The sequence below is a fragment of the Gymnodraco acuticeps genome, unplaced genomic scaffold (genome assembly GCF_902827175.1).
Source record: "Gymnodraco acuticeps unplaced genomic scaffold, fGymAcu1.1, whole genome shotgun sequence".
NCBI lineage: Eukaryota > Metazoa > Chordata > Actinopteri > Perciformes > Bathydraconidae > Gymnodraco > Gymnodraco acuticeps.
In genome coordinates, this window is record NW_022991941.1 from 327,615 (window position 1) to 471,793 (window position 144,179).

Genomic DNA, 144,179 nt, shown 5'->3' on the forward strand with positions numbered 1-144,179 from the left:
AACTGCATCTCCCAAGTGTCTCTAATAAATAGTGTAGTTCTAGGAAACGGACGTGTTAATTTTCTTGACATGAGGAGATCAATACCGCTTTGAAGTGTGTGCATGAAGCTACACGTAGCCAATTCGTTTAGCATAAAGAGTGGAGGGAAAATAATTGCAAGTCTCTTCAGTGAGAATGTCACAAAATGATTTAAAAAGAAAAAAAGTGAAATCTTGAAATAAAAGTCTAATTCTGAGAAAAAAGTCAAATGAGAGATGCATTGTGGGACATGTAGTTTGTGTGCTTCTGTAAATCAGCCTGTAACCATATAATAAACGTTTTATATTCTTTGCAAGCTCTTGTGGGGCCGCATAAAATGAAGTCGCGGGCCGGATTTGGCCCCCGGGCCTTGAGTTTGACACCCCTGATCTAAAGTGTCCTGACAGGAGTTCAACATATGCATAGCAGCCCCTACAAATCTGAAACGCAATATCTCGTTTGTATAATCGCAGCACTAACAGACAGAGATTTGTGCTGGAACTATTTCTCTGCAGGCGCTGGGGCACAGCTCTTTAACAATTAAAACCGTAACCCTGAGTGAGGGCTCACTAAACGGAAATGTACACGTTCACATCGTGTTATTGTAAAGCAGGAAGGTGAAAGGCACAAAGTAGTGGAGCATCAGTGCTCGAGTCGCTAAAGTATGTCAACACATGAAGTATGGCGTTGGTTCTTTTAAGCCTCGGGGTGGGCCAGACATCTGAGAGTTGACAGAAGTGAGGAGCACATTTCCACACTTCAGTCACTTGGATGTTCACAGTGTATTCTGCCGGGAAATAGCTGCATTGACAAGCGTTTAGCGTAAAGTGTCAAATGACTAAAATCCTACTCAAAATACACACAGCAGCCAAGTATAATCTGAAATGTTAAAAAGGACATATGATGCTCATTTTCAGGTTCATATTTGTATGTATTGTCTCTGCTGTGATATGTTTCCATGCTTTAATGTTCAAAAAGGTCTTATTTTTCTCATAATGCCGGAGCTGTGTTGGAGAGAACATGACATGTAACTTGTTAGACGCTTTTTTCCAAAACGACTTACATACTCAATACTGTGGACAATCCCCACAGGAGCAATGTGGGGTGAAGTGTCTCAGGGACACAACGACATGCTGACTGCAGTGGGATTTGAACCTGTGCCCCCCTGATCCCAACACCAAGGCTCTATCCACTGCTCCACACGCAGATTTTTTTGCAGACAATTTACATACAAAGAAAATGACATAACACACACTACAGGAAAGGGAACACCCCTAAAAGCATTAAAGAGGCTCCAAAAGGATTTTCTTGACTAAAATGGTCTGTTGTCTTTCCTTCTCAGTGATAGACCTATCTGTCAAAGACAAAATGCAGAAGTGGAATGGTGTCAGGAGTTGTGTGCAGTGAGGGGAACTAACAGCAGCAGAGCACTTCTTAATAGAGATAAAAAGCCCATAATGAACAGATCAAAAACCCAAGGCAACTTAGAGCAGGGCAAAAAGATACTCCCCTCGTGCCGCAGGAAGACGGATGATTTCACTTCTAAGATTGTTTATTCTATTCCCACTATGTTCCCACTAAGTGCTCATACGCCCACAAAAATGCCTGCAGCAAAACTCTACTGCACTGAAATGGGACTAGGTTTTCACCACATTGCACAATGCACACACTTTCCCTAAAACAACATGAAGAAATAGTGATTTTAGTTCAGTTAAATGACTCTATACCCTATGTGTAAGACGTCAGTACTTTTCTGTGCTCAGTTGAATTCACCAGATACTAATCAAGCCAAGAGTTTTACATCCAATTCAACAGGATGACCTTCAGAAACACTTCAAATTGAAAAGGCTTCTGGTTCACCAGTTTATCAGACTGCCATTGAAACATCTTCATGGTCATCTTTTAAATAGCAAGAACAGGAAATTATAGTTTCACATAAAGGAGATTGACTTCTGACGACAGATACAAGTGCGTCAACTCATAGACAGATCTGATTGGCTATTTACTGACAATGTGAGCAGAGAAAAAAAACGTAACACTTATTTCGTTTGGAGTTTTCCTAAGGACAGATGATACATGACTCTAACGTACGAATAAACATTTGCCCTGCAGCAATGACCGCAAAATAGATTTAGGAGGAAGCCAAAACTACGAGTCATCATAAAATAACATGAATTGTCGTCATAACGACTCATAAAACACAGCCATTACCTACAAAATATTGAACAATGACTTCCAAATTGATCTAAAAGTGGTTCTCATCGCACTTCTCCTGTGCTTACAATGTAAAAAGTGGCTTTAATAACCATGCAAACTAATAATTACTGGCTTAAAAAAACGAATTATTCACCACAAACCGTACAATATTTAAAATTACGTTTAAAAAAAATCGCTCAAGTGAAGGATCTCCTACTTACTTTTGGCAGAAATCCGTAGAAGAGCAGTGGAAAGAAAAGCTGGGAAGCATCCATTCTGTCTTTAGTTCTTAGAGATTTCTTAGTGAAGATAAGTCCCGTAGATATGTAAAAGTGTGTGTGTGGAGGAAGCGTGTGTAAGTGTGTGTTTTAAGTGTGTTCCCGCAGAGAGATGAACCGCTGCCTCACCATCGGACTGCGCTTCTCTCTGTGCGTAAAGAGCTGCTTCTGTATCCGCCTCCTATCCCCTTTAATTCCCAACTCCTCCAGACTGAGTCCCACGAGGCAGTCTGTTAACTGGGCTGTCAATGATGGACTAATGTGGTTAAAGGAGGATGCTGTAAGTAAGAGGACATCGTGTAATTGTTCTGGAAGTGACTCCTCTTCACTTCTGTGATGACAGTATCCAGGTCTCCAACAAAACATACAGCACATGTTTTATTAAATGTTCAGAAAAACCGCATCTATTCACTAATGATATGCACATTTTAGAAGATGGTTTGTGGAGATAAACAGTAGGGGGCGCTAATTCTGTAGTGTCAGTCAAGGAAAGGCAACAAGATGGATATGACATTTAAATGTGTGTTTGGTTTCCATCTCCTCATTGCTCCACCAAGATATTTCCGTCTCTTAGTCCTAAGCTTCATGAGCTCCCTGATCAATTCACTGACTTGGTTGGTTACCCTGAAATACCAACGTTTCGACCTCAACACACAAAACAAGATACGAAAAATCATGACCTGAAGGGATCAATACAGTGCTTTTCTGGCACATGCAATAATATCAAAGTTTGCACAAGGCTGATGAACATTGGTGACTACATGAGCATTAAATAAATAAATACAACTCTGTCAAACTTCAATTTGACATACGGATATTCAACAGCTTCGACATATGTTAGAAATATGCACAGAGATGCCGAGAGGGATGTCTTGGTGCCCCTCTGGCTAATGTAGAAACTAAGCTGCATGACATGTGAAGCAAGCAGTAAGAATATATACAGATATATTTCCTAATAAGATGTTTGCTTTGCATGATGAAAAAAGTCTATTTACCCAAATTGCATTGACTCGCCCTCTTGTAATTGCTAATGCATGAGAATGGTGCAATAACAATTAAGATCATCAAAACAGAGAGGGGGGAAGACCGATGATGTGTCTTCCATGACAAGTTGGGTCAATAAAGGGATAACGAATCATCGGGCCCTTGCACCAGAGCCCTGCATCCATCCTGGCTTCCTGTCTGCAGCTCCATCTCCTCCATCTTTTCCATCTTCTCCAGCCCTCTCTTGCTGTCAGTGTCACTGCTGATCGACTTGCTCTCACAGCTGACCGGACTTCAGCACAGCTTCATGCTCAGTCTCTGTGACAGGCCTCCCTGCCAGGCTCTGCATGAGACCATTAATATTGATGGGAAAATAGGTTTTTCACAAACCAAAAAAAATAAATGTTTTATTTCATCTGAGTTTTGTTGTTGTTGTGAGATCATAGGTTACTTTTGTTGAGTCCAAGTTGACTTTGAATGCTCTCATGCTGCCTTTTATTTCTCCATATCCATGTGTACTCCCATGCTTGCAGTAGTGCATATTATATGAACAGTAAACTAAAATCAAAACTGCTATGGAATTCAACCATCACCTATTTCCTTTTTTTCCTGTGAAAAGTCAAACGTTTCTTAACCTATTAGCATTTGAGACAGATTTGACCTTTACATGCAGAGGATGATGTATTAAACTAAAAGGGTACAATGGAAAACTCAATGGTTCCCAAAAAAGATTCATATTTTAATAAGGTCAAGAGGACTACCAACTTCATTTGGAGCAAGGATTCACACTGAAGAGATCAAAAGCCTAATAGCCAACTTCATTATTTAGGGGAAACAGTTTATTCATGGTTCTCAGACAATGGAGGAATGAGTACTTTAACTATCTCTGTGTCTTTGGAAGTCTGTTAAGAAGGTACAATTACTACACATTGTCACACTTCCTGTATTTAATATATTAAAAGCGAAAAACAATACGTTTACTCAGCTAAGCTAAAACAGGGTTGCCAACTTTGGGTACCTGGCTGGAGTGAGATTTTGATATCATGGGTTTAATTACACATCTGCACACGAAATGACTGCTATCGTGTCAGTAGCGGGACCTTAGCATATAGGATATACATATACAAATACACAATATTGGACACAGACTACAAAGGGGCAAAGGGCACACAGTTTCATTCACTAATGAAAGTCAAACACATCTTTGTTTCCACTGTTTTATTGTGTGCCTGTCGCAATAAGCAATTCATTGACTTATCGGCTCCGGAGTGTTTTTGTTGGGTAATCTATGGTAGGGCTAACCCATACAGTGGTGGGGCTCAAGTCAGTATTTGCAATGTAATTACATACACGCTCTATCGCCCCCTTGACAGTGAAACGCCACGCGTGAGGTTTACATTATTTCCCTGTCTCAATCCAAATGGAACTGTATGAAATAAAAAGGCACATTTGTCTTGTAGTAAATAAAAAGAGTGACCTGGAGCCAACCCTGCAATTTCCCCACAAGTGAAAGAGTTGACATGCTGAAAACCCAACCCCTGCAGGGGGGTCTGGGGGGGATTCTCCTCCAGGAGATTTTTTGAAATACTAACATAAAATACACATTCTGGTACTCTCTTGAGAAGAAAAATAAATAAATCTATTACTACACGACATATTTAAATGAAGCTGAACCTGCTGAACCTTCTCTCCTCACAAAGAGAAGAGGGAAGAGGCTGTGTGAACTACTTACATGGTGGATAAGGGTGGATAGCCCCCATTGTTCTGTGTGTCAAAATGGAAGACAGCCCACACACCTATCAATCATCAAACCGTGGGGTCTTATTTCATTACGTGTTGATTTCTATCAACACGTAATGTTGTATCGATGTATATAGAGAATGTACTACATAGTGATGTGTCGGTCGCGAAAGTGAACGACGGGAGCCGGCTCTCGCCCGCGAACGAGCCGTTTTTTTTTGCGGAGGGATTTAGATCGGTATGAAGGCACATTGTGCAATGTGCACATTATCCCGCTTATTACATGGCCATATTCTCAACAAAGTAACGACATGACTCCCAATATTAATTGAAATGCTTTTATGGATTTAGAAAATGATTTTATTGATTTAAAAAATAGTTTTATGTATTGATTTAAATTGACATGCATCCGCTAAGAAAAATAGTCCGTTGTTACTGTTTGAACTAACGTAGCAACGGCAGGAACTGCTTCGGTAGTGTTTTTGAGGAGCTTTTTGATTACAGATTTGAAAACATTGTTGCTTGCTTTAAAAGTAGCACAATTCATTTTGTCAAACCTTGGAAAGTATCTAGATATCCCTGCCCTAATGCCAAAGTAACTGGCAACTGAATATGTGTCGCCGTTTGATGTCTATGTCTGGACCGCTGCGTAAAAAGGAGGGTTTCTGCCCCATTACTTCTCTTCTTACTTCTATAAGAATAAAACACGGAGGACGGAGATCTCTTTTTCTCCCCCTCTTCTGACAGCCCAGCAGCTGATCTAAAGCACACTCCCCTCTCCTGCAGGGCGGCGTGGTCAGCTGCAGCTCACAGAATCAGCCCCCTGCAAAAACAGCGCTGGAAAGAGGAAATAGAGCGAAATGAGGCATGGCTAAAATGCAGGATCTATTTGGTATTTTGAAAAAAAAACGATATTTATATAGCTTATATAGGTCGATACAGTAGCCCCTTTTTAAAAATAGTTTTTATAGGTGTTGCTAGGGAGCCGGATCTTATGGCTCCGTTCCTTTCCGAGAGCCGTTCAAAAGAGCCGTTTTCTTTTAAGGGGGCGAGGTTACTAACTGGCACATTTGCATTCAGGAAAGCAAGATTCCTCATTTTTGAGGGCTTAATGCGATTTCTCCTCTCTGAGAAGATTTGTCCAGTCTTGGAGAATATTGTCTCTGACGGAACTGACGTTGCCACAATGCAAAGCCTTTCCGCCATGAGCTTGGTGAGCCTGGAGTATAGGCAGTGAACCAACGATAAAAAGAACGGCTCTCATCAAGTACGACTCGGTTCCCTTCGGTCGTACCAAAGAGCCGTTCAAAAGAATCGGATCGTTCACGAACGTAACATCACATTCCCAAATCAAGGGTAAACATCTAAGCAGCTAATCACATCTCCACACTTCATGCCCCTGCATCTAGCTAACATGTAGCCAACATTTTTTTAATGTATGCCCATTAAGCACCATTATTCTCTGCTCAGGAAGCAATTTCCCCACTAATGTATATCTTGACATAGAAAAAGTTGTGTGCTGCTATATTGTATTTTCTGAAGTGTTACTGCTGAAAGCAAAGGAGCAAAAAAAGGTTATTTCTTTTCATGATAATCTGGATTCTATTTTGCCAGAGCAAGTCGGCCGTATTAATGTGTGAAAGGGGTTTTGCAGGCATTATATCGCCGACCAAATGTAATATTAACATTAATAAAAGTGTTGAGGATTTTCCTCTCAAAGTGGATCTATATTTCATCTGCTTGTTTTGTTTCGAAACAATGAAGCTGGACAATCAGCAACGGGGTCTGCAATATGCTTTCATTATAAACCCTGTTATTATACGCTCACAATGCTTTCCCAGTAATCCCAAACAATGTGGCTGCTGCCTATCATCTCTACCTTCTCTGTTCTGCCCCCATTAATAAAAAAGCTTTAACACAAGGTGAAGGTGAGAGCATTAGTGTGGATTCATATGTTGTGCGAGTGCCATGGATGTTCTGGGTAAGAATGAATTGAAAGTGTTTTTCTGCATCTGCGTCTTCTGGCCAACATACACACATGTATTCCTTGTAAACAACATGTATTTATTACTAATAGCTACAAGTGCTTTTCATTCTGCAATCCTGTATGACAAAGCTGTAACCCTTCGAACATCCCTTTGTAATCCGTGAAGAATGGGAAATAATGAGTATGCCGTGATTGTTTCAGATCAAGTACAAGGTATGAATGCAGGATGAATGAATGGGAGAGTTATTCGTTAGTTGTTCAAATACAGCAAAGGCACAAAGGTGGTAAAGAAAGCAAAACAACTTGAGATTCAAATAAATATTTCTGGACGGCAACATCAAGTTGAAAATCATGCTTTTTGGATTGTTCCTCCAAGATGTACATGATGCTTCCACATGTTGTATCTGGTGTCGATCCCGCCTCCTTTCAAATGGCTGTTCGTCATTTGTCCTGCAGGCACTGGCTGGGACTCTACAATCTTGTTATAGGTGAAAAAAAGAATGGGAGGATACAAATAATCACTTGGGTGATTTGCTGCTCTGAGGCTTTTGTTAACGGCGTGAGTCAAATCAATTCCCACCTTTTTTTGTGCAAGTTATTGAATCAATACGTTGCTGCAATCAGTGGAAACAGTAAAGAGCCACTTCCTGCACCCTAACACAATTAAAGCAGTCGTTTCAGTGGCCAGGCTCGCAGCACAAAGTACAGCTCGTGATGCTCGGAGAAACAATGCTGGAACACAGATAAACACCCTGTCCCCTGCTGTTCTGGATTCACTGTACATCTCTTTTGTTAGGTTTACAAAACAGATGCTTAAAGATCAAATGCAAAGCTTCCAAATATGCTACATTTTTATAGAAATGTTGTTTTTAAGACTGCCTGTATTTTTTTTTAAATTTAAATCGAGATAATACACCCAAAAAAAAGCTTTTTATTGATCCAAAACTCGACCCAAAGCCGTCTGAATTTCTGACATGTAATTCCCAGCAGCCTCCGCGCGCGTGACGTAATAGTGGCCAAACAGTCTCTGGACCAAATATCCCGACTCGGCAGTCTCGGTCACATGTTTTTCGAAAAGAAAACTGAATTAACATGGGTTATTGTTGAGCTTTTTGTTGTACGAACGGTGCGGGATCTGGGAGAGTTTTACATGCATTTCCCAAAGACCAAATCATCCGCAAAAAATGGATTTTTTTAGTGAATCGTGTTGGATGGCAACCGACAAAATGGAGCAAGTTGTGTTCTGACCACTTTGCGTGTGATGCATACGACGTTGATCCTGCTATCATGAAGTCTGTTGGTGGAGAAGCATTAATAGCACGTCGGAGGCTGAAACCCGGAGCCGTCCCCTCCATATTTCAGCACAAGAAACCACTGAAAGAACGAAAGAGCCGGGCGATGCAGAAATGCCAAAGAATTGAGGTAAACAACTTTTGATTAGATTTCAAAGCGCACGGAGCACAGCAGATAACGCAGATAACGGAATTGCAGTTTTATTGCTTATAGAGGTGGGCACCGTTAGATTCTGTGTCTTTACGATCATAAACAATGTGTTGGATGTGGAGCTAGGATAAGTAATAAGGGCGCTAGGAGTGATAGGTTAGCATTTTTCGCTCGGGGCTAATTCACTGTTAGCATTGTAGTTATCTGCAGCTCATTCATCGCTCCTCCACTCATAACGGAAAATGTCGAACGTCCTACAGTCGGTGATGCAGACTTCTTCTCCCATCTCTTCCTTCACTTTCCCATAGTTGTGGCAGCACTTGTTTCTCGGCTTGTAGGCATGGTCTGGCAGGTTCCACATCTACACCAATTCTCAGCACCCTCGGCCTCTTCCTCAGATGGCGAACTTGAATCATCGCCATCAGCACTTTCATCGGTGATATCAGGTGACGTTTCCTTGTATTTCCTCTTCGACATCAGAGGCTCGTATAGATATGGTTGGATGTCGACAACATACTCCAGATATTGGGTGGCCTCCGACTCAGAATCAGACATGATAGACGAAACTAAGTTGTACTATCGGCGGAAGCCGCTGCGAGCATTTTTCGCTCGGGGCTAATTCAGAGGCTCACTCAGAGCGCCTGGACTTTATTTTTCTAAACCTCTCTAAAAAGGTCAAATGTCACTTGTTTTGCATCAATCTTGATACAGGGTACTTATTATATGTTATAGTTTGGATTCCTAAAGCTTTTTAGTCTATAGTCTACTCAGAATCAGACATGATAGACGAAACTAGTTGTACTATCGGCGGAAGCCGCTGTGATTGATAAGCCAGGTGGAAATATGTTTGGCACATCTGACGTCACGCGCCGCCATCTTGCGGAGGAGCGGCGGAGAAAATAAATCGTCGGACTTGGTGTTGGGGGTTGAACAAAATTAATATTGCGCATTGCCAGACTCATATTATCTCCGATTTTAATACTGCAATATCTTAGATAGTGTTGTAGCTATATGATTTCGATTGTACTGGCAATTATACAAAAAGCTTTGCATTTGATCTTTAAGAAGGTTGAGCATGTCAGAAACGGAGGCAGGCGTTATGTCTGGGTGCCAAACCTCAACATCCAGCCATCTGTGTGATCTGGAGGCTTAGGGGTAAGCCCTCTTTGCTTAAAGGCTCTTCTTGTCTTAAAGACCAGTTTGCACTTTGGCTTGGCTCCTGTTGTTCTAAACATTGCAGGAGAAAGGGGAGAACACGATAAACACGGTGCGCCATAATGGAGGTACAGCGTGGCGGCAGCAGTCACGTTGACAGCCAACGTGATTTCCTCCGTGGTGAGGTAGGGAAGAGCAGCCTGCCAGCTGTGGTACACCCACTCAGCTGTCATTTTTATATATTTGAGCTATACATTCTCATTGAGGTGTGCCTCTGCATGCACCAAACACAAAGCCAAGGCCCACGCGGGGTACTATCACATTTAATGTCACGTTATACGTCTCCTATAAAACATTTAGGGGCAAGATGTTGAATCTCCTACTCTGAAAGAAACGGTAAAGAGTGAGATTTACAAAATGATATATACTGTGTACTGTAAGCATGACAACACAGCTATTTTAATGTAACAAAGTAATGTTAACAGATGTATTGTTACATTTGTGGCAGTTCATTTACAAAATGAAATGATATTTCGTCTTTAAATTAAATAGTACGGTGGCCAACAGGTGCAAACACTTCCAAAACACTTCCATTAGGTGAAACAATTACTAATTTTAAGTGTTTATGTACTTTCATATTTTAGGCAAGACACATTTATCTTGCTAGTAAGTTTGAAGTGCTAACCTAAAGTGCCTAACGAATAACATTCAAAATCATTAATAGTGTTTTTAAGTAAATGTGGCGGACAATATTTACATACTTTTAACCCTTAGATGCCCGAGTGACTGGACCCTACACTCTTCCATACAGTAAGTGGGTCAAAAAGGACCCGTAGAATAGTGTTTGTATGCCATTTTGGTTAAGAAAAATCACTTGTATAATATTTAGTATTATATTTTGTTTCACACTAGAAATATTTTATATTGAAATTTTCACTATTTATAATTTTAGACATTTTTTTTACATTCAAAAAACCAAAACTAAATCCCATAGAAAATGCATCCGGGTCATTTTTGACCCACTTATGGAATCTTGGGGTAGTGATACGAAAACTACAATTTCTTAAAATATACATTTAAAATTTGAATGGCATGATATCCAAAACATGTTTTTTGAGGAATAGCTGGAATCTGAAATGATAACAAAATGTAATGATACTTCAAGAAAACCACCTCACCGGGTCAAAAAAGACCCACTTATGCATCTAAGGGTTAAATCAGGGGTGTCAAACTGAAGGCCCGGGGGCATAATCCGGCCCGTGACTTCATTTTCTGTGGCCCCACAAGAGCTTGCAAAGAATATAATATGTTTATTATACAGTTACATGGTGATTTACAGAAGCACGTTGCCCATAAACTACATGTCCCACAATGCATCTGAAATTAGACTTTTTTCTCAGAATTTGACTTTTTTTCTTCTAAATATGCATTTTTCTTAGAATTAGACTCCTTTTTTTAAATGTTAGTTTTTTTTAAATGTCACTTCTGTTCTTGACTTTTTTTCCAGCTTTTCTTTTGAACTCATTTTGTGACATTCTCACTGAAGAGACTTGCAATTATTTGCCCCAGACTTCTGCTTTCAGACCTAGTTAATTATGAAGTTATTACCCTATCTGATAATAATCCAATGCAGAGGCAATAATGTAATATAATACATTATTTTATATATATATATATATATAAGTTACAACCGGCCCTTTGAGTGCAGCCATAATGCAGATGTGGCCCGCGATTAAATTGAGTTTGACACCCCTGGGTTAAATAGTACGGTGGCCAACAGGTGCAAACACTTACAAAACGCTTACATTCTTTACAGTCTTTACACTGGCTTCCTGTGTGTCAAAGAATAGATTTATAAATACTGCTGCTGGTTTATAAAGCACTGAATGGTTTAGGCCCAAAATACATTCTGACCTCCTGCTAAATGATGAACCATCCAGATCTCTCAGGTCTTCAGGGACTGGTCAGCAGTAAATCCAGCAAGAAGACTTTTCTTTTTGTCGCTGCTTTTAATTGAACTATTCATATCTTAAACTGCACTGTAACTTTGATCCATGTATTTTTTCTTTTAATGTTTATTTTATTAGCTTTTCTTTTTAATGACTGATTTTAAATGCCTTTTTCTTAATGTCTTTCATTTTTTGTAAAGCACTTTGAATTGCCTTGTGTTGAAAGGTGCTATATAAATAAACTTGCCTTGCCTTACATTAGGTGAAACAATGACTCATTTTAAGTATTAATGTACTTTCATATATTAGGCAAGGCAAATCAGAAGACACATGTATCTTGCTCGTAAGTTTGAAGTGCTAACCTAAAGTGCCTAACGAATAACATTCAAAATCATTAATAGTGTTTAAGTAAATGTGGCGGACAATATTTACATACTTTTAAAGCAGGTACAGTTCTGACTGGAAGACTTTTACTTGCATTTCATAACTTCTTTCAAGTTAAATGATCTGCATATTTGCTTCTACATGTTTTCTAGGGATGCCTCCAGTGTGACGGGAAAAGGCACAAATCACACAAACAAAATGTGCAACGACTTGAAAAGCAATCTGAACCTGAGTGATGGCAGCGTCCCCTCAAGGACAGTCTGCTTTCACCTGCGTAATGTACTGCCTGCATCCATGAAATCATCAGAATGCTGATGCTGTGTGGAGGAAAGTGTGGATTTATAGTTGTTTTTTATCACGGCGGTAATCTGACATCAGGAAATGACCTGTTGGAAAGACAGCATGAGATTGATCTGCAATCAGGACAAGATGCTTTTAAATGCTTGACAAGAAGCTGATGGGAGCAGAGTGACTGTTCCAGTGTCACTGTATCCTCCTCCAGCAGAACTCATCTGTTCTTCAGGTACTTTTGTGTCCGTCTGCCTCCTCGCCCACAGCTCGAGTCAATGCTGTTTCACACTGAGACCCTAACCTTCGCCCCAATGTAATCATCGTGTTTCTGCGGTGTAAAATGGCTGTGGTCTTAACGTGTAATTGAAGGATCTTTGGTTTCACAATGTCTCGATGGAGAAAATGCGATGTGTGGCTGAGGAACTCATAACTGGAGCTGAATAATCATTGCAGTGTCTGCTTTAACAAACAGGGAGTTAAGAAGTGACAACAATGCACAAATGCTGCAGGCTATAATTGACCGTACTGCTTTCTGGATTTATTACCAGTAAACTTTTTTCTAATGAGTAATGTTCTCAATCACTCGAACAAGTCGTCTTTGATGCAGAATGCTGTTCATTTCGTAAATGATAGTCCCATTCAGAGTACAATAGATGGAAGAAACTATGCTATATACACATACACATATACACATACACATATACATATATACATATATACATATACATATATACACATATACTATACACACACACACACACAAACAACCTTCCTCATCCAGCACCAGTCACTTTTCTGCCATCTCCGCTGAACATTTTAACATATTATTAACATTTTAAACTGTATACCCCGGTTATCTAGGCCCTTTTTGTTTTGTTGTTGTTGTTTGTTTGTTTGTCACACTGTAGGACCTCGAGAAACAATATTTCGATATTTCTGGATGTACAACATGTAGAATTCTTGACAATAAAGCTGACTGACTTGTTTGACTTTGATATCTACCTCTGGTTCCAAAAACAAGATGGCAATGGCCAAAAAGCCAAACACAAGTTTTACCGAAAGGTTTTCCACAAACAAAAAGGTGACGACACAGTGATCCATCTTTCAGATCCGACACGGTTTTTTTATGCCGGACATTTAGTGCAAATCTACAGAAATCACAACATATAGCAAATGTTATGCCGATGTAAAATTAGGATGATACACACTGAACATCCGCATGGTTACTGTGAGTGTGTTAGTTATCTGTTATCTGCAGCTTCACAGAGAAGCAAGCGTGGCTCAGCATTTCCACTGCAGCGGGTAGCCCCGTTTAAGCGTCCTCAAGCGGCCAGGCCAGTTTTTGGTGGCCTTTCCATATCGTTGTACCGGCTAGCGGGTACTTTTTCCCTCTTTTTCCGGCCCCATAAAATCGTGGTTCTATCAGACCAGGGCCAGGGCTGAACTAGTGACGTCAACACTCTCGACTGCTGATTGGTCAGAGAGAATCGTTACAAGATCGCGCGTAAGATCATCCCTAGCGTCGTATATATATATATCTAGAAGCAAGCTTGCAGCATTTTTGTAAACGGAGGAGCTACAAAAATGGTAACGTCAAATAAAAGCACACCGTGGTCGAGCGAGGAGGTGACGACGTTCCTACATCTCATTTGGATGATCAAATCCAGCGGGAGCTCGACGGAACAACAAAGCCGATCGCCCCGCCTACACTGCGTTGCTACCCCAGGTCCTAAACTGTAATGGAAATGCGCCACGGCCTCGGACGGCCAGCGAGGCAGCCCGAGGCCTGAGCGAGGACGCTTAGGGACGCTTAAACGGGGCTACCCCGCTGCAGTGGAAACGTGCCATAAGTAGCATTTGTGTTAAAATATGAACTGTAATCATAGCTGTTCAAAAGGCCAGCTAAATACTAAAGGTTTGGTCAGGTTTACACACAGGTGGGTTCCCCCCTCAGTTCTCCCATGTCTAATCTATAATCCAGTACAGTTAAACATGTGTTCAGGAGGAACTGAACATGTTCTTCAAGGACACCTGAAGAGCCGCCTGGGCAATCCATAAGAAATTGGTCCATTTCCTCAGCACTGCTGCAGAGTGAATGCTTAAAGTCTTTATATAGAGAGCTTTGTCGAGCTACGGCAGATACACTGTCTGAGCAGGTTTGTATCACCTAATCACCTGCCAATTAAAACAACGTCATACAACAGTGCAGCATGTTTTTCTCCAGAGTCAGAAAGTGTCTAAAAAAACGTTGCAGGATTTGGAGAAAGGGAATATCTTGCCATGCCATCAGATATTCTGTCAGGTATTGATTTGAAACGTGACACCTGTTTGCAGCGGGTCAGCTCCTCTGGTGAGTAACACTTGTTGTAAACTGCAGGGGGTCAACAGAGTTACTTAAACGCAGCAGGCCTGCAGAGATCTGAGATGAGAGGGAAGATGACTTGATAGTGAAAACGTTTTTGTAAGCATGCTAGGGTTAGCATTTAGCTAAAAGCACCACTGTTACCTCAGTCACACCAACGGTGTTTCAGGGCCGGTTCGGAGCTGGAGCTTGAAAAGCACCGGGTTTTCCTGTTCACACCGCAGCGGAGCAGCCTCTTAGCTCCGGAATCCGGGTCATTTCGAGCACCACATTTTTTTCCGGCCAGAGCAAAAGCACCACATACGTCACGCTTACGTCGAGGCGGGGCAGGGGCAGGGGCGGGATCAACTCCTGAACAACAACAACAAAAAGCCGGCGTTTTATCCAGCTTGTACACAACGATGGAGAAACTTAACAAGCAGCAGTGGTCCACTGAAGAGACCAGCTACCTGCTGGGAATCTGGTCTTCTGAAGAGGTACAGAGGAAGCTGGAGCACAATCGGCCATTGTTGTTGTTGTCGGTGTGAGCTGTGAGGGGTTTCCGCACGGTTTGGCTTTATGAAGCAGGCACGCAAACGGTACGTCATGACGCAAACGATGACGCAATGACGCAGCACCAGTCTGTTCTGAACCTGAAAAGCTCTAGCACGGAGCTTGAACCGGAGTTGCGTTGGTGTGAATGAGGTACATGAGCCTCATAGAACTGCATGGCTGTTGTTTGTCTGCCAATGTCCTGAAAAATTACCATTTGTTTATTATTCTAAAACAAATGAGTCAACATCCAGCTATTACCAAAACCTGCTCATCATAATATCAGGTTGAGGCCATTTCCCTTCAAGACATGCTGAAAAACAAAGATAATTGATTTCCTCCATCAGTCACGCACAGCCTGCAGAATCAAATCATGCATGAACTCGGATTTGTCATGAAGGGATGGTCTCCAACAGAAAGCATGCACCCATAGCATGCAGCATCATATCAGGTGATATGTTGTGTCTCGTCAAATGTATTTTGTCTGTCATTTCCTGTTTTATTTTGTACTTACCTTTGTCTTTCATTTCAGGCCCTGTTCTCTTCCTCCCCTTGTGTGTTTTCCCGCCATCATCAGTGTCTGCCCCGCCCCTGATTGTCTCCACCTGTTCCCACTCACCTCATGTTTAAACAGTCCTGTCTCTCCCCTGTCCTGTGTCAGTTCTTCTTGTTTGTTTCCTCGAATGGTCGTGCCAAGCCTCAACTCAGAAAGGATCGCTTTCTCTCAAGTCAGGTTTTATTGTGTTTGTTTATTTTGTTTGTTTTGTTTGAGAAACCGGCTCGAGATACACTTGTTGTTATATTCCATGGAATGCTCTAAACATCCCGATAGAAATGAATATCTGAAGTGCTTTGACAAAAAATCCATAAAAAATGTCATCTGTGGAAGCCGTGGCTTGGTAGCACATGTCTTCCGAGTCACTTCCTTCAGAAGCTAGGCAAAAATCCTTCCTGGCATTCGGAAAACGAAGAGTGGAACAGGCTAGCAAGTGTGCAGGTGTGCGTCATATGAGAGGCCCCGCCTTACATTTTCCGCCACAGATTTGGGGAAATTGGTCCGTGCGCAAAGCATTGTGGGGATTTGAAGGACGCGAAGTCTACCTATGTGCAGCCTCGAAATTACCCCCAAACCAAGGACGCGGCCTCGGTGGAATTCCAAGTATACTGGAGATTGGAACAGTCCTTGGCTTGGAAGCCAGTTTCCTCGCGATTGAGAAACGGCCTTTGTCTCTGGGTCGTGCATTTGGGTTCATCAGTTTGTGTCGAGGGCCTGACATGATATTCCAGTTTCGAGCAGCGATGACACAACACGGGATTGTCTGGTGTAATTACATCACTGCTGGGCATCGGAGGAAGTCCGGGGAAACAAACAAACAACTAGTCACAATGTGTGCTGCAGGCGTAGAGCGACAAACAGCTGGTGCGAGCTACAGGCTCAGAGAATACATTGACGGAGATACATTAATACTCTCTGAACCGATAGTGAACCGGCCTGTTCGCCTCTAGCCTCAGAGCTGTCAGTCTGAGTATGATCCTGATAATAGAGGCTTTTATGCACAGGCAGTGGCTCTTGTATTATAAAAAAGTACACTCTCTATATAACTTTGCAGGATACAATAGAAGAGCTGTCATGACCAGGGTTTCCCTCCCTGAAGCATGCTGGGAGAGACTTCACAATGATAACTAAAAGTGTGTTTACTCAGCGTCCTATCACACAATTACAAGTAGTGTTGCATTTTCTGTAAAAGTATTAATGATCATATGAGATTATTTAGTGTAAAACTAAACCATTGATTAATTATAAACTTAAGAAAATGAATAATCTGTGAAGAAACAAGTGTTATTTTTGTCATTAGTTTACTTTTAATTACATATCCATTATTTATCGCGTGTAGAGCATCATTTCAAACGGGAATAATCAAAATAGAGAATAACATAAGCAAATGTTATTTTTCAACAGTCATTTTTATGTGACCATGCAGTATAACAGGAATTTTCCACATAATACTTTACATTTAGGTAAATATTGTACTTTTGACTCCACTTCAGTTATTTAAAGAGGCCCTATTATGCTTTTTTTAGGGTTTTCCTTTTCCTGACAGACATGGAAAAAGTGGATTTTGCATAGTAGATGACCTTTAAAGGGGCCCTAGTGTGCTCCTGTAGTGTGTTATATAGGTTTGTGTGTATGTAAATGGTCTGCAAAGGCTAAAATCCCTATGTTCCCTTCAGTGGGAGTTTCTGTCAATACACAACGTTTTGAAAACCACGGACAGCGCTGGTTTTCGGTCGTAGGTATGGCGCTGTCCTTAGCACTGACACCAAGTGGAAGCGATCAATAGAACTAGCTTTGTAGATCAGTTTTACGCAGCTTGCTTTCATGCACTTTTGTTCCAGCGCTTCCTCTGCAGATTCGACAGAGAATTGTTCATATATTCAAAATACTTGCTCTACATGTGCTACATACTTATGAAATTGCTCGTTTGATTTTGAAACAGTCGTCTAATCATGTCCTTTATTATTAAGCCTCCCTGGGGCTATAGTTACATCAATACATTTTATTTTATTAAAAAGGTTTCCCCCTTTAACAGCCAGTCATTAAAAGTCACTCAAACTATAAAAGTGTTCTGTAACTCATTACTCTTATATTTCAGTAATAAAAGACCATGTCTGTTCAATGAATCTGGTCAAAGCGCTTATATAAAAGTGCCAATTTAGTTGTGCAAATAACGGCTAAACTCATATTTCTTCTTCCACGGATTCAGCATATTAAAGTCAGTGAAGAGTATTGAATGAATGTCTCCGAGATGAGACCTTGACAGCATGTAAGCTCAATTATAAAGAATGAAATAAAAGGGTTCATCTTATTCTAACGTGCCCTACATTACCCAAAGACATCAGGAAGCAACACACCTGCCATTACGTGTCTTTTTACATTCATTTGCTTTATCTAACAGAATGCTGGTAGAGACTAAGATACAAAACAAGTGTTATTATCGTAGCTTCTTGACAGGGCCGTCCCTCCCTACAGGCCGATCATGCCGACTGCGTGGGGCCTCATCTTGCGGAGGGGGCCTCAACTGAGCCGATAATGCGGCGCAATTAGTGTGGCACGGTTTCGCCGCTGCGAGGCTCCACTAGCACCCCGACGACGACGCTCGCAAAACACAGGGCCTCATCATATAACTTTGCGTGGGGCCTCATGTTGGCCAGGGACAGCCCTGCTTCTTGACCTCCGTATATACACATCGGCCTTTCATCTTCACACCAAGAGGATTAATCACATTACATCACATCAATATCGTTTGGTTATCACAGACAGCAGCCTGCTTTCCCAACCATCCTTGTCATCCAAACACCTTTATTCATTATCCTAAATTGCACTCTTATCAGTATGTCATTAAGTCTTTTTGATTAGCATGCCTCTGAGGCTTGTCTTCTTCTTGGTTCCTGACCAGCGGACATTTCACTTTCCCAAAAACCCCTCTGCAGGCCAGATTAAGTCAATTGAAATGCAGAGGGTTTTTTTATCCGTCATGCTCTTCAATTCTTTCTTACGGCTCCATCGCCACAGCAGCATGTGAACAAAAAGCATATCAACCTGAAGGTAAGCGATGCAAATCTGTAATGCGGGACTTTTTTATTTCACGACACAATCTCTTTTCTTGCATCCTACATTATGCTGTCGCCTCACATGGTGGAGTATGCAGAGAGGGACATTAACTTGCAAATAAATCATTCAAACCAATATGATTGGAAAATAAATGCATTTTCAGAATCTCCTGCTCACAACAGGTGTTCAAATGACACGGTGATACTTGCATTAAAGGCATTTCTCATTTTATGCACAGTTACGGGCAAAGCTGTTGATTTAGCACACGGCTACTTTTCACCCATCGTCACCCTCGCCTTCGAGCCACCTGTCACTTCAATTACGGTCAGACGGGAAGATGTGCACTTACTGAATTAACCCTGCCTCGGCACATGTTGCCACTCTTCATTGATTCCTGTTTTTACAAGGTGTAAATGGGATCACATGAAGGTGTACTGGGTCAAAGAAAAAGTTGCTGCTGCACTGGAAATAACTAAAGTCGTTCAATATGTTATACTGGGGGCGGTGGTGGCGAAGTCGATAGGGGCTTGGCAACTGGAAGGTCACCAGTTCAAGTCCCGGAAAGACCAAGTGCTACAGAGGTGTCCCTGAGCAAGGCACCGTTCCCCACACTGCTCCCCGGGCACCGTTCAAAATGGCTGCACACTGCTCCTAACACTAGGAAGGGTCAAATGCAGAGAAACAATTTCCCCACGAGGGATTAATAAAAGTCCATCTTATCTTATCTTGAATCACCTCAGGTGCAAAGAATCAGAGTTTAAAAATAGACTAAAATGACGGCAGCAGTAGTGGAGTACAAAGATGAAGTAGCATAAAATGGACAAGTAATGCACGTGTACCTCAAAATGTATGTTGTGTGTGTTTGTGAATGCTGATGACATCTAACCAGGAGATGGTATATCCAGCTGTTGTTCGCCTCATTTAGGGGCACGACATGCGTGTCACACAAACAATAACACTTCCTGGCTCATGATCAGGAACGGCTCCCTATTGGAAACGATTTACTGCACAGTATTTAAAGAGGTCCTATTAGGCTTGTTTGGGTCTTCCCCTTCCTGTATGCGTTATAAAGGTTTGTGTGCATGTAAATGGTCTGTAAAGGCTAAAATAGGACAATATGACCTCTTGAATGGATAAACCCTGTAAGTATATAAATACCTGTTTTGAGCTACAATCTGTACACACAGCTGAATGCGACATGTTGACAGCCATCGAAGGTTGAAGATAAAGGAGATTCCTTCAAAACACTTAGTCAAAAAACGAGGAGGACGCTCAGAAAGCTCAAATCTCCAACAAGGCCAAATGCAACAATCAGAAAAGCGGCAGAAGAAGTGTCTCACCAGGGTTAACTCTGGAGGTATGTGCCAGTGTGTTTCTTTTTCTGACTTTAAAACATACCACATATTACCTTGTTTGAAGCTCTCTGTGTTCTGTCAGCAGTTTTACAGATGTCTCTTATATTGGTGCTCTATGAGGGAAATGCAATACTAGGCAATATCCAGATCTTGTTGTACATCCATTGTGTGTTTGAGCCTAAATGCAGCACACAGGAAACCAGGAACAGTTTGCTATGATGTTAAATGTCAAAACTGACGAGGTACAGGGCAGGTAAACAACACAGGTAAGGACTCAAAGTGGTGGAGGTGTGAGCATGAGGTTTAAATACTGACTTGATTGGAGATGAGGAGCAGCTGATGAGAGGGGCGTGTCTCTCTGAGGGGGGGGGGGGGGGGGGGGGGGGGTGGAGGTGTGGTGAAACTGAATCCTACCTTATCACCTGAATCTCCTCCTAGAGCACCATTGTGTGTTTTGAACCAATCATCTCTCAGAGGGGCGTGGCCAGCAGCAGCTCATTAGCATTTAAAGCTACAGACACAGAATCAGCACTTTGGAAACAGGGCTGAAACAGAGCGGATTATGGGATGCTGCAATGATCTGTTTGGTGTTTCGAGCCAAATACTTCAGAGACATGTTTTGTATACATCTGAGACCTGTAATATATTTTTGAAAAAGAGTATAATAGGGGACCTTTAATGTAATGAACCCCCTCCAATTAGCACTCTTAGGACCACTGCTATACAAATCTATATAACAATCGTATGTAGCACCAAAGTTAACTATAACTGCTGATCTGGGTACAACATGTAATATGTTTCTTCACGCCCTCGCTACACCCTTTCCATCCATCCATCCATCTTCTCCCGCGTATACGTGGTCGGGTCGCGGGGGTAGCAGTTCCAGCAGAGAGCTCCAAACTTTCCTTTCCCTGGCGACATCAACCAGCTCTGACTGGGGGATCCCAAGGCGCTCCCAGGCCAGAGAAGAGATATAATCCCTCCACCTGGTCCTAGGTCTATCCCTTGGTCTCTTCCCAGCTGGACGTGCCTGGAACACCTCCATAGGAAGGCGCCCAGGTGGCATCCTTACTAGGTGTCCGAACCACCTCAACTGGCTCCTTTTGACGTGAAGGAGGAGCGGTTCAACTCCGAGTCCCTCCCGGATGACTGAACTTCTCACCTTATCCCTAAGGGAGACGCCAGCCAACCTGCGGAGAAAACCCATATCGGACGCTTGTATCCGCGATCTCGTTCTTTCGGTCATGACCCATCCTTCATGACCATAGGTGAGGGTAGGAACAAAAATTGGCCCGGTAGACAGAGAGCTTTGCCTTCTGGCTCAGCTCCCTTTTCATCACAACGGTGCGGTAAAGCGACTGCAGTACCGCTCCCGCTGCTCCGATTCTCCGGCCCATCTCACGCTCCATTGTTCCCTCACTCGAGAACAAGACCCTGAGATACTTGAACTCCTTCACTTGGGGTAAGGACTCATTCCCTACTTGGAGTGGACAGTCCATCGGTTTCCTGCTGAGAACCATGGCCTCAGATTTGGAGGTGCTGATCCTCATCCCAGCCGCTTCACACTCGGTTGCGAACCAATCCAGTGAGTGCTGAAGGTCGCAGACCGATGAAGCCATTAGAACCACATCATCTGCAAAAAGCAGTGGTGCAATCCTTAGTCCACCGAACTGCAGACCCCCTCCCCCACGACTACGCCTCGAAATCCGACCCATGTATATTACAAACAGGATTGGTGACAAAGCGCAGCCCTGGCGGAGGCCAACCCTCACCGGAAATGGGTCTGACTTACTGCCGAGGACCCGGACACAGCTCTCGCTTTGGGAGTACAGAGATTGGATGGCCCTGAGTAGAGACCCCCTCACCCCATATTCCGCAGCACCTCCCACAGTAACTCCCTGGGAACTCGGTCATACGCCTTCTCCAAGTCTACAAAACACATGTAGACCGGATAAGCGTACTCCCAGGCCCCCTCCAGGATCCTTGCGAGAGTAAAAAGCTGATCCGTCGTTTTGAAAAGGGGAACCACCACCCCGGTCTGCCACTCCATCGGTACTGTTTCCGACTTCCACGCAACGTTGATGAGACGTGTCAACCATGACAGTCCCTCAACACGCAGAGCCTTCAGCATTTCCGGGCGGATCTCATCCACCCCCGGGCTTTGCCACTGTGGAGTTTTTATGACGACCTCAGTGACCTCCCCCCGGGAGATTGGTGTTGATCCCCCGTCATACTCCAGCTCTGCCTCTAACATAGAGGGCGGAGTTGTCGGGTTCAGGAGTTCCTCAAAGTGTTCCTTCCAACGCCCTAACACTCCATCAGTTGAGGTCAACAACGTCCCATCCTTACTGTACACAGCTTGGATGGTTCCCTGCTTCCCCCTCCTGAGGTGTCGGACAGTTTTCCAGAACAACTTTGGTGCCGCCCGAAAGTCCTTTTCCATGTCTTCTCCGAACTTCTCCCACACCCGCTGCTTTGCCTCGGCCACGGCTGAGGCTGCTGCCCTTCGGGCCTGTCGGTACCTTGCAACTGCCTCGCTACACCCTTTCACCACCTTTAATACAAATGGGGCTTTTTGTTTTTCCATAATCCTGCTGAAATTCAAACAGACAAACAAAGCTTGGAATGCAACGACATAGACTAATGAAAAAGTTCCTTTTAAATGCATTACTTCTCTCAAACTTATTTGGAAACACATTAAAAGCAGAGGGGGGGGCTAGTCCTCTTGATCAACACAAATGTTTTTATCATCTCAGGCTCTTGATCAGTATGCAGGGGGTATCAGAGCGCTGACTCAGCAGTCTCTCCAATGTTTCTGGCTGCTTCTCCACGCCATTACATCCGCTCTAAAAGTCACATTCAGAAGGTGACAGAGGGAAGATCCACAGAGCTTTTACACTAATTGATGTCTTTATGACTGAGACAGAGTGAGAGGGGCCTCCTCTAACGACACAACATCCCTCCACAGGGGGCGACACTTTGATTGTGGCCATAAATAAACCCGACCGTGACGATCCTGTCCCCAGTTTCCTCTCAACATCCTGTCTTTAACACAAGGGGAGGTTAGTATTCAGAAAGTCACAGAAGAAATGTTAATATTTAATGGGTATTTAATTGCTTTTTGGCAACAATTGCACAGAAAAATACTACATCGGACTTTAACTAAACACAGAATACATAAGTAAGTACAATAAGTTGAAGTTTTTCCAGGCTTGGGGAGTAACGGATGTAATGGGATAAGTAATCAGGATATTAAAATAGATAACTGTTTTCCCTGAAACATTGGGGATTACTAGCAGGATTACAGTGTTAAAACTTAAAAACATCATATAGTGTTTATTGTAAAGGGTCAGATGTTATCTCTTCTCTGTAAGCAGTACTGTTCTGTAGGATAATACTTATTTCAATCAGGAGAGACGGTTTTGATGTAAGAATACATATTTATTGCCAGGAATACACAAATGAATGTAATGGAGTTTTGGCGATTGGGCCCCGTTGTGCAGGAGTATCATTCGGGAGGGGAGAACCGATCCGATGAAACCCCCAGGGGTCTAGACACTGGTGGTGGTGAATGGATAGTTGGGGTTGGGCTGAAGGGGAGGGGCTTAGCTTGACCCTGGATTCAGAGGGACAGGAGGGGAAAAGGGGTGTTGGAGGGTTGCGTTGAGTCACCTGAAATGACAGCTGTCAGAAGGGGGAGAGCAGATTTAAAAGGGTTAGCGGAGCGTATAGGCTTGTGAGAATAGAGCGAAGTGATTGGTTAAGCTGGGTAGTGACGCCCCCGATCACTTATGAATGAGTAAAGAAGGTCTTCCTGGTTGAACTTGCGCTGAGCTTCACAAGTGTGAATCTATACTTCTACTGCCTGAATCTGCTATATAAGAAAAATAAAGAATAGCACCAGCTTGTTTTTTATGTGAGAGGAAGTTAACAATCTAAGCGTTGTGAACTTTAGAGTTTGCACTTTCAATTAAAACGGAATCAAATTAATCTAGTTCAACCTTGGATTTGTAAATGAAATTGAAAAGCACCAATTAACTAAGTATGGTCTGTTTGTCCATGGGAACTTTTCTATTACACAAATAGGAGGGCTGCACGATTTGGAAAAAAATAACTTTTTGCATTTGCGATATTATTTGGATAAAAAGGGAATTATCATTTTAAAAACATACTCACATTATCATATATATATTAAAAGAATCATGGTGGGATTTGTTGACCAGGACTTCTCTGTAGTCCATTTTGTGATTAGGATAACTTTTCAATTAATTGTGCCGCCCTAATAAGAACTGAAACACAAAGGCTTTGCATGCATTTATTTCTGAATCACTAGGGCCAAAAGGGTGGGTGGAGGGGGTCTGGAGGACGGGTTTGGGCTGACAGCCCAGGGGCACGGCAGAGGACCAGGAAGGGGTCTCGGGCGGACGGCCTGAGGGCAAGGCAGAGTTCATTGTGCGGGTCTCGGGCGGACGGCCCGGGGACAAGACAGAGTTTGTGGTGGGGGTCTCGGGCGCACGGCCCGGGGGCAAGGCAGAGTTCATAAAGGGGCGAAGGCCACAGCGGGTGAAGGGGGCCGAGCATGAGGGCGAAGGCAGCGGCTGGAAGAGTCAGGGGGCCGGGCCCGAGGGCGAGGGCCGCGGCCGGGAAAGTCAGGGGGCCGGGCTCGAGAGTGAAGACCGCGGCTCTCAGGGGGCCGGGCTCGAGAGTGAAGACCGCGGCAACTCAGGGGGCCGGGCACAAGGACGGGCAAGAAGGCGGCGACGGGACAACTCCGGAGGACAGGCAGGTAGATAGGCGCTGACGGGACATCTCCGGGCACAGGACATAGGGTTGGCAGGACCCCCGGCAGAAGAGTAGTCGGCGGGACCCCCAACGGGACAGGACATAGGGTTGGCAGGACCCCCGGCAGAAGAGTTGTCGGCGGGACCCCCAACGGGACAGGACATGGAGTAGGGACTTGAGTAGGGACTAGAGAAGGGACTCGAGAGGAGGCTCGAGAGGGGACTCGAGAGGTGACTCGAGAGGTGACTCGAGAGGAGGCTCGAGAGGTGACTCGAGAGGAGGCTCGAGAGGGGACTCGAGAGGTGACTCGAGAGGAGGCTCGAGAGGAGGCTCGAGAGGAGGCTCGAGAGGAGGCTCGAGAGGGGGCTCGAGAGGAGGCTCGAGAGGGGACTCGAGAGGAGGCTCGAGAGGGGACTCGAGAGGAGGCTCGAGAGGGGACTCGAGAGGGGACTCGAGTGGGGACTCGAGAGAGGACTTGAGACGGTCGGTTCGCCGACAGAACACGGGAAGTTGGCGTCGGCCGGTACGCCGACAGGACACGGGGAACTGGCGTCGGCCGGAGAGCCAGTACTGGAGCCGAAACTGGAGTCTGGACCAAGGCTACTGGGGCCGGTACTGAAGCCGGAACCATGGCTGCTGGGGCCGGTTCTGGAGCTGGAACCATGGCTGCTGGGGCCGGTTCTGGAGCCTGGACCTTGGCTGTGTGAGCCAGGTAATGTAGCACGGAAGCATGGCTGTGTGGGCCGGTACTGGTGCACGGATCCATGGCCTTGTGGGCCGGTTCTGGAGCCGGGAACCATGGCTGCTGGGGCCAGAACTGGGGCTGGAACCATGGCTGCTGGGGCCAGAACTGATGCTGGAAACATGGCTGTGTGGGCCGTTTCTGAGCCGGAACCATAACTGTGTGGACCGGTACTGGAGCAGGCACCATGGCTGCTGGGGCCGGTGCTGGTAGCCTGGACCTGGGTCTCCTTCTCTTAGGAGCCTTTTGGAGGCTCCGTGGACCTCCAAAAGCCAGACGAGACCCATCAAAAGCGTTCTCGAAAGAAGCTATGTTGAGAACTGTGGCAGGCAGGGGGCTAGCAGGCCGGGAAACGCATGTCTGGAGGAAGTCCATAATCCAGCCAGGTAAGAACTTCACTAACCCTGGTTTCTCTGTTGCCCTCTGGTACGCCTCTGACAGGTCAGCCCTCTTTTGCTCCACACTGGTTGCTCCCCTCCATTTACCATAGCTGCAAGCCAGCAAGTAGGTAAATGAATACAACTCCACTTCAAATGGATCATCTGCTGGGTCCATATGAGGTTGGTTCATTCTGTCAGGGTTGGGGAAAAATAGGACCCAAATGCAGATTGAGGAGGGAAGCAGGTTTCAAAATGAAACAAAAGGCGAGCTTTATTTACAAAACCTGAAAAAAACAAAATCCATGAACAGGTACGAGGTAGCATACAAACAAAAGGTGTGTGACCAACATGAAGGGAGACATGAACGACAAATAATGAACCAACACCGAACACAGAAAGAAACAAGACTAAATACAGGGAGGGGTAATCACGAGACGAGAAACAGCCGGGCAGGGAAGGAGAAACACAAGGGCAACAGGTGAACACAATCAGACAATCAGACACACCAGGGAAACTAACAACAGGGAGGAAGACAAGACACAGGGAGAACAGAATTGCAAAATAAAACCATGACAAGACAGACCAAACTAAAACCGTGACATAAAACTAAGATCGTGATTCGTGACACATCTGATCGAGTATCCTCTCCCTCTGCCGGATGTCTCACAGCTTATTGGATTTTGCAGAGCACGATAGCATAAAAAAGATTTCAGAATTTAAAGCCTTAAGTGTCAGAAGCAGAGCCTCACCCCGCTGGGATCTACTTTGTGATTCTCCACCCTCCTGTGTGTGTGTGTGTGTGTGTGTGTGTGTGTGTGTGTGTGTGTGTGTGTGTGTGTGTGTGTGTGTGTGTGTGTGTGTGTGTGTGTGTGTGTGTGTGTGTGTTGTGTGTGTGTGTGTGTGTGTGTGTGTGTGTGTGTGTGTGTGTGTGTGTGTGTGTGTGTGTGTGTGTGTGTGTGTGTGTGTGTGTGTGTGTGTGTGTGTGTGTGTGTGTGTGTGTGTGTGTGTGTGTGTGTGTGTGTGTGTGTGTGTGTGTGTGTGTGTGTGTGTGTGTGTGTGTGTGTGTGTGTGTGTGGTGTGTGTGTTTGCAGGCCTGTCTCAGGGGGAAATAAACATCAGGATGCAGGAGGAGGGACGCCGGCTGTTTCTCATGGGGGGGTCATGCACACTACTACATGATTATTCACTAAATCACTGAGCAGTGACTCTGTCAGCTGCAAGAGAAGAAGACATTTCACAGATAGATAGAATAGAATCGGAGGGATGAAACCCTCTTTAATGGCCACAGAGCCCACAGTGCGATAGATAGATAGATAGATAGATAGATAGATAGATAGATTACAGTACTTAAATCAACCACTACATAGATAGGTAGATAGACTTTTGCTAGCTTGTTAAGTTGATAGCTAATAGATAGCTTAAGTCAGCTAACTTATGCTAGCTAGCTTATTACGTAGATATGTTCACTAGATATATAAATAGATAGATAGGTAGATAGTTTATATATTAGTTATCTACTTAATAGGCTATAGCTTATTAAGTAGATAACTAATAATATATATCTTAATTCAGCTAATGTATGCTAGCTAATTTATAGCTAATAGATATCTTAAATCCGCTAATTTATGCTAGCTAATTTATAGCTAATAGATATCTTAAATCCGCTAATTTATGCTAGCTAATTTATTAAGTAGATAGCTAATAAATAGATACGTTTGACATTTACATATGATTTTCTTGCAATTGAGTAAGAAATCACGAAAGATATCGGAGCCTTTTTCATAGCATCTTCAGAGATAAATTGGTGGGTCTTTCCGGGAACACTTAGTTCCACCAACAGTTTATAAATCTTCAGAGCACCTGTCAGCGGTAATTACCTTTTTGCAGGTCTAAATGAACGGTGCTGGTAATGGATGGCAGATTATAACAAACAAAAAAGAACAAGGAGAAACTTTTTAAAAGGTGAATTCTGGGTGTTTCTGCTTAAGTAGATGATGGGGGACAGGAACATTGGAAGTGAGGATGATGACACGCAGTAATGCTCTGAGGAGAACCTGGGATGTCATGCTATGCCACTTTAATTAGATTACAAATCTGTAAACTGCAGACTTTCTAAACCAGACAGGATGTTTTTCGGTTGGACTGAAATCCCAGTAGCACACGACTAAGAACTTCTGTAGCAGAAAAACACCAATTAATCCGCTTCCTCTTCCAGTCTCTGTGTCTAAATCTGTTTATCTCATATATCTGTAAAGACTTTTTGGAGACTTTCTTTCCTTCTTGGCAGCAACAGAAATGAAGTTTGCTTTGATGCAGTGACAGCAGCAGAATGGAGGAACAGATCATGTGAGAAGCTGCAGCTGATGGAGAGATATTGGAAATCAACAAACACTTTCCATGAAAATAAAACAGCAGGGGGAACGTTTAAGCCCTGTGTAAATATTTAAGTGGATTACAGTCGAAGGACGCTGATACTAGAGAGAAATCGACACCTGAGGATTTTGAAATTGATTTATTATCCATGATATTTTCTTATTAGCAGTAGGAGAAATCCTCTGCTGAATGAATCTGTTTTGAAAGACTTAGCATCGAGCTAAAACAGTGTGTAGCTGATTTAAACTCAATGTTATTTAACGCTATTATTCAATGTTTATTATACTATAAAATGTAAATATTTAGCTCAAGTTTGCATGTCCCAATTGGAGTAATTTTAAGATGTTTTACAGAGCATTTACCTTTTACTTATTTTCTTCGGCTTTGCTATAAAAAAAAATCCAAAAGACAAAATATATACGTATAAAAAGATAAATACATATTTTAAACATGATAGGCTTTACATTATCTGACTCCAGCTTACTTAACCCTTCTATTGTCTTTGTTTTCCCCCCATTACTTTGGTGTTTGCGGTCAAATTTGACCAGTCCTGTTTTAACTGCTATTACATTAACACAAAAACCATTAATCACCACCACATTTAATTTCACACCCTTTCAAACTGTACATATTGTATCAGACTACTGGTACACATGAAAAACTGCAGTAAATGTACAAAGAACAGACACTGAACATGTATTGCGTGTGCCAGGTGTGAACCATGTGGGGGGATGGGCACATAAGAGCGGGAAATGTGTCAAATTGGTGTGTGTGTGTGTGTGTGTGTGTGTGTGTATGTGTGTGTGTGTGTGTGTGTGTGTGTGTGTGTGTGTGTGTGTGTGTGTGTGTGTGTGTGTGTGTGTGTGTGTGTGTGTGTGTGTGTGTGTGTGTGTGTGTGTGTGTGTGTGTGTGTGTGTGTGTGTGTTTATCTGATCCGGATGGTTACTAATTCCTTTTCTTTATGGAGGTCATTTTTGACCGGGAACATCATGGTGTTACAAAGTTGACTAAATCATCCAAAATTCAATTGTATATGTTAAAATCTCTACTGTGAAGGATATCATAAAGCCTTAATGCAATCGAATGTAAAACAAAAAGTTATGATTGATGAAAGTAGTAAATCGGTCAGATTTGACCCCGAAGACAACAGGAGGGTTAATAAACTAGTTTCCCTTTTCAAATAAAGCCTTTCTCACTTTATTTTTGGTTGTATTGAAATATAAGTGCACTTCTAAATCGAAAAGAAAAGTCAAATTCAGTCGTTTTTTACTTTTCAACCGTATTATTATTATTATGATAAATGATTCAAATACACTGTAATGCACCCACAAACAGCACCACAGCCCGTCTGTATTTATATGTTTCTAGTTTCCTCTAGCTTTATTCCTCTTAGCCACACGCACTTCATTGATTTTCCTTCCAAGCAATAATTCCTAACAAGCCTGTTAAGATGACAAGGACATGGGTTGAAGCTACGATCAAGCTGTCGAAAGATAATTGGAATATGAGATTCAAAGGCTGTTTTTTCTCCCAGAAGCCTCATCAGGACTGTAACCTTGGACCTTTTGCTCTGATGTTCCTCGTGTAATAACATGCAATTCATTTTTCTTTTCTGCAATCTCAAGAGGAACTCAGTTCCAACATAAATCCACCTTGTGTGAGTCCTTTCTGTGTAATCACTGCGGACCAGGAGTCATTTAATGTGGGAGATTGTGGACGGGTGTATTGGGTGGAGGGCATCGAGGTTAAATGTCAACATGGATTTAACAGCCTGTCCTCCTACAAAAAACGACCATATAGGTCGATTGTTCAGCAGGTAAATACGACCCAGAGTCACGTTTTAAAGTGTAGCACCTCTAGTGGTCGTGTAAGAAACAACATGCTCCTATCGATTGCAAACGCTCCGGAGGGTCGTTTATTCACAAATTACCCTCTGGAAAATCCTAAATTGTGGAATAGTTTGGCCATTAAAATGCTTTTTTATTAGATTTCTAGCGAGAAGTGTATATTGTACTTTTAGAATCTACGTCCAGTGGATGTGTAGGATCTACAGTTTGATAGATATACGAAGATAATTTGAGGTCTCGCCAGGATAACGTGTACTGTATATGGGGCAGCTTCCATGTAAAGTTAGCATGGGTGAAAACAGTATTTCCGGTCTCGAAGTTTTCATAATAAAACCGGAAGTATTCCTCACACTGTCAAATGATTACACAGTGATATCTCCATTACTCATCCACTAAAAAACATCAGTTTATCCTTGTTAATTACACAATATTGATTGGTTTAAATTGTGTACAATGCTTTTGTGTTTTTAACCTTCGATTCGGAGAAACACATAGTTTTTTCGGAGTTTAGACACTACAGAGTTTCCGAAGACACTACACTACCCAGAATCCCCAGCTATCGTTTGGGACTACAACATCCGCCTTGCTTTACAAACCCCGTGATTAGCCCTCAAGCTCTGTGATTGGATGTTGGAAGTGGCAGTGCGACAAGGTTACGCCGAGTGTCAAACAGCTCTTTGAAATGGAATGGAACCACGCCAGACTATCCAAAACGGACTTGGACGGATCCAGCCCATCTCAAGGCACACCTATTGTGCAAAATAGCCCTTATAACACGTGTTATCACTCATATCATGTAAAATATCTGTAAATGTGCATAATTATTTACTAATGCCAAATAAAATGTGACAAAGACAACTATATTACTCATGAAATATTTATTAACGAAATATTTCAGAAATTAATTTGAAACTTTATCAAATTAGGCTTCATCAAAGCAGCAACACACTCATTTAAACCAGACAGGTCACAAAATAAAAAATGAGGCAAAGGAAACTCAGCAGAAATTCAGCGCAGAGAACTGTCAATGCAAGGAAGCTGCATTGCATGGTCCTGAACTACAAATTATAAATGTAACATTTCAGCAATCAGCATTGAAACATGTGCTATTGTAAATATTTTGCCGATATATTACACTACTTCGTTACTATCTACATAAAGTAACTCGTTACTTTACTCGCCGAGCACGTACGAACTGCGCATGCGTGAGTGGCAATAACTTTCCTTACCAGCAGGCGGCGGTAGTGTGTATTTGTCATTCAAAACAGGCAACAACCGGAAGACAGAGAAGAAGAACAGACTACGTGATATCAACAAACAACAAATAGCGTGTGCGGTAGCTTCACCTTAGCATCTGTTCTTTGCACGTGGTGTTTACAGCAGTGGATAACAGCTTCTGGCCTGGACACAGTTTGCACCTCACCGTCACATTCCTGTCTATTCTTCGGACGAACTCAAAGTAATGGGCATACCTCCACCCCTCGAGAGTTATCGCTGACTCAGCCATGTTAATGCAGCATTGCACGTGGAGATGTGGACGCACAAGTCGCGCAGATTACGTACATATAAACCTACAAAGTACTGATATAGTAAATTAAAAAGTAATTATTTTTGTGTAGTTGTATATTGCAATAATAACGTATGGTTGTCACAAAATCCCACGGCACACCCGGACTTGCCTCACGGCACACCAGTGTGCCGCGGCACACCGTTTGGGAACCACTGGTCTAGTTAATAAAACATAATAATATCAAACATAATATGACTATTCACTTTATTGTGAAATTAAAACAGAACGGTAAAGGAAAATACAGTTTCAGTCTCTCGATGTGAAGCTTATGCATTGTACCATACACTTGTATAGACCTGTAACAGTCAACTGCATGAGGAGTTGGAAAGGTAGTTCAGAAAATCAGTAATATCTTTAAAAACTACAAAAAAATCCCTTTCTATCAGCTGTGCACCTTTATGGTGTAAATACAGACTATCTACTAATTGGATCAAATATAAAAGTCAGCCGAATTAGTGTTGATACTGCAAGGAGACGTATTGTGTGAAAAGAAATGGAAGATGTTGTTTAATTGTTGATATTTTATGGTCCACGTCACGTATTCAGTTTTGGCGGCATCTCTTCCAGTTTGTCAAAAGGTCTTCTGATCAGGGCTCTATAAATACATATCTACGGCAGATATGTAATATTTAATGCAGCCGAACCGTGTATTACAATGCCGTTATGTGATGACTTCCAAAGAGAAAAGCAAGAACACTCGGAATAAAGTATTATTATTATTTTTAAAAATGTTTTCCGATTTCATATCACATAAACACCATATCCCGACGTGCATTGCGGCGTGATTTTAGCCTATCAAAACCTCTGAAAAAAGAAATGTGTCTCTCAGAATCGAAAGAGAAAACCCTATGGGAAAAACATAAAAGCATTATACACCATTTAAACCAATTAATGTCGTATAATGAACTAGGATAAACTGATGTTTTTTAGTGGACGAGTACTGCAGATATCACTGTTAAATCATTTGATCATTGGTTTTATTATGAAAACGTCGAGACCGGAAATACTGTTTTCAACCCGTAACTTTACATGGAAGCTTGTCGCATATACACGTTCTCCTGACGAAACCTCAAATCATCTTCGTAATATCTATCAAACTATAGATCCTACATAACGACTGGACGTGGATTCTAAAAGTACAATATATACTTCTCGCTAGAAATCTAATCATAAAGCGTTTTAATGGCCAAACTATCCTACAATTTAGGATTTTACAGAGAGGGTTATTTGTGAATAAACAACCCTCTGTAACGTTTGCATTCAACTGGAGCACTAGAGGCCGACAACTTTAAAACGTAATTATAGGTCGTATTAAGCGCTTGAACAAACGACATATTTGGTCGTAATAAGGGCTTAAACCAATGGTCCCCAAACTAAGGCCCGCGGGCCGGGTACGGCCCGCCTCCACATTTGGCCCGGCCCCCTGAACAATACCAGAGACGCATTATGATTTTTATTTTTATTTTTATTTTTATTTTTTTTTCAGTCTGGCCACGCGAATCCTAGACTAGCCCCTGTCAAAATGTTGTGACCTGCTCTATCGAAATCAGTCGCATTGACCCGAAGACACCTTTTGAGTTGTATACACAGTTGGAAAGAGGATATTCCTAGCTTTCTAATGATATCAAGATTGTTTTTGTACTTAAAATATTAAGCGAAATATGTCACATTATATAATGACTGTCACCGAGTCATAATTTTTAGAAAAAGGCCTTCAAAGTTGTCTCTTCTCTGGAATCCATCGATCTGATTGATTATTAGCGGAGCAAATTATCAAAATACTACCGAGGGAAGATATTTTCGTTTGGAGGGGAAGCTCGCGAGTGTGTGCGTGTGTGTGAGTGTGTGTGCTTGTGTCATTTTGCGTTTGTGTGTATTGTGTTTGTTTCCCGGGGAAAACACTCACGAGAAACACCGGCTGTTGTTATGCCTGCCGTTCTCCGCTTGTAATTATGCCGAAGCTTCAAAGCTGTATTTATCATCTGAATTTGCCAAAACAAGTTTAATATTCTGAAAGCCAAGACTTTGTTTAATTGAAATCAGATGAAAACAAACTGTAACGGACCCTGCAGTGTTTTCTATGATTACTATACTCTTACATTCATAATTTCAGCGGAGTGAGGGGGGGGCGGCGCTGCGGAAGAGCAGATTGCGAGTGAGAAATAAATAAATTGGAAATAAAAGTTTCATATTCTGAAAGCCAAGACTTTGTTTGTTTAAAATCAAACAAAACACCCGACACCTTTTTTTACGTAAATCCACGTTTATTTTTGAGAGATTCTGCTCTGACAACTAAGCTAAACTTTTACCTGTTAAGATTGTGCACGGCACAACAGAAAGTTACAGTAATTTTCAATGGACTTTTTTTCTGTGAAGAACCCAGAGAGGGTTATTTGGTTATTATTTATTTCATAAATAGTGTTATTTATTTCATTAATAGTGTTATTATTTATTTCCTGACTTTTTTTCTGTGAAGATCCCGGAAAGGGTTATTAATATTTGGTTATGTGTGGCTTTCTAGAAAACAATAAATGTTTACGTTTAGACACCCATGCGATCGTCACACTTTTTCTGTTACAAACTGACCCGGCCCCCATCAGAGAAGGGAAAAGTTATGTGGCCCTCACAGGAAAAAGTTTGGGGACCCCTGGCTTAAACAATCGACCCATTTGGTCGTATGAGTTGGAGGACTTGTTGGGATTTAAATGACAGGGTTCAGATTGTACCACGACGATCTTTAATTATACTGGGTAATAGGTTCATGTTCATAACGTGACACAATTGCTATAAGAGGGGGTGAAAAGTCTGTTTGCATTCAATATGCATCCTTAATTAGACGGCAAACCAAAGAAAAGGCTGCATTTCCAACTCTAAACTCTACAGGCTGAATGCTCAACTCATTAAGAAGTGCAATGTGGAAAAACGATATAATTGTTTATCAGTTTGTTTAGCATTTTAACAAGAAAACAAGCAGAAAATGTACCCTAATTTGCATAGTTCTCATTAAGATCGATACAGAATACAAATAAATAGCTATCTCCAAACACAATGTTCTCATTGTCGACTTTTTCTGCACCAATTCCTTTTAAAATGCTAATAAATATATGTTGTTCTTTCTCTGTATTTGTACAAGATGTATTGTCCTAATGATTAGCATTCAGCCTGTCTTCAGCAGAGTTGGTTGTTTGATATAACGTTTTTTTTTGTGTGCTGTCTAATCAGGATGCATATTAGTTGCAAACAGGCTTTAATCCCCTTCTGGCATTGTGGGAATTAATTGAAATAAGTGGTAAAATATAATTTCCTGTTATTTGCATCAACCTGAAGGAGCTCATAGATTTGAGGATGATTTATGCAACACCTTATCTTTAAAAAAAGCGTATTATTCACTGCTGGCCCAGAAACAAATGTTCAGAGCCAACATGAACAAAGGAAGGAAATCATACCGGCTTGAAGTCTGTTCCAAGAACTCAAAGTAATCAGATAAACTTGAAAAGTCTTTGTGTGGACAGATTAGTTCATGGCATCCAGAGGTCAGCCAAGGTCAACACTGTGATTAGTAAACTCTTGTGTGTGTGTGTGTGTGTGTGTGTGTGTGTGTGTGTGTGTGTGTGTGTGTGTGTGTGTGTGTGTGTGTGTGTGTGTGTGTGTGTGTGTGTGTGTGTGTGTGTGTTTTATCTGATCCGGATGGTTACTAATTCCATTTCTTTATGGTGGTCATTTTTGACCGGGAACACCATGGTGTTACAAAGTTGACTAAATCATCCAAAATGCAATGAAAGTGGTGATCAGCAATTGCATATGTTCAAATGTCTACTGTGAAGGATATCATGAAGCCTGAATGCAATCGAATGTAAAACAAAAAAGTTATGACTGATGAAAGTAGTAAATGGGTCAGGTTTGACCCGAAGACAACAGGAGGGGTAAACACAGAATCAAATATGCATCCCAGCTGTTCCTCTGCAGTTGGTTTGTTACAGGCAGCATATTTACTGTCAGACAGGGTGTATAATTAAAGACCTGGGCTCTCTGGTGGTCGGAGCAGCTTCCCTGGAGGAGATTCAGCCCAGAGGCAAAACGGCTAAACCCAGACATTAAAAAGTGATAAATGATCAGAGCGGCGGTGACTGTGGAGAGGACACTCAGTTTGTATTCAAGTCAGGCACGTTCATTAGTTTAGAGAGTGGCTCTTTCAGGCAGTCTTTATCAGTGATGGGCGTTTTATAGCCTGAAGAAACAGACTTTTGAATAGAAGGACCTTCATTAAAGAATAATGGAGAATCATTTTCAGCTAAATGACTGTGTAATGGATCAAAGCTGATTCCAATATCAGAGAAAGCAAGATATTGAGGATAAAAAATGGTTTTATTGATAGGGAAACCTGCCTTTCATGAAGCATATTCAGCCTATACACCAACAATGAAACACGAGCACATACATACAATATCTGCACGGCTAGCCAAACTAAATCTGCAACATTTCTCCACATTGAAAGACTCAATTGGTATCCAGCAAGTTATCAGCAGACACATACAAAACGGTACCTTTCACATAAGAACTAAATCCTTGTACAAATACACCGATGGTCTCTAAATGCTCAAGATCTCTTATCAGTGGTTCCAAAACCTTGACGTAACCATATTCTATATATATATATATCCTTTATTTAACCAGGTAAAAGACTCATTGAGATTAAAATCTCTTTTCCAAGAGTGACCAAGAAGGGCAACATGTACGAAGTTACAACAGATAAAACACAGATGACAAATACAGCTGTAAAACACAAATAAAATGGCACTAATGTGCGAAGTAAAACACATTATTAAAAATCATTCAAAACTGGCAAAATTTAAAACGATTTTAGGATATACGAGCACTCACATCTACCAATGGTGTTGTGTTCTCTGTCCTTTAAGATGGACCTGAATTCCCCCATAGTGATTACATCTGAGAGTTTCAGCTCCTTCTGTACATTGTTCCAAGCTGTGGGGGCCTCACATTAGGAACCAGCATCTGAATCAAATCTTGGGAGCGCAGGCCATATAGACTTTCTCTTTGACACATATATGTGCAAATGTAGGAGGGAACCAACCCAAGCAGAGATTTATAAATAAAACCCAACCAATGGGAAAGTCTGTGAGCAGACAAAGATGGCCAATTATTAAATATTGTTTTAAGTGTACAGTTTTGCACAATATAGCTAGATAAATTGATGATAATGTTGATCTAAATTTGAGTGGTATGTTGGATAACACCCAATAAATGCCACACACTTTGTGTTTCTTTTTTGAAGTCCCCAACGGATTACAAACTTCAAAATCATCAATGTATAAGCCAAGAGCAATTCCTAATTCTTCAGTGAGAAGTTTGATTTCTTTAAATATTCACCATCTTGAAATCAATCAATGTTTATTTATATAGCCCAATATCACAAATGTTACATTTGTCTCAGTGGACTTCACAGTGTGTACAGAATATCAGTATGACAATACGACACCCTCTGTCCTTAGACCCTCTGTCCTTAGACCCTCTGTCCTTAGACCCTCACATCGTACAAGGAAAAACTTCCAGAGAAAACCCACAGTTTAAAGGGAACATGGGAGAAACCCCAGGGAGAGCAACAGAGGAGGGATCCCTCTCCCAGGACAGACAGACGTGCAATAGATGCCGTGTGTAAATTGAAAAGATAATACATTTGCAACATAGGTAGACCAAATGTTTGGAAATGCATGTGTGTATAATAGGAAGATGAATCCACGAGGATATCCATCCAGGACCTATGATCCAGGACCACAGCCACGATTCAAGATCCAGGGCTCGCGATGCAGGACACAGGACCGCAGGATCATCCATGACTCCGGATCCCGGCGTATATAGACACCAAAAAGAAAGACATTTGGGGAAGCTGGGTTAATCGGAACATGAGAAATGAACTGTAATGACCTTCCCGTCTTCCCGTTGACTTCTGTAATGATTGAAGAATATCAGTTCTTTCAAACAACTTACTTAACAGCTCTAAAATAGGAACATAAACAAATGAATGGGTTTTTTCTTGTACATTTAGCACTCGACTGGTTCAATGACTGTAAAGTTATTTTTATAAAATGACGCTCTGTGCCCGAAGGTCCATGCCTTGAAAGAAATGCCAATGGGTTTAAAGATTGTATTTCATCAGACAATTCTGTAACAACAGAGGCATCAACTACACCGTTATTTTCCTCCTAAACCTTCTGTATAATTTCTTTGATATTTTGATCAGCAAGTTCTCAAATGTTAAATAACTCAATTACTTCCTGTATTGCTGAATTAGAAACATGTAAAATGGTTTGCATGCGGAGGTGTAAGGATGCAAACTTATTTTGAATGGTCTCTCCATTTTCAAGAAGACCTTCAGCAGCAGGTAGAGAATCATATGAAGGTGATGCCTCAGTATCAGAAACAGAATCCTCCCTGATTACAGTATTTGTATGTCCATGCTACACAAAGCCCTGGTCTAAGACTATTTAGGGTGGAACATTTATGATAGCGACTTCTATCAGCAGTAAAGGTTGATAGTATACTGGACTTCAATGAGCAGTCTACGAATGGACATTTAACTGTTTCCCTGTTCCTCAAATGAGTCTTTAAATGAGCAAAATATGTCTTTCAAATGTTTTTTAAGTAAAGCTTGGGTTTGAAAGCTGTTCAAACAGTCTTCATAAATACAGACAAGGCCTGAACACCTTCGATGATGTCCATGACGCTGTTTATAATGCTTAATTATTCTTCCTTGCCAATTGGAGGAGAAGTACAAAACTTACATTTCCACTTCATGAACTGGACATGTTCGTTCACACCTGTAACACAAAATAAATGCACGTTATTCACCTTGATATTGACCTTCCACAAATATATTAGTATCAGCATTTATGTTTTCATATCAGCAGAGATGAAAAAAATGGCTCAAAAAATTACAATGAAGACAATTATGCTTGGGGTGATTTAAATGTACGTTCCAGTGTTCAGGTTACATTTGTAATAGCAGTGCCTCCTATCTCTTCAAATCATACCACACTTAGCGAGTTTCATGCAGCAGAGCGGTCAAAGATGTCACTTGTTTTTGTGGTCTTTATGTCTTGCTGTTGTGGCGTGATCCATACATTAGATGTAAACTCAAGCGCTACTGCTATCCCTCTCTCTACCCCTCTCTCTTATGAGGTGTGATTTGTGCCAAAGAACTAACTGTGCAGTCGATCGTCGTCTACCATGCCGTGTACTATGCCGCGAGAGAAGTAACGTGACACTCTCGTCGCCACCCCTCTCGTCTGAGAAGCTACGTGACGTCTGCGTCTGGAGTTACTTTGTTTGGTAGTTATCACCAAGTAACCCAGTAATGTTACAGCTACTTAGTTGCTGTTCAAGCTAGACCCTATTTCAATATAGTTTTGGTATTCAAATAATGTTACACCTCTTGTATGCCCTGAACGCAAAAACAACCACAGACAAGAATATATATTTAATTATCAAAATGATAAAGGCTGAAAAAACAGGAGAAGCCTGTCTTCCCTTGGTCTCCAGGAGAAAACGCCGCTGTGTATCACCAAGTTTTCATATAGTTTGTGTGTGAAATAGATCGCTGCAATGAACACGACTTTATGTATTTGTTTATGGTTTATTTGATATGGAGGGATGCAGTATAGAAGTTCAGAGAAGAAGCAACCCCTATATATTGTTTATTTTCATTTCGGCCCCATGTCAGAGGCACATGTTAATGTGCGGAGATTATGTCCCGTTTACTAAAATATGTATTGTTTTATGTTTAGTTGACAATAGTCACTGAGCTACATTTTGCTGCACTCAAGCATCTGAAGACAAGAGTTGTGTCCCCCTTTGGCCACAAGGGGGAGTATATATATATATTTGTATAGATGTTGCAACTATACAGAGCTTTGGCAATACTATATGTAACTGAAGTCATGCCAATTTAATTGAGTATACCTTTAAGTGAGCTGTCAGGAGGAAACAAAGGTTCACCAACACATTACTCTACTGCTGAGAAAGGCTGAACAAAGACGTGACACGATGTGCTGCAATGTCTGTATTTTTGAAGAATGCCAATTAAATAAGTCTTAATACATTACTTCATTACATTCCCCCTTCATTTGAGAAACACTATCCAATGATTTATTATGTTTGTGTTACACACACACCATTACTGAATTAATTCTAAAACCAAGAATAACCTACAAGAAGGAGCCCTGGCTCAAGAACGGACAAAACAAGGACACCACATGATTCTTTTCCAATTACAGTATATTTATTTAAAGAGAGTAACTACATTGTGATATCAGTTTAATCAGTAATGTGTGTAGTGTATGGGTGTGTGATGTGTCAGCAGGGCCGGACTGGGACCATAGGTCAGGCCGAGATTTATACACCCAGCCAGGCCACGCGTTTTGCTGGATGTATACCCGTAGCGATAGCCCTACAGATTAAATCTACTACTTAAATAGAAACATATGGACATAGGATATTGTTAAAAGAAAGTGTGTATATGTATTTGGGAACGGACCTGAAATCCTATAGGGGGGTCCGGGGGCATGCTCCCCCGGGAAGATTTGTTTTTTATTTTGGAGTTAAATGCGTCAATCACTTTGCGTATAGGCTACTGATATCAGCTCTACTTGCTCAGCAAATATGCATCTGCACTATCTCGATGCAACCCGCTTCTTTCATGCTCTTCAATTCTTTGGTGAACATGCTTCCTGCATCCTCCTTTCACAAAAGCATCGTCACTGGCAGGCCTGGCAAACATGAGACACAGCGAGCAATACACAGAGTGCGATGATTCACAGTAAGTTAACCACCTTCTAGTTGTCCCATCCTTGCTGTGGAATACTTTGGGAATGGCTTTCTTGGAAGCTTGTTGTGGGTGGTTGGCTGAGGGCGAGCAAAATAATCAAAAGGCCTCTCAGTGTCAACTTCCTGTGCGTCTTTCGCTGTCTTTCTCCCCAGTTGCAATTTCCCTTGTGCTGGACCCTGAATCTTGACTTGTCAACCTCCTCAGCATCTGCTACTGAATAAGAACTAGCATAAGGAATAAACTCTTATCAATAACTATATAGTAACTTATTGAGAGAACATGAACATAGCTTGCTTATACTGTTGTCATTAAATTTCCTTTGGTTTTGTTCAGTGTCAGTCATAGCCTATTGAAACAGTTTCCTCTGTACCTGCCAGTTCTGTCCACTGAGCTCTGCCTGCATCTCTCCCTCAGGGCCATCAGCATCATCTGATAGTGGAACTGAATAAGGAGAACATGTCATAATGAAATAACATTATTCAAGAACATATTATGCAACACTCATCACTTAGTTGACCCTGTATTTGCATGGCCTAATACCGTAATGATTGTCTCCCCTTTAGACAACATAACCATCTCAAGTTATTCACTCACAGTATGAGGGGTTTGTAGCCCCCCAGTTAGCTGCAGTCTAACGGTTATATTACATATATTTGCCTTGAGTAACATTAAGGACACATGTAAGTTTAACCTTCTAAAACTAGAAAAGCTGAGTTCAAAAACAAAAACTTGTCCGAGCTCTTTCAATTAAAGAGACAATGTAACTTGACTTCACTAAATGGGGCTGTGATGTTTTACAGTGCAGAGGTGAGTCCACTGCCTGGACTTTATTTTTCTTAACCTCTCTAGGTCAGATTTCACTTGTTTTGCATCAATCTTGATACAGGGTACTTATATGTTATAGTTTGGATTCCTAAAGCATTTAGTCTACTAACCCATCATTCAAGGGTGGTTTTCACTATAAGTAATTGTTTTTTTTAGGCGGTGATTAGAATTTACATGTTTTTACTATGTTCCATCTGAATTTACTTTAAAATAAAAACATCTATATTGATTCTGACACTTCTACATCCAACTCACAGATGTAACCTTGCTTTGAGAAAAAAGATTATTAATTTACCCCTTTTAGAAGTGAAGATAGTCATTTGTTGTGTTAATGGAATTTTCGAGCCTGAAACCTGAAAAACAGGCTCAGGGTTTAACGAGTTAATACAGAAAGTAACTACATTTTTTAATAAAATGTACATATTGTGTCTGTTTTGTTTTTGTTTTATTCATTCTGAGCTTTCTGTGATCATTCTTGTGAAGTAGAGAACCGCCGGCTGAGCACAGACGTTCTGGATGCTGTAAGCACTTCCTGTGGGAACAGAACGGTACAAAATCATTAAAACCATCGAGGCACATCGGACAATGTACTGCTGAAGAAGAAAAAGGTTCTGGTTTCATACAGAGGGTGAAAAGAGGCAGGCAGGCAGTATGAGAACAACTAAGAGCTTTTTGAACATTAAAGCATGGAGACATGTCAGAGTAGAGACACTACATACTAGGGATGTTGAAATTAATCGTTTCTACGATGCGGACGATTCTGCATCGATGCAGTGACAGAACATAATCAATTATAGCGTAGTTGCTTCCTGATTTTACAATAAAGTTTTTTGAACGTTCTTGAATATCAAATTGGTCGGTGACGCAGAGATCAGGGAACAGACGTGACAGCGGCACAGCGACACGGAGCAGTCTGCTTTATCCACCAACACAAGAACAGCGCATGCACGGTTGTGGCATGACCACCAAAACAGAAAGATATGGACACAAGATGTGTGCAACTGTATTTAGTGTCCTATCCATTTGAACATGATTTAAGTGGGGGGGACCTAACCTCCTCTAGGGGGGTCCAGGGGCATGCTCTCCTCGGAAGACTTTTTTTTAAAATATTGAAGTTAAAAGCATCAATCTGGTGCACTTTGAGAGCAACATTAGGAGATCTATGGATACATCTCTCAACACCCAGATGAAACAGAACTGGAAGCAGATTTTCTTTATGGATATTTTACAAATCACTCTCCTTTCAAACTGTATTCTCGTTTATTAATAACAACTTTTTTGTACTGTCATATAGTATTTTATACCTGTTTTTCATCTATTCTCTTATTTTTTTACAACTATAATGATCATATAAAGGTGTGCCTTTACCTCACTGAGCTGATCAGAGCCGCTGAGTCTGCCAGGAGAGAGCTCTCTAAAGCCGCTTACACAGTAAATTCCAATGTTAATAAAAGCACACAGAAGCTACGTTTTTTGGGAGTTTGATTTATTTTAAATGAACACAAATACAAAATTAAAATCTATGATTGCACACTAAAACCATTATTTCAAAAAAAGAACAATTTCACATAAACCTCTGGTTTTTACTGGGGCGGTTCAACTTGATTTTTTTGGGGGGGTGTGTCATAGTTTATGGGCGCTGTACGCAATGTAGGCGTTGTTCTGTTAGTATAAGATAATAAGATGTACTTTGTTGATCCAAAATCGGGAAATTGTGTTATGAAATAAAAAAATAAAAATTATTTTAATTTCTAACTTTTGTTTTTCCCCCCAATTTGTGGCGCCCCCTATGGGTTGATGCACCCTTAGCATTCACCTATACCGAAGGCCGGCCCTGCACAGGGATGTATGTTTAAAATACTCGAGTTACAATCATGTCAGGTTTTTGGTGGATTTAGTCTTGGATTGCAGAGTATGAATGTCCTCTTGCTATTTCAGTTGAAACGTGTGCAAAGTTTGTGAAGGCAGGAGGAAAAAGCTTCCGCGATCACCGTCTCCTCTCCGTTCCTCCAAACCCCGCCCCCCTGAAAATAATAAGTGACAGGCTGATAGTGACAACGTTATTATTCTGATTGAGATGATGAAGCTAACTTAATCTCCTACAATCATGCTGTTTATGTAACGGTAAGACAGAGAATGTAAGTGTGCACCCACATGCAGTATTTTTGTTTGTATAGCTGTTGTAAATACTCCTGTTGTCTGCTGTGTTCAGACTCAAGTCCTGTGTGTGATGCCACATTCAGGACCTTCAGTGTCCTTTTTTTTTAACAGAAGACCGTTGAGCTGCAGCTAGACTGCAGAAGCATTCGTTTTTAGAGGATGGAACAATTTCACAGACAGATATAGGGATGCTAGAGCTATACAATTGGTTTACTTTGGATTATAATTTAATGTCAAGACATTTATGTTATTGATTTCTGAAGCACTTTCTAAATAATAAAAAGAGTTAATATGTATTTACTAGGGATGCACCGAATATTCGGCCACCGAAAATTATCGGCCGAAAATGGTTAAAAAGGCCCTTTCGGCTAAAAAAAAATATCACCGAATGTCAGAACAGGCTTACGTTGGTAACCTAACGTGTTGTTGTGATGACGTAATAAAGACGCGGCGACCATGCTCGCGGCTGGCTCACAGGGGGGGGGAACATTGACCTTTGTCATCGAGATTGCCCTGAGCCTTTAACAAATCGTATTAAATAATCTGATGACAGACTGTAAACAGAATAGCTGAAATTTTAACAAACTAAATAACTCAGTTTCCTCTAACCATTAGCCCATGTTTGTATCATGTAGTTAACTCCGTGTGTTGCTGCTAGCATACATAACACCTGACGTGGAAACGTTACTCGTGGATGGGGCTACAGAGCTGCTAGAAAGACGGTCGAACCCGGTGCATTCCTCCGTCTGCATGCGGTGCACTTTTGCTAAATGTTTAGACAAATTGCTCGTGCTTACATGCTAAACTCTTATTGCACTTATGGTAACAAGTATTCTCCACATCGAGACGGGTAACGTTTAACCACACCTCGGAGCGCGTTCTCTCCGCCATCTCCGCAGTGTGCTCCGCTGCATGTAGCAGCTGCGTGTGTGTAAACTGCCCCGCCCCCTCGCACACAGACGGGGGAGAGAGATCTCGTCTGATCGAAAATACATCATAGACGCATTTGTTGTCTTTGCATATTAGAAACGAGTTGGCGACACTAAGAATGCGATATAATGTTTTTAGCAATAATACATGACATATATAAATGTACTGTATGCATTCAAAAGTGCTGAATAAATGTTTTATGGACCCATAATAGTGATTATTATTTAAGTTACGTTTTGCCATAATCATGTCTATTTCCATAATCAGGTAGCTGAACAACATTGGTAAAAAATGTATACATATATATATTATATATATATATATATATATATATATATATAAATTATATATATATATATATATATATATATATATATATATATATATATATATATATACTATATATATATATATATATATATATATATATATATATATATATATATATATATATTTCTATTAATCATTTTCGGCCTTTCGGCATTCGGTTTTCGGCCAACTGTTTCCTATTTTCGGTATCGGTTTCGGCCAAGAATTTCCCATTCGGTGCACCCCTAGTATTTACTATGTATTCATTGATGAAAAAGAAGCCATGTGCAGTAATATAGAAAATAAGACAGGATAACCGTAATCGAATCGTGAGACCAGTGAAGATGCACAGCCCTATTAAATACTGATGTGAAAATGAGCAGAATGGGGCCTCTTCAGAACTGAATAATGTTGTGTTTTAAGTAGGGCTGTCAAGTTAACGCGTTAATAACTCCACTAATTATTTTAACGTGCGATTAACGCATGTGTATTTGTCCTCGGCCCGCCCCGTAGTTTCAGAGCCCAAAAGCTTGAGGTTGTTGTTGTTAGTTGGATGGTGGAAGATTCTAGCGAGAGATATGGATACAAAAAAAGGTGTATTAAACCAAGCCAAGCACACAGCTGATGCAGACAGCCATTGCCGGGGAGACGCCTGGACAACAGCGGTAGCTAAATGGGTGGCTACAACTTAACATTGTTGAGGACGACGGGCTGCGTGAGATAATTCAGATCACATCCAACGTGTCGACTGTCACAGCGCATTATTTTGACCCTAGGTGGGAACTTCAGTCTCATGCTTTGACTGAAGATGAATACAGAGGAGCGGCATTTCGCTGACAACTGTAGCTGGAGCTTGAAAAGCACCGGGTTTTCCTGTTCACACCGCAGCGGAGCAGCCTCTTAGCTCCGGAATCCGGTTTGTTTCAAGCACCAACAAAATTGTCCGACCAGAGCAAAAGCACCACATACGTCACGCTTACGTCGAGGCGGGGGCAGGGGCGGGATCAACAACAAGCCCGCGTTTTATCCAGCTTGTACACAACGATGGAGAAACTTAAGCAGCAGTGGTCCACTTCCCTACTGGGAATCTGGGCTTCCGAAGAGGTACAGAGGAAGCTGGAGCACACTCGGCCATTGTTGTTGTCGGTGTGAGCTGTGAGGGGTTTCCGCGCGGTTTGGCTTTATGAAGCAGGCACGCAAACAGTTACGTCATGACGCAAACGATGACGCAATTACGCAGCACCAGTCGGACTCTGGGCAGTGTGAAAAGAGCCGGAGCTAAACCGAAGAACCGGTTCTGAACCTGAAAAGCTCTAGCACGGAGCTTGAACCGGAGTTGCGTTGGTGTGAATGAGGTATAAGAGAGAGGTTCCAGGTTGTTGCGTTGAGAATATTCAGGAGAATATTTGTCATTGTTCCAATGATAATAAACAAACATTTGCATAAAGCATATTTGTCCACTCATGTTTATAAGAGTATTAAAAACTTGAAAAATATTCCTCTAAGGAACATTTAGAACAGATAAGAAATGTGCGATTAATTTGCGATTAACTATGGACATCATGCGATTAATCGCGATTAAATATTTTAATCGACTGACAGCCCTAGTTTTAAGTGTGTAATTTTACCCTGTGTAAAGTGACCCTTAAATGCGCGTTATAAATAAAATGTATTATTATTATATTCTATTCTTACCGCATGGCACCATGAAGGATTTTCCAGGGTTGAAGCGGGATTTCCTGCCGTTGATGGTCACACTCACAGAGCTTGTTAATAAGTTAAAGACCTTTATAAAGAAAAACAATGACAGAAATGATTAATATTAAGACACTAGAGAGGACAGTGAGTATAACGCAGAGATGTGGGAGGGTACTGACGGTGGCGGCGCTGTGGTCCACCCACAGAGGTTTCTTCATGAAGGAGCCCAGCAGCATCTTCCCGTTGCAGAATGATCCGCTGTTAATGTCCATCGTGAGGCCGATCACCCGGCCCTGATAGCAGAACCACTCGAACTGATCCGGGAAGATCTCAGTACTCTCTACTACAAACAGAACAGAAACATTTATTTAAAGACCAAGAACGACATATGTTCAAAGACAAAGTGGGACGGGTTAGCGCAGGGGTGTCAAACTCAATTTCACCGTGGGCCACATCAGAATTATGGTTGAACTCAAAGGGCCGGGTGTAACTTTAAAGGGGACCTATCATGCAAAATGCACTTTGTGATGTCTTTTATACATCAATGTGTCCCCGGTGTGTCGGGGAACTCACGCAGCGTCAGAAAATAAAACCCTTTGGCTCGACGCAATATGGTCGGTGTTTACATTAGCATCGCTAACACTCAGAGCTAACCTGTACTGGAGAGCATGTGTGTGAAGAAGCAGGAAATAAAAAGGAACTCACCTTGTGGTATAACCGGCAAGAGAGAAAGCCTTTGAGCTCCAGACTGTTTCAGAGAGAATCCTTGATAATCCATGATATGGCGTTTCATCACAGCAGCATTTAGTTTAGACAGTAGCTGCCGGGTCCCGCATGAGCTCAGCCCCCTCCTTTTTTAATTTGATCAATTATTATCTTTTTTAAAGCTTTATACCCAAATTCAGCACTTTTCAAACAGGAAGTGAAATAAAAGGATATGAGGCATGGCTAGAATGGGTGATCTGTTTGGTATTTTGAGCAAAACACTTCATAGACATGTTTTTTTATATCTGAGACCTATGCTATTGCCTAAAAATAGCATGATAGATGCACTTTAAGACTATATAAATATATAAATTATATAAAATAATGTATTATATTATTGCCTCTGCATTGGATTATTATCGGATAGGGCAGGGGTCTGCAACCTTTTTGACCAAAAGAGCCATTTTGCTCCTTTTTCCAAAAAATGTTTGGTCTGGAGCCGCAAAACAAATTTCATAGTTTTTTATTGTTGTATCAGACAAACTAGTTTTTTTGCATTTATTAGGCTATTTATGACATGATATAAAACTGTTAACCTCTAATAAGAAACAAAGAACTCTTATAAGGAGAATTAAAAATAATACACAGGCCTACTTTAAAATAAATTAAAAACAGCACTTGGGGAGTCCTCTGCACATTTGAAGGAAAAAAATATTAAAATGGGCCCACTTTGGACTTCCGGTCTGAGCGGAGCCATGTGAGGTCGCATTTCTCGAGCTCCTCGCCAGAATCAGAATATTTATATTAGACAACTACCCTCTACACTATATTCAAGCAACTTTAATCTAAACTGTTCTTCCTTGCCTCCGCCCAACAGTTTCATTCGAAATATGTCGTCTTCCTCTCGCAAAAAGACGTCTGCTGCGCCAGATCCGAAAGCTAATAGTGCTAGCCCGGCTAAAGGTGCTGGGGCAGGGCCCCTAGCTGCTAGCGCAGCACGAGGTGATGAGACCGCGATTCTATGGGCCATTCAATCTCTCAGAGAGGACCTGCTGAAGAAAATTGATGACAACGCCGAGATGCAGTCTAAAGAACTACGACGTGAAATAAGCCAACTGAGGGACGAGCTGAGATCCGCCGTTGACCGCGTCAGCAGCCGCACCAAGTGTTTGGAGGACCGGGTCGAGAGCCTGGATACTGCCGCTAATGATCACTCGGACCTCATTACCACTCTCGAACGAGACGTGCAGCAGCTAAAAAATGACATGAAAATCTTCTCTGACAGGAGTGAGGACCTGGAGGCGCGGTCTAGGAGGTGCAACCTCCGCATCACCGGGATACAAGAAAAACGGGAGGCAGGGAAGAACCCAACTGACTTTGTAGCTAAACTACTCCAGGAAACGCTGGGCTTAGAAAAAGAGCCACTACTAGACATATGCCATCGCACCCTACGGGAACGGCCCCAGGAGGACCAGCCACCCCGCGCCTTTGTGGTAAGATTTCACTATTACCGGGAGAAGGAAGCGACCCTCCGCAAGGCAGCCACGGCCACAGATCCGACAACGTCACACGGAGACAGGATCAGAGTATTCCCCGACTATACCCAAGCAGTCGCAAAGCAGAGAGCCGCCTTCAGGGATGTGAAAGGCATGCTAAGAGGCTGTGATGGTGTCAAGTACGGACTGTGGTATCCCTCGGTTTTGCGGATCACAACGGCCGATGGAAAGCGACACAGTTTCACAGACCCGGGGGAGGCGAAGGACTTTGTTTTGAGGAACGTGGCTAAACAGAGCGGCTAAGATGCTAGGTAAGCTGACTGACGGACTAATGCAGCGCCGGATAGCGGCGTTGCATTTCCCACATGTACGTATATGGGGCTGTGGGCTAGGGCTTGCTACGAACGTTTGTGGTTTTTCTTATTATTGTGTAATTTAAGCCAGCTCGCGCTGCTCATACTAGCCCACATTTTATAACAGCCAGTTGGCTTACAGCCCGCTAGTTCAAGCAACTGCTCTCCTATACTCCTGGGGAGGTTCACGTTTTTCTGGCTCTACTTTTCATTCAACAATCAATACTGGATGTCTGCATATGTTGTCATAACTGGTTAACAAGTATGTTACTTTTACTGAGACCATGTTATGAATGTTCAACTTAGAGGTGTGTCTATATCTATTAGCAAAAGGTTTATCTAAAGCTATTGATGGTTCTGGCGGGGCTCGATCTCGCCAGGTAAGCTGTCCACGTTGAGGTGCGAGTATTATCGGGGGCGGGTAGCAGTCCCTCAGTTGGGGAGGGACCAGCTCTTTATTGTGAATGTTGTTTCAATCACTTCAATTACATATGGACCTTCTATTTTAGGTTCTCAATGGTGTTTATGTTCTTATTGCTGTGTGTTTTATTTCAGTTTTTTTAAGGTGACCCATCCCCCCTTTCCCTCCCTTCCTCTCCCTCACCCTTCTGACAGGGGGCTAGATTACTGTCCAAGGTCCCACAATGACCCAGGCAAACAGGGCAACGAGTGTAGGTAAGGCGGCAACTACTTTGGTTAGCTGGAATGTTAGAGGTCTCAATCATCCAGTAAAGCGCAGCAAAGTGTTTTCCCACCTCCAGAAGCTAAAAGCAGACATAGTATATCTCCAGGAAACTCATTTACGTACTTCTGATCACTCTAGACTCAAGCGGGGTGGTTTCTCTCACATTTTCCACTCCAAATTCAACACCAAATATAGGGGTGCAGCGATCCTGATAGTAGGCATGTGCAGTTTGTGGAATCTAAAGTAATTGCAGATACAAATGGCCGCTATATCATAGTGCAAGGTCAATTGTACAACACACCTGTTGTGCTTGCATGTCTCTATGCTCCCAACTCAGATGATGCCGATTTCTTTAGCAATTTCTTCTCTCTGCTCCCGGATTTGAACTCCCATCACCTAATTTTGGGGGCAGACTTAAACTGTGCCCTCAATCACACTCTGGACCGCTCCACTGTCTCCTCTAGACCACTGTCAAACTCAGCTCGAGTGGTGAACTCCTTTGTGGAAGAATACGGCATGGTGGACCCATGGCGATTTAAGAACCCAACATCTAAACAATTTTCATTTTTTTCTACAGCGCAGCAGTCATTCTCCAGAATAGATTATTTCATTTTAGACAAAAAGTTACTCTCTGTGCTTGAGTCCAGTGACTATGAGAGCATTGTTATTTCTGACCACAGCCCAGTGACCATGAAACTTTGTTTTCCAAACCATGTACCACCACAAAGGATCTGGCGTCTAAACCCACGCTTATTATTAGATGAAAGTATATTTCCACGCACATCGATACCTTTCTTGAAATAAACCGTCAACCAGAGATGAGTATAGGCACTGTATGGGAGGCCATGAAGGCTTATCTTCGTGGGCAAATAATATCATATTCAATCAGTATTAGCAGGAAAAAGACAAAGCGAATGACAGAACTTGTTAATCGGATCAGAGACATTGATAGAATACACTCAACAAAGCCCTCTGCTGAACTGTATAAGGAACGCATTACAGTGCAGGTGGAATATGACTCTCTGGCATCCACCTACGTAGAGGACCTTCATCTGAGATCTAGGCAGACCCATTATGAACACGGGGAGCGGGCCAGTAAACTACTCTCCCATCAACTAAGGCAGTCGGCTGCAGACAGTTTAATTGCGGAAATTGGAACGGTAAATGGGGACACCATTTCCGATCAGAGGGGCATTAATGATCAATTTAAGAGTTTCTATGAAGATCTTTATTCATCAGAAGTCTCGGATGACTCTCTGACAACTAACTTTCTAAAGGACCTTAAGCTTCCAACACTGGATCCTGACGGTGTCTCGGCTTTAGAGGGGGACATTTCTAATGAGATAAACCGCGCTATTAAAAGTATGAAAAGTGGAAAAGCCCCCGGACCGGACGGCTTCCCTACTGAATTCTATAAAAAATTTGCTGGCAAACTGACACCTGTGCTGCGCGAAGTATATGCAGAGGCACTCCAGCAGGGTTCACTGCCCCCCACATTAGCTCAGGCAGTAATAACAGTCATCCTTAAAAAGGGCAAAGATCCAGCGAAATGCGACTCCTACAGACCAGTAAGTCTAGTCTGTTGTGATAACAAAATTCTCTCCAAAGCTTTAGCTCTGCGCCTTGAGACTGTTCTGCATAGAATCATCCACCCGGACCAAACAGGGTTTGTAAAAGGCCGACAGTCTTTTGGGAATCTTCGGCGTCTATATAATATAATTTACTCAAATCCAGGACTCTCTCCAGAGGCCCTCATCTCTCTAGACGCACACAAAGCCTTTGATCGCATTGAATTTGACTACCTATTTGCAACTCTTGCTAAATTTGGCTTCGGCCCATGCTTTATCTCCTGGATAAAGGTCCTCTACTCTGCACCTCAGGCAGCAGTTCGCACTAATAATATAATTTCGAAATACTTCCGGCTTCAACGGGGCACAAGGCAGGGATGCCCCCTGTCCCCCCTCTTGTTTGATATAGCCATAGAACCGTTAGCAGCTGCTCTCAGGAATCGGTCAAATTTGACAGGAATTCAGCGGGGAGGCTATACGCATAAGCTGTCTTTGTATGCAGACGATGTTTTACTGTACTGCTCCGATCCGCTTAGGTCCATTCCGGCTGCACTCGATGTAATCACCTCTTTCGGCAAGGCTTCTGGGTATAAGATCAACATGACCAAGAGTATACTCTTCCCCATCAATGAGACTGCGGCCAAGCTTTCATTTAGCAAACTCCCCTTTAAAGTGGCCATTGACTCTTTCACCTACCTGGGAGTGTGTGTGACACAGGACTTTAAAACCCTGTTTAAAAAGAACCTGCAACCAGCTCTGGCCAAGGTTAATGAGGACCTGAAGCGCTGGGCGTCGCTCCCTATTTCGTTGGCGGGCAGGGTGAACACCATTAAAATGGTTATTATGCCACGTATGCTGTATTATTTTCTGTCAATTCCTGTTTTTATCCCTAAAAAGTTTTTTAAAGACCTGGACAAATATATTTCCACTTTTATCTGGAATAAGAAAATTCCCCGTCTGCGTAAGGCATTTCTTGAGAAGAGAAAGTCAGAGGGGGGTCTTGCATTACCCAATTTTTTACACTACTACTGGGCTGCCAATATCCATAAAATGGCATTCTGGATGAGTCATTTCCGGGAAGGGGGCGGTCCTATTTGGTCTAGCATGGAACAACACTCATGTGAACCACTGGCCCCTGCCTCCCTGATGTGTGCTCCTTTACCACTTAGTAGAAAATATCACTCGAACAACCCTGTGGTCAATAGCTCTCTTAGGATATGGTCACAGTTCAGGAGGCATTTTGGATATAGACAAACTATCTCCTCCATCCCCATAGTTCGCAATCCGGCTTTCAAACCAGCCCTGATAGACTCCGCTTTCCACCTGTGGTCCCGGAAGGAACTTAAGTGTGTTGCTGATCTGTTCTATGAAGGGGTATTCACATCCTTTCAACATTTAGTCAAAGAATATGACATCCCAAGGAATAATTATTTTAGATATTTACAAATTCGTGATTATACAAGAAAACAATTTCCCTCCTTCCCGGCCGCCCCACCTGGTGGATGGATGGAAGACTGCCTTGGCCTCAAACCTTGTCAGGGAGGCTATATCTCAAAGCTATATAATATTATTCAAGAAATCTCTAGCCCCTCCCTTAACCACCTTAAGGGTGCCTGGGAAGAAGAAATGGGCATAGAACTAACCGATGAGACCTGGCGGTCTGCAACTGAGAACATACATAAATCCTCCATCTGTGTGAGGCATGGAGTACTTCAATTTAAAGTGTTCCATCGATTACATCTGTGCAGGAGCAGGCTTGCCAGGCTGTACCCTGAGGTGGATCCCACGTGCCAGAGGTGTCATTGTGCCAGGGCTACCCTATTGCACATGTTTTTCTCCTGTCAGTCCATTGCCCCATTTTGGTCTTCTATATTTGAAACGTTTTCAGTGATGTATGGCCAGAACATACAACCAAATCCCATAATAGCTGTGTTTGGAGTAGCCCCTGAGGGGGTCTCCCTCTCTAATTGCCAGTCACACTCACTTGCGTTTGCAACCCTTCTTGCCCGCCGTATAATCCTCCTCAAATGGAAAGACCGGACTCCACCATCTCACACCCACTGGGTGAGGGATGTGATGGCACATTTGCAGCTGGAGGAGCTGAGGTATCGTAGCCAGGGATGTGTTAACAAATACTACAAGCTCTGGCAGCCTTTCCTTGACTATTTTAGCAAACTCCCCTGTGCAAATCTGACTGCATGAAGCCCCCCCAACCTTCCCTTTTAATGTACTGTTTATTTTAGTGGACTGTATTATTTGTTTATTTTATTATTTTATTTCTTTAAGTGCAGCTGTGGGTGTTTATGAATATGTGTATGTGCGTATATACATATATATTATGTGCTTGCACAGTATATGTACTGCAAGGACATTTGTATTTGTGGTACAAATGTAATTAAATTGTATGATTACACATCTGCATTTTCATGTGCCCTGCATTGTTTTGGTATAAGTGAAAATCAATAAAGAAAGGTGAAACATAAAATGGGCCCACTTTGAAATAAATAAAATATATAGCTGCACCCTAAAAAGAGTTAAAGGTAGGGTAGGTAAGAATGGAGAAACCAGCTTGAGTGCGCTAGAATTTGAAAATACACAACCGAAAAAAATATGCCTCTTCCTTCAGACTTCCTTACAGAGTCCCTCCTTCAACACACACGAACGCGCACATGACCAATGAGGGCACGAGATACGTTTGTGCACAGATGGAAGGCTGACAGGCAGGTAGGCCATCCAGTTACTTTAGCCGGGCCGGCTCAGATGATTGGTCGTGCTTTTTACAGCGCTACGGCTTCCAGAGATACATTTTTGTATGTATTTATTGTCAAAGCATTTACTATATTCATTGCTATCGGGACGTTAAGAGCATTCCATGGAATATAACAAAAAGCGTTTTCTGAAATAAATTACATACCCCATTGAATTATGACTGAAGATCGTCAGCCGTCTTCCTCTCCCTTGTTGTTCCTCGATACGTAAAGGCTGCACCACCGTTGACAACTTCTCTCTACATATCAGACATACCGGTAAACCAGCATCGTTTGCTGTGAAAGCAAATAACTCTGTCCACGGCATTATAATATCCGTCTTCACTGAATTGTCGTCTTCAAAAAGGGTACTCACAACAATTCCGCAACAACTTCATCTTCACCTGTTGCACTTGTCATTTCAACGTTAAAAACAATAAAACGGCATGAATTGCTTCGTCGCATTCATCTAGATCCTCTGTCTCGAGCCAGTGAACTAGCGGGCCTTCTAGAATACCCTGGAACCGAGAGGAACTCTGAAAGAATACGCCCATTGGCTACAAATCAATATATGATAGGTTGATCAAACTGTCAGTCCAAACATACGCTCTCATTCAGTGCAACGGCCAGGGCAACAGCCAGGGCATTCGATCAAGGATGTAGATCTACCTTGGTGAAAGATATTCTACCCAGAGACCCAGAACAAGATCTGGTTGCTTTCTTTTCTAACACAAAACCACTGAAATGCATAGTGCATGGTCCGAGAAGGACAAACAAATCAACGTAACACTAATACTACAGATCAACAACACGGATACGATTCTCATTTATACATTTTATTTATATAATTAAATCGATTTTTGGTTTGTTTTATCCGAGTGTTCCAGGGTATTCTCTGAATACCTTGAAGGCCCTGACGGTTCGCCACTGGTTGTCGGTTATGGCTCGAGGTCATCTACACCCCGAGAAGGATGTGTTCCAGGTGTCCCACAACAATAACATTGCCCGGTCACAAACTGGTAACAACAAAATGCTAGGGCAGCCCCTCCTTAAAGTGGACCTATCATGCTATATTTTAATAATATATTGTAGGGCCATACATATATAAAATATTGTAGGGCCATACCTATATAAAACATGTCTGTGAATTTTTTTTTTCAAAATACCAAACAGATCATGCATTTTAGCCTTGCCTCATTTCACTCTATTTCCAGCCCTGTTTTTGCAAGGGCTGATTCTGTGTAGCTTTAATGCAATGAGCTGCAGCTGACCACGCCCCCCTGCAGGAGAGGGGAGCATGCTCTGATCAGCTGCTGGGCTGTCAAAAGAGGGGGAGGAAAAGAGAGGCTCCGTTTTGTATTCTTATATGATTATATAGAGTCGTTATTCATTTGTTTTAAAGCTCAATAAATAACAAAGAAGACCTTTGACCGGCACTTTTCTAATTTGTTAGACATGTTGACCCGCGAAAAAAAAATCTTACTGAAACTCTGCCGCACGGTCCCCTCGTCCCTTGGAAGGTGGGTGTTTTTCATCTGCTGGCTGGTGGACTACATGGGAGATTTACAGCAGGAGCAAACGCTTGCCTCGGGGAGGGAGAAAAAGAGCCAGCGCGGAGCATAAACAGAAGGGCAACCATGCGCGGGAAGTCTTCTTCGCTGCTTTTGTGGCAGACTACAGCGCCACTTACAGGCCATGTACTACAGCGTCTCCAGCACTTTTGAGCGGTCTCGTGTGAACGGACACGTTTCTGGTGCCTGTTGCGTGTGGATGGAATACTTTTTTGATAACGATTGCGGTCCTTTTGCAGGTGGAGCGTTGCCCATGTAGGCGGAGCGTCACCGCCCACTATTCCGGGCTGACGTCAGCTCGGATGGAAATCTGGATCAGCTCCGTTGTAGACCCGTTTTTAAAAGATTTGGGTGCGGTGGAAAAGAGAGAGGGTTTTATTTTCTGACGCTGCGTGAGTTCCCCGACACATATTTATGTATAAAAAGACATCACAAAGTGCATTTTGCATGATAGGTCCCCTTTAAGGGAGAAAATGGCTGCTCAAGGTTGGGCATCTGCGTCAGAGGGCAAAAGGTAAACATGTATATAGAATTATTTCCTCACCTTTGACAGGCAGCGCCCAGAGGTTCGTGAACCACTCGGCCAGGTTGACTTTGTCTTGGGTCAGCAGGGTCAGCGGTTTGAGCGGAGGAGCGCACAGATCTGACAGAGAGAGAGCCGCCTGCACTGTGGAATTCGGCAAAACTGGAACAAAGGAAAGAAGATACCATTATATAAAATTAAAGAGGGATGGGGTGGCTGAAACCAGCAGGTGGAGCCGTTTGTACTGCTAGCATCAGATACATATTGAGGCTATATTTGATTATTTAATGAATACTGTGGTGGATATTTTGAATGATGGTTCTCTTTGTCCAGTGTCGAGGCCTGATATGGGAAATGTATCACTATCAGCGTTTCCGCCAGGGGTCTTGCCGTCATTCGATGCCCTTATTCAGCTCGGAACGCCCTGAAATCGAACCGAGGGCGTCCAAAAAAAAAAAAAAATTCGAGAGAAGATCGAGAGTTTTTATCGCTTGAAATGACGAAAAGGAAAAAGGACATTAGGGCTGAACGTTTAATCGATTTTAAATCGAAATCGCGATTTTAAATCGAAATTTTAAATGATGCAATTTTTTCTTGTGTGTCAGTCATCCACACCAATCAAACGTGCTGTGCTCCACATGTACCAGTCATTAACCAATTATTTACTGATTAACCAATCAGAAGTGGCCCATGATAGAAGGTGATAGATTGATCCAACCACCTGCCAAGTATTTTTGAAATACTTTTCCAAATGGAGCTTTCCTAGATGGTTTGGTGAAACAAACCATCTGAGTCAGGTTAGTAATGCTCCATCACATGTTTCTATCACAGGGTGAATCTTAAACTGAAGCTTGACTTTAAAGCAACCCAACGGAAGTTTCATGTAAGTTTAGTTCTTTCACTCGTAGCTCGGGCTGCGGGGGTGCTAGAGACGGGAGCACGTTGATGCGACGTTCCTAGCCGCAGATATGGCCGCATTTTACAATAAACTTCCGTTGGGTCGTTTAAAAACATATCGCAAATCGAATCGAAATTAGATTTCCCCAAATCGTGCAGGCCTAAAGGACATCCCTCTGTTGGAGGGGCAAAGGAGTCTGGTTGGATTATTTTCGCGGCCAGCAAAGCGTGTTCCTGTGACGGAAAGTGTACTGCCGGCGAGCCTTAGCGGGGGGTGCAAGTAGCGCACGCGCGTGAACTCGGCGCGCCGGAGCCTCGAAGCGGCGAAACTGAGACTCTGTGGTGAAATGATGAGCCGTTTAGGAGCAGAATGAGCCGGCACTTCTTAGTGACTAGTCAAACAAAAAAAGTGCCAGAATTCCCATCACTAATACGTAAAGAGAAAGTATTGTAGCGACCCTGTATAGGATGCTGAGGGTGTCACTCAGGCATCCCCCGTCTCTCTGCCAATCATAGAGCTGCACAGTGATGCTGGTTGAGGTGCAGGCCTGTGGTTGGGGGAGCAGACGGGGGAGGGCGGGAAGTTGTGACGTAGACACTGTTATATATATGGGTATGTGTAGAAGTTAGTGTGAGTGTGAGGTTGAACCCACAAGCTGTTCCTGAACCTGTGATCATCTGTAAAGAAGAAGAGTTATTAAAGCCTAATAACTAGCAGCCTGTTTCCGACTCCCTTTGTGATCGTTACAGTATCTATAAGGGACGGCTCAATTCAAAATTCAAGTCACGTGACATCACCCCTCGCTCTCGGGGTGGACGCCCTCTCAGTCGCGGTCTGGCGGAAACACTGATCACTACTCTTGCCGTTTTTATTCTAGATTTATCAAAGTGTGATTATTATTCATTCCTTAATACCAATAGTCGTGGATCCCCATCATAAACCTGACAACATTTTCAAAGAGATAAGGGTTGGTGTTAAGGAGGACATTGTGTGGGGAAAGAAACTTAGGTTAGGTAAATATCTATCAAGAACATTTGGTATACATTAAAGTATATTGTTAAATGTTTAAAAACATACTCAAGCTGTCCTCCTCCTCGTACTGGTCCAGAACAATCATGGAGGACGGCCCACTTCTCAAGAGCTTCGACCTGTGGGAAAATAGTGGGAAATATAAACGTATATCGACAGTAAGAGGGAGATATTAAGAGAGACTCAGACTCGTCCTCACCGATCCACTGAATAACGCTGTGGCCGCTGATCCTTGGGGGTGCAGTGGTGTATGAAGGCATTAAGAGTACTGTGTACAGATAGAGAGAGATATAAAGATGGTTTATATATCACAAGTGTTGTGATATCATTCAAATCAAGACTCCGAAAAAAATAATGAGAAGAATACCCTGACTAACCAAAAAATGGGAATAACTTGCTGCGTTTTTTTTGTCTAATATTTTGTTACGTTTTTTTTGTATCTTTATCCGGTCATTGTGTCTTTGGATTAACTTAAAAATAAATTAAAAAAAGATATATCATTATATGACAATAATAATAATATTTATAAATACTATAACAATTATAATGAGAAATTAAACTCAGCGCAAGTTCAACCAGGAAGACCGTCTTTACTCATTAATGTACTATTTCCGTGTTAGTCTCCTCTCTATAGAGTGGCAAAGTCACGCCCGTCTACTTCCATGCGACCTTATTTCTGAAAAATTATGTATTGAAGTCAATGGAGAGAGAAAACTTATCTTTCGATCCCGTTTGAATTGTGCCACGAATTACACATATGATGTTTGTCAATCTTAAAAAATAATTTCCAAGTCAAAAAAGTCACAGTTTGTCTTAAAACTGTTGAAATATAAGACTATGAAAAATACGCAACTAGAAAGACTACAAATCCCAGAGTCGCGTACATTAACGTTACACATTACACTCTTGTTACTTACGGAACCGACTAACTCCCCTTGTGTGTATGTACAGCTCTCAACGCGCCCAGACTTGGAGTGATTTTCACCTCTTTTAATACTTTCCGCCTCATTCTGAAAGAAAGAGGTGAAATGTGCCAACGTGACGGCCGTCTTGGTGTTGGTGACGTATGCGAGACCAGAGATGTAGTTCATTGAGCGCTTCACACAAAAAAAATGTGTTACTTCACAGTTTTACGACAATTAATTTTCTTGACTTGCAAAATTCTCTTTTAAATTGACAAACATCATATGTGTAATTCGTTGCACAATTCAAACGGGATCAAAAGATAATCTTTCTCTCTCCATTGACTTTAATACATGATTTTTCCGAAATAAGGTCCCATGGAGGTCCCCCGGAAGGGGAGGGACTTCGCCTCTCAATAAGTCACTCCCCAGCTTAACCAATCACTTCGCTCTATTCTCACAAGCCTATACGCTCCGCTAACCCTCTAAAATCTGCTCTCCCAGCTGTCATTTCAGGTGACTCGACGCATCCCTCCTCCCCCCCTTTTCACCTCTTGTCCCTCTGAATCCAGGGTCAAGCTAAGCCCCTCCCCTTCAGACTAACCCAACCATCCATTCACCACCACCAGTGTCTAGACCCCGGGGGTGTCTAAATTGTTGAAATAGTAAAAAAATATATATATATTTTGTGTATTCTGACAAATATATCCTGATATATACCTGAATACAGAACAGTCAGCGGGAGGGATTTTCTTCACAGGACGCTCCGGCTCCTTCATCCGACCTCTGCCCACACTCGGGGTCTTGTTTGAAGACAACATGTCTTCAGAGGCGGCCCGAGATCTCTTCACTGGAGACTGTGGGTTTAGGAGCGGCACGGAGGAACTCTCTTTGGGAGGTGGAGGAGATCTGGTGCGTTTCTTCCTTTCATTCCGAGGTTTGGGCTTCTGCTGCTGAGGGGAGACGCTCTCCACGTCCTCACACACGTCCTCACACACGTCCGGCACCGCACACCAGCTCCCGGGGGGTCTCCTGCCCTGCCTCACTGCCTTGAGAGGCTCCTTCCTTTGAGGCTCCTTCCTTTGAGGAGCTTTCTTCTTACTGGAGACACGATGGTATACTTTTTGAAACGGCCCTGTTGAAGCCAAGGCAAGTTTATTTATATAGCACCTTTCAACACAAGGCAATTCAAAGTGCTTTACAAAAAGGAAAGATATTACGAAACATAAAATGGCATTTAAAATCACTCATTTAAAAGCGAAGATGATAAAACATGAATAACAAAGGTACATTCATAAAAGTCACAGCCGTGTGAGATACACACATCTGAAATGTTTAGCTCTGACTCTCAATCATTGCTCACTTTTTAGCAGACAGTTTTCTATGACTTCACTTTCTTGTTTAACTTATCCTTTAGTTATTTCAAGTGTTTCATGCTAAACGAACCCCCCTTTGGAACATTATAATCTGACCCCATGGTACCTTTTAGTTTTCGCTGAAACTATTCCTCTAACAGAAAGGAACACAATCTAAGGAACAGAGATCATTGGTTGGTCTGTTTGTAGGGCTGCACAAGATATGTGAATTGATTTTTTCCTAAATCTTCAGCTATTTTACTCAAATACAGGTATTTTTTGTATTTGCACATTTTTGTTTGTAAAAAGAGTTCAAATACATGTTGCTTTTACTTCAACGCGACCTTAACTGCTAGATTTGTACTTGTAACAGATGCCTATTACCACATGGACGATATGAAGGCTGCAGGGGGAGAGCTAATAGCTAATATTTAGTTTACTTTGTTATTTACTGGCTGTGTTTGTTTTCTTTTCTTCGTATATTATTTTTCCTGCTGTCTCTGTGGAATAGTTTCATTATGGACTTTTAAAACCGAACTGGAACCGGACTACTTTTCTGTAAGTAAAGGAACCCAGTTCTTCCTCCACTCCCCTGAGTTATCGCTGAGCTCTCTGTGAGAACACCAGCGGGCTGGACTGAACATCCTCCTCTGTGTTTTGCCGCGTTGCCTCCTTCACTGGCGGCTGGTTGCATTTACCTGTCGTTTCTTCTGGGCTCCGATGCATCCGCCACTCTCCAGGCGGCCTCCTCCTCCTCCTCAGAGTCAAACTGTCGTCAGGTGAACTCCCTTCAGACACCACAGGTAGTTTGTTATTTTTAACATCTGCTGAATCCTCGTCTGTTTCTGCTTCGGAATTCATGATTTCTTTGTGCGAAAGAAGAAAAGCATTTAAAAAGGATGTCTAAATGTTCTATAGGTCCTAGGGTCTACTTATTCTTAAAAGGACGGGTCCCTATAAGCTTGGACATCACATGTTACTTGTTAGACGCTTTTATCCAAAGCTACTTACATACTCAATACTGGACAATCCCCACAGGAACAATTTGGGGTGAAGTGTCTTGCCCAGGGACACAACGACATGCTGACTGCAGTGGGGTTTGAACCTGCGCACTATCCACTGGGCCACAGCCTCCCGCATCTATCTTGCATGTTTTTACTGATTCTATTTAGGCCTACAAGTTTGTTATGTTTCTAATTAGTGAATTAAGGGTAACGTACAACATCTGTTCATGGACGACAGATGAAAAAAAAGCCTCTTGGCCAACTCTGGAGTTAAAATAATAAATAGAAAACTATTAAAATCCCTCACAAAACCACATCCGGGTCGGCACAAACCGGCTTCTTATCAGGCACCATGCCCGAGCCTACACCCAACGGCTTCTTATCCAACACGGCAGAACACGGCTGGAGCATGTGATGAAAAACGAGGCTTCCCCTTAGTTTCCAGCAACGGACACTGATCCTTCCAATGACCCTCTCCTCGGCAATAATGACATAGGCCCGCTTCGTCCCCCTCGGGTCGCCCCGTACCTGCAAATCTACGGGAGGAGCCTGATGAAACCTTTGCACCACCGCGGGCATTGCCACCAACTTCTCCACGTCTCCAATCACCCCTAGAACACTTCTCTATAAAACCCTTATGCGTCAACACGAAATCATCCGCTAATTCGGCAGCTATAAACGCGGTGGAAGGTTTCTGCTCATTTACATAAGTGGCCACACGCTGAGGGATAACATCTTTAAAACTGTTCCAATACAATGAGTTCACAAAGACCGTCAAAACTGGCAACCTTTGCTGCCGCGCAACACCGCTGAAAATGAGAAGTCAAATCACGGATAAACTCCACATTTGTCTGCTTATCCCCCTTGACCCAATTTCTGACGATACGCTTCAGGAACCAGTTCGTGTGATTTTAACACCGCTGATTTTACTCCAGCATAATCCAAAGCATTTTCGCCACATATAGCTGAATAGGCCTCCTGTGCTCGTCCAGTGAATACACACTGAAGTAACAGCATTCCGTCTGAATCAGACCAGCTTCTTGCCTCTGCTATGCGTTCAAATCTATGGTTCAAGTAAAAACAATGTCAGGGTCACGCTCATTAAACTTTGGCACTAACCGCAAGTTAGAAATAACATCGCCACTACCTGATGCCGACCTATCAGAACCATCCTCCACCGAAGAAAGCTTGCCCTCTTCAATCAGCCGTAATCTAGCATGTTTTACCTCACATTTCATCTTTTCCACCTCCAGCACCTTCACCTCTAAACGCTTCTCCACCTCCTGCTGCTGACCCCTCAACTCCAACCTCTCCTGCTCAAACTGTGGCCAAAAGCTCTTTTTGCTGCTCGAACGTCAAACCATCTGTCTGAACCACTACCGGCACGACCCCTGCCGCACCAGACTCACTCTTCTGCAACACCCCCTGCTCAAACAAAGATGACAGCTTTAATCTCATCTTTCCGATTGCCTCCCTATAACAGCAATTTTATAATGCTCTGCTATTTCGACCAACTGCGCCTTTTGGCAATCATCTAAGACACTGAGGGCGCATCCACAAACGCCGACAAAGAAGCCATAATATATTACCTAACCAATCAGAAATCAAAGTGTTAAACTGCCAACATGCATGGACGAAACCCAACAGAGAATTTCCCTCTAACTGCCTAACCAAAATATTAATAATATCACCTAGTCTTCATGTGGCGGGTAATTACGCACTGGAATCCAGCGGAGTTGTGGAGCGACCTGCACGACGCAGGTAACACCAAAAAAGCACGCGGACGTGCCCCGAGACAGCTGTCCGTAAACAGCTGACACCAATCACGTCGCCACAACACTATGAAAAAAAACAAACAGACGCAACCCAAGGGGAAACGCCACTTAAGCCTATAGCGGGAAATCCCTTTACACAAGCGTTTCAAACAGCAACATTTTACCTTCTGATTGACACAGAAACCCTGACGCCCTGTCAAACACGAAAGCTTCCTGAAACACAAAAGACATGATGTGTCCCCCAATAGCAGCGCCAAGCCAGCACACAGCTGGACCATCAACTAATCAGCTGCTCAATGACACCATGTGCTCTGAGCACTACACAAACTTTTAACCACACTTTCTACAAATAACCCGTAGAACGAGCCCTCATTTGTTGACCGGCTCAAAAGGCCACAACAAGGAGGAGACACACCATATCAACGGTTTAACAAAATATGTTTATTAAAGAAAAACATTAAAATCAACCAAATAAAGCATGAGGTGTGGATGTCAGTGGTATCAGTAGTGTAAATGCAGGGTGAGGTTTGCATGGACATGTATGAGAGTGTTGAAGTGCACAAAGTGAAGCAACTGAGAGAACTCATAGCATACTCAACCGAAACCAGGTACCTGTAGAAAGCAGAGGGAAGACAGAGCGGAGCAGAGGCTTTAAATAGCTGCAGGGCACCAGACCCAGGTGCCCCGAGTTACTAATCAAGGCAATCAAGACAGCACAGCCACACCCTCTCTAGATGAACCCACAGGGGCATCGCAATGGTATTTAATACCTTTTAGTTACTTTACAGACGTGGATGAATGATGTGAAATATAATCAAGTGTTAAATCAGACTTTAGTTCCACCTGGAGTAAATCCACAAGCTACCCTGCAGTATACAAAGTCATTCAAACTAGCTGCACCTTCACCAGCTTTGAGAACACTTTCATGATCAATCATTATAAAACATATGACGACTGTGGCTGCGAGGGAATGCGGTCGTCTTTCGACCAGAAGGTTGTGGGTTCGATCCCAGCCCATGCAGTCAACATGTCGATGTATCCTTGGGCAAGATATACTTAACCCTGAGTTGCTCCTGATGGCATGGCCAACGGCAGGGGTCCCCAAACTTTTTCCTGTGAGGGCCACATAACTTTTCCCTTCTCTGATGGGGGCCGGGTCAGTTTGTAACAGAAAAAGTGTGACGATCGCAATGGGTGGTCTAAACGTAAACATGTATTGTTTTCTAGAAAGCCACACATAACCAAATATTAATAACCCTTTCCGGGATCTTCACAGACAAAAAGTCAGGAAATAAATAATAACACTATTAATGAAATAAATAACACTATTTATGAAATAAATAATAACCAAATAACCCTCTCTGGGTTCTTCACAGAAAAAAAGTCCATTGAAAATTACTGTAACTTTCTGTTGTGCCGTGCACAATCTTAACAGGTAAAAGTTTAGCTTAGTTGTCAGAGCAGAATCTCTCAAAAATAAACGTGGATTTACGTAAAAAAAGGTGTCGGGTGTTTTGTTTGATTTTAAACAAACAAAGTCTTGGCTTTCAGAATATGAAACTTTTATTTCCAATTTATTTATTTCTCACTCGCAATCTGCTCTTCCGCAGCGCCGCCCCCCCCTCACTCCGCTGAAATTATGAATGTAAGAGTATAGTAATCATAGATAACACTGCAGGGTCCGTTACAGTTTGTTTTCATCTGATTTCAATTAAACAAAGTCTTGGCTTTCAGAATATTAAACTTGTTTCGGCAAATTCAGATGATAAATACAACAACAAAATTTTAAAAAAAAAAAAAATTAAAAAATCATAATGCGTCTCTGGTATTGTTCAGGTGGCCGGGCCAAATGTGGAGGCGGGCCGTACCGGCCCGCGGGCCTTAGTTTGGGGACCACTGGCCAACGGTGTGTGAATGTTTAGGTCCTAGAGCAAGTGGTACTGGCTTCTGTATGAATGGGTGAATGGACATGTAGTAGCCTATGTAAAGCGCGTTTGAGGGGGTCGTAAAGACTGGATAAAGCGCTATCAGTCCATTTATCATGTATATTATTCTGAAATGGACCAATCTGCACAATACTTTTACTGTCGCTACTTTAACTATATTTTGATGATAATACTTTTCTACTTTTAATTGAAGAACATTTTGAATACAGGACTTTTACTGTAACAGAGCATACTCTGGTACTTCTACTTTTACTCAAGTAGCCTACAATATCTGAGTAATTACAAGATCTATACTTATACAACCTCTGTGAAAAAAACTATTAGAAAACGAAGGCTAAAGCTAACGTTAGCAGATAGTGACAATGTATGCTAGTTAGCTAGCTCAACGATTCCATCACAATCTCATAATATTGCGACAGAAAAACGTTTCAGTGCACATCACGCTCTGCCGCTCCGACAGGGAGCTCTGCTCTGAACAGCCTACTCTAACAGCTGTTCGCCAGCGGTCCAGTCCCCAATTTTAAAAGTCATCTGATTGAGTCTGTTTTAATGCACCTGTAAGGGAATACAAGTAAAGGACCAACTGTGGGGGAAACTTCTGAAGCAATTGGTTTGGAATCAGGACTCAGAGAGAGACACGAGGAGAGCTGGCGGTTTATTTGGAGCTTCGGCCGGAGAATTCACAAGACATGTCACGGGCCACGAGTTGACCACACGGTAGCCACAATCAATTCTGAAGCACCCTCCTGTAGCTCGAGGCTTTAACTAGTTCGGAGTGTTATAATCAACATTTTTCAATCGATAGACTAAAAAGCTGAGGGAGACTGAATCAGTTGTTGTCGCTTACGGCTCGGGGTCATCTACCCCGAGAAGGATGTGTTCCAGGTGTCCCACAACAATAACTATCTCTGACAGAGTTGCCCGGTCACAAACTGGTAACAACAACAACATGCTAGGCAGCCCTTTCTTATGGGAGATAGCGGCTGCTCAAGGTTGGTCAGCTGCGTCAGAGGGCGAAGGAGGACATGCAGGGCAAATTATTCTCCAACACCAACTACTTTCACTTCTCATTTAAGTGGAGTTTTAGTGAAGTACTACACTATATTCATGAATCAGAATACATTTTCCACCACTGTAAATGTGGTTGTAATACAAGAGTTTCACACTGAACGGCTCTGGTTGTTCTTGGTGCACACTGCCCCTCAGAGGATGGAAGCAAGACATTTATAGTAGGAAATAAAACTCAAGAGAAATAGAAATCATTTTAATACTTTTATCACATTGCATCATTAAAAACACAGCAAAGGATCAAAAACATCCTTTACATACAATTAAAAACAACTAAATATTTAAAATCTTATCATTTAATACAGAAAGTAAAAAAAGAAACTTTTTAATAAAATGTACATATTGTGTCCGGTCTGTTTTTGTTTTATTCATTCGAAGCTTTCTGTGATCATTCTTGTGAAGTAGAGAACCGCCGGCTGAGCACAGACGTTCTGGATGCTGTAAGCACTTCCTGTGGGAACAGAACGGTACAAAATCATTAAAACCATCGAGGCACATCGGACAATTTACTGATGAAGAAGAAAAAGGCTCTGGTTTCAGACAGGGGGTGAAAAGAGGTGCTGCAGCACAGGCAGTAAGAGCACAATTAAGAGCTTTTTGAACATTAAAGCATGGAGACATGTCCCAGTAGAGACACGACATACTAGGGGTGTTGAAATTAATCGTTTCTACGATGCATCGCAATGCGGACGATTCTGCATCGATGCAGTGACAGAACATCATCGATTATAGCGTAGCAACGTTGCTTCCTGATTTTACAATAACGTTTTTTTTCTGTGACTTGAATATCAAATTGGTCGGTGACGCAGAGATCAGGGAACAGACGTGACAGCGGCACAGCGACACGGAGCAGTCTGCTTTATCCACCAACACAAGAACAGCAGTCCAGAACCAACAGCAGAAGGACGCGCTCTGAATCAGTCCGTGTCGCTGCGGCTCAGAGACACAGGGATTTATGTTTTTTAAAAATACTCGCGTTACAATCATGTCAGTTTTTTGGTGGATTTAGTCTTGGATTGCAGAGTATGAATGTCCTCTTGCTATTTCAGTTGAAACGTGTGTAACGTTTGTGAAGGCAGGAGGAAAAAGCTTCCGCAATCACCGTCTCCTCTCCGTTCCTCCAAACCCCGCCCCCCTGAAAATAATGAGTGACAGGCTGATAGTGACAACGTTATTATTCTGATTCTGATTGAGATGATGAAGCTAACTTAATCTCCTACAATCATGCTGTTTATGTAACGGTAAGACAGAGAATGTAAGTGTGCACCCACATGCAGTATTTTTGTTTGTATAGCTGTTGTAAATACTCCTGTTGTCTGCTGTGTTCAGACTCAAGTCCTGTGTGTGATGCCACATTCAGGACCTTCAGTGTCCTTTTTTTTAACAGAAGACCGTTGCTAGAAGCTGCAGCTAGACTGCAGAAGCATTCGTTTTTAGAGGATGGAACAATTTCACAGACAGATATAGGGATGCTAGAGCTATACAATTGGTTTACTTTGGATTATAATTTAATGTCAAGACATTTATGTTATTGATTTCTGAAGCACTTTCTAAATAATAAAAAGAGTTAATATGTATTTACTATGTATTCATTGATGAAAAAGAAGCCATGTGCAGTAATATAGAAAATAAGACAGGATAACCGTAATCGAATCGTGAGACCAGTGAAGATGCACAGCCCTATTAAATACTGATGTGAAAATGAGCAGAATGGGGCCTCTTCAGAACTGAATAATGTTGTGTTTTAAGTGTGTAATTTTACCCTGTGTTATAATAAAATGTATTATTATTCTATTCTTACCGCATGGCACCATGAAGGATTTTCCAGGGTTGAAGCGGGATTCCCTGCCGTTGATGGTCACACTCACAGAGCTTGTTAATAAGTTAAAAACCTTTATAAAGAAAAACAATGACAGAAATGATTAATATTAAGACACTAGAGAGGACAGTGAGTATAACGCAGAGATGTGGGAGGGTACTGACGGTGGCGGCGCTGTGGTCCACCCACAGAGGTTTCTTCATGAAGGAGCCCAGCAGCATCTTCCCGTTGCAGAATGATTCGCTGTTAATGTCCATCGTGAGGCCGATCACCCGGCCCTGATAGCAGAACCACTCGAACTGATCCGGGAAGATCTCAGTACTCTCTACTACAAACAGAACAGAAACATTTATTTAAAGACCAAGAACGACATATGTTCAAAGACAAAGTGGGACGGGTTAGCGCAGGGGTGTCAAACTCAATTCCATCGCGGGCCACATCAGAATTATGGTTGAACTCAAAGGGCCGGGTGTAACTTTAAAGCGGACCTATCATGCAAAATGCACTTTTTGATGTCTTTTATACATAAACATGTGTCCCCGGTGTGTCGGGGAACTCACGCAGCGTCAGAAAATAAAACCCTCTCTCTTTTCCTCCGTACCCAAATCTCTAAAAACGGGGAACAACGGAGCTGATCCAGATTTGCGTTCCGATATGACGTAATATCGGAAATGTGGACCCACGGCCCAATCAGAAACGTTGCTATCAGAAACAATAATAATAATAATTTCAATTTATATAGCGCCTTTCACGAAACCCAAGGATGCTTTACAATGGGAAGTAACAAAACAAAAAGTAATAATAATCATACAGATACATAGGCTGAAGAAAACAAAACAGGAACAGGTTGCTGAGTACTGTATATTAGTTGAGGCCAAAGGCCTGAGTGAACAGATGGTGTTTGAGGTGTTTTTTGAAGGTGTCCAGAGTGTCTGCATTCCTGATTGCAGAGGGGAGAGAATTCCAGAGGGTGGGGGCTGCGACACTGAAGGCTCTGTTGCCAAATGTTTTCAGCTTGGAGCGCTGGATGGAGAGCAGCCCTTTGTCAGAGGACCGCAGGTGACGAGAGGGGGTGTAGGGCTAAAGGAGGTCAGAGATGTATGGAGGGGCTAGGGAGTGGAGAGATTTGTAAGTTAGCAGGAGGAGTTTGTACTGGATGCGTGACTTGACCGGGAGCCAGTGAAGGTGGATGAGGGTAGGGGTGATGTGTTGCCAGGGCTTAGTGTGGGTGAGGAGCCTGGCTGCAGAGTTCTGGACGTACTGGAGCCTGTCCAGGGCTTTGCTGGTGACCCGAACAGAATTCCATTGCAGTAGTCCAGACGAGAGGAGATGAATGTATGAATGAATGTTTCTGCAACAGGGTCGGGGGGAGAGGGCCGGAGTCTGGAGATGTTTCGTAGGTGAAAGAAAGCGGTTTTGACAGTAGACCTGATGTGGGAGTTGAAGGTGAGGCTAGAGTCCAGAGTGACGCCCAGGCTGCGAACCTCAGGGGAAGGGTGGATGGAGCCGCCATCGATGGTGAGGAGCAAAACTCCAACCTTCCGGAGCAGTGTTTTTGGGGCCACAACCATGAGCTCTGTTTTGTTATTGTTGAGTTTAAGTCGATTTTTTGACATCCAGGCGTGGATGGAGGCAGTTGACAAGTGACAGTGGGGGTAGCTGGGATGATGGATTGGTACTGATGTAGAGTTGGGTGTCGTCGGCATAGGAGTGGAAGTTGAGACCATGTCGGCGCATGATTTCAGATGTTGAATAGAAGGGGGCCGAGCACCGAACCTTGCGGCACACCTTGGTTGACAGGGGCTGGGGGAGAGCTGGATTTTCCGATGGTCACAAACTGTTGCCTGTTGGAGAGGTAGGAATGGAACCAGGAGAGGGCTGTACCAGAGAGGCCAAGGTAGACGGATAGGCGGTTGAGTAGGATAGTGTGGGAGACTGTGTCGAATGCGGCGGAGATGTCCAGGAGGATAAGGATGCTGACGAGGCCTGAATCGGCGGCTATGAGGAGGTCATTGGTTATTTTAATAAGGGCCGTCTCTGTGCTGTGGTTGGATCTGAAGCCTGATTGGAAGGGTTCGTAGAGCTCATGGTCGGACATATGATGGTGGAGTTGGGCAGCAACTGCTCTTTCCATGATCTTGCTAAGAAAAGGAAGGTTGGAGATCGGCCGGAAGTTGCTGGGGTCCTCGGGGTCGAGACCAGGTTTTTTTCTTGAGGACGGCGGGAACCTTGCCTGATTCCAGGGAGGAGTTGATAATTTTAACAATGGTGGAGCAGAGGATGGGTAGGCAAGTTTTGACCAGGGCAGAGGGCATGGGGTCGAGGGAGCAGGTTGTAGCCTTAGCTTTTGAGACAAGTTTGGTAACCTGTGTGGCATCCACTGGTGCAAAGGAGGAGAGACAACATTGAGGCAGGTGTTGAGTTGAGCGAACAGTGACTGGAGGTGGTGTGGCATGTGGATGGGGCAGAGGCCTGGAGTTCCTGGTGGATGGAGTTGACTTTGTCCTCAAAGAAGTCAAGGAACCTGGTGCAAAGCTCGGGGCGTCTGCTGGGTTGGGGGGGTCAATTGGGCGGAGTAGGCGGTTTATGGTGGAGAAGAGCATACTGGGGTGGTGTTGCTGGTTACCGATGAGTGAGGAGTAGTAGTGTGCCTTAGCTTTTGAGAGGGCGTCCTTGTAAGATTTGACATGCTCTCTATACGCCTCCAGATGGACGGTGAGGCCAGATTTTTTGTGGAGCCGCTCCAGTTGGCGGCCAGAGGCTTTCATGGCACGGAGACTGGTGGTGAACCAGGGGGCTGTGTGGGTGAAGGAGACAGTGCGAGTAATGAGGGGGGCAAGTGAGTCGAGACTCAGGGAAAGAGCAGTGTTGTACTGGGCTACCAGTCCGTCAACCGAGGTGTCAGGGGGATCGGAGGCCAGGTTGCTAGCTATGAGGCTGGTTATGGCTGGTGTGCTCACTGATTTTAAGCTCCTGTAGGTAATTGTCCGCAGTACAAGCTGTCTGGGGAGGGCGATAGGCACAGTGAACAGGATGGCATGATGGTCGGAGACAGCCAGGTTGAGGCACTGCAGGCGGGATGCAGTTGTGCCAGTGGTACATACCAAATCCAGGGTGTGGCCTTTGGCATGGGTGGGATCATGGACATGATGTTCAAAATTGAAGCAGTCCAGAAGTGCCAGGAAGTCAGAGGCAAATGTGCAACAGGGTGAGTCCACATGAATGTTAAAGTCTCCAAGAAGGAGCGTAGATTGGGACATGGAGCAGATTGAGGTGAGTAGCTCAGATAGTTCCACCAGGAAGATGGCAGAGGCTGAGGCTTTGGGGGGGCGATATATAAGAACAGCCTGGAGCTGTGCAGATCCAGATAGAGTGAAGGCAAGACATTCAAGTGAGGTGGTGTTGGGTACAGGAAGCTCTTTGATCGAGATGTGGAGCGGGGCTTTTGGAGGTAGACATAGCCAGGAGGTGTGGCTTGGTTGAGTAATAGGAAATCCTGTCCAGTTTGCCATGTTTCGGTCAAGCATGGCATCTCCACCCCGAGAAGGATGTGTTCCAGGTGTCCCACAACAATGACTATCTCTGACCGAGAGTTGCCCGGTCACCAACTGGTAACAACAACAAAATGCTAAGGCAGCCCCTCCTTAACCTGTTAAGCCCCAAGCCTGTTTTTCAGGTCTCAGGCTCGAAAATGGCATTTCCAGAACAAATGACCATAACTACACTTCTCAAAGTAATGATAAACCTGTGAGTTGGATGTAGAAAAGTCAGAATCAATATAGATGTTTTTTATTTTAAAGAAAATTCAGATTGAACATGTAAATTATAGTGTCCGTCTTTTTTACTTGGTGAAAACTACCCTTGCATGATGGGATAGTAGACTAAAAGCTTTAGGAATCCAAAGTACAACATATAATAAGTACCCTGTATCAAGATTGATGCAAAACAAGAGAAATGTGACCTTTTTAGAGAGGTTTAGCAACAAAAAAAACCCACTTCTGGGGTCATTTGGGTGGACTTTCCATATCTCTGGCCCCCCCTTGGTTGATGTTGATGATTGACACCGCTAGAGCCAATAGCCGCTTTCACACCGCAGGACTTGCCGTACTTTAGTGCCGGCACTAAAGTACCACGGCACTGAATCCGCCAGGGGGCTAGTGCCAATCGCATTCACACCGCAGTACTTTCCCTGAGGCAAGATTACGCTGACGTCACTTCGTCGTCTTCTTCTTCTCTGGGTTTACTGGCAGGCCGCAAAACCACTTCACGGCGAGTACAAAAAAAAACGAGAGAAGAAGAACTACACGGGGGAGGGGGTATAAAGCCCACCCGCTGTATGAGGCGTTTGTTTACTTTCCGACCTCAGACATGATGGAGTTCATAAGGGTAATTTACAAATAAAATACCCCATTATAACAATGGACTTTATCTTTATGTATTTATTATATATTACCCCCTCAGGCTGATTTTGGAAAAGGACATTAACCCTTGTTTGGTGTGTTTCCCTTATTTATCTAAAACAAATGACATGATAAATGACTTGTGTTTATGTGTGTAAGACTTGTGTTTCTGCCATTGCTGCACAAGGTTGCAACATTGTAGATAAATTCAACCACCGACACCTGTCTGCTCTCACATTCTTCTATTCTGCACATTTGGGGTGGGACACAATAAATAAAGCTTCGCCAGTTTGTTTGTTTTATTGCACAGTCAAGACATAACATTAACGGCATCACGCTGTTCCAGGTGTGTCGTATGCATGTACATTCAAGTTAAATAAAAGTGTGAAATATAAAATAAAGTGTAAGTAGTTTCAAAACAATGTAACAGTGGCAATATATATAGCAGCAGACACACCTTAGTGCAAGTTAGGTGTCAGTATTAAAAAACAGTGGCAATATATATATATAATAACAATATAAAATCGTTACCACTCTTATTATTGTGGTCTTTAATTTTTTTATAGTCCTGCCTGAGTTTCTTTATTTTTACCCGGCATCCGTGTGCACTGTGCACGATTCCCAGCTCAAGTAGCTTTTGTGAACATCGCTCAAAACATTTGGAGTTGGGAACTGCTTTCTGTAGAAGCTGCTGCATCCCGTCCTCGGAGTAAATGGCCAGAAGCGTCGACACTTCCTCATCATTCCACCGCTCCGGTGTTGTAGTACGTGTGGTCATAACTGCTTTAAAGTACAAAAAAACGACTCGCTCAGGTGTGGATGTGGTTTTGTAGCGAGGAAAAAATGGCTGCCTAACAAAGAATTCAGAGTCTAACGGGGCGTGGTTTGCAATTCGCCCAGCGAATATAAATAGAATAGAAATTGGCACTCTTTTATCACCAGGTAGGTACCACCTCTCTAGCAGGGACTAAAAATGGCCAAAAGAGTTCTGAGTAGTCCCGGCGGTGTGAACGTGACATTATTGGTACTAACGGAACTAAAGAACCAAAGTACCAGGGAAAGTCCTGCGGTGTGAATGCGGCTATTGGAATCGAGGGAAAGTTCCACATACACACACAGGTTACCAAATAAGGAGTGATAGTGACGCATAGCCCAAACCGGAGCTGCGACACACTCTGGTGGCTACCATTAGCAGCTAACTTTTATTTTCCGATTTTTGCATAAAAATTGAATGATGGATTATCAGTAATCATTTCAAAGTGACCGACACATTGGATTAACCTATGGATTAACCTTCAGCCGCGTTTTTTCTCGTTTTAATGCCATTGAACACAACTTTTGATCAGAATAACAGCTAAGGTGAGCATATCGCCGTGTTTTGCTACCTAAAGCTACTCGTGTGTTGTCTGTATTTGCTTCCCCTGTCACGAGTTCAGATCGCTCAGTGATGATCCTTATATTTCTATAATCTGTGGAATCTCAGGATGTTATCTAAGATTGTTTGTGCAGATCCAATAAGTACATTGATCGGTATAGCTAGGGTTCTGTGCTAACGGCGTTAAGATTTTTTCGCTCAGGGCTAATTCAGAGGCTCAGCGTTAGCTTTGAGGTTTTCTTTGCTAAAAAATAAATAAATCATCAGTTAGCTGAGTTTCTTCCCGTTACATGGATATGAAACATTCATAGTTTATTAAATCTTAAGAAACCCTCAGACACTTGCTTGCAGATGTTGTGGTTTCGGCCCCTTCGGCGGGTCCGTGGGGCTAAAGAGGTTAAGGGAGAAAACGGCTGCTCAAACTTGGGCAAAAAGTAAACATGTATACAGAATTATTTCCTCACCTTTGACAGGCAGCGCCCAGAGGTTCGTGAACCACTCGGCCAGGTTGACTTTGTCTTGGGTCAGCAGGGTCATCGGTTTGAGCGGAGGAGCGCACAGATCTGACAGAGAGAGAGCCGCCTGCACTGTGGAATTCTGCAAAACTGGAACAAAGGAAAGAAGATACCATTATATAAAATTAAAGAGGGATGGGGTGGCTGAAACCAGCAGGTGGAGCCGTTTGTACTGCTAGCATCAGATACATATTGAGGCTATATTTGATTATTTAATGAATACTGTGGTGGATATTTTGAATTATGGTTCTCTTTGTCCACTGTCGAGGCCTGATATGGGAAATGTATCACTATCAGCGTTTCCGCCAGGGGTCTTGCCGTCATTCGATGCCCTTATTCAGCTCGGAACGCCTTGAAATCGAACCGAGGGCGTCCAAAAAAAATAAAAATAATTCGAGAGAAGATCGAGAGTTTTTATCGCTTGAAATGACGAAAAGGAAAAAGGACATTAGGGCTGAACGTTTAATCGATTTTAAATCGAAATCGCGATTTTAAATCGAAATTTTAAATGATGCAATTTTAAATGATGCAATTTTTTCTTGTGTGTCAGTCATCCACACCAATCAAACGTGCTGTGCTCCACATGTACCAGTCATTGTTAACCAATCAGAAGTGGCCCATGATAGAAGGTGATAGATTGATCCAACCACCTGCCAAGTATTTTTGAAATACTTTTCCAAATGGAGCTTTCCTAGATGGTTTCTGAGTCAGGTTAGTAATTCTCCATCACATGTTTCTATTACAAGGTGAATCTTAAACTGAAGCTTGACTTTAAAGCAACCCAACGGAAATGTAATGTAAGTTTAGTTCTTTCACTCGTAGCTCGGGCTGCGGGGGTGCTAGAGACGGGAGCCCGTTGATGCGACCTTCCTAGCCGGAGATATGGCCGCATTTTACAATAAACTAAAGAGCCGGCACTTCTTAGTGACTAGTCAAACTAAAAAAGTGCCAGAATTCCCATCACTAATACGTAAAGAGAAAGTATCTATAAGGGACGGCTCAATTCAAAATTCAAGTCACGTGACATCACCCCTCGCTCTCGGGGTGGACGCCCTCTCAGCCGCGGTCTGGCGGAAACACTGATCACTATTCTTGCCGTTTTTAATTCTAGATTTATCAAAGTGTGATTATTATTCATTCCTTAATACCAATAGTCGTGGATCCCCATCATAAACCTGACAACATTTTCAAAGAGATAAGGGTTGGTGTTAAGGAGGACATTGTGTGGGGAAAGAAACTTAGGTTAGGTAAATATCTATCAAGAACATTTGGTATACATTAAAGTATATTGTTAAATGTTTAAAAACATACTCGAGCTGTCCTCCTCATACTCGAGCTGGTCCAGAACAATCATGGACGACGGCCCACTTCTCAAGAGCTTCGACCTGTGGGAAAATAGTGGGAAATATAAACGTATATCGACAGTAAGAGGGAGATATTAAGAGAGACTCAGACTCGTCCTCACCGATCCACTGAATAACGCTGTGGCCCCTCATCCTCGGGGGTGCTGTGGTGTATGAGGTCGTTAGGAGTGCTGTGTACAGACAGAGAGATATAAAGATGGTTTATATATCACAAGTGTTGTAATAGAATTCCAAGACTCCGAAAACTATTATTAGCAGAATACCCTAACTCAGTGGTTCTCAACCTGTGGTACGCGTTTTTTTTTTTACATTTTACATTTTATTTAACCAGATGAAAACATTGAGACAACATCTCATTTACAACGCTGACCTGGCCAAGAAGGCAGCAACGGTTCTTACACATAACACAGACGTAAAAAATACAGAAAACACAACGAAGTAAACAAAAGACGAAAAGCAGTCACTACATTGTGCACACTTAGGACAGTAAGAAAGGTACACTACTTATTACTGCGAGAGCAGCTGGTGCGAAGGGCCTCAGACAACTTCCATTTCAAAACAGGCTATAGGGACAAGTGCCATCAGTTTGAGGCTTGATTGAATAACATTAATTAAAAAATAAATCATACTATCAAAATACTACAACGAATGAACATAAGCTTGAGATAATTGAAACTGTGGGTTAAATAAATTCTAATTGGCTATTGTTGTTGTTAGATTTAGAAACAAATTTAAAGCGTATTAGCGTTGCTAATGACGACCATACTACCCCGCGAACGATTAGCGAACGTTGCAAGTAAGCTAAAGAAAGAAGAAAGCTGAATGATGTTAAAAACATGGCTCAAAACGGGAGGTATTCAGAAGAATCAGAAACAGGTTTATTGCCAGGTAGGTTCGCACCTACTAGGAATTTGACTTGATGTCACGGCGCATACATGAAATATATAAAACAAAAAACCTTTTACACCATAATAAAATACAGTTAAATAGCAATACAAATTAAATAAAACAGTAATTTACATGTAAATAGAATGCTATGGATGCATTTTAGAATATAAACTATGAAATGTGAAATAAGAATATGTGCAGAAAGGAGTATGAACATTGTATGCATTAATGCAATGCAGAGATGTGGCAGAGGTAAAGTGTCAGTGGGGGGGCCGGGCCTTGTTTAAGAGGCCGGTAGCGGAGGGGAAGAAACTGTTCAGGGGGTGAACAGTTTGTGTCCAGGGTGGGAGGGGGTACAGAGGAGAATATTACCAGCGAAAGCGAACATGTGAATGAGGAGGAGGTCATCAACCGAGCACAAGCGCAGGCTCCGCAAGCAACGCAAAAGTGATGCACAGCCGCTGTGATGGAGGAGAGAAGTGACTCAGGAAGAAGGCATTTGCGCAAAGAATGGAGAGAAGGCTGTGACCGAGGTCAAACGCTGAAAAAGCACACACTTGTCCTTAATTGTTATATTTTTTCTTTTCTTTTTTACTTTGCCACCACAAAAATGGCAATAGCAAACATCAGCAGACTGAAGATGAGCTATTAGGCTCATCTGCTCCTGGAGGCTTCATTATTATTGTGGAACATTTTCTGTTACAATGTAGGTTGTTGCAGGAGGCCTACATTCACACTTTGGTATAGGAAATGACATGTGTGTACAGTTGTCATTTGTTGTGTGAGAATAAGTTATTATTTTGTTCTTACTTGTGGTGTATGTGTGTGAGAGAGAGAGAGAGAGAGAGAGAGAGAGAGAGAGAGAGAGAGAGAGAGAGAGAGAGAGAGAGAGAGAGAGAGAGAGAGAGAGAGAGAGAGAGAGAGATAGAGAGAGAGAGAGATAGAGAGAGAGAGAGAGAGAGAGAGAGAGAGAGAGAGAGAGAGAGAGAGAGAGAGAGAGAGGAGAGAGAGAGAGAGAGAGAGAGAGAGAGAGAGATAGAGAGAGACACTGCCCTTTGTACATGTAGCTGTGGCTGACAATAAATAATGTTATTATGAATACATTTGCCTCCGAGTCCTGCATGAACTGTGCATAGACGACTGTATTTTAACATTGGTCATATGGTGGTACTTGGAGAGCCAACTATTTTCTCAGGTGGTACTTGGTGTAAAAAGGTTGAGAACCACAGCCCTAACCAACCAAAACATGGGAATACCTAGCTGCGTTTTTTTTTGTCTTCTAATAATTTTTTTTTTTTATCTTTATCCGGTCATTGTGTCTTTGGATTAACTTAAAAATAGATAAAAACAAGATATATCATTATATGACAATAATAATAATATTTATAAATACTATAACAATTATAATGAGAAATGAAGCTCAGCGAAAGTTCAATCAGGAAGACCGTCTTTACTCATTCATGTACTGTGCTACGTTACTACTCTCTCTCCTCTCAATAAGTGATCGGGGGCGTCACTCCCCAGCTTAACCAATCACTTCGCTCTATTCTCACAAGCCTATCATAGCGCTGCGCTAAACCTTTAAAATCTGCTCTCCCCCTCTGACAGTTGTCATTTCAGGAGACTCGACGCAACCCTCCTCCACCCCTTTTCACCTCCTGTCCCTCTGAATCCAGGGTCAAGCTAAGCCACTCCCCTTCAGACCAAACCATCCATTCACCACCACTACCAGGGTCAAGCTAAGCCCCTCCCCTTCAAACCCAACCATCCATTCACCACCACCACCAGAGTCAAGCTAAGCCCCTCCCCTTCAGACCAACCCAACCATCCATTCACCACCACCACCAGGGTCAAGCTAAGCCCCTCCCCTTCAGACCAAACCCAACCATCCATTCACCACCACCAGGGTCAAGCTAAGCCCCTCCCCTTCAGACCAACCCAACCATCCATTCACCACCACCAGGGTCAAGCTAAGCCCCTCCCCTTCAGACCAAACCCAACCATCCATTCACCACCACCAGGGTCAAGCTAAGCCCCTCCCCTTCAGACCAAACCCAACCATCCATTCACCACCACCACCAGGGTCAAGCTAAGCCCCTCCCCTTCAGACCAACCCACCCATCCATTCACCACCACCACCACCAGGGTCAAGCTAAGCCCCTCCCCTTCAGACCAAACCATCCATTCACCACCACCAGGGTCAAGCTAAGCCCCTCCCTTTCAGACCAACCCAACCATCCATTCACCACCACCAGGGTCAAGCTAAGCCCCTCCCCTTCAGACCAACCCAACCATCCATTCACCACCACCAGTGTCTAGACCCCCGGGGGGTTTCATCGGGGGGGTTCTCCCCTCCCGAATGATACTCCTGCACAACGGGGCCTAATCGCCAAAACTCCATTACATTCATTTGTTTATTTCTGGCAATAAATATGTATTCTTACATCAAAACTGTCTCTCCTGATTGAAATATCATTATTATCAGTTTACATAAAAATAGGATGAGAAATGGAATCTGAATATGGACTTGTAGGAATTTATTTGCTATTTGTTTTACTTTATTATTTTAACCCTGTAAATGGGTTTTTGTATGTATATGTGTACATTAGGGGTGTAATGGTTCTCAAACATTTCGGTTCGGTACGTACCTCGGTTTTTAGGTCACGGTTCGGTATAGCATAAAATATTTTTTGGGGGGTTTTAATTATTATTAAACTGTGAATAATGTATTCACTCAAATAAATACAAAATGTAATAAAATAAACATTAAGGTGAAGCATTTCAATGAACTGAAATAATCTGTATTTGAACTGTACTAGTTCCTAAGCAGCCAGTTTGACATTATGACTTGCTTGTCATTGTTTTTTCAAAGAAAGATTAACTTGTACACATTGCTGCCGAAAGGGCAGATCTGCTGGCACTAACAATGTCTCCTGCTGTGGAGAACACCCTCTCTAGGGACAGAGGTAGCAGATATAGCCAGGTAGCGCTTTGCTAACATGGCAACATAAGGATATTTGGTGTTTGTAATAGCTTTGGCTCGGTCTGATCTGTCTGCGAGTGGTGGAGGCTTACATGCTAGCGGGAGTTGGGTTTGCACTTCAGTCTTTTTTCTTTTGGTACCGGTGATATTCATGTTCGGGTGATGCCTTTTCAAGAGTGTGCAAGTTTGATGTATTGCCAGCCGCGTAATCAATTTCAGTTGAACAATGCCGACAAACAGCTTTGGTTCGGTCCACCTGTCTTTGTCCGTCATCCTTGTACGTAACTGCGAAACCAAAATGTTCCCAAACGCAGATAAACGAACTTTATCTGCGTTTGCCATTTCGACAGTTCCTCAAATTACTGACTAAATTTGAACGCATCCCTGTGACCAGGGGCCTCATTTATAAAGGGATATACGCTCAAAAAATGGCGTACGCCAGTTTCTACGCAATGTTTGCGATTTATAAAATACTAACTTGACGGGAAAACGTGCGGTCCTCCACGCAAACTCTAACCCATGCGTACGCACTAAGCACAACAACGGGAGAGACGAGAAACTGCAACACCGTTGGCAGAAGGAAGAATGGAGAGAAATATGTGGAAATAATACCATAAATAAAATGTTACCTCTCATTTATCATATATGAAGAATTCATTTTCAAACATTGATTAAAGCCAATCTTAAAATGATTAAACAAACGCCTGTTTGCGACTCCTCAGTGCACACAAAAACATAACTTGGAGAAATAAATAAATATGGATATGTTATTTAAAACCACCTCGAATATGTTGTGTTAATGTTATGAAATGTTTTCGCATAAATGATGCGGTTTTGAATTTCTATAGGTTGTACGAGCATGGTTTTATATACTACCATGTTTAATCATGTTTTATGCCGTTTGCTAAGACTTGATAAGTCGCTCGTAAAACACAGGAGGTATGGAAGCTAAGAACACCATATGTGGTAAATTGTACAGCTAATATAACACAACACATTAGTTGTATTTCCTTTAACTGGTGGATATAGAGTTGCTGCAGTGGAGACGCTGCGCACAGCTGATCGACAGCTGGGACACAAACCACCAAATACGAAAACATAATTCAGATCCAGTCGTCATGACTCCACTCCGGGGGGATTCCCCGATCATTTCTTACAGTCTCTCATCAAGGGGGGGGGGGGGTCTCCTCAGGGTCGGCGTCATGGGGGGTCATTCGCGGGCCATGCCCCCCCAAATGAGTCACTGTGCCCCCCCAACGCAGGGTGGGCAAGCCTTACCACTTTGCCGTTTTTTTTGTTTTTTGTGAAAACGTTTCCACTAAAGGTTGTTTGTGTGAAATACATCAGAAATAAAGAATACAAATATAAAACACAGCCTGAGCTGTGCTCACTGCTGCTCTCTGATTGGTGTGTTGCTTGACCAATGACCCCCGACTTTTGTTTTGTTATCATTACGTGGCTGTGTGTTTAGATGAAAGCCCAGTGGCGATCTGTTAAACTGATTATACAGTAAAGCCATCGAAAATAATATGATATACAGTACAGTACAAGTAGCCTACTTCTGGGTCTCTGTGTTTCATTCAAGCTCGGCTCTGTGTGTGTGGCACGAGCGCATTTTGTGAGTGCGCGAGCGGTAACGTGGAATGTTGTTGTTCACATCTGGTTAGCTAGCTATGCTAACGGATATAAAGAGCTGTTTCTACACCAAGGTGGAGGAGAGTCCTCTCCTGTCAGACTGAGAGGATCGTATAACCTCAGCTCAGTGAGGTAAGGACTCTCTCAGTGTTTAGATAGTTCACTTTAGTGTAAGTTATCTCAGTGGGTCTCAAACGGTTTGGTCACCATTTATGTAAACAAGTATTTGCGAGGAACACCTTTATATGATCATTATAGTTATTAAAAAAATAAGAGAATAAATGAAAAACGGGTATGAAATACTATAGGACAGTAACACAAGAATACAGTTTAAAGGGGAGTGATTAGTAAAATATCCATAAAGAAAAAGTAAATCTGTTTACAGTTCTGTTTCATATGGGTGCTGCTGAGAGATGTAGGCTATCCATAGATCTCTTCATTTTGCTCTCAAAGTGCACCAGATTGATGCATTTAACTTCAATATTTTAAAAATAATCTTCCCGGGGGAGCTTGCCCCCAGACCCTCCTAGAGGAGGTTAGGTCCACCCCCACCTAAAACATGTTCACATGGATAGGATACTAAATACATTTGCACACTTTTTATATGGTGGCCTATGTCCATATGTTTCTGTTTTGGTGGTCGTGCCACAACCGTGCATGTATGCACAAGTTGTTAGGGAAATAATTGTCCTAGACTCCTAGATATGACGTGCATGACCAACCCTGACGTCTGTTATCTCCTTTAAGGAGATCGGCTGCTTCAGCCATGATGTTGTTGTTCCCATTCTATGACCGGGCAACCCTAGGTCACAGATGGTTTATTGTTGTGGGTACACTGGGACACTTCCTTCTCTGTGTTTGTGGACTCCAAGGTGTGAAATCTTCGAGGCCATAAGTGTCAGACGCAAGTCACTCAGTGTTCCCAACTGTTTAGGCTATCTTCTCAAATATGTTGATTACTCTCTGTGAAACCAGTTAAATGGGCTAACGAGAGAGAGGCGCTCCAGAATTGACGTGGCAACTCTACCATGCAGTCAGATCGTGGCTGCTGTGACTTGTGATGTGAATCCTCCGGCCGAAGCTCCAAATAAACCATCAGTGTTTGACATCAAAGCTCCTGCTCTTCCCGTGTCTCCTTCATGAGTCGGTGACTCCCACTGCATTGCTACACAGAAGTTTCCCCCACACAAGTCATGGTGCGCTATAAAATAGCACTACACCCCTGCAATGTGTGTGAAAGACAATAGACTTTACAGCATGTTTTTTAAAATTGAAGTTGCGTTGGTGTTTGTGTGTTGGTTGTTGACGGCAGTGTGTGCCCCCCCCTTGGTAAATGATTGCCCCCCCCATTCGATTTGTTCTAGAGCCGACCCTGGGTCTCCTGTCCCCGGTACAAACACACTGCCTGAGGAAGGCTATGTGTATTTTTTTTTACATTAACCTTTTTCGGACCACTTATTTATTTATTTTGGTGACGATCCGACCTCCATGCTGCTACTCTGGTTCAACCGGCATCCACCAAACAATATGATTTATCTCCACCTCCCCAAAATAACCCAAATCTGACACGGTGTGAGAAGTCTTTTTTTAGCTGTTCTGTCGTCATTTCCTGCGATCTTCTTCATAAAGTCAGTCAGAATGAATGAATGGGCGTTTCTTTAACTATTTATAGGCAAATATGGGCGTTACGTGAAGCCCGCAAAAGCTGCACCGCATTTCGAGTCGGTTGTGATTTATAAAGGGAAACCGGCGTAGGAAGTGCTGTACGCACTTTCCTCGCCGGTACGCAATGTTTGGTGAATCGGGAAGTGGCGGAAAATGTATGGACCTATTTTTTGGATTTCTACTACGTAAGCAACCTTCCCACGTGAATCCTACGCACAGCGTTATAAATGAGGCCCCAGCTCTCATAGTATGCCTCTCGTCCAATTTAATTACTTGGTCGCTCTGACGCGTTGAACCCAATGTGAGCAAATTACACTGAACGCTGCGACGCAGCACCTGAGAGTACTTCCAAAAAGTTGTTCACGTTCTCAATTTTTTACGTTATATTCGTTCCGTACCGAACCGAAGGGCCCACACTAGGGGTGTAACGGTTCACAGAAGTCACGGTTCGGTTCGTACCTCGGTTTGGGGGTCACAGTTAGGTACAACAAGAAAAAGCAAAAAAAAGTCCCAAATGCATAATTCCAGGTTTGTTGTTATTTATGTTTGAACAGCAAGTTTCAGTTTAAAAATAAAGAACTCTGACATTTTGAATAATTAACTGTATTAAACAGTTAAAAACAAACCACAAACAGTAACACACACACTCAGATGGCCATATTGTCTATAATGGCTGATGTCAAACAAAAAGGTTTCATCAAGCTGTAAAACTAAAAATAATGTCTTGAAAATATGACATCATAAATAATAAGAAAGTGTTTCAAGAGCGCAAAGTCGTTGAAAAACATATGCCAAAAGCTTCCGTTATTTATTTTGGTTTCACGGCTTTCATGTCTATTGGCTTCTTAAAAACAGCGGGGATCAGCTGTTGAACTGCTGCTGTCTTTTGCCGGGCTCCGGTGATTGCCAAATCTGGGTGATGCCTTCTGATGTGATTGAGCATGTTTGGCGTGTGTTACCATTAGCATACCGCACCGCTGTCGAACAACGCCGACACACCGTCCTCGTCCGATCCACCACTCGCACTCCATCGTTATTGTAGTCCACAGGGAACCCGAAATGTTCCCACACAGCTGATTTAAAAGAAGCAGGTGGGTTCTGGCCATGGATGTATAATAAGAACTGGATACAGCGTGGGAGAAGGGGCCTCATTCATTCCTATGAGAGTTGCTCATTAGCGCATGATGATAAAATGACCCAACTTTTGAGAGAGCGAAACGTCACAGATTACCCGGCATGCCTGAGAAGTACCCGTATGTGCGCTCATAGCGCATGCGCAACTTTAACCACAATGCTCGTTCACATCAAGCACGTCAATTTGCGTACACGTAACAGCACGTGCGTTCATGACAGCATGGTAATGATTTGTTATTATGATGGATTTTATATTAACGAGGCGGCAGTTAGCAGCTAGCTAGTAATTATGCTAATGTACACATCAATCGTTATGTACTTATATTACGCTGTAACAGGATCTAGTGATATCCAAGAAACAGAGCTTCATTTAGCATGAAAGAATTATTGCACTGTGTATATATATATATATATATATATATATATATATATATATATATATATATATATACAGTGCAATAAGCTTCTTAGCGCAATAATAAGCTACAGCGACGTTAATCTAACGTCGGTAATATTAACTTTATTTAATACAACATTTACGGTACAAGATTTAATCATACAGCCCATGTAGTATAATATTTTACAAATGATGAATTACAGCAAACATGTGCAATATATCCATTATTACAGCTCCGTGGGCTGGCAGTAAGGCGATATGGTCCGTTGTTATTGAGCATCCATGGGTAAAGACCAGTCTATGGTAAAGACAAACGCATGTAGTGCTGAACACGTAACATGAACGTGCCGGGCGGCGCAGAGGGAAATAACTCTCAGAATAACGTTATTAGCACATTTTTACAACTTGAGGAACGAATGTTTTTAATAAGGGCTATACAAGTGTTCATACTGGGTTGTTTATTTAGTTTAAAAAAAATTATCCAACGAGTTACAGACCACTCTTTCCCAATGTAAGTCAATGGGAAAAAGTGTTTCCGGGCCCAGCAACCTAAAGGAAGTGTAGTACCGCCGTTTGGCCACAACGAATATTCTCATCAGACTCCGGCGCACTTCCTGGGGGCTTGGTTCTGGCTCCTGTGTGTTATCTGAAATCGCCATACTAACTTTTCTTCTTCTTGTATTTAGTTCGTTTTGTTGTTGTGTTTCTTCTTGTTCTTCATTTGTTGTTTAAGGGCGGCTAGCAAACAGCTTTTAGGCGCAATACCGCCCCCTGGATTATAAATAGTGTAATGGATACTGCCCTGAATGAGACTTTTTTTCACACCCGTAAAAAAAAGGCGTATTCGTCGTGTGACTGCATGTGCCGAACCGTGACGAATACGGATACTGTTACACCCCTAGTGTACATATGTATGTGTATATAGAATTTAGTTTATCTGTGTGAGTATTTAATTACAGAATTATCTTTTATTTACTTAACCTTAACGGGAGGGCTACCTCTCTATAAACTCTGCTTTCTGCCCTCCGCTTCAACTCATTTTGTTCGTTTTTTTAGATGTCGAAATTGTTGAAATAGTAGAATAAATAATAAAATATATATATATATATATTTTGTGTGTTCTGACAAATATATCCTGCTATATACCTGAATATGGAACCGTCAGCGGGAGGGATTTCCTCCACAGGATACTCCGGCTCCTTCCATCTCTTCATCCGACCTCTGCCCACACTCGGGGTCTCGTTTGAAGACAACATGTCTTCAGAGGCGGCCCGAGATCTCTTCACTGGAGACTGTGGGTTTAGGAGCGGCACGGAGGAACTCTCTTTGGGAGGTGGAGGAGATCTGGTGCGTTTCTTCCTTTCTTTCCGAGGTTTGGGCTTCTGCTGCTGAGGGGAGACGCTCTCCACGTCCTCACACACGTCCGGCACCGCCCACCAGCTCCCGGGGGGTCTCTTGCCCTGCCTCACTGCCTTGAGAGGCTCCTTCCTTTGAGGCTCCTTCCTTTGAGGCTCCTTCCTTTGAGGCGCTTTCTTCTTACTGGAGACACGATGGTATACTTTTGGAAACGGCTTCTCCCCTGTTGAAGGCAAGGCAAGTTTATTTATAAAGCACCTTTCAACACAAGGCAATAGAGTGCCGCAGTGACGCATCCTAAAACCCGGAAGTAAGATAGCATTTTACCACTTCCGGTTCCTTCGACAAAAAGCAATGCAATTTCTCCATAGGATTTTGGAAGATAGCTGGAAATAAGGTCTGTGGTTGAGACACATTGAGAGAGACGGATCACGTTTTGTTCTACGACATTAAATCCATCAGCAGTGACCCCGCTGGTGAGTTTTGAAGAGTTGACGTGTCTGAAAAACGATGGTTGTTACCAAGTGGCTGAATAGGACTACAGAAGTTGTCCAGGCTGTTGTACGTCATTACACCGAACACGTACACACTCCTCTAAGTTTGTTTTTCCCATCATCTGCTTGAAAGCAAGTCCTCCTGCAAACTGTTCAAACAAACACTTCAACTCGTACCATTTATAATCTGTATGTTTGAATATGGATCTTAAGTTGGCGTGACGTTGAAGCAGCGACCCTGCTGTAGTTCCTTTATAGCATAACGTTAGCATTTTGCTTCTGGCGACTAGATTTATGATTAGAACATTCTAAAAGTAGGGTAGACATGTGGAGATTATCCGGCTGAACAAAACGTGACCCGTCTCTTAAAGGAGGGGTATGTAAGTTTGAGAAACCGGCTCGAGATACACTTGTTGTTATATTCCACGGAATGCTCTTAACATCCCGATAACAATGAATATCTGAAGTGCTTTGACAAAAAATCCATAAAATATTTCATCTGTGGAAGACGTGGCGCTGTAAAAAGCACGACCAATGATCTGAGCCGGCCCGGCTAAAGTAACTGGATGGCCTACCTGCCTGTCAGCCTTCCGTCTGGGCACAAACTTATCTTGTGCCCTCAATGGTCATGTGCGCGTTCGTGTGTGTTGGAGGAGGGGCTCTGTAAGGAAGTGGCAGATTTTCTCCGGTCGTGTATTTTCAAATTCTAGCGCACTAGCTGGTTTCTCAAACTTACATACTTAAATGTGTCTCAACCACAGACCTTATTTCCAGCTATTTTCTTAAATGCTATGGAGAGATTGCATTGCATTTTTGTCGAAGGAACCGGAAGGAGTTTACTTCCTGGTTTTAGGATGCGTCACTGTGGCACTCTATTGAAAGTGCTTTACAGAAATGAAAGACATGAGGAAACATATTATAAAATAGCATTTAAAAACACTCATAAAAGCAAAGATATAAAAGATAATAAAACATGAATATCAAAAGGTACATGAATTAAAGTCACAGCCGTGTGAGATACACACATCTGAAATGTTTAGCTCTGACTCTCAATCATTGCTCACTTTTTAGCAGACAGTTTTCTATGACTTCACATTCTTGTTTAACTTATCCTTTAGTTATTTCAAGTGTTTCATGCTAAACGAACCCCCCTTTGGAACATTATAATCTGACCCCATGGTACCTTTTAGTTTTCGCTGAAACTATTCCTCTAACAGAAAGGAACACAATCTAAGGAACAGAGATCATTGGTTGGTCTGTTTGTAGGGCTGCATATGTAAATGAAGTATTGTGAAGCTGCAGAGATGTCCCTGCATACATGTTATTTTATAGACTTGTTTAAAAAAATCTTCGTTAGGTAAAGATCCTCCTAAAACAATTACACCATGATCATTTTAATAACTTTTTCAATTAAAATTCGAGTAGTATTTAAAAAGGATTATTCATATCTTAATTGCTATATCAGTCGAAATGATCACAAATAGTTATTTTTTCCAAAATCTGCAGCCCTATCTGTTTGTTTACAAAACTCAAATACAGAGTACAGATACATGTTGCCAAGTACGTCGTTAAATGCAGCACTTTTACTGCCAACACATATTACCACACAGATTGGTGCTTCTGTCAAAGACCTTCATTTCTAGTACTTTGTTAGTCTTTTACTGGCTGTGTTTGGTTTTCTTTACACTTTCTCGGTATACTGTTTTCACTGTGCAATAGTTTAATAAAAAAGGACTTTGAGAATCACATTTTAATAAGAAACAGAGATTATTGGTTGGTCTGTTTGTAGGGCTGCAAAATATATTTATATCATTCAAATCGCAATATGGAGCATCTTGCTGTTATATTCAAGATATGTGAATTGATTTTTTCCTAAATCTGCAGCCCTATTTTACTCAAATACATTTGGGAGAGCTAATAGCTAATATTTTGTTTACTTTGTTATTTACTGGCTGTGTTTGTTTTCTTTTCCACTTTCTTCGTATATTGTTTTTCCTGCTGTCTCTGTGGAATAGTTTCATTATGGACTTTTAAAACCGAACTAGAACCGGACTACTTTTCTGTAAGTAAAGGAACCCAGTTCTTCCTCCACTCACCTGAGTTGTCACTGAGCTCTCTGTATGAGAACATCAACGGGCTAGACTGAACATCCTCCTCCTCCTCCTCCTCCTCCTCCTCCTCCTCCTCCTCCTCCTCCTGCTGCTCCTGCTGCTCCTCAAAAGGCTCTGCTTCAGTCGTATGACTCTCTTCCCCCTGAGTTTCTCCTCCTGTATTCTGTTTATTTCCTTTATTCGTCTTCTGACTTGTTGGTGCAGCAGGCTGTGTCGGATTTATGTTCTTCAACACTTTGTCCTTTACAGGTGAAGCTCCACAGGGCTCCTGGTTGGGCTTCTTGTACTTATTAATAGTCAGCTGATCGTATTTGTCCTTTTTAGGCCTAACAGGTGAAGCTGCTGCTGCGCTTGGCTCTGTGTTTTGCCGCGTTGCCTCCTTCACTGGCGGCTGGTTGCATTTACCTGTTGTTTCTTCTGGGCTCAGATTCATCCACCACTCTCCAGGCGGCCTCCTCCTCCTCCTCAGAGTCAAACTGTCGTCAGGTGAACTCCCTTCAGACACCAAAGGTAGTTTGTTATTTTGATCCCTTTTAGCATCTGCTAAATCCTCGTCTGTGCGAAATAAGAAAAGCATTTTAAAAAGGATGTCTAAATGTTCTATAGGTCCTAGGGTCTACCTATTCTTAAAAGGACGGATCCCTATAAGCTTGGACATTACATGTTACTTGTTAGACGCTTTTATCCAAAGCGACTTACATACTCAATACTGTGGGCAATCCCCACAGGAGCAATTTGGTGTGAAGTGTCTTCAGGGACACAACGACATGCTGACTGCAGTGGGGTTTGAACCTGTGCCCGAACACCAACGCACTAGTCCACTGCGCTACAGCCTCCCACATCTATCTTGCATGTTTTTACTGATTGTAATTTTTAATTAACACATTTTTCTAATTTGTTAATTAAGGGTGACGTACAACATCTGTTCAGGGACGACAGATGAAAAAAAAAAAGCGTCTTAACCAACTCTGGAGTTAAAATAATAAATAGAAAACTATTAAAATCCCTCACAAAAGAACAATCACTAAAGTATAAAACACTGATAATATCTGTCAGTAGTTTCCACCCGTCTCAATTCACAAATATTTAATTGTCTGTCTAAATGTGGGGGGTACATCAGCAGCACAAACATTAACGAACATGTGTTTAACCAAGTAGCAGAAGGATTAAAAACCCGTACTTAGTTCCCCCATTGAACTAAAGAGCAGATCGCCTTCCCTAAGGAAAGATTAGGCAAATGAAGCCGCTGACGTCACTTCTTCTTCTTCTGCTCTGGGTTTACTGGCAGGCCGCAAACAACTTCACGGCGTATACTGCCACCCGAAGTCCCTGGCCGGAAGTCCCCGGAGTTGGGGACTGGCTTCAGTAGAAGCTGCTGGGACTCCCAGCAGCTTCTACTGAAGCCTTCCGAGTAAATCGCCAGAACGCCGACACCTCCTCTCCAACGGAGAGTTAGTCTCTCTCCGTTGGTGCGCGGGGCTAATGCTAATAATGCTAATGCCAGCGGCTTCGCAAAACTTTTCCGGGTTTTACGGGGCGTGGTTTGCAATTTGCCCAGCCAATCAGAAATTGGAACTTTTTCTCCCCAGGAAAGTACCTGCTCTCTAGCAGGGACAGAAAAGGGGGGAAAGTTCTCATGAACTAAGTACTCTTTTGGGTATGAACGCAAAATTCCAGGAACTATCGGAACTAAACGGGAAAAGTACTCAACACGTATGAAGAGATTTTAGGAGTTGTTTACCTGAAAGAGCCCCCAGGTCTGTAGCCCCCACTTCCTCGCCGCTCGGACCTTGTTTCTTTGAAGCCTTGTCCGTTTCTCCATCAGATCCCTGCCGCACTTTTTTGCCCCTCTTCATCGGCTTAGCTCTGATCATCTTGGCATATTTTAAAGTCTTTGAGTTAAGAGCTTTCTTATCTATTCTCACAGCGGGTTCATCTTCCCGTGTTTCCTTGCTTGTTTTCGGCGGCTCCTCTTCCTCGTCGCTGTCTTCAGACGGTACCTTCTTCAGTCGTTGTTTCTTCTTCTTCTTGTTTGGCTTCTTCTCGTCTATCGAGTCCACAGGAGGCTCCTCAGGACCGGGTAGTTCCTCCTCAGCACGATCAGCCTCGGTCACCTCGTTCTTCTTCTCTTTGGTCTTCCGTTTGCCACTGGGCCCTCTTGGTTTTCTCTCCGTCTCTTCAGGTTCCTGCTGTGTCTCAACTGAGCTTCCCTTCGTGCTTTTATCTGTCACGCTGCCTTTGACGATGCTGGTCGTTCCGCTCCATTTCTGTTTCTTGGCAGTTTTACTCCGGATGGAAACCCAAAAAGGAGCAGCGTCGTCCTCCAGAATCAGGAAATCATCCTCTGGTTCAGGAGGAGGAGTGGGTACTTTCACGGGTGATGCAGACTTCCTCGTACTAAAAATAAGCATTATTTAATATTACATTTCAATGAATATGTAGAGCCATTACTTTGTAAATATATATAGTGGTTTTGCCAACTCACCATGCAGGTTTGGACTGTGCGGCGTCTCTGAGCTTCTGAATAAAAGCCGCAATGTTTTTTTGCACGCGGACGGGCTCCACTAACGGCTGCTCTGGAACAGTTTCAATTGTTTTCTCAGGAGCTGCGAGTTCAGGCTCTCGTCTCACTGCTGCTGCGGGGGGGTCTACCATTTCTATCCTGGAGATAAACAACCAAAATATTCTTCAAATAACAAAATTAAGTTCTAAATTGGCACAATAGGCTTTATTGCTAGATTATATAGATAAAATATTGTGTGTGATTTTGGAGAATTACATTATTTAATAACATCTCTTTGAGCTGCACATGTATGACTAACTTAATGTTATTTTTTGGTATATTGTATGACAATTGTTAAATATTTTTGCCACATTACATATTTCGTTGTACCAACTCCAGTATTGTTTAATCACCAAAGCATAATAGTAACTACTCATCAAACACTCTTCACTTCCTACCTTGGAGTTTTTCTTTGGACCTCCACAACAGGTGTTTGAGGTTTCTGCGGTGGGTTTTTATTTAGAGTTCGAGTCTTTTTGCTGCAGGAAAGAAGAGAATATACATGTTACGTGCCGGGGTGTGTGGCTTGGAAGCAGCAGGTGGCAGCTTCCAAGCATCCAATAGTATGCTTGTGAACTAGGTAATGAGTGTTGTTGGTAACTGTGACCAAACACTTGTTTGGTTTTATGGGGGGAAGTGTTACGTGCCGTAGTGTTTGTGTGGTCGTGTGTGTGTTTTTCTCTCTCTCCCTCTGACTCCCCAGGTGCAGCCTGATTGTCCCCAGGTGCAGCCTCTCCCCAGGTGCTCCCAATCCTCAATCAGGGCCTCCATATAGGACAGGAGGAAGGTTGCTGTCTCTCTCCCCCCTTCTCCCCGGGCTGGATGTGTGCAGCGTGGTGTCCATGTCTCCAGTATATAGTTTTGTAGCTAGAGCTGTTTTGCAAGTTGGCTGGTGAGCCGTGTTCATGTTTTGTTCATTAAACGACTGGTTCGTTACTCAGAGATCGGTTTTCTCTCCTTTTTGTCGTGCTTGGTCATCCTGGTGTGTTGTTACTTCCCTTTGTACCCCCTAGATTTAGAAGGGAACGTAACAATACATCACAGGTAAATGAGTTAAAAGTGACAGTCATCTAAAAAGGCAAACATCCACAAATGTAACTCAGTAGCACGCAATTAAGATATCAGATATCATAACAAAATTGACCATTGAGACGGCAATAGAGGCGAAGTCCCTCCCTTTGCGGTGGACCTCCATGGGACCTTATTTTCGAAAAATTATGTATTGAAGTCAATGGCGAGAGAAACGTTATCTTTCGATCCCGTTTGAATTGTGCCACGAATTACACATGATGATTGTCAATTTAAAAGTATAAAAAAAATGTTTTGCCGTAAAACTGAAGTAACAAATTGTTTTGTGTGTGAAACCGCTCAATGAACTACATCTCTGGTCTCGCACAACACACGTCACCAAGATGGCCGTCACTACTGTCTTGCCAAACAAGGAATTGACTACCCTCACTATCACCACAATGAAACACGTCCAGAAGAATGTCATGCCAAGCTGCCTGCCTGCCTTCGATTCTGCCTGATATTTTTAATGTTCAATGTTAACCATTCGTGCAGAGATAGCATGAAGTAATAAAAGATCGCCGATGCTAATGTAGCGTTAGTATGTCTCCCTCGGGGGCATCCGGGCTTAAACGGTGTATTATAGAATGATCACACCGGTGTGACAGTACTCTTCAAAGGGTTCACGAAATATGACTACTACTCTAATTTTTAACACTTTGGTTAATGTTAGAAATTAAAATCAATGTTGGTATGGCGTAATTTGAATTAAATACACTGTTTAATTTAAATCAGTTTTATTCTGAAAAACCGAAAGGTCACACTAACTATTAACTTAATACTTTTATTCTGAAAATTATTCACTTCTGGTTAGCATTAGCATGTGGCGAAATGCTACATTTTCAAACCGTGAATCGAAGGTGAAATGACATGTGATGTTGTACACTGAGCACACTGGGTTTAGCACTCATTTATTACCGCTGAATAACGTTTATCAGGGAATATTTAAATAACCACAGACACCAGAATGATGTAATTTAACAACAGAAAAAAGCAGGAATTGCATTGGACCCGCCCCCGACGACGCCGTCCAATAGGAGAAGATCTCGGATGACAACAGGAAGAGCAAGCCAAGAATTGACCTCTTCTATACATCCATGCTTCTACCTGCTTACCTGGGCTGACGGGAGATGGGGAGAGGGTCTCTGCTTGCAATTTCATTTTGTACACCACCGCATCTTTTGTGTAATTAAATGCTGTTAATTTTTATAAGCTTCCCTTTACTCTTTTCAGTCTCTCCTGCCTTCGGGGTTCTAGAATACACTAACATTAACTTAATGTTACTTCAAGGCTAATACAAATAACAAGGCTAAGCCGCTGTAATGCTAACTAACGTGCTTGCTACGAGCTAGGTAGATAACTTGATCCAGCCACTCCTGGTCCTTTCATCAGACAGGAAGCGAAAGACCCATTGTTGGTATGATTACAGCCTGGTACAAAGCACACAGGCATATTGTTAAAGTTATCTTAGCTATCTCTTATATTTAGTGGAGGAAAACAATTCCACACTGACGCTTCCGCCGAAGCTTCAAAAGTTGAGCAATGTTCAACTTTTGAAGCTTCGGCGGAAGCGTCAGCCAATCAAATCATATGCCAGTACAAGCTCTAGCCAATCAAACCGCGTGCTTGTGTGTCCGGGGCGGGAGATTCATGTGATTGGTAGTTTCAGACACGCCCGCCGGCAAGCTTCAACGCACGCCGCCGTGTGGACGCTGCGTTACGCGACTCTGGGATTTGTAGTCTTTCTAGTTGCGTATTTGTCATAGTCTTATATTTCAACAGTTTTACGACAAACTCTGACTTTTTTGACATGGAAATGATTTTTTAAGATTGACAAACATTATATGTGTAATTTAGGGACGTGCAGACATTTGGAGGGGCTATTGCTCTAAACTGGAAAAAGACCTTTTGAAAATTGTAACTTGTTTTTAATGTAAAGAAACCAAACGTTTATTACATCAACTAAATTGAACAGTGATTCACATCTCATAACAAAATAAGCTAAGGCGACTACTTGCATTCAGTGACTTGATTTTAAAAATTAAAACCAGAGACATTTGTTTTGCGGTCCATCTCCTTAAAATATCTAATGTTAGTAACTATTAAAGACAAAATGGGGACAATCCTGTTTTAATGTAGTTTGACCTTTGTAACTGCTGTGACATTCTGATAAAATAGGGCTTCTAACTAATTAGCTTAAATAAACTCACTTAATTAATTAATTAAACCAGTTCAAGACGCATTATTCTTATTCTTTTCATTCTTTATGAGCGCAGTAAAAGTAAGGTATCTAATTACTTATTTAGTATTCCATAACTTAATAACAGAGATGGTCAAACTAAAGTGGTAGAGACAAAGCAGAAGTCCTACAATGAAGCGGGACATTGAACTGTTCTCCCGTGAGAGGGCGATCAAGAAAAGAGAGCGAGCGGCCCCGTTGAAGGAGTTTACAGATGAGAAGACACAGAAACACAGAAGCACAATCACAACAAGTAGCTATGTGTAGGTGTTTTTTTGTAAATAACCGACGGTATCAAGAGGAAGTAAAGTCCCCTGGTTTGTCCCTTATACCCTAACTGCCATGAGACAACTCAAAATCAAGTTTCCAAAATCCGACACTGAGGTGGTCTTAACGCACCGGCAGAGGACAGCGCTGACAAAGTGTGTTTCCCGCAGCGAGACGCTACCATACTAATTGTGGGCTTATCATGTTGATTCGGCCACAACAGAACAAAGAAAAACAAACTCGCTCTCTCCAGAGGGGCAGGTCAGCCAAAAAGGCCCAAAAAAGGCCGTTGCCCTGGCAACATTAGCCCGTAGCTGTGCACGTCCCTGGTGTAATTCAAACAGGATCGAAAGATACGTTTTCTCTCGCCATTGACTTCAATACATATACGAAATAGAAGTAGAAGGGCGTGACTTCGCCTCTCTATAGAGATGGTAATGTGACTCGTTTATCGGCCGCAGATCGATATCGGCCGATATTCACTCTCTGCCGATCGATCGGTGCTCTCTATGAATGCCGATCAGGAGAGCCGATCACATGACGTAAAATACATGACACTTTTCTCTGTGGCAGTGGCTCAGTCAGTAGGGGATTGGACTGTGAGCCGGCTCAAGTCCCCGACCAGACCTAAAAATGGAGTGTGGACTGCTACTTGGAGAGGTCCCAGTTCACCTCCTGCCCTGCAGTGGTGCCCTTGAGCAAAGCACCGGAACCCCCCCCCCCCCACAATAGCTGCCCACTGCTCTTAGTACTAGACTCCTGGTACTAGGATGGGTTAAAAGCAGAGAACACATTTCACTGTGTGTGCTCTGCATGTGTGACCATTAGAAGAGGGTTTCATCCCTCCCAATATATATAATATGTCGGCGACAAAAGAAGCTCGCCAAAATGGCTTCACCGGTCTGGCAGTATTTTAAGGTGTCCGAAAAAGACAGTAAAATAGCGGTATGCAACGTTGTGACGGACCGGTGAGCGGAGCGAAACACACACTAACGGCCCCTACACACGGCAGTGTGCAATTTCGCCGAACTGCATTGTGGGAGCAAAGCGTAGCTTCTCTCGCGGTGCTCGCTACAAAAGTAGAGCAATGTTCTACTTTTGACGCTTTGACGGAGGCGTCAGCCAATCAAATCCCGCTTATGCAAATCTGCCAGTACAAGCGCTAGCCAATCAAATCACGTGTATGTTGGGAGAGCCAGACCGCAGTTCATTTCCTCATATGCCAAAAAATGGAGGAGAAAATAATCGTAGTGGTAGGGAATCACCCGGTGCTTTACGACCAGTCCCTGTTCACCTACCGGGATACAAACCGGAGGAGCCAGGCATGGGGGGGGGGGGGGGGGTGGCAGAGACAGTGGGTGAAACTGGTAGGTTTTCGCCTGTTTGGGGATTTTATATCCAGTTTACTTCGTTTGAATGGACAGCTAGCAAGCATAGACAGTATTTAGCCAGCATGGAATGTTGCGTAAAATAGCACCATAGACATTAATGTCATAAATGTTCATCATATAAAGTGTGACATGTAAAACCTTTTATGCAATTGAGAGGAGAGATTCATGTGATTGGTTGTTGGTCTCGTAAACTCCCCAAGCTCAAGACACGCCCACTGCCAAGCGGCAAAGCACGCCGCCGTGTGTAGGGGCCGTGAGAGTTAGACCTAACACACTTAGCTATTTTATCTACCTCTGGAACAAGCTAAATATATATTTATTCTTCACTGTCGGGTCACTCATTACTGGATCAGTGAGCTGCTAGAGATACTGACAGGCTGTCAGGGGAGAGAGAGAGAGAGAGAGAGAGAGAGAGAGAGAGAGAGAGAGAGAGAGAGAGAGAGAGAGAGGAGAGAGAGAGAGAGAGAGAGAGAGAGGAAAAGAGAGCGCTTCCGCTCGTTTCTTCCCGTGTTATTCTCCAAAGTGAATGTAAACTTGAATAATGTACTTCATTTGAATGTAATAATTATGTTGGTTGTTGTTTGTGGAAGCTCCAGTGAATGAGCATTAACTGAGTTTTAAACATCACTTTAAATGGAAGATCCGCATAGATCGCCCACTCGATCGGATCGGTATCGGCCGATACTGATTCCGTCGATCGGCCCCAAAATTGACGATCGGAGCATCCCTAATTATATTGATAATGAAAATGCTCTCACCATGCTTCCTCCACCTTTTTTTGCTGACTGGACATCTTAGGTCTGCTTAGTACCACCTTGCTTGGAGGAGACCCAAACTCAAAGTCTATACTTCTAGAGGAAAAGACAGTTATTGAATTAAACAAGTGATAAAATACTTTCTTAGTTTTAGACACTAGAATCCTACACCTTATAAAACCAACGTTCCCATACGAAAAGCATGATTAATAACAACTCACTCCTCTGTGACGTGTCCATTGGGTGGAGGCTCTGTCTTTGCGTCTCCCTCATCCTCACAGGCAAACAGAAGTGGAGACACAGCTCGGTCTTTTTCAATGTTGAGCGCTTTGACAGCCATATTTGTTTCAATAGGGCTGGATGTCTTCGCTGGCATGTGTGCTTTGAATGGGATGTCCTGATCTGTAAAAACAACATCAGGATACTTGAAGAAACAGAAAAGGTGCAGAGGAGAAGAATAAGTAAAATGTTGGTTTGAGTCTCTCACCGAAGACTAGTTCAGGACTGGGTGACCGTGAGGGGTGTATTTTATCTCCTTTGGGACCCTAGAAAGGTTATGAAACATATATTTAAAGACTCATTCTGTCTTCAGACACCAGTTCTTGTGTAATTCAAGAAAGGTACACAAAGCCTATACACAGATAACGCATGCTGAATGTATAAACTAACTAACTAGCTGTGTATCTACTGGCTCATCAGCCATTTCCAATGTGAAGAGTCATTGTTTTATCAGCAGAAGTCACTGTAGTGATGGACTGTTCATTACCATGTGACCTTTTGGAATTGTTCCCATTAGTTTCCCTTTTTGTGGGCCTGTTGAAGCCTCCCTCTCCCTCTGGTTTGCCTCAACATTAAAGGTCATGTACCGAGAAGATGAGGGTAACAGGTCATCGCAGGCTGGATCTGAACAGAATACAAGAAGTAGAAGTTAACATAAGGAAAATGCAAACTAAAACAAGATTCAAGCAAAACAATTAAACTCACCCAAGTCATCAAACATCCGATCAATGTCTTCCATTCTCAGCAGCCCTTCCACTTTTTCAGTTGGACTGAAAACACAAAGGTTCAAAAGGGACTTGAAAATCTGCATTACACAACACATCAAAAGGCCAATACATACAGGGCCATAATAAAAAACACTTCTCAAACTCACCTTTCCTTTTTTGTAAAGTAGCAAAGTTTTTTCTTCGGTCTCATCTGAACAAATACAAGTAAATGGTTAGTATTGAATTGAATTAGGGGTAAAAGAAGATACACATCTGATAACACCAAATGCCATATGTGTTGTTCTAACAAACGTTACAAAATATCAACGGTGGGAGATGTACTCAGATCTTGTACTTAAGTAAAGGTGGAAAGTGTAGTAGTCACAAGTTAAAGTCCTACAAAATGTTACTCAAAGTATAAAAGTATCAGCATCAAAATATAGTTAAAGTAGCGACAGTAAAAGTAGTCATTGTGCAGCTTGGTCCATTTCAGAATAATATATAGGATGTTTTATAATGATTGATCATTCAGGGCTCGACATTATAAATGGCCCGCAAGCACTATTTAGACACCCCGGGCCAGCATAACGTACTTTCCACTTGCCCGCTCGGGCCACTCAAATATTGCTTTAAAAAAAGAAACAGCTGTTTGCTGCGGAGCGCGAGCAGGCTCCCGTGAGCGCGCTCCTTCTTCACAGACTATCTCGCCACCTTACCATTCGCCAAAATGTTTTTAATACCAGCGGTAACTGGGCAAAAAACTATCTTAAAATCAAAGAAAGTCACCGGAGGAGTTAAAGGAGAGTGACAGGGAGTATGAGAAGAAGAGGGAGAGAAAGTTTCAGCCAGCTTGATCGATGGAGTTGGCTTCTATAGAGTGGTGCAGTGACGCGTCCTAAAACCCTTTTATAATCTATCGATTAGATTTATGATTCGAAAATGATAAAAGTAGGGTAGATATGTGGAGATTATCCGGCTGAACAAAACGTGCATTTATCAAACAGGTTTGTTTTCCACAGATCTTATTTCCAGCTATTTTCCAAAACCCTGTGGAGAAATCCCATTGCTTTTTGTCGAGGGAACCAGCAGCTTACTTCCTGGTTTCAGGACGCGTCACTGCACCTCTCAATATGATGCCAATATAAACAAGGTCTTCTGTCTGCTCTGTACATCAATGCCGACCTATGCTGACAAGTAAGTGAAGAGTAGACAATATAAAAGGTATTGGCTGTATGGAAATGTCCCAGCAGTTTAGGATAATGAAGGTTCTAATCTAATCTATTACATAGCCATTACATTTCTAACTCCTAATGACAGGAAGCGCATTATACAAATAATAATACTCATAATAGCAGACATTTTTAAACAATGAGCACAATATCATTATTTTAATAAACCAAATATGAACAATTGAGGAAAATGAGGAAGAACTGATTGTTCAAATGTTGTAGTACAAGTAGTAATGTAGTTGGTGCATAAATTACTATTGCAACAAATGTGTTCATTTTCTTCATTATTAGTCGATTTGTTTGGACGAATGCTCCGGGCCAGTGGCTACAATGGTGGGGCCAGTGATAAAGTACACGACCATCAACATTGTACTTATACTTAAGAACAGTACTTGAGTAAATCTACTTAGTTACTTTTAATCACTGCACTTAATGCAACAGTTATAGTTGTAATTAGCGTTACATCATGGGATGGACAAAATAATAGAAACACCCCTCAGTGTTGCGCAGTACCATTTAACGTGATCCCAAACTGAAGCCTGACGACGAAGGACATTTAACGGCTGTTGTATTGGTTTATTTTACGTCTTCTCACAGTTAACATAACGTTATTTGTACTGGAAAACTCCCTCTGTTGTCCTTCACGTTACATGTGTTTCAACCTTTATATATAAAGTCTATGGTTTCAACCCTCTTCCCTGAGTAACGCAACACAAAAAGGAGAAAATAACTTACCAAGGTAGGTAACTTTGTCTCCATTGTCCTCTGCTGTGCTAACCGTTAGCTGCCTTACATGTTGTTTCCTGCTCCACTATGATTCAGTTGGTGCCCAGGAATTCATGCATGTGAATCTTAATCTCTTAAAATCAACTAAGGCCCGACTTTATATCAAGTAATAACTGTTTAGCCAGCTATATCGCCCATGTGATGACCAGTGTTGAGTGTTAGCGCTAGCAAAACAATGAAGCTGTTGACATTTTGTAAATAACCCGCGGGCCGCGCACTCTGAAATGGAAGGCGACTTCCGGCCCCGTGTAAATTCTCGCAGGCAACACTATTGCTGCCTTGGCAAACGCTTATCTTCAGTATGTGCTGTAGAATAAGCAACCATTTAAACTTCAGTGTAGTCAAATTCAACCATAAACACAACCATCTCACTCATTGAAAGTGTTGCTATTTAACAAAACCTTCAATATTCATGGAATATGGATTCATTCTTGTTGCCTGAAAGACTATAATCAGGGAATTAAAACATAACTCCACTCTTCTTCTTTTTCTTCTACATTCTGTTTTTGTGCTGAGCGGTGCTGCCCCCTGCAGGTCAATCAGGGTTTATTCTAACCAGAATGTATATTATGTCTTACCCATAGACTGTATATATAAAGGTCTTACCCCCTACAAAATATAATTACTCAGATTGCAGATGACTAAACATATACTTGAACATATAGGATAATAATAATGATGTCTTGTTTCCCCATGAAGTTGTTTTTTCCTTGCAGAATGATAGTTAAAAAAACAAGCTCATACTGTATGATCATAATATTTGGACTTAGCAACGCATATTTACTTGAATTGTAATACTCTCTTTCATCTGCCACATATTGCCAAAAGAGCCCACACTGCTCAGTTGTAAAAATAGGTGTCACACATGATAAATTGTATAAATAATGTATTCCAAATAAATAAAGAATAATTGCAAATTCAGAAAATTACAATTAGCATTATAAAATACATTTATATTTGATACCAAACAAACTGAAAAACGTAGCAAAATGTCAAAACATATAGTCTATACTGTAAGGTAGGTGTTGCCCCTCTGTGTTGTAAAAGTCTCCTTATCAGAGCCTACTGACTTGTGTTTGCAATCCATATGTTAGAGAGAGCCATAAAAGGTCCATAGATCAGTCAGCCAAAGTTCAACGTAATATTGTGAACTGATTTCCTAAAAAAAAAAAATGTGTTCTCCTGATAATCAACGTAGTAATGCCTAACAATGGCACCACTTTTTACTATGATACATGACATCCAGTGTTTTATAAAAAGGTTTAACGGAAAATCTTTTTCTGCTTTTCAGCGATGTCCGTCGGTTCCATGGCTTCAGGACTGACGTCTGTGTAGAGCGGCTGCTTGATGTGCCTCCAAATCACCAAAACAATCCTGACGAGGAACAGCACCGAGGCCGAAGCCAGCAGGGCCACTAAGAGAGGAAAACCTGGTTAGTACTTAAGATGGCTGAAATGTTCTCTTAGAATTTACTCAAAAACAGTACAAAAAAGCGTCATTATTGTCCGTCATTGTGCTTATTTACTTCTCTCTACCTGCCATGTTTCAAGAGACATGGCAGGACAAGCTTATTGTATCATACACATGCACCATATTTTATTAATATGGAGCTCCCTTCGGTATCTTACCAATGAAGAAGCCATTACGGTTGGGTGATTCAGCATCAAAGTTCTTGTCCAGGTTCCCAGTGAGCGCCCAGATCACAACCGGGTAGATGACGAGGATGTACCGCACGTGTTTGTCAAGCACAAAGTTCTCCAAAGCAAACCTGTGGGCAAACACATTCAGAATCTCACAATAGCTTTGCATTACTTCTCTAATAAGTATCATAAGTTAAGAACACTTACCACACGAGCAGCACGACGGTCAAAAAAGCGTATGAGATGGTTGCAGCGTCCAGCGGGGACATGCCCACGTCATAGGTCAGCACGATGGTCAGGTTGATCAGGGTTGCAATGGTCGTCCATGTTGTGTAGATCATCACACCGTTCTGAACCTGCAAATGGAAAGAGAGTTTTTTAGTTTTGCACGCAGGTGGGGATCATACTCTTAAGCCACATTATTTTTATGTAAAAAAGTAGACTTGTATAACCCGTCAGATGCCAGATGCCCCTCCTGTAGTGTTTAGTTCGTTTACTGACATCACTATGGCGATAGGATAAGGGGCGGGACATCTCTAAGCAGCTGACCAATCACAACAGAGCCGGCCAGCTAACCAATCAGAGCAGACTAGGCTCTGGTTTCAGACAGAGGGTGAAAAGAGGTGCTGCAGGGAGACATGTCCCAGAAGAGACACTATTATCTTTAATAATACTAACCAGCACACGGAGAAGCCACAAGTCGACCTTGTGGTATTTCTTGAGCCAGGCTCCATAAACATGAAGTCCATGGCAGACGAAGCAGATCATGGAGTAGTTGGTGCAGATGACCAGCACGAGGAACACCAGCGCAACGATCATTATTCTTATGAAGGGAACAGAAAGCAGAAACATGAATTTAACCATGATCGTTCAAATTTGGTAGCTTCATTTATTAGGGAATAATCACTTACCCTTTGTCCCAAACAATTAGCCAGCCAATATTGAAACACAGATTAAGGCACCAGCTAATGAAGAATCCATACGGCAGAACCGCAGGGCTGCAGTAAACATAGCCATAACCATTCCTACAAGAGAAAAAGAACCACAGTAAGTCGGTGAAAACATCCACAGAACAGGGACCATCTATTATTTTCTGTGACTCTTGAAGCCCACGATACTCCCTGACAAAGACCATTACTAGATACTATTTGCACGTTCTATTCTACACAGGTTTAAATGACAAAAAAGGTTTTAAAGTAGAGAGTAAAAGAAGTTGTCTGTACTTTCTGCAGAGTCCGGTGACAATGTAGATCATCATCGCTATCAGCCAGGTGTAGATGATGCTCCAGATTGCAAAGGTCCATCCTGAAGGTGTGATCTGCGTGTCGAACACTGCGGACACATTGCCTATCGTGGTGTCATAAGGACCTGAGGGGAGAACAATGAAAACATATCAATAAAAACCAAAATGACAGAGCCCAATCCCAATCTTATCCCTACTTGCATGTTGAATCAACAATTGAAATATGTAAACACAGACTTACCGAGTCCGACGACAGACAGCCCGTTGAACACCAGACTGATTGCAAAGCTGACAACAGACACCAATATGGCAGCGAGGCGGCCAGGATTATGCTTTCCCATTGTGGTCGACTGTGATAAATGACAATTATTTGAAAAGAAATAAACACTTTTTAGAGCTTAAAATGTGCAATTAACCACATACATCTCATACAGTATTTAATACAGGTGTCACATCCTACTGTTTTATACTGAATAAAGTCAAATAAATGTGACCTTTAGGAAGATATGTAATACCTTCTGACTGCACACGTGATAGGGCTGACCTCTGACCTTTGCTAGTGATAGTTATCAATCACCTTACCAGCCATTCAGGCAATTAAACCAAGTTGTACCATCCTCTTGAATCACTAGCTGTCTTTTCTTTCAAAAATCCTGTCATTCAAAGCAAAATCCTTCTAAAAATTCCGATTGAAAGTACTTTCATAACTTCAGAAAGGTCCACTTCTTCACGCTGAGCTTCCTCCAACACAATGAAGACTTTCTAAAAGCAAACACGACGTACCTTTCTGGGCCGCTCTCTTTGTGCGCTGGGTGTGTGAAGAAGTACCTGAGGACGCACGGCTGGCTTTTTATATATTAGCTCGTTGTGTAAGAGCGAGGTTTTTATGACCACTCGTAAACACATGCTCCTCTTATCTTGTATACATACACGTATACATATACTCTGCCCCAGTGCGGTAAATAATAAAGGACTCAAACAGTCTTTCTTATGGGTGACACTAACGACAGTGTAGATCAGGGGTGTCAAACTTAATTTCAACTCGGGCCACATTAGCATCATGGTTGCACTCAAAGGGCCAGTTTTATATATAAGACTATATAAGAATAAATATAAATATTTTATATATATATAAAATAATGTATTAAATTACATTATTGCCTCTGCATTGGTTTATTATCGGATAGGGTAATAACTTCATAGTTAACTCTGAAAGCAGAAGTCTAGGGCAAACAATTGCAAGTCTCTTCAGTGCACATGTCACAAAATGATTTAAAAAGAAAAGCCAAATTCCGGAAAAAGTAAAAAAAATAAGTGACATTTTAAAAAAATAATAACATTTTGAAAGAAAAGTCAAATTCCGAGAAAAAAGTCGAATTTGAGATGCATTGTGGGACATGTAGTTTATGGGCAATGTGCTTCTGTAAAGCGGCATGTAACCGTATAATAAACATATTATAACATATATTCTTTGCAAGCTCTTGTGGGGCCACATGAAATGAAGTCGCGGGCCGGATGTGGCCCCCGGGCCTTGAGTTTGAAACCCCTGGTGTGGACACTCTAATCCAGGGCTATTCAATTACACATTCAGTTGGGCCAGATTTTATAACTATAAAATTCAGCTGGGCCAGACATTCAGCGGCCTGTAAAAAGCGGGTAATGACACATTTTAAACCAACACATATTACTGCGATGAAAAACATGCCATTTGTATTCATTGTTCATCTAACAAAGGTAGGCTACGTCAAAAAGTGCATAAAAACACAACAAATTTGCATTAATTTAACAGAATCTGAGGCATCTCAAAGTGCATTCGGGGGAAAAAAGTGCACAGTTGTAGCATTACATTTGTTTGCTTTAGAAGTCAAATATTCAGGTTATGTTTTTTTGAACCAGGCACATCACAACGTGCATTTAACTGAATACAATAATAGAAGTCTTAATAAATGTCCTCACATACAAAATAAAATTGGATACATACATGCACATCAAAAAGTGCATTAACAAACAGTTAAAGAGCTCCAATGTAACAAAAAGAGGTAGTACTCTAGCAATAGGCCTACTATTTTTTCACTTTTCAAGTAATAACAAAAACATCATACGTTTTGGTCACATTTGACCAGACACATTACAAAGTGCATTTAAATGAATACAAAAAGAACTGTCAAACCTTTCAGTGCACAAACCCATAACAAGGGATAAGGGTAACTAACATATGAATGAATACTACACTACACGTCTACTATAGTAAACTAGGTGCTTACTATCACCTCATTTGTGATTTGTCATCGCTGACTTTCTCAATGGGAGAAGTGACATTTTTTGTTTTGAACAAGAGCAGTGATCTTTGGCTCATAGGATGTCAATGCAATCCAAGACTGCTGTCAGTCAGCGACTCAAGTCACGAGTGCTACTTTTTATTGAGTTCATGTGTGAAAAGCTTGATTCACATTTGTATGTTGATCCAAACATACTGAGCACACATATCGCTACTTTCTGAACGTTAGGGAACTGCTGTTTTTTGACATCACTCCAAAACTTCGCTGGCCCGTTAGTGCGCTGCTCTTGTGCCATGGATACGGATGAATGCATGTCAATAAGTTCCAGTGTACATTTCCCCTCGTCGATGGAGGGGACCACTTCCTTTGCTCTGGTTGATACGTCCCCCTCTATTGCAACAGTGAAGGGGTCTCTGGCAAAGCCCATCACCTCTGTGGGCAGAGCAAGTCCATCCAATCGACCGGCAAAGTTCTCTTTCAACCTCGCAATGAAATCTGTCATCACATCCGTGATTTGTGCCGGGGATGTGATGTGTTTGTGGAGCGTCGGAAAATGCATTATCCGACCCGTACTCAAGTCGGTCCAGCTTGACTTGGAATGCGCGCATCTGCTCCACAAGATCAATGACCGTTTTGTCTCTGTTTACGCTTCAGAGTTGAGAGAGACATGTTTTAGAGTTGCTATCATAGGACCACCGTTACTAGCACCACTAGATGCACTTTCAAAAAACGTGTTGCGTTGTAGTTTGGTGGTTTCTATGCAATGCGGAGTGTTGCGTTCAAGGTCTGTACTAGTGTAGGAATTTGGCCACGGGAGGCTGGGCCACTCGGGAGTTGGTTCTGGGTCGCATCTGGCCCGCGGGCCGCCATTTGAATAGGCCTGCTCTAATCTATTATTGTCATAAGCATATTTGTCATAAATAAAGGGCATGACATTAGTCAGCGAATACATTTTCTGGGATATGAAAGTCTAAAGATCTGGTCGTGTTGTCAGTATGGATTTCAAAGGGAACTGCCCTTTAATAAAGCTTTGCAGCATGCTGTTTTGGAAAAAGTACTCCTTTACTTACGTCAAAGTAATAATACCACATTCTAAACAAGCTCTGTTAAAAGTCCTGAGTGTAAAAGGTTACTTAATTAAAAGTATTGAAGTATTATTTAAGACAAATGTACTCGAGTATCAAATGCAAAAGTACTCATCGTGAAGAATGGCTCTTTTAAAAGTGTTATTTCATTATGGAATATTATAATTTCCTGTTTTTATCCCTGACAGATACATATAAGAGTTGTAATTCATAAATGTTGAGAACATTTAATATATTTTGTGCACTACTGAGTACATTAGTAGTGTGTATATCTTAAAAACACCATGTTATTTATGTGAAAGGCTGGATTAGAAGTATAAATAAAGTAGCCTAAAATGTAAATACTCCAGTAAAGTACAAGTACCTCAATATTGTGCTTAACCCTTGTATGGTGTTCGGGTCTGTGGGACCCCCTGTTTATTATTTAGCTAAAGAAATATGATTAATAATTTTTTCAAACCACTCAATGGCCTTGGCTCAATTTCTGTGAAGAACAGAACACATTTTCAATGACCACCCACTGTAGTGGTAAACATCTGTTGAGTATTTTAGCATTAAATAGTTTGTTTGTGTTGAATTGAAACCCAAAAAGACAGCGGACCCACGAACACTGGCTGAGTAACAAAGATATGAACACCACACAAGGGTTAAGTACAGTACTTGAGTAAATGTGCTTTCCACCTCTGACAATGTGTTGTTATTATGGTTACTTTAAGAGTGCGCTTAAGACCTTCCTTTTTGATCAAGCTTATAGTTAGGGCTGATTAGATTCAGCCCCTAGTTTTGCTGATATAGGCTTAGTTTGTCGGGGGACACCTGACTTCTTCCTTCTCTCTGTCTGTACCTGTGTACTCTCATGTTCCGATTAACCCAGCTTCCCCAAATGTCTTTTTGGTGTCTATCTACGCCGGGATCCTGAGTCGTGGATGATCCTGTTGCTGCGGTCCTGTGTCCTCTATCCTGAGTCCTGATCTGAGTCCTGGACTTCGAGTCGTGGCTGAACCTGTCTCTGTGGTCCTGCCTGACTCTCATCACACTACTTCCCTGATGGCTTCCACAGGATTGTTGACATCCTCGTGGATTCATCTTCTTATTACAGACACATGAATTTCCAAACATTTGGACTACCTATGTTGCAAATGTATTATCTTTTCAATTTACACACGGCATCTATTGCACGTCTGTCCGTCCTGGGAGAGGGATCCCTCCTCTGTTGCTCTCCTTGAGGTTTCTCCCATGTTCCCTTTAAACTGTGGGTTTTCTCTGGAAGTGTTTCCTTGTACGATGTGAGGGTCTAAGGACAGAGGGTCTGAGGACAGAGGGTCTGAGGGCTGAGGGTCTAAGGACAGAGGGTCTAAGGACAGTGGGTCTGAGGACAGTGGGTCTGAGGGCTGAGGGTCTAAGGACAGAGGGTCTAAGGACAGAGGGTCTAAGGACAGAGGGTCTAAGGACAGAGAGTCTAAGGACAGAGGGTCTAAGGACAGAGGGTCTAAGGACAGAGGGTCTAAGGACAGAGGGTGTCGTATTGTCATACTGATATTCTGTACAAACTGTGAAGTCCACTGAGACAAATGTAACATTTGTGATATTGGGCTATAAATAAACATTGATTGATTGAGGAGAATTCACAATTTAATAAGTAAATCATTATGCTTTGTTTGTAGTATTTCTTATCTCTTATAAACCAGAAAAATCACACAAAAGCGTAACAATTTGAGAAAGCATAATTTATTTTAAACAGTATACAAAATACAAGTCAAAATGCATGAGGAAACACAAACATTATACCCTTTTTGATAAATGAACCGAGATGTAAAATGAATAATAAATTAAGCCTGTCTTTAGAACATGGAGTACAAAACGTGTTGACAGATTGGACTTCAGTGTTATATCATTTCCATTATTATAAGAAGCTTCATTATATATGTTGCAGCAGTGCAAATCAGTCATAGATTACAATATATACAAAGCATTAAGAAAAGACACCTCAGACAGAGACAATACTGCATCGATACAGACAGGTTGATCAGAACCTCTTATTTAAACATATGTTTCTGCTTGTCTGCGATCTCCATTGGAGTCATGCTCTCCGGGCTGATGTGCTCATAAAGGGGCGTCTTGATGTGTCTCCAGACCACCAGACATATCCGACCTGCAAATATCGTGCAGGCCAAAGCCAACAGCACGACTACAGAGGAAAGAAGATATATATAAATGTCAGAGGGAAGCAGAAATAAGACAAGATAAGAAGTTCTTTTTTGTGTTGCAGCAGCATAAAAAGACAAGGCATTGTACAATAAACATTCAAAGAAAAACACTAGAAATAAACAAGAAAGTAGAAAATATACATGTTGAATTACAAATGTACAAGTTATTATATATACATAAGTACATATACATGAGTGTGCACATTGTCTGTGTAACTGCATGTTAAAATCAATCCACAGCATGTTTTATATTTCAATTCTCTCATGTTCCCCTTTAAACTGTGGGTTTTTCTCTGGAAGTTTCTCCTTGTACGATGTGAGGGTCAAAGGACAGAGTGTAAGCGCCTAGCCAGCATGTTGATGTTGTTGTTATTGTTCCTGTTTTCATTGTGGTTTCTCTAATTTCAGTCTCAGCTTTCCTGCCATTGATTGAACTCCACCTGCTTCCCATCCCTAATTAGCCTCACCTGTGCCCCATTATCATCTCTCCCTCTGCCTACTTAGCATCCACATTCCCTTCAGTGCGTCTTAGTTATTCCTAGCGTTCCAGCAGTGTTTTTCATAGTATCTGATTCCACGTGTACCTGACCCAGCTTCGTGTCCTGACCCGGGGGGGTATACTACGAAGCAGGATTTTCGCTTAGCGGCTAAATTCAGGGAAAACTCCGGCTTTCCGGTCCTACGAAGCTGGTTATCTTTTTAGCAGGCTCGATCTCCATGGTAACTTATGCTTAGCGGCTAACCTGGTCGGGACCAGGTTAGGTTGCAGGCTAAGAGATCAACTCAGTGAAAGCACTGCCTGCTGACCAATCAGAGCTCAGTGTGCGGAGTTTAAAGCGATCAAGTCATATTACAGGAGAAAGGAAATACAGAAAAGCTGCCGTTGCAGGAAAGACGGCCGGCAAAAATCACCGACCGTGTGAACGTGAACATTAATAGAATATCACCTCCATCTTCAGAGCAATCTGACTATTATAACATTAGCGTTAAGAAAGCTTACTTAAATATCTGCCACAACATAAGTAACCGGATCAGAGTAACATTAAGTACAGTCCACAGCATATCACTTCATAATGTATCATATATTTCCTTATCTGAGTCAGCTGAGCCGTATCGGGCCGTGCAACACTCACAGTGTCACAGACTGGATGCAGAAGTATTATTTTAAGCAACACATTAAGTTGACGAAACACTCGAGTCAAATGTAATGAAAGTCAGATCGTGTCTTAGACGGGCAGTGATATCATAAACCTGTTAATGTACGCATTCAAACACTTGTTCTGTTACCAGCTGTATTCACCTTGCAGGTGCAGCTCTGTGGCTTTGATCCTGGATAAAGTGTTTAAGTCATGGATGTTAAAGTTTAACTTCTTCATTTTTGACTAGTATTACAGTTCACTTTTCATTCAGGAAGTATGACGCTGCGCTGTCAGTAGGCTACGCTTCTCCATGTTTGTGATTGGTCGAATGCTCCAAATACCACCCCTTTCATGTGAACGCGCACCTAACTAGATAGGACACGGCTGGCTTGAGCGATCCACTTGATAACCAGCGTCGTAGTACAGTTTAGCGAGAGCGCGTATGTTTTGGATTAGGCCAACCGGCTAACTCAAACATATCCAGGTTAGGTTGAACCGGCTTCGTAGTATAGGCCCCTGGTCCCTGTCTACTCCTCGTCTGTGTTGTTAGCCTTACTGACTGATCTCCCGTGTACCGAACCTTGGCTATGGTTCTCTCACACATCACCTACTGTTTAACTACCTGGTCACATGCCAGTACAACAACATTAAAACCACTGGAGTCATTGTACAAACAAACACTCAAAATACTGGACAAAAAATCTGTTTTTTCGCATCACTGCCCAATACTCCAAACATACAACTTGCTAAGCTGGGAAAACCTCATTAAACAAATGCTTGCCTTTTTTACAAGATTGTCAACGGCCTTACCTCGCCTCCTCTTAGACAGTTTATTAACATACGCACAACTGCAACTAGGGTAACAAGAGGTGCAGCGAGAGGAGATTGCATTATTCCACTCAGAAAAAGTTCTTTCAGTCAGTCCTCATTTTCTGTTAAAGCTGCTCAGCGATGGAACTCAATCCCACCTCCAATCAGAGACCAGACCACATTCACTTGATTTAAATCCCAACTCAAAACCTGGTTAGTGAGGAATCAGCTCTGCCAACACTGACCCAATCTCCTGCTCCTTACAACCCACCGCCTGTGTTTTAACATGTTCTTTTGTTTTATTTGTTTTGTTTTAATGTTCTGTATTTTAAATTGTTTTATTTAAATATCCCAGTAATGTCTGTTGCATGTTTTAAATGTATTGTATTTACTTGTTTAAAATGAAATGTGTTTTAGGTTGACTTTTAAAATCTGTCCAGGGACTACAGATGAAAAATAGCCTCTTGGCTAACTCTGGCACGTTTACAGAAATGTTCATTAATGTGCACTGTCCCTGTTAAACAAATGAATAAATAAATATAAAGACCTTTTTTGCATCCTAAGCCTCTGTCTCTGAGTCGTGCTATTGAGTCCTCCACTTGTGTTCATTCAGTCGTTACACAGAGGGTGTCGTATTGTCTACTGATATTCTGTACAAACTGTGAAGACCACTGAGACAAATGTAACATTTGTGATATTGGGCTATATAAATAAACATTGATTGATTGATTGATTATAGGACAAACATCCTGGTGATAGAGAGGGAGATGTGTTCCTCACCGATGAAGGTGTTGTTTCGTGAAGGGTCTGCAGCGTTGTAGTTCTTGGAGAACACTCCGGTCAGCGCCCAGATCACAGCGGGGTAGATGGACAGGATGTACCTCACGTGTTTATCCAGGATGGTGTTTTCAAGGACAGTCCTGCAAGAAACACAACACATTTGAACTTAGTAAAGGCAGTGGTGTTTCTTTACTTAAGCATTTACACTTCAGAGCAAATCCCACTAAATTGATTTGATAACTTTGAACCATTCAGATTAATAACATCTCAAGGATTTATCAAGTATTATTATACGTTAAAATAGGATGATCCCTAAGTAAAATTCACAAGATACATCGAAGTTAATGCATCAATAATTGTCTTTTACATTATATTTTCAAGCCTGTCCGATTATGAACCCAGCAATTCTGTGTACTCGTACATTTTATGTTAGAATATAAACTCATAGTATATGTTGGCCAATTTGCACATTGTATATTATAACAACGGCGTGGCCCATTTATACAATTTTGGGTTGGATTTGGGTTTTATTAAGGAAGCTTAATCAATTTCTGACATCTTCAGGAGCCAAAATGTGAGTTTAAACCAGAAATGTCCACCTAGGAGGCCCATTTGAATGATATTTGTGTAGATTTGGAAGTTTTACAGGACGCTGGATCGATTGGATTGGACAGGTATCTCTATTTACAATAATATGAGTGCTGTGTCCACCACTTTGCACTCACCACACTAACAGCACTACAGTGAGGACAGAGAGTGAGATGGTGGCAGCGTTCGTCGGGGATATCTTAGCGTCTGCAGTCAGCACGATGGTCAGGTTCACCAGCGATGCTATGGTGGTCCATGTTGCGTATATGGCGATCCCATTCTGAACCTGCAGCAGAGAAACAGAACACACTCAGCATGCAGAGCTGACGCTGCAGGTGTTTCTGAGAGGTGAACAGCTGCTGGACTCACCAGCACTCGGTGAAGCCACAGGTCCACTTTGTGGTACTTTGCCAGCCACGCTCCGTAGTTGTTGAGACCGATGCAGGAGAAGGATATCATGAGGTAGTTAGTGAGGACGATGAGGATGAGGAAGGCAAGCGCAGCAGACATCAACCTTTGATAGGGAACAAAGTACATGTTAACAGTTGTTGTTGCATTTAGCGTAATCTTGTCCAATCGGCAACTATTCACATGTTTATTGTATAATATCCTCCTTTTTTACACATATATTACTATAAATCTTCATCACACATTTCCCTTCTAGGGTTTTACTGCTTATGGCACCCTTGGTTCAAACAAGAATTAACTCCAGAATAGGCAAAAACATAAAAAGCAACATTTGAATATGTAAAGTCAGAATGAGACACACATCCTTTTAAAGTAGCTGGATGTCTGTAATATTCAGTATCCTGCCAATGTTCATGTCACTCAATGTGTGCACTAATCATGCCTTATGAGCTGATTGATTGTAGGTGATGACCTGTATTTGACCCTATGACCTATAAGCCTCTCCTTCATTCACATAGGCAAGGCAAGTTTATTTATACAGCACCTTTCAACACAAGGCAATTCAAAGTGCTTTACAAAAAATGAAAGACATTAAGAAAAAGGCATTTAAAATCAGTCATTAAAAAGAAAAGCTAATAAAATAAACATTAAAAGAAAAAATACATGGATACAAGTTACAGTGCAGTTTAAGATATGAATAGTTCAATTAAAAGCAGCGACAAAAAGAAAAGTCTTCTTGCTGGATTTAAAAGTAGTCAGAGTTGCAGCAGACCTGCAGGTTTCTGGGAGTTTGTTCCAGATATTTGGAGCATAATAACTGAACGCTGCTTCTCCATGTTTAGTTCTGACTCTGGGGACAGAAAGCTGACCAGTCCCTGAAGACCTGAGAGATCTGGATGGTTCATAATTTAGCAGGAGGTCAGAAATGTATTTTGGGCCTAAACCATTCAGTGCTTTATAAACCAGCAGCAGTATTTTGAAATCTATTCTTTGACACACAGGAAGCCAGTGTAAAGACTTCAGAACAGGAGTGATGTGATCCACTTTCTTAGTGTTAGTGAGGACTCGAGCAGCGGCGTTCTGAATCAGCTGCAGCTTCCTAATAGATTTTTTAGTGAGACCTGTGAAGACACCATTGCAGTAGTCGAGTCTACTGAAGATAAAAGCATGGACAAGTCTTTCCAGATCCTGCTGTGACATTAGTCTTTTAATCCTAGATATATTATACATGCAGTCCAGGTATTTATCCTTAAAAATATACAACCAATTAAAGCCAATTGTTTGCCTGTAATTTAGGGTTTCTCATTAGATACATTGCTGATTGATTTCAGTAGAAGTAAATAATGAAATCTTACTTTCTGTCCCACAGGAACAACCATGCAATGTTTAAAGTCAGGTTCAAACACCAAGTCACGAAGAATCCATGAGGCAGAACGGCCGGGCTGCAGTACACCGGACCGTATGCATTCCTGAAGACAGAATCGCAGGTAAGTGTTGGTAAAAACATACAATTAAAGCAGCTCAAAGTAGGCGGGTTCCTACTTCCTAAAGATGCCGGAGATGACGTAGACCATCACTAAAGCCAGGAAGATGTAAATGATGGCCCAAATGGTAAACGTCCATCCATCCGGAGTGATCTCCGTCACAAACGCATCTGAGATGTTCTTGGTGCTTTCCAAAAAGGGATCTTTGAGCGAAAAAAATGTACAAAATGAAGTTATTTTGACTCATTGAAAAAGTCAAAGGATTACTTCAACATTTCTACATTAAACAAACAAACCTTATCTCACAAAGTAATATATATAATTAAAGCATTAAAACGTACCTATTCCTGGTCCTGCCAAAGCAGTGAACACCATGGTGATGATGAAGAATATCAGTGAGAGCACTATGGCAATCACACGGATGATGCTGTGTTTGGCCATCTTTGGACAAGTTATCTAAAACAAAGATAAAGTATTATTAATAAAACACACTTTATACAGTAAAGAACAAGGTTTAGATTTAAAATGTGTTGAATAGAGAAGCTTTTCACGTACCGTTTATGTTGTTCTTTGATGGCAGAAAGTCAAAGACTGCTGTCGAGGAAGGGCTTTCCTGGCGTTTAAAGGAACTCGTTGTGCAACACTGAGCCTGTCAGCACGTGTTTGAAACTCACCTGCTGGCATTTACCTTTTATGGTGTTCTTTGTTTTCAAATTATGGACATTTTGATCTGTGGATGAATGAAAAGATAAAAGACCTGACCTTGGATTGATGACTCTGCTTCATAACTGAATTATGAAAGCTGCACTTTGATCCTGTGTAGTAGTGTTTGGTAACAGGTGCTATCAGCCAATCACATCGCTTTGTGAGCCGGCAGGTGTGGCCGGGTGTTTTATGAACAGCCAATGAGCTAACTTTCTTCTGCTGGAGAAAAATGCATCATACAGTAGTAGCATTCAGATTCTTCAGACATTAGTCATGTCCCGACTGTTTTCATTACATATTATCTCCATCCAAGTTACGGGCTGGTGCTTCTCTATATGTTGTCAACAGTGGAAATGAACTTAATACATGTGCTCAAGTGTTGTATTTAGTTGTATTTAAGGTACTGTTAATAGCAAGTTGTATTTGTATTTACTCTAATTGAATTTGAGCTGCGTCACAGTTTAGGATTCTGTGTATGAAGACTGTAAAACAACCTGTTCCTCAACATTGTAATTCATTTTACACTAAGCATCATTATAATAATTATAAATAAGGTCAGTGATATAACTCTCTGTATAGGAGGGGTCATGGTTCATATGGTTTAGTAACAGCAATGTATGGCCTTATCAAAGCAGCAGGTGAGATCAGAGTATGCTCTTTTATTATAATGAATTATCGAGTTATGAAACGATGACTTGCTTTCAGTTTTAGAGACGTTATCCAACTGTATATTACATCTGACCTCAATTCAATGTATGGCTAGTAAAGCTATATTTGCATATTTTGATTTGAAAATATGTCTAGTTTACTTTTTTAAACCACAATTTCACAAATAAAATGCCTGTAATTGACACTTTTTGCAAGGTTTGATAACATTTTCAAGGCTTAAAAAGCGCTGGTCCTGGGGGAAAATACGCAGTGTGTGCTGGAGCCATATGTATAGGTCTTTCAAGTGCAACAATGTTTGGATGCTGCAAGGTCGGTGCAGGTGTCTGTCTGGGGGGGGGGTTCTTTCATCTCAGGGACACAAGTTCATTTCTGACGGCTTTTGATTGTTGCACCTGCTGATGGGTCAGGTAGAGTTCAGACACTCTCTGACCTCGATTGATACCCAAAACTTAAATGGCATAGTCAATGTGAAAAAAAAAATCTATTACTGAAACTGTGACTATTATAAAAGTCCTTTAGAGCAGGGGGGTCAAACTCAAATACACAGTGGGCCAAAATTAAAAAATGGGTACTAGTGGAGGGCCGGACTGGTTCAATGTTTATTGCAGAACTTATTGAAATGAACTTATTGCACATATTAAACCTGGAACTAACAAAGCTTAAATGATTTCCTATAAAAACAACATTAAACATTAAATAATTAGTTGCATTCATTTCTTATGGCTCTATCTGCAGCTTTTCCAGAGTCATTTCTTATGAGTACATTTCTCCACAGGCCAACAACAGCTTCAACAAAACTATTTCCCTCAAAGAGAAAACCAAACATGCCCTGTTGTCCTGAGAGAAAGTGCAGAAGGAAGCATCCATTAAACTCAGTGAGCTGCTCTGTGATGCTAGCTCAGACACTTGGCATCTCATCTTGGGTGCAAGGTCATCAATGTTTGGGGTCAGGCTCTGAGCGGAGGAGACCCTCAGGATGGAGTGAAGGTGTGTGTGCAATATACCGGCGGGCCAGATCTAATAGGAATTAGAAATCATCCAAAAAATATCTATTACTGAAACTGTGATTATTATAAAAGTCCTTTAGATGATGAACAGAGAGAAACTGTGCAGTGTGGAAAAGCTCAAACTATTTTTGTATTATTATCTCCCCTTATATTCCTGTTACATATTTGAAACAATCGTTTTCAAGAAAAGAGAAAGCTGTGATTTATAGCATTATCATTACTATTGTTATTATGATTAGCTATCGTTTTTATTATTATTTTTACATTATTTGACTTCTTTCCTGTTTCACCTGTGTGTGTTTTAACGTCTATGAGGCCCATCTGTGTGTTGTGAATATGTTGGTCAATGTGTTCAAGATCATGCACGGCTCGAAGATGATAACAGAAGAAGAATTGATTCGAAATATGATGGTTTTGTTCTGCGTGTCATCCTGCAGGTGCATGTGATCATCGGTCAAGTTCACATTCATTTATTACATTACATTACATTGCATTTAGCTGACGCTTTTATCCAAAGCGACTTACAATAAGTACATTCGACCAGGAAGACACAACCTTGAAGAAAACAGAATCATATAAGTACATCAGGTTTCATAGAGCCAAACATTTCAAGTGCTACTCAACTGGCTTTAGATAAGCCAGTCCTTTATTAGTATAAAAGTGCTTCGTTAATAATTCTATCGCTCGAAGTGGAGTCGAAAGAGATGAGTTTTCAGTTTGCGCCAGAAGATGTGCAAGCTATCTGCCGTCCTGATGTCAATGGGGAGCTCATTCCACCATCTTGGAGCCAGGACAGCAAACCCACGTGTTATTTATTGTGTCTATTGAAGCTATATAGTATATATATTTACTTTTGAAATATGTCTGTAGCTTTTTATCCATGTATGTCAACGGGAAATTAAATATGTAGCTGAACAACCATGCACAGTTTGGACACTTTTAACAAAAACAACAAGCATGAGTAACTTTTCCCATATTTATTCCTTCAAAATTGAAACAAACAAGAATTTTAAAAAGTCTATGATTTACACTTTTTCTCAAGTTTTGATAACACTTTCCCAACGCTTAAAAGTGTGTTGACAATAACACTCATCCTTTTAAAAGCAGCAACGTCAAACACTTTCTTTGTGAACATGAACACACGAACACATATCTGGTAAATCAAATGTTGATTTGAAATATTTCTGTATAGTTCCTCAAAAACTTTTTAAAAAACTAGGAAGCATAATATAAATCAAAATGCTTTAGTTTTGCAGTTTTTAAATTCCTGTAACTGACACTTGTCCAATGTTTGATGAACATTTGTACACTTTATACAAAAACAGCTCTCGCAGTTTTTAAAATGTCTGCAAATCATCGCTGAAAAATACGACAATATAAAAAACTTAACTTCAAACTTGTTAGGAACCTCCACCACCAGTCTCTGTAAACATGAATTCATAAACATGTTTAAATATATACCGTGTCTTCTGTCTCTAGAACCGGGAGCCCGGCACCACCCTGGCGGCTTCTCCCGCCGCCTCTCTCTGCGGACAGTAGCGGCGTGTGTGTGCCTTGTCCCCACTGGCTCCACAGAGGGGGCAGGTGTAGTTCCAGAGGATGGGGCAGATCACTTTCCCTTCGTCTGATTTCAGCCTGTGGGACCCGTACACCTTCACAGACTCTCCGTTCTGCTTACAGAAGCGGCAACATCCAGGGGGGGTCCCGGTGCTGCAGCTGGTGTCCGACTGGCTGCTCACTGAGCCGGACTCCGTGGAGTCTTTACGCTCCCCTCTCCGGGAGGTGTTTCGGACAAGGCTCCAGGAGGAGGCTGCTTCCTTCTTGGGGCCCTTGGTGTGTGTGCGTCCCCCATCATCCCGGGTGCTGTCCCGTAGCCTCTCCAGCACTCTGCCAAGTTTCATGTAGTCATGCCACATGTCGAAGCGGCTCTGGTCCTGTCGTTGCATTGTTGTCAGTTTTGGGGAAAATACGCAGAGTGTGTCCACCATGCTGGAGCCGTATTTATACAGATCTCTAAAGTGCAACAATGTTTGGATGTGCAAGGTGGCGCCAGGGTGTCTGCCGCGGTCTTTGGGGGTTCTTTTATCTCAGGGGCACAAGTTCATTTCTGATGGCTTTGACTGGTGCACCTGCTGAGAGGTCAGGCAGAGTGCAGACACTCTCTGATCTCGATTGCTAATATCGTGTCCACCCAACACACACACCAGACACACAAACACTTACCCCAAACTTAAAAGACATAGTCAATAAAGAAATATATATTACTGAAACTGTGATCGTTATAAAAGTCCTTTAGATGATGAACAGAGAGAAACTGTGAGGTCGGCCCAGACCCGAGGGGTTTTTAAATCCTCACTGAAGACCCACTTCTTCTCTCTGGCCTTCTAGTCAGAGCTGAGTACGACTCCTGACATTTCCCCGTGTTTTGTTTTTATATTTCTGTTGTGATTAGCCTGTTATTATTATTAGCTACTATCGTTTTTATTATCTTTCATTATTATTATTTTGGTTTTTATATTATTTTCCTTACTTCTTTCCTGTTTTACGTGTGTGTTTTAACTTCTATTAGGCCCATGTGTATGTTGTGAATATGTTGGTCATTGTTTTCAAGATCATGCAAGCCTTGCATGATGAAACCATAAGAAAGGATAATATAGCACTTTGAGTTTTGTTTACGCAAATGAAAAGTGCGCTTATAAATAAAATATATTATTATTAATAATTAATTAGAAATATGATTGTTTTTTTCTGCCTGTCATGCAAGTGATCATCGGTCTTGATGGGCCACTGATGGCCAGTGTTGGGCAAGTTACTTCCAAAATGTAATATATTACATATGACTTATTACTGTCTTTTGAAAGTAATAAGTTACATTACAATATTACTGTCTCTGAAATGTAATGAGTTACACTACTTTAGTTACTTTTTAGTTACTTTCACCAAAATAACCGCAAAAGAATGGCTAGGTATTTTAAATGCTAAAATGTAGTTTAGTGCAGCTCATTATACTGGATGTGAAGGGCAATGTGGTATAGCATAACAACTGGCCCTTAAGGATACTAACAACTTGTATTATACTCGATTCTGATTGTAAATTCTTAACATGTGACACGTTGATAATACAGACCACTGTCAAGGACTATAATGAAGGTGGCTAAGGAGGATCCAGAAAGAGAAAGGAAAAGAGGTTAAAAGACGGAGCGCTGGACGTCAGATTACATTACATGTTACTTGTTAGACGCTTTTATCCAAAGCGATTTACATACTCAATACTGTGGGCAATCCCCACAGGAGCAATTAGGGGTGAAGTGTCTTCAGGAACACAACGACATGCTGACTGCAGTGGGGTTTGAACCTGTGCTCCCCTGATCCGAACACCAACGCACTAGTCCACTGCGCCACACGCCTCCCACGCAGATAAATCACCAGAAGAAGGCAGACAGGAAGTAAACACTAACAGGACACGGAATGGGCTCTGTAGTGTGTATAGCAGGCATCCTCAAACTACGGACTCCGGTCCGGATCCGGACCGAACCACCACTGTCTCCGGACTCTGAGCAAATTATACTTTTCATATGTATTATCTCTCTGTATTATATGTGAGACATCGCCACAACGCATTCGCAACGAGTCAAAATTATCCGCTATGTCCACTGCAAACAGCGCTCTGCATGTCTGACTGTTCCACTGTGTTCCACCTGTGTGTGTCAACGCTTTGGTCCAATCACATTCAGCATCCAGTCAGCGTTTTTTTCCCCCAAACAATCTGCGAATCAGAGGCACAGTAGGGCGGGTCTTCGTGGAATGCGGGTGGGAAAAATGTGTGTGTCTCTTTCAACCTGTCTAAGTCAGAGCGAGAATTAAAAATAAATAAATTCAGAGCGAGAGTTAACAGCTCATCTAGTTCCATCTGTACTGTAGCTAGTAGCCTAGTTTCACCTACCGGGGTGGCAACTGACACCCTAAAAATAAGCCTTGCCACCCCAGCTGCCACCCCAGTTGGCAGCTTTGTTTTGAAAGAAAAGTTGTGGCTCATCGGACATTTATGAGAGAAAGTCTCTAATGTCCGAGTGCAAGTGAATGCAGCACAAGATGCACGTCATGTAACCCCTCCCCCGGTCCTGGCGCGAGCGTGGACATACGATTGGCGGCGATTTCATTTTGAACTGGACGGCGCAAAACGAGAAGCATTCGGACCCAAGCACTGAAGGAATGAGGTATTTGCGGTCTACAATGACAGAGAAGAGACTGTCAGTGTGGCTGTACTCAGCATTGAATCAAAACGCACTAAAGCTGTTGATCTTAATACGTTTGTGAGGCGTTTCGCTGAACAAAATGGTAATCGCCGCATTCAGCTGTAATAGACATATCAACTTGATGCTCTGCTCACGGATGAGCATACACAACTATTAAGATGATGACCTTACGTGTGTAAATATATTTTTTTCTTTGAGGGGGTCTGCCCCCAAAAAACTGTTTTAAGTCCTGAGAAAGTCAAATCAGACGGTGTGTAAAACTACACTGCCCAGCCAAAAAAAAGTAACCACTTTGATTGAACTAGGCCAGTAGGTAAGGACTTTCCACTGGATAATAACTGCAGTATAAAAGAATGCATGACTGAAGTGATGGAGACCATGTTGAAGGCAAACACAAAGAGGAAATAACAGGTAAAATCAAGCAAATCCCCTCTCAGATTCCACAGCAACCAGAAGAACATAAATACTGGCTGGTGATTTGATTCATCAGCTTTGTGATGGAATAAAAAATGCACAGTGCATTTCCTTAGCTGTGGGTGAGTCCACTGACACCACTGACAATGCTCAGTTGCTGGTGTTTGTGAGTTTTTATGATGAGGCAAAGGGGGAGTTTGTTGAAGATGTGTTGGGCCTGACGAACCTCAGTGGACACACAAGGGGGAATACATTTATAAAGCAATAATGGGAATGCTGAATGAAAGAGGGTGCAGCTGCCTTTATTCATAACTGTGCAGCTCTTACACTGCGACTCTGAGGGGTCAAGCACAGACACAATAACAATGAAAACTGCTGCATACAGATTATTTTTGTTTTTGCAACCTCGTGTTAAGAATCTTGTTGTAATAGTTTAAAAGTTTGAATGACCGTGATAAACGGAACTTTGTCTTATTGAAACATTTATTTTGGACCTTTAAGATTTGTATTTGAGTACCCCTGGTGTATAGTATATGGCCGTGTACAGGCCCGGTTCCAGAACAAAATGACTCAGCACCTCAGTGCATCTGAGGTTTCCTCGCTTTCCTCGCCGGTGCGCAATGTTTGGTGAATCGGGAAGTGACGGAAAATGTATGGACCTATGTGGTCTACATGTAAAAAAAATGCACTGAAATCTCCCTTGTTTGTATTTTCACAAATAGAATAAAGGTTTCACAAATCTCAAACTGTGTTATAAAGAATCTTTAGACCCTCTGGGATAATCCAGTCCAGATTTGATGAGTCTAGGTATAATGGTTTTAGATCAGGACCAGGGGCCTCATGTATAACGCCGTGCGTAGGATTCACGTGGGAAGGTTGCTTACGTAGTAGAAATCCGAAAAATAGGTCCATACATTTCCCGCCACTTCCCGATTCACCAAACATTGCGCACCGGCGAGGAAAGTGCGTACAGCACTTCCTACGCCTGTTTCCCTTTATAAATCACAACCGACTCGAAATGCGGTGCAGCTTTTGCGGGCTTCACGTAACGCCCATATTTGCCTATAAATAGTAAAAGAAACGCCCATTAATTCATTCTGACTGACTTTATGAAGAAGATCGCAGGAAATGACGACAGAACAGCTAAAAAAGACATCTCACACCGTGTCAGATTTGGGTTATTTTGGGGAGGTCGAGATAAATCATATTGTTTGGTGGATGCCGGTTGAACCAGAGTAGCAGCATGGAGGTCGGATCGTCACCAAAATAAATAAATAAATGGCCCGAAAAAGGTTAATGACAAAAACAATACACATAGCCTTCCTCAGGCAGTGTGTTTGTACCGGGGACAGGAGACACCCCCTTGATGAGAAACTGTAAGAAGTGAACGGGGAATCCCCCCGGTGTGGAGTCATGACGACTGGATCTGAAGTATTTGTTTGTATTCTTTGGTGGTTTGTGTCCCAGCTGTCGATCAGCTTTGCGCAGCCTCTCCAATGCAGCCTGTGCATCAGGGGCGGCGGTTGCTAGGCTAGGGAAGGCTTCCCAAATATTTGTGTAACTGCATCCTGGTAAAATAAAAATATAATGTCTAATGTGTGTGTCTTTGACATTAGCGCTGCTATGCAGCCACCTGTGCCCTGTACGAAGCCAGTTCAACATACCCTGGATACGTTTGAGTTATCTTAACTAACCCAAACAAACGAGATCTCGCTAAGCGGTACGACGCTGGTTATCAACTCGGTAAATCAAGCCAGGGTTTCTCTCTCCGGCTGAGAACGCGTTCACGTGAAAGGGGCGGGGTTAGCTACATTTGACCAATCACAAACAGGGACAAGTGTACTGACAGTGCAACATCATACCTCATTGGGAGTGGCTATATACAGGACCGTCCTGTACACAACGCCAAATGACTATATACAGGACCGTCCTGTACACAACCCTCTGAAATGGCTATACAGGACGGTCCTGTATATAAGGTCTCTGAAATGGCTATATACAGGACCGTACAGACATTTAAAACATATGTCATATATATTATTGCTACATAAACATTATATCGCAGTCTTAGTGTCGCCAACTCTGTTTCTAATATGCAATATGACTATAAAATGCGTCTATAATGTATTTTCGATCTTCCCAATTCAGACGAGAGATCTCTCCCCCGCCTGCTTGCGAGGGGGCGGGGCAGTTTACACACACACACGCAGCTGCTACATGCAGCAACATACACACACGGAGGAGATGGCGGAGAGAACGCGCTCCGAGGTGTGGTTAAACTTTAGCCGTCTCGATGTGGACAATGCTCGTTACCAAAAGTGCAATAACAGTTTAGCATGTAAGGCGGTAACACGAGCAATTTGTCTAAACATTTATCAAAAGTGCTCCACATCCAGACGGAGGAATGCACCGGGTTCCACTGTCTTTCTAGCAGCTCTGTAGCCCCGTCCACGAGTAACGTTTCCACGTCAGGTGTTATGTATGCTAGCAGCAACACACAGAGTTAACTCAGTTATACAAACATGGGTTAATGATTAGAGGTAACTGAGTTATTTATTTTGTTAAAGTTTCAGCTATTCTGTTTACAGTTCTGTCATCACATTATTTAATATGATTTGTTAAAACATTGTTGTTTCTTTTGACGTGAAATATTATGCATTTAATTAAAATAAAAAGCAATGTTAGTTTTGTTCACAATTTGTTTAGTTAGTTTACCTTATTTCTTGTCAAAAGAACCGTTAATACTATCGTTAAAAGGACCGGATCGATAAGCAGTAGGCTATCGATATAAGTAGTAGTACAGTTAAAACCTTAACGATCCGAATAATCGATTAATCGATAGATTAATCGATTCTCAAATTAGTCGTTTGTTGCAGCCCTAGTTTGAAACCAGAGGGTGACCTTCACCAATTTTAGAAATGAAACCTGACATTTCATGGGATTTTCACGTCTTTATCGGCAGAAAAATCGAGTCGCTTTTTATGTAGTCTACAGAAATATGGATATAATTGGCGTACAATTAACGTTTACAGCAGGATCAATTACAAAAATGTACAGCATACTACATACAATTCAAAATACGGTTTCTCCGATTTCTAAAATAAAAATGCCGGCGTAGCCGATAAATGATTTGTGTTGCTTTCAATGCAAAATCACTTCACGTCAACGAAATGTCGGCGTATTCTTTTAAAAAAAACCTTCAGTTTTAATAAAACCGAGTAGTCTTTAAAGTATGCAGTGATATCCTTTACAAGTAAAACATTGTGCATTGGAAAATATAAAGTAGAAAATGATTGAAACAACATAAAAAGATAAGCCAAAAAAAAGACTGAAATCAGCATAAAAAGCTAAGCAATTGGCATGGAAAGAGATTTAATTGCCACAATTTTATATTGAGGGGAAACTCATTGAAAATAATGTTGTCGTGAGAATATTTATCTGTGAATCCTATCCCTACATTACCACCCGCGAAACTTGCTTAAGCATGCTATAATAGCCCGGTCTGTATAGTCATTTGACGTTAGCTGCAGGACGGTCCTGTATATAGCCATTTCAGATATCTTATCCACAGAACCGTCCTGTATATAGCCATTTCAGAGAGCTGTTTACAGGACGGTCCTGTATATAGCCATTTCAGAGACCTTATATACAGGACCGTCCTGTATATAGCCATTTCAGGGCTTCTGTGCAGGACCGTCCTGTATATAGCCATTTCAGAGAGCTGTGTACAGGACGGTCCTGTATATATAGCCATTTGGCGTTGTGTACAGGACCGTCCTGTATATAGCCTCGGCCTACTTCATTAATGAAAAGTAAACTAATATTAGACAAATATTAACTTTAAACATCCATGATGACTTAAACATATAATCCAGGATACAAGCCACATAGTTGCACCTGCAAGGAGAATACAGAACAACTCGTTAAAAAATAAACTACCGAGTGTTTGAAAGCGTACAACAGTTTTATGATACTGCCCATCTAAAACACGAGGGGATCTGACTTTATTACATTTGAGTTGAGTGTTTCGTCAACTTAACGTGTTGCTTAAAATAATACGTCTGCATACAGTATGACAATGTAACTAAGTGTTGCACTGCCAGATACGGCTCGAGAAGCTGACTCAGATAAGGAAATATTGTGAGATCGATGATCTGATTGATGATGTGATGTCAGTGTGATATGAATGATAAGTGCGACACGTCGGCGTCTTCTCTGCATACGGCAGTTCAAACTGCATTTCCTTTTTCCTGTAATATGACTTGATAGATTTAAACTCCGCACACTGAGCTCTGATCGGTCAGCAGGCAGTGCTTTCACTGAGTTGATCTTTTTTCTATAGACGCCGGAGGCGGGCAGCGTAAGATGAAAACAAAGTTATTTAGCCTTCCCAAACCTGAGCCTCACGCGCCGCCTATGCTGTGCATCTCAACCCCCCCGCAGCAACCCTATATCCACCAGTTAAAGGAAATACAACTAATGTGTTGTGTTATATTAGCTGTACAATTTACCACATATGGTGTTCTTAGCTTCCATACCTCCTGTGTTTTACGAGCGACTTATCAAGTCTTGGCAAACGGCATAAAACACGATTAAACGTGATAGTATAAACCATGCTCGTATCTACAACCTATAGAAATGCAACACGGCGTCAGTTTAGACGTAATTATGTCCTCCTGCTTACCGCATCATTTATGAGAAAACATTTCATAACATTAACACAACATATTCCAGGTGGTTTTAAATAACATATCCGTATTTATTTATTTCTCCAAGTTATGTTTTTGTGTGCACTGAGGAGTCGCAAACAGGCGTTTGTTTAATCATTTTAAGATTGGCTTTAATCAATGTTTGAAAATGAATTCTTCATATATGATAAATGAGAGGTAACATTTTATTTATGGTATTATTTCCACATATTTCTCTCCATTCTTCCTTCTGCCAACGGTGTCGCAGTTTCTCGTCTCTCCCGTGTTTGTGCTTAGTGCGTATGCATGGGTTAGAGTGTGCGTGGAGGACCGCACGTTTTCCTGTCAAGTTAGTATTTTATAAATCGCAAACTTTGCGTAGAAACTGGCGTACGCCATTTTTTGAGCGTATATCGCTTTATAAATGAGGCCCCTGGTCTAATGTGGTCAGGATGCCAAAAAAGCACTGAAATCTCCCTTTTTTTAATTTTCACAAATAGAATAAAGGTTTCACAAATCTCAAACTGGGTTATAAAGAATCTTTAGACTTTCTTGGATAATCCAGTCCAAATAAATCGGCTATGCAGCGATTTAAGAGGTTCAAACACGGAGGATTGTTCGCTCAGCGCTGTAAATTAAATGTCCCTTAACTTTCCCCTTAACTGCCGAAACGGATGCTCTGAATCGGAAGCCAACTTCAGCGTCGTCATGTTCAGCAAGTTGCACGAAGAAAGGACTCAATTTCGAACCATTTATAAAGCATCGCGTAGGTGGGACGGAGGGGGGGGATAGTTTGACATCGCGCATGCGCAGTGTCATACCGGTGACGGCTGTACACACGGTGGCCTAGCGAATAAAAAGTGTATTATAGAGCCCAATTTGACAGGTCAGTTGATAATAATTACATGTATTGATGACTCTTCGTATGTTTTAGCCTTATAATAAGAAGCTGTTTCATTATTTCTGTCGGCAACATTTGAATAACGTTGTGCTTGTCGCTTGAGATAATGTTACATGTCAGAGCTAGTTCAGTTAGCCACTGTTAGCTAGCTATTTCTCTGCAGTGAATTCATGGAAACTCCGTTCATTCCTATGAGAGTTTCTCAGTGGCGCTTGAAGCCAAAAAAAGGAGCGGCTGGAGGAGTCGGAAAGTACCCGTATGTGGGCCCATTGAGCATGCGCACTGGAGGTTTACCTAAGCCCCGTCTCCTGCTCTAGGCTCAGTCAAATAAATAGAGTGATTGCAGGGTATTTTGTCTTAAATTACTTCTCAGATCACCTTTTAGTTAAAACGTGTTTATAAAAAGACTATGAGAAAAAGTATTTTTGTGCCAAAAATGACGTCACTTGAGTTTTAGTACCATTGTTGGCCACTACAGTCATTCAAAATCTGCTTCAACGGTTGGAGTGTATTGTGTTAAAAACGGCTATGACATTAGCTATCGATTGCTCCCGTGTACATTTGCTTCAATAATTTAATATTTATTTGGGCTTTGCTAGCTTGTGAATCGATACGGGGAAGCAGCACACCCGGTCATTAGATGACTATAGGTTTTGTTGCTTATTAACCACGCAGTGTCAATAAAGCTAACCAGCTAGCTAGCTAGTATCCTCAGATGTCCCGGTTTGTTGAACTGTTTTCTGAGGATGATGCCACGTAGTTTTACATGATTTACTGATTGTTTTTGACGATTCCTATAAATGACACACGCGGAAACTGGTGGGATGTGCCATACAGACAACTCTAATGCCTAAACACACATGATATATGCTTGCATTGTTTCAAGATTCAAAGGTTTTGTTGTCATATGCACAGAAGCTATAGTGTAGTTTTTGCAATGAAAAGCCCCAGGCTCCTTCAAAGATGCAACATAAATATATCAAATATCAAAAACAGAATATAGATAAAATAGTGCCAAAAAACATTGCAAGTTATTTTGTTGGTGATTTTAAAAGAGGATTTGGCCATCTATCAGTTCAAGATTCATATTCAGATCAGGAAGTTTAAAAAAATGTTCTCCAAATCTTACCTAAGTCTGTCTAAATAACATGTATTTCTGCATCTCTCCAGGCTACACAATGAGTCAGGGTAAGGACAATGCACGACTCAAGAGCTACAAGAACAAGTCCCTCAACACAGATGAAATGAGAAGAAGGAGGGAAGAGGAAGGCCTACAGCTTCGGAAACAGAAGAAGGATGAACAGGTGAACACAGTGGGCATATGTATTATTGTGTATGTGGAATTATCCTCCAGGTAGGTCAAACTTAAACAGACTTAATGATTGCACGGCCAGTGTTGCTCATGTCAGTGAGTACACTTGAACCCATGCTGTTCCTATCAGTGTAATATTGATGATGCAGTACACTGAACAAATATTTTCTTTGAATCTTTATAGCTCTTTAAGAGGAGGAATGTTGCCACAGTGGAGGATGACGGCCTCCCCGACGAGGATGGAATGGCCGATAGCGGCTACCTGGAGTCCCAGGCTAACAACATGGATCCAAACACGGTAGGAAACAAATCCTGCTATCCATGTGCATTCAGTGCCGTTGTTGTGTCAAATGATGACACCTGGTCTGCCGTAAAAAGCACCCCCCCCAAAGAATATGCTTCTATTAATCCCACCCTCAAGCACTTTGGAGGGTATAGTTGTAAGACTCGTACCAATACATGGAGCAAGTTTCATGTATGTGACACGTTTATTGTCAGAGATAGCAAGGGGTGCATATCGTGGCAACCAGGCTGTTCATAAAAAGCACCCCCAAAATAAAAATGTTTCTATTAATCCCACCCTCAAGCACTTGGTGTAAAAATAAACAATACATTGTAAAGCACAAGTATACAGACAGGACGTCACAATTAAATAAAAACATATGTTAAAGGTGGGTAAGTTTGAGAAACCGGCTCGAGATACACTTTTTGTTATATTCCATGGAATGCTCTTAACATCCCGATAGCAATGAATAATTAAACGCTTTGACAATAAATATATACAAACATTTCATCTGTGGAAGTCGTAGCGCTGTAAAAAGCACGACCAATCATCTGAGCCGGCTAAAGTAACTGGATGGCCTACCTGCCTGTCAGCCTTCCATCTGGGCACAAACTTATCTCGTGCCCTCATTGGTCATGTGCGCGTTCGTGTGTGTTGGAGGAGGGGCTCTGAGAGGAAGTGGCAGATTTTTTCCGGTTGTGTATTTTCAAATTCTAGCGCACTTGAGCTGGTTTCTCCAAAATGACCTACCCCACCTTTAAATAAAAAATGAACTGAAAGATAAGTGAGGGATGAATGCAAAATCCAGGATTCGACGACCCAACCAAAAAGACAACATAGAATAGCGTACTACACGTTCAAATGCTCGTTCCCATGTCAAGGGGTGCATTTCACGACGGGGGTGCATCATTTGACACAACACCGTCATTCCCAACACATATGGAGACAACATTGTGTTTCATCACATTTCCATTCCTGATCCGTACAGGGTGGAGTGATCTCTGAAGACATGACTCAGATGATCTTCTCCAGTAGTCCTGAGCAGCAGCTAATAGGCACTCAGCGCTTTAGGAAACTGCTTTCGAAAGGTAAAACTTCATCTGTTTTTAATGCATTGATTTCAGGATAATGCTTTGATAATTGCTATACTCATTTTCTGAAAATTGTCTCACACAGAACCCAACCCACCCATCGATGAAGTCATCGCTACTTCAGGCGTGGTGGAGCGCTTTGTTGAGTTCCTGAAGAGGAAAGAAAACTGTACACTTCAGGTACATTTCCACAGTCTGCAGGTGTGTGTGCACAACTTCAATCAAGCTGGGGAGATTTGGATTATGTTTGTGTTGTGCAGGGGGGGATAACATTCAGCAATTCAAAAATAGCCACAGTGATAAACATGTAATAAATGTTCTATATTCTGATTATGTTTCAGTTTGAGGCTGCGTGGGTGTTGACTAACATCGCATCGGGGACATCCCATCAGACTCGGGTGGTGATCCAGGCCGGAGCTGTGCCCATCTTCATAGAGATGCTCAGCTCGGATTTCGAAGACGTACAGGAACAGGTAGGGAGGAATCCTAAGTAACTGTGTGTGTTCTTCCAGCTGGCAGTCAGGTTCAGGTTCAGGTTCAGGTTCAGGTTCAGGTTATTTATTTGTACCCGTAGGTAGATTCTGTTTGCAGAGAAAAAGGCACGGGTTCCATCCTGACACTAAAAACCAACAACAGACACATCTCTAATAAAGGACTAGTAAAAGTACCCTGCTCAACCAAATCTCAAAATATTTAAAAAACATTTTAAGAAGGAAAACACTAGTACAAAAATGGACATTCAAAATTCACACTTAAATAAATAAATAAAAATAAAAAAACATTTAAATGACGCTGCAGTGTTTATTGATATATAAATATGAGAAGTCATTTTATTAGAATTAAATAGGTTTTATTTCATTTTTTTCTCAATTTATTGAACATGTCAGAAACAAACATACAACAATAATAATAATATATATATATATATTCCTTTTTTTCTTTTTCTCACTCATAATAATAATTATAACAAAGTACAAAAAAATAAAAATAACTTCTCAAATAGTCTCTGTCATGTTCAGCAGGGGCAAGAAGAAGCTTCTACCCCCTCATCTCATCAGCGACAGGTTTGTTTTTTACAAAGCAATCGGAAAGAAATTTCTTTTACAATTACAAGAAAGATTTCACAGGTCCTGTTCATAACCATTCATGATTTGGCTCCTAAATAACACTTTCAGTTTGGATAGACTTGTACAATATTTCAGTGCATCGTTACAGTTACTCCACAGACTAACACCTTTGGATGAGATGCAATGAAGTTTGGCATTTGTTCGTACGGGTGGTTTTTTGAAAATGCAGTTTCCTCTCAACATGTGCATGCTTTCTCTCCGTGTGAAAAGTCCCTGGATATTATGAGGTAATTGTTGATTTGCGGCTTTGAACATCATTTGAATAGTCAACCAGGTCTTGTAGTTTTATGTATAACTCGTATGGCTCTTTTTTGCAGGATGAAGATACGATGTGTATTTGTTTTATATGTGTTCCCCCAAACTTCCACACAATCATTTTCAATCTTATGCAATGTATTCTTTCTTATAAACTTATTTTGTATAAGAGTTTCATTTTCCGTCTTATTTACCATTAATCCTGGCATTTATGTTGATTCTAAGTATTTTTTCTTTAAAGCACTTTTTGCTGCATTTCTTGTATGAAATAAGCAGTTTTATCACTTAAGCTTCTCTCATTACATTCCTTGTCTTTAACTTACTGAAGTACAATGTATGACAACATGTATTTATTGAACCCTCCTGGTTTGATAATCCTATTGACTGACCTGATGTGTGTGTTGCAGGCAGTGTGGGCCTTGGGAAACATAGCAGGAGACAGCACAGAATGCAGAGACTTTGTCATAGACTGCAACATCCTGCCTTCCCTGGTGCAGTAAGTAGCAACACGATGTCTTCCTCACCTCGTTATCACACTGGAGTGATTTTGACCCCGTGAGACACTCTCCCTCTGCAGGTTATTGGCCAAACAGAACCGTCTAACGATGATGAGGAATGCAGTGTGGGCGCTCTCAAACCTGTGCAGAGGAAAAAACCCACCTCCGGACTTCGCTAAGGTAATAAACACATCGCTATAGCAACAGCACACCTCTCACATTGCTAAAGTATATCATATCACACGCTGTAGGCAGTTTAAATCTGAATTGGAAAACTGAATGGAACACCAACACCCTCCCACCATGTCTCTCTTTCCCCCAGGTGTCCCCGTGTCTCAGTGTGCTGTCCTGGCTGCTGTTCGTCAATGACACAGACATCCTGGCTGATGCATGCTGGGCACTCTCCTACCTATCTGACGGCCCCAACGACAAAATCCAGGCTGTTATTGACTCGGGAGTCTGTCGCAGGCTGGTGGAGCTGCTGCTGTGAGTATTTAAACACATACTGTACACTTCCAACTCTAAAAGATAGATATTTAGTGTATGAGAAGCGCCAGGTTCTCCGTCAGTTAGTACATCATCTCCCATGTTCTTCACGGCTACAGTATTTGAGTTTCACTAATGCATTACCAGCTGTGAGAAACTGCAAAGGTCAGGAGAGGACACACTGTAGTACTGTAACGTAAAAAAGACAGCACAGAATAGGGTTCAACATTTATTACTACTATCATGTGGGGAAAACAGGTCGTAAAGAAGATAGTATTAGTTTTGAATTTCTCAATCTGATCCAAATTACAATCCTGCTTTGTTCCAGGCACTCTGACTATAAGGTGGTATCTCCTGCACTGAGAGCTGTTGGGAACATAGTCACAGGAGATGATCTGCAGACACAGGTAATAGCACACCAAGTCATTCTGTTGAAGTTTATTCAATATTTCTAGATACAAGTGTTTTAACTTGGTGTGTAATTTACGATTGTCTAGGTGATCTTGAACTGTTTGGCGCTGCAGTCCCTCCTGCACCTCCTGAGCAGCCCCAAGGAGTCCATCAAGAAGGAAGCCTGCTGGACAATCTCCAACATCACCGCAGGGAACCGAGCACAAATACAGGTGTGTGTGTGTGTGTGTGTGTGTGTGTGTGTGTGTGTGTGTGTGTGTGTGTGTGTGTGTGTGTGTGTGTGTGTGTGTGTGTGTGTGTGTTGTGTGTGTGTGTGTGTGTGTGTGTGTGTGTGTGTGTGTGTGTGTGTGTGTGTGTGTGTGTGTGTGTGTGTGTGTGTGTGTGTGTGTGTGTGTGTGTGTGTGTGTGTGTGTGTGTGTGTGTGTGTGTGTGTGTGTGTGTGTGTGTGTGTGTGTGTGTGTGTGTGTGTGTGTGTGTGTGTGTGTGTGTAGGGTTGGGAACCGAAACTCGGTTCCAGATGAGAACCGATAAGAAAATGCCGGGTACCGGGTACCCATACAAAATACACAATTTCGGTTCTGCTTAACGGTTCCTAAACACGGTAGACCCTGTATTCCAGCGGGTCCGTCTGTACCGCGGTGCTGCGGTGACCCGGTGGAATACAGGGCGGACCTGGAGAATCACAGAACGGCCGGTCGTCAGCGGGCCGTTGACGGCCGGCTCGGTACGCTGATGGCCGGCACCGCCCTTAATTTTTTTAAACGGCATCATGTAAGTTGCGCTGACAGGCGACAGAGGTCCACAGTTGCCCCGCAGCGAGGCTTCCCCCGCCCTCCCGTAGACAGTTCACGAGCTCAGTCACTTCATAACACCAAAGATGGGTCGCGGTAAACGCTCTGAAGTGAGGCTCCACTACACTAAAAAATAAAAAGACAATTGGGCACAGTGTTAATAGCTTGCCACAGGCATAGCTCAGTTCAAATAAAGCACAGCTATTGTGCAATACATTTGTATTGCATGTATATTTTTTATTTGTAACAATTTCAGTTAAAGCTGAAAAGAATAAAGATATTTTTGTTATCTAAACGTTTGACCTCTTTATTTTACAATTTTGGAATCGAAACGGGGAATCGATAAGAACCGGAATTGATAAGCAGAATCGGAATCGGAATCGATAAATTTCAAACGATACCCATCCCTGTGTGTGTGTGTGTGTGTGTGTGTGTGTGTGTGTGTGTGTGTGTGTGTGTGTGTGTGTGTGTGTGTGTGTGTGTGTGTGTGTGTGTGTGTGTGTGTGTGTGGTGTGTGTGTGTGTGTGTGTGTGTGGTGTGTGTGTGTGTGTGTGTGTGTGTGTGTGTGTGTGTGTGTGTGTGTGTGTGTGTGTGTGTGTGTGTGTGTGTGTGTGTGTGTGTGTGTGTGTGTGTGTGTTTAATATGAATAAAAAGCCTTTCAGAAGTATTTTTAAAAGTTGCAGTCTTAAGATCTTTCAGCTGCTGACGCCTCAAAAAAGTGCGTTGCCTTGGAGAAGATAAATAAGTCTTCTGAATTACTTCTGCGTGGCGTCTGACGGAATAACACAGCTTGATGTTAGAAAGTTGAGCATTTCCTCCTCTAATAAAGTTTCCCTCTCATTAGATGGTGATGGATGCCGGTCTGCTGCCTCCTCTCATCACCATCCTGCAGGTCGCAGAGTTTCGCACAAGGAAGGAGGCAGCCTGGGCCATCACCAACGCCACCTCAGGGGGCTCTGCAGAGCAAATTAGGCAAGGAAACACTTTAATAACATTAGTTCAGTAGTCTTCTTTAGCCTGTATATTGACTGTAGTTTAGTTTTATCTTTTGATGCAATATTTGTCATTTACTGCATATGCTTTGTGTTCATCGTGGAGCAAAAGACAATTATAAGCTCTGAATAAAAGTGTAACTCTGTGTCTTTGTGTGCACTGCCCCCTGTAGGCACATTGTGGATCTCGGCTGTATAAAACCTCTGTGTGACCTGCTCACACTCATGGACTCCAAAATAGTTCAGGTGGCTCTCAACGGCCTGGAGAACATCCTGCGACTGGGAGAGCTGGAGGCCAAGAGGGGGGGGGGCATCAACCCCTACTGTGCCCTCATCGAAGAGGCCTACGGTAAGTCTACATACAAGTACAATTAATGCAATCGATTGAATTTAGTATTATTAATAAATTACGCGTTTCCCAGAAGCCAAAGTGCCATCACTCGCACATTCAAAGAGGTTCCATTTACAGGGATATAAACCTGACATTTGAGACCCTGGAAACCAGAAGTAAGACAAACCTGAAGAATGAATAGCTTGCAGTAAATTGATCCTTCCATCTTCGCAGGCCTGGACAAGTTGGAGTTCCTGCAGGGCCACGAGAACCAGGAGATCTACCAGAAGGCCTTCGACCTGATCGAGCGCTACTTCAACACCGAGGACGAGGACCCGGCTCTGGCCCCGGCCGTGGACCTGCAGCAGCAGCAGTTCCTCTTCCAGCAGTGCGAGGCCCCCATGGAAGGCTTCCAGCTATAATGCTAAAAAGCCTTTCCTCCCCATGTGCTCCACCTCCATCCTCATCTCTCTCTCTCTCTCTCTGCCCACTGCCACGATCAAGGGGTTTGGATAACCCCTCCCCTCCTGAGATCCAATCATAACCATGATTATGTGACGTTGGAGGAGCGTGTGCGAGTACGTCTGACGTGGGTGGAGTTCTGCAGTCCTGTCAGCCAGTTTGTGAAGGTTTCACTCATTCTCACGTCACCCTGAACCCTCACCTTCCTGCTCAGCTGATTGTCCTCGTAACACTCCCCCCCCCTCTCCCGTCGTACTGTTAGGATTCCCTCAGCCCCCCCCCCTAAATGAAAAGCACTCTTCCTGACCCGGTGGGAGTTCGTAGGACTGCACTGCTTGTCTGATTGAAGCATTAATGACTCACAAGACAGACAAACATGGACGTGATTTTTTTTTTTACCCCGCCTTCCTCACATGGAGAAGAACGATGTAACCTAAACACTGGACTGACCATGAGACGTTGACCACATGTGACTGTGGTCTTTGGACTGAGCTGCCCACAGTACAACCCACGGACTCAACTGACCTCTACTAAAGGCACTTAGACACCCCATAAGGAGCTGTTTTCCCTCGCCTCCTCTGGATAAGCCACCACAGGGAATTAGGAACTTGACTGTCGCTGAGGGGCGGAGTTTGGCTGCTTGCGTTCCCTCTTGGAAACCATATCATGCATTCTTTTGATCCAGTAGTTGGTCTTTCCACTTCATGTGACGTCATTAGCCCTGTGGATTCACGGGAATTGGAGTCTTCCCTCGCACTGAGACATTTAGACAGACTTGGACAAAACAGACTATTTAACCCCGGGATCTGTCCAGCAGCAGAGCAGCGGGATATTTTATTTTTTATTATCTTACCATAATTGCATTTCATTTGCAGCACTTTAGTTCTGGACTGACGCCTGCTCTTCGAGAACGTACCGTCGTTTTATTGCGTTAACTATTTCATTGGTTGATGACGCGGCTCTTCCCTCCTCAGGCGTAAAGGAGTCCGGATGCTCGGTCCCCTTCTGGTTTCACAAGGATTACAATGTACTTTGCCGACTGTTCCCACAGGAAGGACTCGTTGTGGACTGAAAACTCCTCGCACACTAATTACAATCAGTAGATCATGCTGCCTCGGCAAAGCTCGAAGAACTGTATTGTAACAAAGTACATCTTGGAAAATGGGCTGTTTAGCTGTGCAGTCTAAATGTCTTTCCAACACATGTTCAGGTAGTATTTCCAATTTGATCATGCCAAATCATCAATACCAGCTATTGGGTCTCAAATTAGTCTTTTAAAGAAAAAGCTATTATTTGTTTAAGTTGGGTTTAGCATCTGTCATGGTGCCATAATCCTCATTCTACAGGAACTCTTCCAGATGATCTGATGACAACTCCAGATGAAAAACACACTGGAGATCACCTTAGTTAGCAAAGCTTGTTTGTTTACCAAGTCCTCCAAACATTGCTTACTTTTATCAAATCTCTGCCGGAGATGACCAGCTCTACGTGTTAATTACTGTTTGTTGTATTGAGTTTGTGCAACTGTCCCCTGTTATGCCATTTGCATAAAAGCTGTTTCATGAACCTCAGTGTTATTGGAGTCTGTGTGCAGGGTGAGTCTTTCCATCGGGGATAGCTTGGTCCAAAAAAGGTGAAAAATAACTTGGTTTCGAGTTGAAGTCTACATATAATAACACTTTTCTACAACTCAACAGGATGAGGGAGGGTAAACAAACAAGGACAGGCAAAACAAACCCAGAAAAGGCAGTCAAGAGGAAGTTCATGAGCGTTGGTCATCAGATCAAGGGGCGTTGGTGAACTCCAGTTCGAATCCCGCCTCGGCCGCCACTGCGTCAGGCCGTTGTGTCCTTGGGCAAGACACTTTACCCACATTTGCTCCTGTGGGTAAAGTCCGCAGTAATGACTCTTACATGTCTAATATGTGTAATGTGTAAAGCGCTTTGAGCACCTGTAAAAGCGCTCTAATAAAAAATGTAATGCATTATTATTCATTGAGAGGGGGGCTTATGGGTAGACAGAGTTGAAGAGATGGGTTTTGAGGCGGGACTGAAAGACTGAGGGACTCAGGCCGTTTCTCAATGTCGAGTATACCTGCTGCAGAGCCACTATTTCAAGTATACCACGTCATCGAGGGACGCCGGATGCTGGGCATTTAACATGCATTTAAACGGTCTTTCGGCGCCGCTCGATGACGTAGTATACTTGAAATAGAGGCTCTGCAGCAGGTTTACTCGACATTGAGAAACGGCCACGGAGATCTTGGGGGAGGGAATTCCAGAGCCTTGGAGCTGCCACTGAGAAGGCTCTGTCCCCAAAGCTGCTGAGTGAGGAGCCCGGCTGCGGTGGATCTGAGGGACCGTGGGGGGTTGATAGGGGGCGAGAAGGTTTGTGAGATATGGAGGGGGGGGGGGCAGATGTTGGAGTGCTTTGTAGATGAGGACCAGAATGTTGTAGTTGATGCGATGGGAGACAGGAAGCCAGTGAAGGTCTGAGGACTGGGGTGATGTGATGCCATGATAACATCTCATATGAAAGTGAAATGCAATCAAACAGGAATCCTCAAGAAATATTTATTTAATCTTTTTTTAGTGCTCACTTTATACAAACACAGATGCTGCATCAAGTCATGAACAACCCACATGATCCAGAACGGACCCTCGTGCAGAGGCCTGATCCACTTCTTGACGTTCTCTTACAGAAAAACAGAACACCATTTTAAACCTGAACTGTCATCACAAGTCGGACCGTTGCCTTGACGGCTAATTTCAAAACTAAGGCAGTTATTTGAGAGATTTCGAGGTATATGTTGAAAGCTTACTAGAAGCATTGATAGATAAAACGTTATTGGTGCGTCTCACACGGATTTCACAACGCCACAGTATTTGTTAGTTGAAGATAAAATTTCACAAAGGCTTAAAAAAAAGTTAAGAATCACAAACAACAACTGCTGTGATTTCTGTTGGCTGCTATTTAGGATGGGAGTGGAGAGCTCTGAAGTTGTGATGAATACAGGGATTAGGGGGACGCTGGGCCCAATATGAGGGTTTGAAGGGACGTGATCTTTTACTGAGCCTTCTCAGACATGGCGACAGCAGCTTCCTTCTCTCTCTGTACTTCCTCCCTCCATCTTGCTTTCTTCTCCATGTTTTGGACTGTCAGAGACTCGTTCCTGCCTGCAGCCTGAGAAAAAGGAGAAATAGGATCTGTTAAAAATGTCTAATTTTCACGTCTGTTGTCTGGTCCAAATGTACTGAGCTACAGGTGTAAAAGCACAACGAGATTATCCTCCTTTTTAAAACAGAAACTGGAGAAAACAAAAGCATGAATCACAAAGCGGCCGTCCATTATCACTCACCCGTTTGCCCAGGATCACCGTGATCAAACACGCCACAATCATGATCGCCATCATCGCGTAGCAGGCTTTCACTCTCGCTTTGTTCCTGGCAGCATCCAGCATCTCAAACCTGAGGCACGGGCAGGTGGACAAACAACAAATATCAAACGCAACACATCCACGCGCAGGTTTGTTTACATATCCTGCATGTTCCTTTGCAATCATCGACAATAACCTGCTAATCATGCTTTTCAGCAGCGTCAATATGACACCAAATCTCAGTTTATTGTGAGGGTGGGAGGTCTGCAGTTTGTGTACGTGACAATCAGGACTTCTATCGCAGCAGCAGATCTGATTATAATGACTTAAGAATCAGTCATTACCTCCAGCTCAAAACAGACGCCTTGTTTAAAGGGCATTCATCTCGGGAACATCAGCCAGCCTCTGCAGCGAGCTCTGTTCTTGTGATGTATGTTAACTGAATTACAGAGAGCCAATCAGTGCGCTGGGAGGTCTGGTGTAAACAGGAAGAAGCTACTCACGACACAATCTCTGGTATCTGGTCTTCTGTCTTAAAGCGTCCCGACCAGAGAAGAAACTTCTTGTCCATATTCGACGGTTTGTAGCCTGGGACCCTGAACGAGGCACGAGCAACTGGAAGGAAAACGCACGTTAGAAAATGAAAAACAAGCAGGCAGAATCATCATTTTACAGTTCACTTTCACAAGCCCTAGTGATTCGCTCCATCACCCCGGATTGTAACCCCACTTCCTGTGTTCCTCCTTCCTCTGGGACAAAGGAAATTGTTTCACACACTTCGTACGGCAACAAGTGTCCTGTGATGTACACACTCCTGTGGGGTGTGTTACTGAAGCAACAATCACTGGGGGGAATTTTAACTCTCTTTCCACAAACATATTTACATGTTATTTGTATTAGTGGGTGGTAACAGAATAGTATATCTATCTGCTTATGATCCTAAATTGTACCTGGTGCTGGGGCTACTGGTGCTGCTGGGGCTGCTGGGGGCTCTGCTTTGACCACCTCTGGTTTGCTGCACATCCCTCTGTGGCTCCATGTTTCAGTGACCTGTCTGCACCTCTGACCTGTTCACAATATATACAGAAACATTAGGAAAACTTCAAGGAATTTTTTGGTATCATTTAGTATTTCAAATGTCAGACAACAAGGGAGAAAGCCCAACTGAATTTACTAAACTGGCAAAAATCAATGATATTCAGTTTACTCTTTCACAAGAAAAAAAACCCCATAACATCCGAGAGGCTGTAACTGCAAAATATGTGTATTTTCTTTGGTAAAATGCTTAAACAATAGCTGATGGCTTGGTTTAATCACACCAAAAATAACACATTCTACAAACATAGCAAATGAGTTCTCGCGAGATATCCAATAAGAAATAGAATAAAGCAGAAATGTCAGTGTGTTGCGCACTTTCTTAATAAGACAGGGGTGTGTCAGGAGGACAAATCATAGAAGAAGTATCGTATAATTATATCAAAAACAACACAGTTTACCAAGTCAAAGTAATTTAGTGAGGCGTGTTCATAGCAACTATCAATACAAACACCTTTAAAGCCACCATTTACTGGAATTAGTGGGAGAAGAGGCACACTTTACAGCCAGGTAAACACATCAAAAACAACACGTGAATGAAGGTTAGATACGAACCAATGAGGTTGCCAAGAGAGAGGCGAGTTCTGACGAAATTCATGTTGTGTTTTGTTAGTAAAACAAGTAAATTAGGAGCAGTGTGTCTCTGAAGCCATTCGAGAGCAGTCCTCCGTCAGCTGCTGAAAGTCACTACCCGCTACCACCAGAAGGACCCATCACATTAGATGAGCTGCCTGTGCTGTTTGCCTGATCTAAAAAATCAGATCTTTAATTAAAACATGTCCCCCAATGGAATATTGATTAACTTTAGTGGGTTGAATTATATATTAAAGGTAGGGTAGGTAATTTTGGAGAAACCAGCTCGAGTGTATGGGCTCAGAACAGTCTCATAATACACACATGCACACAGAAGGATTCAAACTTGTATTTCCGGATCCACACTTGTGTTTTTCAATGCACACACAAATGTGTTCCGTTTCATATACATGTAAATAAAATCCAAATACAGGAAAAAGTTTTACATATGTATTTTTGATCCTCACTTATTAGTTTCCCGTTTAAATCCCCTGAACCTGCAAACACAAACAGCTTTCTGTGCACGGATCGCTGTGCATTCGTGTGTGGGTTTTTTGAGACTCCCCTGACGGTCAGCCGATTCGTACTTGTAATTTTTTCTATCTATAGCCAATCACATGAGCGCGCCCCCACGAGGGTAAGATTACTTCATATACGCATTTTGCGCAGTCCGGTCAGCTCGCTAAACAGAGGGCGGAGCATCAGGTGATCATGCAGAGCAGCGTGTCTCAGTCAGACTCAGCAGCTGATCTGATCTCTCTCTTGCGTCCGGTTATACTTCACTCGCGTTTATGTCCATATCGATCAGATCCAGCTCTCCTGATCGACCTTTATAGAGAGCACCGATCAAACTATTAAGAGTGAATATCGGCCGATAATGACCGGCGGGGCTCCCCCCGTTAACAGGTCACTGTCTAGCACTGACTATAGTGCACTGATCGATTAGGCTAAGCTAACCTGTAACTGCTCCCTCCACACTCACAACAACTTCATACAGACATAAATAAAGCAGCTGTATTCGCCATACATACATACATTTAAAACGGTGTACACAAGCATTCATCAATGGTTTGGAAAGTGGCGCTGTACCTTAATAATATAAAGGCTTGTATTTGCGTGCATTTCCTGTTCGGAAAGTGGCGCTGTACTGAGAGTGGAGGGTGTCCTGAGATTAGCGCCTGCAGGCAGGCTCCATGGAGCTGTCAGCTCCGGACTGCGCAAAATGCGTACATGAAGCGCTACGTCATGAACGCAATAAATCTACCCTTGTGGGGGCGCGCTCATGTGATTGGCTTAGAATTGAGGAGACATCTGATTGGCTATATATAGAAAAGATTACAAGTACGAATCGGCTGACCGTCAGGGGAGTCTCAAAAAACCCACACACGAATGCACAGCGATCCGTGCACAGAAAGCTGTTTGTGTTTGCAGGTTCAGAAGTTTTAAACGGAAAACAAATATGTGAGGATCAAAAATACACATGTAAAACTTTTTTCTGTATTTGGATTTTATTTACATGTATATGAAACGGAATACATTTGTGTGTGCATTGAAAAACACAAGTGTGGATCCGAAAATACAAGTGTGAATCCTTTTGCGGATCATGAAATACAAGTGTGCATCCTTCTGTGCGCATGTGTGTATTATGAGACTGTTCTGAGCCCATACGAGTGCGCTAGAATTTGAAAGTCCACATCCGAAAAAAATCTGCCCCTTCCTCACAGAGCCCCTCCTCCAACACACAAGAAGGCTGACAGGCAGGTAGGCCATCCAATCATCTGATCTGGCAGATGATTGGACTAGCTTTTTACAGCGCTACGACTTCCACGGATGAAATGTTTGTATATATTTATTGTCAAAGCGTTTAATGTATTCATTGCTATCGGGATGTTAAGAACATTCCATGGAATATACCAAAAAAGTGTTTCTGAAGTGAATTACCTACCCCACCTTTAATAGGGTTATTGTTTAATTATGTAAAGGCATCATAATATATGAGTGAGTGTAGGTCAAAGTAGGGGGAATCGATGGGGGAAATGTGGTCACAAGTTATATAACTGTTACAGACAGACAGACAGACAGACAGACTTATATATATATATATACTTTATTCATCCAATGTTTAGTTATCCAACATTTCTTTTAACAAAAACTACAAAAAAACATTAAAAGCTAGTAGAAAATACACATTTCCCTTGCTTAAAATTGCTGTTAAATATACAAAACAATGTTTCCATTACAATTGAAGTATTATTGTGTATTATTGTGTTGATAACCAATTTAAATATTTAAATAATATTTATCTAATTTGATTAAATGTTTTTTTTATTCAGGCACTGCCTTGAACAGCCCTCACGCGCTGTGTATGTTCAGGACCCTGCAGTCCAACATGGCTGCGCCCGTTAGAACTTTAAACTGTGAGGACTTCTCAATGTTTCAGGTAAATAAACGCAGCATTAATACTTACGAGTTAACTTAACAAGACACGGTAACGATGTAAATCATACCCGCGTTTGATTATAATTCTGCGTAGTGTTCAGACAGAGCACGAGTGAACACGGTTTGCTCTGGGAAGAGTTCAAGGAGCCACAGTTGATCACTGAAAACAAACAGCATGTGGTTTAAAATCTGTCACGGGTTTAGATAATTTACCTAACCGCCTCAATCGTGTTATCATCCATCTAAACTGGCCTACGTGTTGGGCTCTTAAGCTGCAACATGTTTGGGTGCAGGCTGAGCACAGGTTTGAAACACTTGTTTTGTGCAGGAGTTTTGCACATCTTAGATATTGTGTAACTTCTCTGTAGGGTTCACAGAGATCCATATATGTCAGTGTTTCTGTGTGAATCCTGTTTGAGGTGTGCGTTATATTAACCTGAACATGTTTGGGTTTTTGACCGATACGTTTAATGGCATCAATTTGGATTTTGTGCACCTTGGATGGACATTTTCACTTGTTTATATACATAATCATTAGTTGCAGCTTTTAATAGAACTATTAACCAATTGCGAAACAATCATGAGTTCCTATTCTGATATTTAATCTGAAGTACACTGCACACAAATATGATTGGACGACTATTAGCCAGATTTTGTATGTAGTTTAGTGAGTTTGTAGGAATCAGACTATTCTCTGATAACTAAAACCACAGCAAACCATTGTGTGACCTTTAATTCCTTGCCTTGAAGGTCATTGGTTGACTCTGTCTCCTCCCCCGCTGTGTGTTTCTCAACACTCTGCCCTGTGAGGTCGGCCCAGACCCTCGGGGGTTTTAAATCCTCACTGAAGACTCACTTCTTCTCCCTGGCCTTCTAGTCAGAGCGGAGCACGACTCGTGACATTTCCCCGTGTTTTGTTTTTATATTTGCTGTAGTCAATTATTGTCTTCTGTTTGCTATTGTAGTAAAGTGTTTTTATTGCATATTCAGCACTTTGGCTCGACCAACAATGGTTTTTAAATGTGCTCTATAAATAAAACATGATTTGATTTCTCAGGAGGTGCTGAGGGTGATGCGAAACATAGACGACCGCATCGTGCACTCCCTGAACACCACCGTGCCCACAGTGTCCTTCTCAGGCAAAGTGGACGCTTCAGAAACATGCAAACAGCTCTATGAAACTGTGAGTGGTAGCCATGACTAAAACCAAACCTCGTAGCTTTTGCCCATCACACTGATGATCAACTATTTATATCATGTGTTCCACAGATGATGGAGGCCCATCTGACCCGAGATAAAGCTATCAAGTCCTGTATCGCTCAAACATCTGAGGTGATGGGACAACTGCGACAAGAGAGAGCGAAGGACAGCGACAACCTGGTGCTCCTCAGACAGCTCAGGAAGGAGCAGACCAAAGTGAGTCCTGTTCCTGACGTTAGAGGGCTCCAAACACCAGCAGCTGAGAGACATCTGCAGCTGGAGGAGTCTCCCTCAGTGGCGCTTCACCCAAATCACCAAAAACGAACATTTTCTCAATATATTTGTATATTTAATTTACTATAATCTACGGAAACATGTCCTAGTTCAGTGGTTCTCAAACTTTTTTCAATAATGTACCCCCTTTGAAAAAACAATGTCAGCCACGTTTCCCCTGATCAGCGCAACAACTATTTGTTAGGGACAAAAGGCCTATAAAGAGGTACAGCACAGCGCTGCACCATCAGTGTCTGAGTTATTAAAACAACAACATTGTAACTGAGAAACACTTAAATGCTACATTTCAAATGTTTACAATCCATCACCAAATTCATGGCAAACCAATTTTAACATCATGCAATAACACAGAGATGACATTAGCTGCATTGAACTGATCTTTTTAATAAGTTGTACTTACATAGTGAGAAACATGGGCTTGAGCTTCACTGAGGAGCTTTGTCATTCTGACAGGGAGGCAAACTGCAGCTATTACACTTCGCGTTTTGAAATATGTGAAACTCTGTTAATATAAAACTCACACTGCTCAAACTTCCTTACTTTTCCTAAAATTGATATATTTATTTATTTATTTTGGGGCGTGGGGAATGAAGAGAAAAAAAAATATGAGCATTTTATGAGCATGGGATTTTGACCCCTCATATAAACATATGCATAATGCTGCGCTATACTTTGCGGCCACACGCCGTTGCCAAGCAACGCTTATTGTTTAGGTGTCCTTTGATAAGCAGGCAGTCATATAATTAACTAGAACTAGCTAGATCTGATAGATTTGGACATAAACGCGAGTGAAGTCTAACCGGACGCGAGAGAGAGATCAGAGATCAGATCAGCTGCTGCTGACGGAGAACACGCAGCTCTGCATGATCACAGCTCCGCCGCTGTGACGGACCGTTGAGTGGAGCAAAATACACTAAGAGTTAGACCTAAGACACTAAGCTAGTTGATCTACTCTGGAACTAGCTAAACTATATTTATTCTTTACTGTCGGGTCACTTATTACAGGTTCAGCGAGCTGCAGGAGACTGACGGGCTGTCAGGAGAGGGAGAGGAAAAGAGAGCACCCCGTTT

General features: G+C 42.2%; 8 protein-coding genes across 19 annotated transcripts in view; 2 read left to right on the forward strand and 6 right to left on the reverse strand.

The window, feature by feature from the left end:
- vipr1b (vasoactive intestinal peptide receptor 1b) overlaps positions 1-2,703 on the reverse strand; it is a 46,910-nt gene extending 44,207 nt beyond the window's left edge. Inside the window, exon 1 of the mRNA XM_034200478.1 lies at positions 2,437-2,703. Coding sequence (XP_034056369.1) covers positions 2,437-2,490 — 54 coding nt within the window. The 5' untranslated portion in view covers positions 2,491-2,703. The remainder of the gene's footprint in view (positions 1-2,436) is intronic.
- Positions 2,704-41,989: 39,286 nt separating this feature from the next.
- Positions 41,990-64,012, reverse strand: LOC117535844. Its single transcript, XM_034200458.1, has 9 exons — positions 63,969-64,012; positions 61,276-61,443; positions 59,943-60,357; positions 58,520-58,588; positions 58,369-58,439; positions 56,415-56,555; positions 46,925-47,088; positions 46,743-46,833; positions 41,990-42,180 (listed from the first exon to the last, which is right to left on the reverse strand). The coding sequence occupies exons 2-9, from the start codon at positions 61,436-61,438 to the stop codon at positions 42,098-42,100; spliced, it is 1,197 nt and encodes a 398-aa protein (XP_034056349.1). The 5' UTR covers positions 61,439-61,443; positions 63,969-64,012; the 3' UTR covers positions 41,990-42,097.
- A 2,540-nt stretch (positions 64,013-66,552) lies between these two features.
- Positions 66,553-100,012, reverse strand: LOC117535843 (proteoglycan 4-like). 7 transcript variants are annotated; one of them, XM_034200452.1, is made up of 18 exons: positions 99,740-100,012; positions 97,943-97,986; positions 97,774-97,838; positions 97,556-97,692; positions 97,277-97,334; positions 97,011-97,191; positions 96,793-96,882; positions 91,468-91,548; positions 90,992-91,168; positions 90,248-90,903; positions 88,492-89,061; positions 85,692-86,124; positions 75,945-76,013; positions 75,791-75,864; positions 74,429-74,569; positions 68,354-68,517; positions 68,172-68,262; positions 66,553-66,821 (listed from the first exon to the last, which is right to left on the reverse strand). In XM_034200452.1, exons 1-18 carry the CDS (start codon positions 99,761-99,763, stop codon positions 66,739-66,741), a joined length of 3,138 nt encoding a protein of 1,045 aa, XP_034056343.1. In that variant the 5' UTR covers positions 99,764-100,012; the 3' UTR covers positions 66,553-66,738. The 7 variants fall into 7 exon arrangements, with proteins under 7 accessions (XP_034056343.1, XP_034056347.1, XP_034056344.1 ...); XM_034200456.1 differs by having other exon boundaries at positions 88,912-89,001; positions 96,793-96,885; XM_034200453.1 differs by having other exon boundaries at positions 88,492-89,001; positions 96,793-96,885.
- An 8,061-nt stretch (positions 100,013-108,073) lies between these two features.
- Positions 108,074-113,894, reverse strand: LOC117535835. The gene is made up of 7 exons (XM_034200433.1): positions 113,795-113,894; positions 113,512-113,656; positions 113,325-113,438; positions 111,931-112,075; positions 111,699-111,847; positions 110,974-111,113; positions 108,074-108,225 (listed from the first exon to the last, which is right to left on the reverse strand). Exons 1-7 carry the CDS (start codon positions 113,892-113,894, stop codon positions 108,074-108,076), a joined length of 945 nt encoding a protein of 314 aa, XP_034056324.1.
- A 3,415-nt stretch (positions 113,895-117,309) lies between these two features.
- nanos2 (nanos homolog 2) lies at positions 117,310-117,780 on the reverse strand. Its single transcript, XM_034200434.1, has one exon. The coding sequence runs from the start codon at positions 117,778-117,780 to the stop codon at positions 117,310-117,312; it is 471 nt and encodes a 156-aa protein (XP_034056325.1).
- Positions 117,781-125,945: 8,165 nt separating this feature from the next.
- Positions 125,946-135,697, forward strand: kpna1 (karyopherin alpha 1 (importin alpha 5)). 2 transcript variants are annotated; one of them, XM_034200481.1, is made up of 14 exons: positions 125,946-126,078; positions 127,264-127,397; positions 127,590-127,703; positions 128,677-128,776; positions 128,865-128,980; positions 129,121-129,252; positions 130,569-130,657; positions 130,739-130,838; positions 130,981-131,144; positions 131,473-131,551; positions 131,642-131,767; positions 133,191-133,318; positions 133,512-133,687; positions 133,904-135,697. In XM_034200481.1, exons 2-14 carry the CDS (start codon positions 127,272-127,274, stop codon positions 134,089-134,091), a joined length of 1,638 nt encoding a protein of 545 aa, XP_034056372.1. In that variant the 5' UTR covers positions 125,946-126,078; positions 127,264-127,271; the 3' UTR covers positions 134,092-135,697. The 2 variants fall into 2 exon arrangements, with proteins under 2 accessions (XP_034056372.1, XP_034056371.1); XM_034200480.1 differs by lacking the exon at positions 125,946-126,078 and having other exon boundaries at positions 127,242-127,397; positions 128,865-128,959.
- Positions 135,698-136,689: 992 nt separating this feature from the next.
- Positions 136,690-139,313, reverse strand: fam162a (family with sequence similarity 162 member A). Its single transcript, XM_034200473.1, has 5 exons — positions 139,158-139,313; positions 138,458-138,574; positions 138,011-138,122; positions 137,490-137,598; positions 136,690-137,314 (listed from the first exon to the last, which is right to left on the reverse strand). Exons 1-5 carry the CDS (start codon positions 139,198-139,200, stop codon positions 137,198-137,200), a joined length of 498 nt encoding a protein of 165 aa, XP_034056364.1. The 5' UTR covers positions 139,201-139,313; the 3' UTR covers positions 136,690-137,197.
- Positions 139,314-141,508: 2,195 nt separating this feature from the next.
- ccdc58 (coiled-coil domain containing 58) overlaps positions 141,509-144,179 on the forward strand; it is a 3,791-nt gene continuing 1,120 nt past the window's right edge. For all 5 annotated transcript variants that reach the window (XR_004567464.1, XR_004567465.1, XR_004567463.1 and 2 more), the window contains exons 1-3: positions 141,509-141,615; positions 142,672-142,797; positions 142,884-143,030. Coding sequence is in view for 1 of the 5 variants with exons in the window: in XM_034200472.1 (XP_034056363.1) it covers positions 141,541-141,615; positions 142,672-142,797; positions 142,884-143,030 (348 nt within the window). In the remaining 4 variants the exon portion in view is untranslated. The remainder of the gene's footprint in view (positions 141,616-142,671; positions 142,798-142,883; positions 143,031-144,179) is intronic.

Excerpts from the sequence above, each read along its gene's own strand:
- LOC117535844 (XM_034200458.1), bottom strand. The coding sequence starts at position 61,438 with ATGAATTCCGAAGCAGAAACAGACGAGGATTCAGCAGATGTTAAAAAT. Across the intron at positions 58,440-58,519 it reads CAGCGTTATTCAGTGGATCG|GTCGAAGCTCTTGAGAAGTG; the intron begins GTGAGGACGAGT and ends ATTTTCCCACAG. Across the intron at positions 42,181-46,742 it reads ATCCTTCATGGTGCCATGCG|GAAGTGCTTACAGCATCCAG; the intron begins GTAAGAATAGAA and ends CTGTTCCCACAG.
- LOC117535843 (XM_034200451.1), bottom strand. The coding sequence starts at position 99,763 with ATGGAGACAAAGTTACCTACCTTG. Across the intron at positions 97,987-99,739 it reads AGACAAAGTTACCTACCTTG|ATGAGACCGAAGAAAAAACT; the intron begins GTAAGTTATTTT and ends GTATTTGTTCAG. Across the intron at positions 96,886-97,010 it reads AATGGACACGTCACAGAGGA|AAGTATAGACTTTGAGTTTG; the intron begins GTGAGTTGTTAT and ends CTTTTCCTCTAG.
- LOC117535835 (XM_034200433.1), bottom strand. The coding sequence starts at position 113,894 with ATGGCCAAACACAGCATCATCCGTGTGATTGCCATAGTGCTCTCACTG. Across the intron at positions 112,076-113,324 it reads TTGTTCCTGTGGGACAGAAA|GTTGATGTCTGCTGCGCTTG; the intron begins GTAAGATTTCAT and ends TCCCTATCAAAG. Across the intron at positions 108,226-110,973 it reads ACGAAACAACACCTTCATCG|TCGTGCTGTTGGCTTTGGCC; the intron begins GTGAGGAACACA and ends TTTCCTCTGTAG.
- nanos2 (XM_034200434.1), bottom strand. The coding sequence starts at position 117,780 with ATGCAACGACAGGACCAGAGCCGCTTCGACATGTGGCATGACTACATG.
- kpna1 (XM_034200480.1), top strand. The coding sequence starts at position 127,242 with ATGTATTTCTGCATCTCTCCAGGCTACACAATGAGTCAGGGTAAGGAC. Across the intron at positions 127,398-127,589 it reads AACAGAAGAAGGATGAACAG|CTCTTTAAGAGGAGGAATGT; the intron begins GTGAACACAGTG and ends GAATCTTTATAG. Across the intron at positions 131,145-131,472 it reads AGGCTGGTGGAGCTGCTGCT|GCACTCTGACTATAAGGTGG; the intron begins GTGAGTATTTAA and ends GCTTTGTTCCAG.
- fam162a (XM_034200473.1), bottom strand. The coding sequence starts at position 139,200 with ATGAATTTCGTCAGAACTCGCCTCTCTCTTGGCAACCTCATTG. Across the intron at positions 138,575-139,157 it reads CTCTCTTGGCAACCTCATTG|GTCAGAGGTGCAGACAGGTC; the intron begins GTTCGTATCTAA and ends TATTGTGAACAG. Across the intron at positions 138,123-138,457 it reads ACCAGTAGCCCCAGCACCAG|TTGCTCGTGCCTCGTTCAGG; the intron begins GTACAATTTAGG and ends TTTTCCTTCCAG.